This window comes from Episyrphus balteatus, chromosome 3, assembly GCF_945859705.1.
Source record: "Episyrphus balteatus chromosome 3, idEpiBalt1.1, whole genome shotgun sequence".
NCBI classification, from domain to species: domain Eukaryota; kingdom Metazoa; phylum Arthropoda; class Insecta; order Diptera; family Syrphidae; genus Episyrphus; species Episyrphus balteatus.
The window spans coordinates 41,987,285-42,131,463 of record NC_079136.1 but is presented as its reverse complement, the minus strand read 5'-3'; the positions used below and the strand labels follow the sequence as shown (position 1 = coordinate 42,131,463).

General features: G+C 29.9%; 2 protein-coding genes and 1 long non-coding RNA gene across 3 annotated transcripts; 2 read left to right on the top strand and 1 right to left on the bottom strand.

Annotated features, from left to right (window-relative positions):
* Window positions 1–58,997: 58,997 nt before the first annotated feature.
* On the top strand, window positions 58,998–59,762 carry LOC129915541 (uncharacterized). The gene is made up of 2 exons (XR_008772317.1): window positions 58,998–59,194; window positions 59,300–59,762. It is a non-coding gene; the product is annotated as an uncharacterized LOC129915541 (long non-coding RNA).
* An 18,045-nt stretch (window positions 59,763–77,807) lies between these two features.
* LOC129915518 (protein kibra) lies at window positions 77,808–135,059 on the top strand. Its single transcript, XM_055995090.1, has 10 exons — window positions 77,808–78,315; window positions 84,266–84,769; window positions 128,312–128,613; window positions 128,692–130,243; window positions 130,310–130,490; window positions 130,559–130,859; window positions 130,926–131,297; window positions 131,368–131,488; window positions 131,552–131,761; window positions 134,208–135,059. Exons 2-10 carry the CDS (start codon window positions 84,639–84,641, stop codon window positions 134,806–134,808), a joined length of 3,771 nt encoding a protein of 1,256 aa, XP_055851065.1. The 5' UTR covers window positions 77,808–78,315; window positions 84,266–84,638; the 3' UTR covers window positions 134,809–135,059.
* A 5,025-nt stretch (window positions 135,060–140,084) lies between these two features.
* On the bottom strand, window positions 140,085–140,849 carry LOC129915539 (protein aveugle). Its single transcript, XM_055995128.1, has 2 exons — window positions 140,731–140,849; window positions 140,085–140,675 (listed from the first exon to the last, which is right to left on the bottom strand). The coding sequence occupies exon 2, from the start codon at window positions 140,579–140,581 to the stop codon at window positions 140,261–140,263; it is 321 nt and encodes a 106-aa protein (XP_055851103.1). The 5' UTR covers window positions 140,582–140,675; window positions 140,731–140,849; the 3' UTR covers window positions 140,085–140,260.
* Window positions 140,850–144,179: the final 3,330 nt, after the last annotated feature.

Sequence of the window (144,179 nt, the reverse complement as noted above, 5' to 3'; positions counted from 1 at the left end):
ATATTGTAGGTGTTGCCGTTGTGTTCAAATATTTTTTTTTGTGTTTGAAGTCAATTAATAAGAAAATTGCATCTATCGCTTGAACTATGGAAGATTGTCCCTCACTCCCATATATTTTTTTTTCCTTGAATTTCCTAGACAATCTTTTGGCATCAATTAATTTATGAAATTTAAGAAAAATTTTTGAAAAAAAATAGTTTTTGTTCATAAAAATCTTCAATTAGATTTAAAAAATCAAAACGGCAACACCGGCAATTTTTAATCTATAGACTTTAAAGTATTTTTAATTACCGACGTTTGAAAAAAAAGATCATCAAAATCTAAGCTGTTCGGCCGGGTTCCCTAATATTGCCAATTTTTGAGCTTTAGTTACTCCACTACAAGTAGATTGTGTTTTTACTGATTTCAGTAAAGCTTTCGACAAACTTAATCATGAAATATTACTTAAGAAACTAAGCACCATTGGACTTTGGATTTCTTCGTATCTCAAAAATAGATTAGTGTTGTATTTAGAAATGAATGTTCCCAATGGTTTAAAGTTAATTCGGGTGTACCTCAAGGTAGTCACCTTGGTCCTTTATTGTTTTTCTTATTTATTAATGATCTACCTTCTGTTTTAAGTAACTCTATGTCTTTAATTTATGCCGATGACTTGAAAATATTTCGAAAAATTTACTCAGTAGCTGACTGTGAACTTTTACAAGAAGATCTTCAAAAATTCTAGGAATAGTGCAATACTAATCGTCTGTCATTAAACATTGAAAAGTGTAAATATTCTGTGTAGATTGAGTTTTAATGTTAGTCGTTGCAGCTTAAGAAGGCAATTGCCTCTTTGTAATATCTTTAGTAGATCTAACTATGGTTCCAATAGTCCTCTCAATATTTTGATAAATATCTTCAATAAAAACTATTTCTTAATTCAATCAATTAATGTTAACGTAAAATCACAAACATTTAAGAATATGTTCTTCATGCATTACAATTAAATTTATAAAATAGATTTAAGTATTTATAAGTATATTTAATGTACATAATGTCATAATATAAGACATTACTGCGTTAGTATTTAACGTGTTTACTTTTCCAATAAATAAATAAATAAATTCTAGTTTTCTTGGTAATTTTTATCCAGTTTTTCTAAATTATTGGTCTCAAAATATTCCTGCAAAAACATTGAAAAAAAAATGCTCAACAGTCTCCAAGTAACTTACCTATCACACATCTTCTTGCAACGTTAACAGTTTGTTCAATAGACAATAAAAGTTACGTATACGCCGCAGTGTACGTGTTTATTTTTTAACCAGTTTCTATGTCATTGTAACATCAAATTTGAAAATTTAAATTTGTTTTCTAAGATCGTATCAATAAATTCAAAATCCTTACAAGATTGATAAAAAATGTTAAAATTAAATTCAATTTCAATAAACATGAAAAAAGGACTGAAAATTGTTTTGGACTGGGCGATTAAATTATTACCAAGTTGTGTATTTCTTCAAGTTCTCCATCATTTAAAAGATAAAAACAAAACACCTCTCCATTTCTCATTCAGAATTTATAAATTTTAATCAAAACAAACAATTTACAAAAAAAATAAAAAAAAAAAAAACAAGAATACATAAAAAGGAAAATAAAAACCAACGCGAAACAAATTGCGACACAAAATCAATATTATTCAAAGTTTTTTTTTGCCAAAAATATTCATTCTCACCTGGGTGAGAGAGTTTCTTTCTGTTCTGGCACGGTCTGTGTTTGTTCATTGTAGGTTTTGTCGATGATGTTGCTGTTTTTTTTTGTCATTGATGGTGTTTTTACCTTTTTTTTTATTCAAAAAGGAGAAAAAAAAAAAGGTTTCAATGTAAACGAAACAATTGAAAGAATCTCAAAAATTTACATCGCTTCCCTCGAATCGATGTCATTAATGTTTTAAGAGCCAGCTATAACGAACACTTTACCTTGTCATCCACTTTTTAAAAGCCAGGCAAGCAGCTTCCGTAAATTAAGGGACACAAACATAAAAAAATAAAAGGCACGGGGTCTCCGCCCTCGATGCTTACCCTATTCTTTTCGGTTCAAACTTCAATCCTGTTGGATACATTGACGTCGGTCTTCTGTCGTATTGTGTGACATTTGGTATATTTTCGTGTGCTTTTATGATGACATAAATTAAAATATCCTCTGCCGAGGATACCAACTCCCTCTACATTGCTGTTATAGTCAGCCATTTGACAGGGGAATAAAATCAATGACACACCGGAGCCTCTTCTACTGTTTTGTTGTATATACTTTTTTTGGCTTCTTAAAGCTGAGAGGGGTTGTATAAAATAAATATTTGCTAAGAAAGATGACTGACTATAAATTTTGTCTTCATATATATTCGGTTTCTCTTCCTTTGAGGAATGATGTCATCTTTTATTCGAATTAATTTGACTTTATTATGATGGAACGTATAGCCCGATTTTAATCCAAAATTTCTTTTCAGAACTTTTTTATGTTTTACTTTGTTCCAGATGCTAATTTCAAGTGGGTCAAAGAGGGAGAAGTTTAAGAGTGGAGTTGCAAGAAATGTATATAAACTCTTAAGGTATTGGAAACAAAAGGTGCAATTGTTTTAAAAGAAGAAGAGGTGATAAAATGTAAGTCTGTAAAAATGTTAAAGGTTAAATTTTTTTAACGATTGGAAGGATTTCTTGATGTTTTGTCTTAAAAATAACAAAATGAACAAGAGTTTAGTGAATAAGAACAAAAAATTGAATAAAGCGAGGTCAAACTGATTTTTTTAAGTGAAGCGAGAATATGGGACAGTTGCCTTACATCTGTTACAAAAATAAGAAATTTAGAAAAAATGTTGCACGAAGAATATGCGTCCAAAATATTTTACCTATTAATTTTATTTGATGGATGACTCTTTTGCAGTAAATGTCAGCACTTTAAAATATTTTTTTTAGAGATATTGTCTGTCTAGTTTGACAGAGTAACTATGGACAATTTTCTGAATTCTGAAAAGATATCGGAAAGATGTAACAATTTTTTTTTCAAGAATAACATACATCGTACCAAATAAATTAGCTACCACACATTACAACACAATAAATTATAACCTCTTAAACAATGAAAATAGCGTTAGTTTTGCATTCTATAACGATCAAATTTCATAAAGGAGGCTAATAGAATATTTCTGGTATCGGACAGTTCAGCATCCCTAAAACTTTCAGAAAGAAATTTTGGTTCTTCTGACAAAAAATAAAATGCACGACTGGGTCACACGAACTCACTCTTAGAGTTCAAGTTACTTAAATGTTTAAGACTTTTTATATAGAAATTTGGGAAATGTAGGTAGGTACTATGTATTGTATATAGGTGCAAAAAAAAACATACAATTTGTTTAAAAAAAAAAATAAAATCTAAAATCAAATTGCCCTCCAAAACAAGTATGCAGTTTTGATTGATATATTAATATGCATTTAAAAAAAAAAAATTTCAAAATCGTAAGAGCCGTTTTTAATTTTTTGGAAAAAAAGTTTTAAAATAAAATTGGTATGCCACTTTGTAGAAATCACTAATTAACATCTAAAGACAAAGTTTAAAAAAAATACAATGTCCCGTTTTGGAAAATTTTATTTTTCAAACAAAATTTTTTGAAATTTTATTTTTGGCTTATATTTGAGTTATATAATTATAATATATATAATTAATTGATTTTCGTTGAAATCGAATAAGCCGTTTTGGAGAATATCGAATTTAAAAAAAAAACGCTTCTATGGCAGGTATCGTTAATAATGATTTTCAAAAAAAAAAATTTTTCATTTAAAGATAGACCTTGTCTTAAAACTTACACCTGAATTTGTTAAACAAAATCGTTGGAGCCTTTTTTGAGCAATTTCAACTTTACTAAAATCGGTATATGACAAGTACCATCATTTTTGGTCCAAAAAAATTAATTCCAAAAACCCCTATGGAGAGTCTCTAAAAAATGCGTTGACTCTCTGACGTAAAAATGACGTTACAATCTGTCTCAAGAGTGTCACGTTGTGTGATCGTCAACGAAAACTGTTGTTGACGGATACGATGACACTCGCGTTGACACACATTTTTGGATCAACGCATTGACTATTTTCGATGACCATGTAATCTCTCTGTCAATGCCATTGGGACGCGTTGACAGGGTTTTAGGACTGGGTGTCATCGCAATGACCCTGTTTATGCGTTGACGGGGCAGAATTTAATACCGTGTCATCGTTTCAGATTGACATTGTACTGGTTTCACTATGCTGTATAGTGAAAATTGAGATAAATATATACAACTTCCACGCATAAACAAAAAAAAAATCACAGCAGATATATCATAAAGGTGAATGGAGCATCCATTGCTTGTACTTGAACTTTTGGTTTTACTGCTTGCAATATCAGCGAGAAGCACTCCAAACATTATAACTTCAGATGTGCACGATAAAAGCACTTGAACGAATTCTCTGTTAAGCTGATCTACTTCAACTTTGCAGCCAATAAAATGAAATGGTCGACTTTTTAGGCAGTGCTGGATTATAAGAGAGGAAAATAAACGGCCCTCTTTAAAAAAAATCTACATTTTTAAAGAATTTGATGAAATCACATCCTTCACAAAAAAGTCCATAATCCCTTTTTAACACACGTATTTTCGAACTTAATCATTTCAGTGAAAAGTCGATTTAAATAGAAGTTGGAAAAAATTTACATATTACCATAAACTTTATGTCGCTTGCAGTGGTTTGAAAACCTCGAGGAGACCATGCGTATGGGCCTCTTCACATCTTCACTTGAATCCTACTCCATGACAAGCGATAGCTATGGAGATTTCTTTTTAAGTGGGCACAATGGTGTGTGAACATTCGTGTGTCTTTTTTTTTTTCTGCTCCATTTTTATATTCAACAATCATTTTAAGTGCGCTATTTTTTTTCCATTTTGTGGTTTTCTTGAAATCCCAATTTTACGTGGTACCAACCCTGATTCAACTTTAAGGATGGCATTTTATTATTGACTGTTTGTGTGTGTGTGTAAAGTTTGCTTATCTCTGATTTCCTTTTTTTACAGAGAAAAAAAAAAAGAATATCTACTTGAGGCCAATTGCCAACAATTGAAAATGTTTTCATCGGAAACTTGATGCTCAGTGGTTAAGGTTCCAATTTGTAGTTGAAAGGGTCTTCCAATTGAACCTTGTAATCTATATACACTGTTGCTTTTGTGCTCTTTTTAGGCTATCGAATTATCACCGTTAGAAGTGTTTAATTTGAGAGGTTTGTGATAATAATCTATGTATGTTGATTTATATACATGGAAAGGAGTACCTTGCAGAGGTCAGAGAGGTTTTTTTTCTATTTTATTTTAATAAATAGAAAAAAAAATTACGTATACGCCACAGTGACCAAACGAAAATGTCTTTTTAATTAAATCAATTTTTGGTCATTAAAGTTCCTCACATTTTGTTTGAAGTTCCTGTCTTGAACAATAAACAGCATGAAAATTAATTAATTAACTAGAATTATAAAATTAGTTCAAATAGTATCGCGACTTTTAATCCTTTTTATTTAAACTATAATCCTATTGACTTGTGTGTTATACTGGAAAATGCAAAATACAGAAAATTCAATTAAACACATATTTGCGAAGCAATAAAAAAAACTTAATACTTAAATATTCATCCAGAATTCAATTTAAGTTCAGGAATTAAAGTTTAGAAATTTTTAACTTATCACAACGTCATATAAATGGGCTCGTGAAATAGAATGGAAATAATTCTATTTTTTCGTGCTGTTAAATGTGGCTTTCAAAGAAATAATTTAGTTTAATTAAATTGTGATTAATCAATTAAGTAAATAATGAATGATGCGTGTGTATGAATTGGATAAAAGAGTTATCCGGCAATTTTGGGATTTTATCAGAATTATATGGTTTTTGGCGTGTTTAATACTACAAGTTTTCTGATTAATCTAATTAGATTAAACTACGATTTATTCAAACTGTTCAAAATTATGAGAACCAATACTTTGCATTTTCTTTTCTATACAATTTTTTTCAACAAATTGAGTCTAGTTTATTTTACTTTTCTTATATCTCAATACATAACAAATACTTAGAAGAAATCCAGTCATAAGCAATAAACATAAATAAGATAAATAAACTAAATGTCAAGGTCAATTGAATTAAATGAGAACACAAAACAGACAAAAAATATCAACAAAAAAAAAAAAAACTTGGTTTTCTAAACAGCCTATTATCTCCATTAGATTAAATAAGTTTTATTCTTCATATATGTGAAAATAAATTTTCATGACCATAAATCAAGAACATTCTTTTCTTTTTCTGACATTTTGATTTAAGAAAAGAAAAAAAAAGAAAGAAATAGAAAACATGAATGTCCTTGTCCTTAATGTTTAATATATCACAATGAAGAGATATTAATCTGATTTATATTTTTTTTTTTCTTTCTTTTGCAAACAAATATCAGATGGAAAACTATTGGTCTTCTTTTAGTTTGGAACACTTTAATTCTTACAAGCAGAAAGATTGGATTTCAAATCAAAGACTTTAATATCTGGTACATACAAATCTGTTGATTTAGAAATGATTTTTTTTTTTGGGATGAAAGGTTTCTTAAGATCTCAATTCATTATATTTTATCAACTTTCATGTTTTTAGTTGAGTACCTTATTTTGTATCAGTTTTTCAGTTCTGTGTTCTGACCATGGTCAAATGTAGGTACCAACATTATAGTATTTTTTAATACCAATATTAATAAATAGTTATTTCAAACTATTTAAAATAGTTATAATTGCTTAAAATATCAAAATGTGTGTATAAAAAAAATATTACGTATACACCTCAGTGACCCATCATTATTTAAAATTATCTTTACGGTTCAAGTATATCAATGAAAGCAAATACAAATAACATATCTACACATCTTCTTCCTTTTTCTCGGCGCTGTTATGATCTCGATGTCGAGGGGATCATAACTATCCCACGTAACTGCTTCACACTAGTGATCCGCCTGTGGGGTTCGCCGGGTTGACCTCAGAAATCGGCGGCAAGCCTCCCGGTTTTGTATTGTTCCATTTCTAAGGCCAACTGAATGCTGGTGGTTTTGCATTTGCTTGTACCAGGAGTTTTTAGGCCTACCTTTCTTTCTATTTCGTGTTGGAACGTTGTATGATATTGCTTTTTTGACGGGGTTCTCAGGATCTCTCCTTTGAACATGGCAATACCAACTGAGTCGGTCGTGTTCAATTTTTTGGGAGATGGTGTTTTTATCTACACATAAAATTAATTAATGCATTAAATTATTTACAATGATTACGGTGAAAAAGAATAAAATTTATCGATAATTCTATTAAAGATTTAGAGGGTAAAATGTATCTAGATTTTATCTACATACACATTTTGTTTTGTGTTTTTCAATCAGAACTACATGAGACATAGGAAACGATGGAAGATTCTTATACAAAATTCATACCATAATAGAATTATAATAATATAGTATAAATTATGCACATACTCGCCAGTAAAAATGCATTTAGACAATAACAAAGTGGAAAGTTCTGGTGTGATTATTTTTGATGCCATGAATCAGCAGTTTTCCAATACCTTATTTATTTTAAAACAACTTAACTGTCCCCATTGAAACTCATTATAAAACCTTATACGTCCATCATTATTCTCATCAACAACTCTATAAGTCCCATGAAGCACACATATAATTTATTTTTTCCCTTGCCACCAGAGTCCAATGAGTCATATATGATACATACACATATTTTCATAAAATAGAATTTACTGTCCCCATACAAACTCCTTCAAAATCATCTCTACGTCCAGTACTTTTTTTTCAAAAATAAGCATTACTATTTACAAATAATGCAATTAGAATTGGTTTCTTACCTGAGTAATTGGTAAATATTGTTTAAAAAAGGGTTTAGTTTTATGCTCCTATATGGTTCATGTACGTATGATATTTGATTTTCATCGCCACAAGTCCAATGAATCATATAGGAGCATAAAACTAAACCCCTTTTTTAACAATATTTACCAATTACTCAGGTAAGAAACCAATTCTAATTGCATTATTTGTAAATAGTAATACTTATTTTTGTAATGAAAATGTGAAAAACTGACATTGATACCTTATAGGCTAAAAAGTTATAACTTATAAGGGTCAAATGGTCACTTAAATCAGTTTTTCACAAATATCTCAAGACCTATTTCTCGGAGGTCATCAGAGTGCATGGTTCGTCGTAAAACTATATACAATATAATTTTATCTCTAAAATCAACCGTTTCGGGTGTAGAGCGCATCAGAGAAGATGAACTAGATTGCACTTACATACGAAAAAACACATCTTTTTGGTTTATGTTGCTCAATTTTTGAGGTTCTTATAGAAGCTGCTTAGGTATATTTTTTTGGTCCCATTTACTTATGATTATTATTTTTATACGGATTCTCTAAAAAAAGTGCAAAAATGTACACATTTGAGATAAAAAGTAATAAACAAAATAGAAAAAAAAAAATTGTTTGAAAACTGTGTATGTTTCCCTTACTTCTTACCCCTTACAACAGCCTTGGGGAGTAAAAAATAAAAATTAAAAGCACGTATTAGTTGTTTGGATCTCTAATTAAAAAAAAGTATTCGGTCTATAGGAAAATTTTGGATTTAGAAAAGAAAGATAATATAATTTAATGTCAAAAACGTCCTTGCAAATTTTCTGTAAGATGAGTCGTTTTCGAAGTATTGATCAAAACGTATTTTTCAAAAAGGCTGGCGTGTAGAAAGCCATACAAGACAAAACACATTATCAAGCCTCTTTTAATTACCCTGCATTCAAATTTTTATACCTATACAATTTTGACTAGATTTGGTTTTGTAGTCGCTGTACTATTAATGGTGTTTTAATTTTCTTATTATGTACCTACCCATACAATAATTGTGGATCTTAGTTAAAAAAATATTCTTCCATATGTTTACATATAACTTCTCCCAAAATAAAAAAAAAATCTTCAAAAAAATCACAGATTTTTTTTATGAAATAACTTTTTTTTTCAAACATTTTTCCACTTTTTTTTGCAGTTTGGGAAAGTATTTCTTCTTTTCCTACACATTCATGAATAAATTATGTTCTATAGCCATATTTTCATATAGCAAACACGTTTTTAGAAACACGTCTTTATGAATCATATATGACTCATGGTCTCTAGAAAATAGCCAAATAGGACTCATGGGACGTGGAGTGATGAATCCTTCAAATAAACAAAATAATATTGAACGTAGAGAGGTTTTGAAGTTATACTTCTTATGGGAGGATGGGTATGAAAATTTACTTTTTGACAAGAATGTCAAAGGGATTATGACGCGATCACCCTGGGTAGCAGGGCTGTCGTTTCACCTTTAGAGTAGGCAGTACTTTAGTATTTAAAAATGCAGTACGCCGTAGTACGGCAAACATAAAACACACAACAAGTTGCAAGTTACATGTTTCATGTGGCAAGTTGCATGTGGCAAGTCGTATGTGGCAAGTTGCATGTGGCAAGTTGTATGTGGCAAGTTGTGTGTGGCAAGTTGCATGTGGCAAGTTGCCAGGGTTACAAAAAGCTCACATTTCAGCTCAGCTCACAGCTCAGCTCAAATTTGAGCTAGGTACCATAGCTAAGCTCATTTGAGCTGAGCTGAAAGTGAGCTGAGCTGAAAGTGAGCGCCCCAACTTCCAACGCCTATATCTCGGAATTTTGAAAAAAAAATGCCAAAAGGTAGCGAGGACTCTAACCTACATTTAGGTACAACTCCCATCCCTGTAGGTGCACGCGTTCTCAAACCGGGTGAACTTAAAGGTAAAAAAAAAGTTAAGCCCGATTCTGAAAAAATAGGTATGATGTGGCGGTTTAACATGGAAGATGATTTTTTAAAAATCTGAGAATGTGCAAATCGTAGGCCCATGACACAAGCTATCATTGGGCATCACTCCCAAAAATTGCTCTCAAGCGGTTTAGCTTCCAGGAGCGTTCAAAGATTCGGGGATTTTTCGAAAAAAAATTTTACCCCAACTTTCAAACGCGATTTTCTCGGAATTTTGAAAAAAATCGAAAAACCGGATTATACCAGTATCGGCTAGCTGAGAATATAAGCTTTCATATGGCACCACTCCCCTGTCTCTAGATCAAAGCGTTCCAACGCCTATATCGCGGAATTTTGAAGAAAATTAAAATAAAATTTTTGATGCCAAAAGATAGCGGGGACTCTAACCTACATTTGGGTACAACTCCCATTCCTGTAGGTCCACGCGTTCTCAAACCGGGGGAACTTAAAAGTAAAAAAAAAATAGGCGCGATTCTGAAAAAAAAATGCATGATGTGGTGGTTTAACATGGAAGGCGATTTTTTAAAAATCTGATAATGTGCAAAGCGTAGGCCCATGACACAAGCTATCATTTGGCATCACTTTCAAAAATTGCTCTAAAGCGGTTTAGCTTCCATTAGCGTTTAAAGATTCGGGAATTTTTCGAAAAAAAAATTTACCCCAACTTTCAAAACCGATTTTCTCGGAATTTTGAAAAAAGTCGAAAAACCGGATTCTACCGGAATTTTTTTTATGATAAAAAAAGAAATATTTTACTAAAAAAATAGAAATATATTTACTATCAAAAACACCAAGAGAAAAGATCACGAAAAATTATCTGTCTTATTTATAAAAATATCTATGTGTTAAAATAATTCCATTAATAACTAGAACCAAACATCTTAAGCTATGGTGTTTTATAAAAGTTTAAAATATCTTCATATTTCATTATACTTTCCAAATAAAAATCAATGTATCCTCTCACCCATTAAAGCTCAGCTCAGCTCACTTTACCTTAGCTCACCCAACAGCTCAGCTCAACCATCAGCTCAGCTCACTTTCAGCTCAGCTCAAATGAGTTAACCATATATAGTACGTTCTGAACCGCACAACATGAGTAAAGTTCACAGATTAAATTGAAAACTACATGGACGCAAGGAGGATGAAAGAATTAATTTATTGTTCACTTGATAAAAATGTAAAAAACGAAGTGTGGATTAATTAATTTAATAATAGAAATTAAAAATATCAAATGAAATTCATTTATATATGTATACTGAATGAGAAGTATAACTTCAGTCGAGTGTACATGTGTACACACACTCTTTTTTTTTAATCAGATTTTATGGGGACAGTGAAGTTGTTTTTGTAGTAAAATATGTATATGAGTCATATATGATACACGGGACTCTGTAGGCTTGTGACAAAACATATATTTTGAGTCATATGGGACTCATTGGACAGTTAAGTTGTTAAAGCAACTATGAGAATGTCCTGAAAAAGTAACAAACTAATTGTTTTTTTTTCCACCGTATTACCTGATTTTAAAATTTAAAAAGCTACTAAGATTTTATGGCTTATGGATTTAACTTTAAAGACCGTCGAGAAAGCCTTGAAATCAAAACTTTTTGAATAAAAGAATCCCCGAAAAAATGTATTTCATTTATTTTCAAAAAATTCTGACTTAATTGAGACCATAAGTCACTGAAAAAATAGAAAAGATATAAATGCTAGAATTTTTTTAACACTTTGTCAATCCCCACAGACAGTTTTGTAAAATAAAATTATTTTCTCAAGTTAGCAAAAATTTTCATCAATCATGTAAGTACATATGTATGTTGGCAGAAAATACAAAATAGTTTTTTAACAAGGCGCATATCGTCTCTACATTCAGTTTGTTAAAAAACAGCACATAGAGTAACAAAAGCAGTTTTGATTATTTTCTTAGAAATTTAGTAGGTACAAGAAAAACCTATTCGGATTTTTTGATATACTTAATTTCAAAGTATAAGACAAGTTTAAGTTTCCAGTCAAAAATTAATTTAGACGTCTATAAAACAAAACTTTCAAATCCACGGATTTTTTTAGGAAACTAAAAAGAAATATCAAAAACCTGAATTTTTATTTTTTTAGAAAATACTAATTTTTTTAAATACCTAATATTCTTCAAAACGGATGAATGAATTTCCTTGAAACTTTGTTTTATAAATGTGCATTAACTATTTCTTCAAAATAGCATACTACATTTTTTTTTTAAAGACTTGTGAACATTTTTGTATACAATTTAAAAAAAAAATCAAAAATTCTTTGTTACACAAAGAATCAAAACAATAATTACATACTTTATTTGGAAACGAAAATCTTTGAAAACGGTGTTTTTGTAATTTTAAAAACAATTTTTAATACTTTTTTATATTTCTTTTAAAATTAGTAATAAAATTAAACTTAAATTATTATTTTATATTATAAAAAAAAAACTGTAACATTCTTATAGTAATTTTATCCACAAGTAGGAGTACGGGAGACTTAGTATTGTATTTTATTTCCTAAAACTTCACTTTACTTACACTTAAATTCTTGCTTTTGACCTTTGGAAGGCAAAAATAAATTATGTAAATCATCTTAACTTTCCATTTCAACAGCAAATTCCATTTGAATTTCTGTTATTTTTTCAAGTTTGTTGCTCAGCTCTTTTGTTTTGATTCTAGTTTCCTTTCTGCATTCCTTAAAAAACTATGTAAAGAACAAAATCAACTCAAAATTATTTTGTATATCTATTTATACTACTATTTTCACAAAATAGAGACGGCTATTTTCAAAAATATTGTGCAGTTAATCTTGAAGGCAAAGATTTTTAATGTTAGTAGTTCTACACTAGAGTGTGTCACTTTTGTGTGGCCCAATTTTTAAATCAATTAAATTTCAATTTGTTGTTTTTTTAACAAATATTAGAATGATAAGATTTTCCCAAAATGTAAAAAATTGGATTATTATTTAACTAAACACAAGTGTTTACATTGGTTTCCCCCATAAACAACCTCAATTTTGATGATTTCCGTATCTTGCTGTCAATATAATAAAGACATGTCTTTAATTATAAATTCCTCCCAAATCCCAATTAACATTCTATATTGTCATACAGGTTGATCAAAATTTGAAATCCTAAACCTTTGAATCTCAAAATTTCTCCACATGATGTGACCCATTTTGTATCTGATCTGGCTTGACAGTAATTACCACCCACATAACAGCAATTATCTAAAATTATGTAATCGCAATGTGACGCCAAAGTTTCACTTTTCATCACACCGAACCGAACTGCCTAAAAGCACAGCCTACCAAACTACCTAGAATCCATTCACTTTGCGCTCTGTCAATCGATTTCCCCTGCTCTATAATTAAACGGTAATTCGAGCTCTGAATCCCGATTGAGGAGAATATTGAATAGGAATATTGAATATCCTTGGATTATTATTGCTTTAAGTTAAGGCAGACATATGCGAAAGGTTTGTGTGTGTGTGTCAACTGAGACTATGAGAAGTTAACTAGAGGAATTCCTCCACATACACTTGGCTAAATGCAGGAAATTAATTACGGATAATTAGGCTTTGTTGTACAAAAGTTTCCTTTTGCTGTTTTACAAACAGACGATAATGGTGACGATACTACAACAATGACTACGACCGACTACCGTCGCCGACAACAACGAACGTGCCTACATAATGTAATGTGTTACCTCTAAGTAGTAGCTAGCAGATGATGTCCTTGGGGGTGGATCATGTACTACTTTGTCATTAGCCAGACCGTGTACCAATCTCTCCACGAATTTAATTAGGGTAGCTCGATTCCGGGCGCTGCTGCTGTTCATTAACACCAACCAAGATAATACATGTGCACAGTAGAGTAAAGTGCCTTAAAAAGTCCCTTCAAGCCAACAACTACAACAGTGCTTTGACAAGTAAGGTATAGTAATCCGGAAAAAATAAAAGAACAAGAAGAAGAAAGAAGAAAAAAAGAAGGCAAAAACAAAAGTGCAAATGAGGTGAAATCCTCTTAGAGAATTAGGTCATATACTCGACTCGTACGGTAAAGCTGAAAAAATTCTTCTACTTCGCAAAGGCAACTGAACACTGGATGGTGAATTTTTTTTTTTTTTCTTTTGCGACCTGGTTTTGAATAATTAAACACTCTTAGCCATTTTCATATATTTGTTTGACAATTTTCAAGGGAATTTCTTGTGGATGGAACTCGGCTGGGTTTGGTGTCCTTTTTCAATAATTTTATTTTGATTAGGCACAAAGTGCCAGCTAATTTTTGGGTGATTTATTATTTAAATTTAATCTGGTAGCAAAGAAGAAGAAGAACACCGAGGAGTGAAATAAGGTTGGTCAGTGCCAATTGAATGGACACTAATTAGGGCTTTATCTCAATTTGAATAAATTAAGATTTTTGTAGGTTTTTGATTTAGCAGCTTATTTTTTTTAGCTTTCAGAATTAGCTAGATAATTCATACTCTCAGGGGACGTTATAAGGAGGGAGATGGTTTTAGATCTAGATACAATTCCGGAAGACTAAATTTTGATACACAATGACGGTCTTTGATGTTTCTAGAAATGTTGAAAAACATAGATACATTCAGTGGCGTACGTTGAGTCGGCGGGGCCCCGGGGTAAGACTAAATTTTGGGGCCCTTTGATATTTGGGGGCCCCTTAGTTACAGAAAAAAGTTACGTATACGCCATACGTTTTTTTTGGTATGGCTTATTTATTTTTAGGTTTATTTTAAATATTTTAATATGTTCGTAATGCACTTTGCTATACTTACTTAAAATGTCTCTCATAAAAGTAGTAAACACTTGTACTAGGGGCCCCCAAAATTAATTATATTTAGAGACCCCTAAAATAAAAATTTTTTAATTTGATGTTTTTTGATGTTTTGTTAGCTAAGAATTAATAGTTCTTGGGGCCTCTGTTCTGAAGTAATAAATACATATTTTATTTTCCATCATCAGACATAATTTTTTTTATTTTGGGGCCTCTGAAAAATGATTTTTAGAGCCTCAAAATTAAGTGCTTAGAGGCCCCTAAAATATAATATAATTTTTTTGGAGCAAAGAATTAATAGGTATTGGGGCCTCTGTTCTGAAGTAATATTCGGAATGCCACCCATAACGTAATGTTTTTATTTTGGGCCCTGATGAATTTATGTTGGGGAACCTGAATTTATATTTAATTTTCCATTTGATTGTTTTGAACCACTTTTGAGGATCCTCAAATAATATTTTTTTTTGCTTTTTTGGGGCCCCTAATGTATTATTTGTGGTGGCAAAGATTTTTCAAGTAATATTTTTTGGGGCCCTAAGACAAAATTATAATTTTTCTTTTAAAAAAGCAGTTTATTTTTTTTGGGTCCCCTGGGGTAACCTTTTTTTAAAATCAATATACATATATTGTGTGGCTACCAATGCATTATACATTACACTCAATGACATAATTTGTCTCCCTGGTTACTTCGTAACTCAATTTATGCTAATAGTTTCCTTCTCTGCATTGTCTCCAGTGGGGGCCCTGGAGTCGGTCGGGGGCCCCGGGGCACCGCCCCGCTTGCCCCAAGGGAGTGTACGCCCCTGGATACATTTCAAAGGAGCTTAGAAACTTTGGAAGAAATACCTAATGACCTTAATATGCAGTTCTTCATTAGAGATATGAATTTCACGATTTTTTTTCATTTAACCATAAAATTTAACCAATAACCAAAAAATTAAAGTGACAATATAAAAAAATTTAATGATGGTTTTTAAAAAGTCATCCTTTTCAAGTTAATAATTTCATATTAATTTAATTTTTTCAATATACCTCCAACTAAAAATTTAAAAAACTGAGGATTGTTTTTTACTAAAATATGGTTAAAATTAACATACTTTAAGTTATAGAATAAGTTAAGAATAGATTTTGACTGTGGGTGCGCAAAAAAAATCTCGAGTCAATTATTCTTAGTAGAGTAACTAAAGCAAATTATTAGAGAACCCGGCCGAACAGCTTTGATTTTGACGATTTTTTTTTCAAACGTAGGTAAATAAAAGTATTTTAAAGTCTATATTAAAAACCATTTTTTTGGCTTAAATTTCATAAAAATGATATCAAAAGATTCTCTAGGTAATTTAAGGAAAAAAAATACAAGGGAGTAAGGGACAATCTTCCATAGTTTAAGCGATAAATGCAATTATCTCACAATCTGACTTCAAACACAAAAAAAAAAAAATATTTTAAAAACAACAGCACCACCTCCAATATTTTAAAGTACATTTTTAAAAATCCAGAAGCTCATTCTTATCTCTTGAATCCACTAAATTTAATTAAGGGTTTTTGAAAAAAATGGTCCTCAAACTCAGAATTAAAAAAAAAAAAATGTTTTTTCCAAACTTTTTCTAATAAAATATGAATTTATTTTAAAAAAATGTTTGGGCATTAATATTATAAGTTGAAAATTACTTCAATTTCAATGGGTTTTGCGATAAAAACTGAATTTTTGCATTGAAATAATTAATTTTCTCAAAGACTTTGCTAAATTAGAACTTTCAATTTTTGCTATTTAACTTTCAACAGTAAGGGTTTTTAAATGAATAAAAAATAATTTTATATTTAGATGTTGAACTTAAAAAAAAAAATAAGTTAAATTTTTTTTTCAAAACTTCTAATTAAAAAAAAATTCTTCGAAAATGAAATACTTTTAAATTTTTGAGAAAAAAATTTTGTATTCACAAAAATCTTCAATTAAATTTAAAAAATCAAAATGGCAACACGGGCAATTTTTAATCTATAGACTTTAAAGTATTTTTAATTACCGACGCCACATAGGTATTTGCCCCTTTTACGCGGACAAAATTTTTTTCGTTTTTTTTTTCATCGACAAGGTAATTAATACTGGAATTAAGTATTTTAACTGTTAATTTCAATGAAAACATTTTTCTTCCAAAACCTATTTTTGATCAAACAAAAAGTCTCAAGCATGGACCCAAATGGTTTGTTAAAACGCTTATAAATTAATTTTTACTAATGGTATCACCAACATAAAGGTCTTAAAATTTAGGAAAAACTATAAGGGATCAGGTTTTGTAATTCAAGAAGTTGAATCTTAAAAAAAAAACTTAAAATATGGATGCATGAAACAAAGCAAGCATTTTTAAACCTAAAACGTTTAAAAGCGGCAAACGTGTCGAAGTTGCACTTAGTTGCAATTTTTTTTACAGATTCAATTTGATACGAGTTTAACCTTTAGAAAACATTAAATTTCATCACGCAATAATGTGAAATCGTATAACTTTTCTCCTTACCAACACAGAAAGACAATGTTTTTGCGTTTAATTTATATTAAGATTTAACATATCACTATTTTATTTTTAAAGTAATATAACATTTAGATACAGCATCGAGTAGACAGCTTGGTATCTCTTTATCAATATTGCATAAACACTTTTTTCTGTAGCCACTTCAAAAAAAAAAGTACTTAATTAAGCACTGTCGCTAAATTATCACAAAATTTTATTTTATTTTTGGGTTGAAAACTCTGAACTCTAGAGTGCTGCTGTTAGTCACCTGGAGTGTTAATCAATTTTAAAACTATAAGACAACGCATAGGAAGTTATCTAATTTTAGTAGGAAGTGGAATTTTTACTTTTGGATCAGTTTAAAATTTTGTGTTTTGTCCGCCTAAATTGACTAAATACCCCTTTGTGCGACGTTTAAAAAAAAAAGATTATCAAAATCTAAGCTGTTCGGCCGGGTTCCCTAATATTGCCAATTTTTGAGCTTTAGTTACTCCACTATCTGATGTGTACTGAGGTTCTGACCCTAATAAATTTATATATTGTGTAAATTTTCTTTAATGCTTATATATTTTTAAAATACATTTTTTCTTACACCCGTTACACCCGTAACAAAAATATGCTAATTGTTTTAAAATATATGTGCTTACTGGCAACATAATTAAATCTCCTTTCATATTAAATACCATAGCCACGACTTTTCATTGAAAAATCTACAATATGGCTTCTTAAAGTCACCGAAGCCGACTGAATCGGTTTTCCAACGTCACACCCGTTACATCTTGTCTTAAGAGTTTAAGACGTTCAAACATAGGTTAAGAAAATGTTATTGTAAACATTAAAAACTGAATATATTAGATGTAATTAGATGTAATTTTGAGAAAAATGAAATTGAAGTTTCAATTTTTGTTTGTAAATCTGAATATTGTTATTACGAAAAAGTAATGATGCAGAAACATCATCTATAAGATCCTTTTAAGTATACATGGGTCAAAATCATGGAGGTAGGAAATTTCGATCACCGAATTCTTAAAAAATCAACTTTGTTTTATGATAAAAATTTCATGCTCAAATGTTTGCTTTAGCCATAATTTGTCGGTTCATGAGCACAAAAATGTATATTTTTCACTTTACCGCAAAACCCCAAAAATTAGTACTAGAAAAACGTTCCTCGAAATGGTGGTAATCTCTTCAAAGCGACTTTAGGGGTCTAGAAATAGTATCAATGTGAATGATACACTATTATATTAAGGTAGTAGGTCCTAAATTAATTAAATATAACTTTATTTCTTAAGACAGAGACCGATTTCTACAAAAAAATGCTTTTATGCACCTCCGAAACACCTAGGCCATAAGTAATTTTTACTTGCTCAATAGGGCAAGTATTGGTTTCGTGTCAAAAAAAAAGTTCGAGGTTTTAATCAAAACTAACTTTACGATGATGGAGAAGCCCAAAAAAGTGGGTTTCGTCATGACGTCCGTCGGTCTGTGCGTCCGTGCGTCCATCTGTACAAGTAGCTACAGCCTAAACGGGTGGACGGATTTTCTTGAAATTTGGTATGGATGTTTTTTTCGTAATTTCCAAAGTTGGTTTTTTTTTTGTTTTTTAATATCTCGCTTAGAACGTATACCTCCCATACATAATTTTCGAGTTATTGCAATTTTCTCGAAAACGGCTCTAACGATTTTGATTAAATTTAACACACAAAATGCTGTATATAGTTCTAACATAACTGCGTTTTTAGTTTTTCTCAAAAAATACGGATAGGGGAAATATGGTCTTTACAATTTTTTAAATCGCGGATGTCGGCTCTTCCCGTACATCATTATGGAGTTATTGCAATTTTCTCAAAAATGGCTCATTTTGATAAAATTTTGCATACATAATATTCAAAGTCATTGCAGTAAAACTGCGTTTTTAGTTTTTCTCAAACAAGTCAAATAAAAAAAAAAATTTATTTAACTAACATTTGGCCTCCATGCAGGCTCTTCCCCTACATCAACCAAATTTCTTAAAAATGTATATAGAGGCAGCTTTAATAACCTACAAGTAAGCTAACATAAAAGTGCTTTGAACTGCAAGAGCAAGTACGTGCGGCCCCAGTCGTGCATTTTATTTCTTTTGTTTTCTTGTAACTTTTTTGATAAAAGTGTATATTACAGCCATACGCAATGTAAAATGTAGTATGGTCAACGTTGATTCAATTTTGAATAAAAAAAATTTAAAATGATGGTCTTCAACGAAAAATCATTCCGAAAAACAGTTAAATCAAAGTGGTTTCCGTTTATTTTAACTAGTTTGAAGTTTCACACAGTGTAAAACGGTTATTAACTTCTAACTTTGTTTAAAATGACAACCTCAATAATTTCAACAGATTTTTTTTAACAAAAGCTTTGATTGTATTAATTAAAAATTTAATATAGAAAAATTTATTTTTTGGATTAAGAAAAATATATTTATTTTTTAAATATCAATTTACGAAAACGGGACATTTTTTTTTCAAATCTTAGTTTTAATTTGGTTAAATATTTAGCCGAGGATAAGTTTGTGACATTTGTATCTATGTCTGTTGAATAAAGAATTTATCTTGGGCTTTATTTAGCTGTGAGAATTGGGGCACATCTTGTATTTATTTGCGAAACAATAACAATACAAAATCCTGCTTTTGTTGTAAAGTTAATGAAAACAATGATCTGATCTGGATCACGAGGAAAATAAAACACAGCTAAAGTGAAATATATTGAAAAATATGGATTTTCCCTAATACACACTCATAATGTTGCATTACTTTCCCAATTTTCTCTCTTTATTTTCAATTTTTGATTATTTATTAAAAAAAATTCATTAATCCTTCTGCAAATAATTTATCCTCCCAGAGCAGGGTAAATGTTTGACAGCTGAAATTTTTTGTTTATTTAAAAATGTATTGTCAAAAATTTAACCTCGGCTAAATATTTAACCCAATTCACACACGGCGTTATGTAGTGTGTAATTACAATTACAACAAATAGCATGCCAACTATATTTTGAATTGTAATTTCTTAATTTTGTATGTATGTTTCTAAAAACACTTCTTAATGAAATAAATCAAGTTGGCTACTTAGGTATGCAGAGTATTGAGCTTAATTTAAGCTCCGAAACAAAATCCTCTCAAAAATACATTTGATCTTAGATATTGGATAGAATTTTGTATGTTAGCTAAAATTAAGCATATATGTATGTATTTTGAGCACTTGACCATTTTTTTTTTTTTTTTTTTGATTATCTTGGAAGTAAGTTTTTTTAGTGGGTTTTTAGATTCAATACCAAGGAGAGGTTTCTTACAGAAAAAAAAAATATTGCTTTGATTTTGGTAGGTTTGGTGTAAATTGACGTAAAACTTTCTAATACCTTAATCTTCTGTTAAAGTGAAAAGATTTAACAACGACGTCATAAATCTTCTTTTCTCATAAAACACTTTTTACAAAATCATAGTCAAATTTGTATCCCTCTTTGTCATTTTTATGACACATTTGATTAAAATTTCGATTTACACTTCTCTTCCTCTTCTATTTAAATTCATAAACTCTAACTTCATTCAAAAGTACCTACTCTACTATTTTTATCTACAAAATTTATCTTTTTTCCCATCAAAACAAAACGTCTTCATTGTATACCCAATAAAAACTTCCCTAAGCTCTCCGTTTATTTATATTTCAGCTTGAACTCAAAAGTAAACTGGATCTTTTTAGCTTTTCCTATTAACCTATAGATACTTCTACCTTCTATGTGAAACATAGAAAAAACCCTCCCCCAAACAGTTTAGTTAATTTCATTAAATTTGACATAAGTCTCTTTGTGAGTGTATATTTTCCTTTTGGCTTTTTTTTTATTTTTTTATTCCAAAAAAAAAGAAACATTTTAAAATTAATACATTTTCTTGCATAAACCGAAAACCCTCTTCCACAAAAAACTTTACCGTTATTTATTTAAATTTCCTTCAATTAATTTGGGACTTTTTTTGTTGTTGTTGTTGTTGCTTCTTGTTGATGTTGTCATAAGAAAAAGAGATACCTACTTAAATTTAAGTATTAAATTAGTGGTATAAGAGAGAATATCTCTCTCATTACACATGACCACTAAAATAAGACAAAAAAAAAATAGGATGCAAAAAGAAGGTCTTAGTGGGCTTAAATGCTCAATTCTAGGCTTCCGGTTCAGGCATAAAAACAAATCCTATTCAAAATTAAAGATAGAAAACAAACATTCAACTTTTTTTGTCACAGTCAGTAACCCCCTCTATCGTCCTTAAAATGACAACATCATAAGAAGAAATTTCCCAGGACTAAGTTTTGTTTTCATTTTTGCTCTTGGAATTGTATCCTCTCACAACATTATCCCCAACAACCATATTGTCTGTCCATAATGTGTTCGCTATTTCTGGAGGACCAAAATGCGAGGGGAAAGAGGAAGACCCTTGGGTGTCGTTCGTAATGAGTTCGTAAAACACAAACACACGAGCAACACGAAAAACAAAAAAAAAATAAACATCAACCGAAACTTTTATTCGAGTTAGACAACTTTATCGTTCTCTCATAGCCACATGATAATTAAAGCGGAACAAGCACAATTAATGACCAAGCAGAGAGAAGTCCGCCAGCCATAGTGCGAGTGTTGTGAAGCTCCAAGCCAAGGGTTGAAAGATGATAGCTTTGCTGTTATCCTGTTTGGTTTTTTTGTTGTTGTATTTTTTGTTGTTCTATGTTTTCATATGAATTCAAACCCAATTAAAAATCTGAGTGGTTTCGAATGCTTCCGATCTGAGAGAGTGGAAAAAAAAAGATCAAAAAAACACACACAAAATTGCTGTTTTTATGGACTCTCAAAAAAAAAAAAAAAAGCAACCATTAACATGTAACCTTTGGGTATCTTTTTTTTTTTTATATTTGCTTATTCCTTTTTTTTTTTGAAGGGAAAAAAAAACGAAAAATATCTTAATCCTTTGCTCATTTGCAATATTTTGTGTAATAAATATAACCCTTACCCGCATCATCAGTGTATATATACATATAATATGGAAACTTCCGGTTCTTTTGGGTAGAGTGAAAATGTCTTCCAATTAATGTTGCATTAAGACTCCATTAGCTTCTGACCATTAAAACGGTATCCAACTAAGAGTACCACCCCACCAGCTACCACCTTGACCATCAGCATCACAAAAATAAAACCAATACTTTGACCGCCTTTCTGTTCTGCTTGTATGAAACATCCTTCCCAACTGAACTTTAAACAGACCAACTTTTATATGCTAACAAGTATATGAACACAAAAATACAAAAAAAAAAAAAAGTAAAAATAAAAATAACTAATCGCTAAAGGAAGAATAAAAAGGGAATGCTGCTGCTGCTCTCTTGGTTGATAAATATTTCAAGAAATTTTCTTCTTCGTATGCGATTTTTGCAGCCAGAGCAAAAATATATCAGAGTGTACATGTACATACTATTTTTGGTATAAAAAATACAAGCGGTTGCAACTTTACAGCTTCAGTTTTTCTATGAATACAGTTTGTATAGCAAGTAAAATTACTTTACTATGAATAACTTTTTATAGCCTTCGCTAAATCCGATTTTTTAACATTGCTTTTTTAAAACCGAAATAAAAATAAAAACAATAATTGGAGAAAAAAAACCTTTTTAGAATTGTTGGAGCTATTTAAAAAAAATATTCTTTTTATGAGATAAATAAATTGATATTAGTCCGGTCAATTTAGACATCCGAGGTTACATTAATTCCCGGCAAGCTGAAAATTGGTAGGATTGTTGGAAACACCATCATAAATTAAATTTAAAAAGTCCTCATCGATCCGAGGTGTGGAAAAAAATTTACGGGGGGTCAAAGGTCACAAAAACTGGTTTTTCACGATTTTCAGCAAAACGGTAAGTCTCATCAAAAAATTTGCAATGCAAGAATTGTAGACCAGATTATTATATATAAAAAGTGTCATGACACTTTTTTTCCTAAGACCCACCGTTTCTTAGGTATAACGATTCAAAAAGTTGAAGTTGAGTTATAATCGTCATAATCAGGCCTATTTTGAAAAAAAAAACTCCTAACTGAAAAGTACCTGAAATTTCATTATTTTTTAAGCTTGAATTTCGTTCTTCAACGGTTAAGAATATGGGAAAGCAAAAAAAAAAATGGAATTTTTCGCCATTTTTCCGATTGGGGCCCTTCTCCCGAAACCATTTCCCTGTGAATTTTTGTTTATAATATGTCTGAATATATACAGGGTATGCAATAGAGAATGGACAACCCTAAAACGGCTGATAGCTACACTTATGACTGTTCTAAAAACAGATAGAAAAAAGTTCTATCGCAACCAGTTCATAAAATATTGGCTTTTTTTCGTTCAGTGTATTTTAAATTTTATCATCTTATATTTTCGTTCACTACAACCACGAATGAATGAATTTTATTTATTTCTTTTTTTTTATAATTTTCTACAATAATTGTATGAGTACATAAATGCTTAAAAAACTGCATTGCTATTGCACATTTTTGTAAAAAAAATTTTGAAATCTGTTTTTTGATGCAAAATGTAAAAAAAGTATTTTATGAAAAATTTTAAACACTTGTGGTATAAAATAAATATACAGAAACCTGGGTGGCCAACTTTCTTAAAAATATTCCCCTTAAACGAGAATATTTTTAAGAAAGTTGGCCACCCAGGTTTCTATAGATTTATTTTATACCACAGGTGTTTAAAATTTTTCATAAAATACTTTTTTTACATTTTGCATCAAAAAACAGATTTCAAAATTTTTTTTACAAAAATGTGCAATAGCAATGCAGTTTTTTAAGTGTCATGACACTTTTTATATATAATAATCTGGTCTACAATTCTTGCATTGAAAATTTTTTGATGAGACTTACCGTTTTGCTAAAAATCGTGAAAAACCAGTTTTTGTGACCTTTGACCCCCCGTAAATTTTTTTCCACACCTCGGATCGATGAGGACTTTTTAAATTTAATTTATGATGGTGTTTCCAACAATCCTACCAATTTTCAGCTTGCTGGGAATTAATGTAACCTCACCCCCTTATTTTAGTCTAATTTGACCGGACTATATGCCAATTATAAAATGTATATATGGAATTAAAAATCGATTAAAAAAACAAAACTTAAGTCTAATTTCAAACATTTAATTTTCAAAAAAAAAAATTATTTACCTATAGCTAACATTTTTTTTTTTAAATTCAAAAACTCAAAGAAATTCAGAAATCAAGGAAATAGATTCTATGGCAGGTTTTTTGCATTCTGTATATTCGTAATTTCATGTTTCATAGTTATCTCTAGTTCGATTTTTATTACTAATCCTAAACTAGCCCTATAGAACGTAAAAAAAAAGTAAAAAAAAAACAGTTTTGGCATATTTAATTTTTTTCAATTTTTTTAATTTTTTAAAAGTTTTTTTCGAAATATTAGCGATTGAACATTTTTGTTTTTGTTTTTGACTGCAGAGTAGCAAAAACGTTAGCAATTTGATAAATAAAGTATCATTACGAACGACTTACTTGTCCGCTAATAATAACCTATGTAGCGTTTTCTAACACAGCAAAACTCATGAACTATCTGAATGCGTGCACTTACATACATTTGAATACAAAAAATTTACGGGAGCAGTACAATTAATCGCAATCTAAAATCCCAATAATGTTTTTTTTAAAAATTGAAAAAAAAATTCCATACCAAAACAGTCGAAACAATCCTGAAAAAAATATCAAAAAATTCGATTTTTTTCAGGATTGTTACGGCTGTTTTGGTATGGAAATTTTTTTTTCAATTGGTTTTCTTTACATTTATTTTACATTTTCCTTAATTATGGTGCTTTTGTTCATGTAGGATTTACTAAAAAGTGAAGGATTTCGAAATGTCTGCTTTTTTTGTCAATCAGTATTTTAAAAAATTAGTAAACATGAATGTAAAAGAACATATTTGGTGTCAATCGATAGGTCATATAATAAGTCCTCCAAATTTGAGTTCAATGCGACAAATAGTTTTAATTTTATACAAGTTCAAATGAATCTAAAAGGGTGATTTTTTAGAAACTACTCACATTTTTCAAAAATCATTTTTACAAAAATGGTACCTGATAGAATTTTTCTGAAACCAGATTTAGATTCAGGAAAGTCTAATCTTTCATAATTTTCATAATATCAAAAAATTATTTGAAGGAGAAAAAAAGTTAAATTTTGCAGACCAGTGTAATTGATCGTGAAGTAATCGACATACATGAATGTTATTGGTACCATTGAAAATCTTAAAAAGAGAGCTTTAAGTCAATGATAAGAACTTAAAAACCCGTTCGTTGGTTCGATCCAACCAACATAAATGAAGTATGTAAAAAAAAACTAAAAAACAGAAATTATCTGGGAAATTTAACATTTAAAAATAATGAAGTGCAATTTATTGACAGATAGCGCTAACACTATCGTATGCATTTTTATGTTTTTACCAACAATTCAAAGTAAAAACTACAAGCATTAAAGTGAGACCATGTAGAGAAAGTGGCCTAAAATGGCCCCCTTGCTACAAATCGTAGAATAATTAGAAAGTTTTATGAACGCGATTCTTTAGTTTATCTAGCAAAACCGACATATACGAAATTTCAGCAACTTCAAGCCATTATTAGAAATTTGACAGGTCAAACTGTCTCTATCCACCTCAAAAAGTACACTAGTTAAAATTTTGTGAATTTTTTTTTTTGCAATAAAAAGTATAAAAAACGTTGTGTTTTGGAAAAAGAAGTTAATGTATGTATGCATGAAGTATTTCTTATGAATTTACTGAAATAAGTTGGTTTAAAACGATTTTAAATTTTTTGGTATAAAAATTAAATTAAAAAAAACTCAAAATGGGCAAAATGGCCTACTTAGTGTTCGGGTAAAATGGCATACCTATTTCACATGTTATTTTATATTTTCTTTCACATTTTCATTTTTTTTAAAGTGAAAATTCTTGCTAATTATAAACGATGCACAGAGAGTAAGTCCTGGACTGAGGAAAGCCCTTGGTTCCGTCAAAAACCTGGAAAAAAGCATCCAAAACATTCAAAGTTGCAAAAACTACAAAAACGAGCCGAGCAACCAACATGAACTGGGTTTTGAATGACTCGTAGAAAGATTTGGGGGGATTTAGCACCACTTGTTCCAGGAAAATGGAAAAGGAGCCCTTTGACTCAATTTTGCATTTAAAATAACGTATGTTTTGACAGTGTGCCATTTTACCCGGGTAAATTTGATCAGTGAAATTTGTAGACGTCTTGAAAATTAAAAAAATTAAATACTTTATGGAACTTTTTTAACTCGCAAATGAAAAAAATTTGAGAGTAATATATTAAACTTTGAATAGTATATAGCATTTAAGTTTGAATTTTACTTGTTTTTGAGATATAGGACAATTTCTTTAGGGGGGCCATTTTAGGCCACCTTCCCCTATCCATTGCAATTTTTGTTTTTAATATAATATAATTTATTTGATTCCATTTTTTTGCTCCTCAGTGTATTTCATTTAAAAAAAAAAAATATTTAAACCACTAAGAAGATTCCAATTGAACCTTGAAGACACTTTTCTCATGATGGACAGCCCATGATGAGTTGGTAGTTCTATAATGATATGTGGTTCGGTGATTCGCTGACAATATGCTACATAAATGATAAAAAAAACTAAATAAATAAAATGCATGACTGGATTTTAAGTAGCTTAAATTTTTTAAACTTTTTATATACAAATTTGGTAAAGGCTTATAACGCCACATTTTTTTTAGATAACTTCAAAATGCGTTCTTTTCTCAAAAACGTGACTTTATAGATTTTTCTTCAAATTCACCATATTAAAAACTATTAGAAAAGCATGATTGGCTTAAATGAATTATTAAATTTTGTTGAAAATTGCAATATTTTTAAGTTTTTTAATGTAATAAAGCCAAAAAGTTTGTATATGGCGTCAAGCATTAAAATAAAAACTTTTTATAAAAATAAAAAATAGTTATCCAAATTTTTGGTAATTTAATTGAAATTTTAAAAATAGCATCAGAATAGGTAGTTGCTTTAAAAATTAGTTTATACTTTATTTAACCCTCTGTAGACACACCTCTTTTTTGCGAATTTGGTTTATACTTTTTCATGTCGCTGGAACTTTTTTCGGTCTCACTATTTTATAATGAAATTAATGTAGAATTTTCCGAGGAATTCGAATATTGTATTTGCAATTCCAAAAAAATGTATTTTCACCCTTATAAAGACACTTTTTTGTGACCACTTTTTATTTTTGTCCTGCCAAATTCGCACCCGTGCGCCGACAGAGGATTAAAAATACATATTACACTCGTTAAGAAATTCTAACAAGTTTTTTTTATACTAATTCAGCTGAATTTCTGACTTGAATAAAAATATAATAACTCTACATACCGAAACCTTGACGACTGCCCAATTTCATGATTTTTGACTGGTAAAGTGGTTTGCTGGTAAAGTGGTTGGTTTCCGAAAGAAATACGTTGATGCTAATTCGAATTTTTACTTCAATTCAGTGTCGCCAAAAAAATATTTGAAACATAATTAAATTATCCATTCTTGTAATCACTACTGTCACCCACATCCACAACTATTTCTTTCGCCTTTCAAACAATGTTGCCAAAAACAATTCTGAAAAGTCGTAAAGGAAATGTTTCTCGCTCGCTGTGGCAGCAAAAAAAAAAATTGATGAACATTTCTACCACCTCCCATTTCCACCCAACAACAACAAAAAATTTCCTGATAAATATCGTACTTTTCAAAGAATTTCCACACACCACCATACCAAATGGGTTTTGGTGGTAAAAGTACTATAATAGTTCTGCTGGTTCCCGATCTGGGTTGCCTTTAAATGCGGCTTAAGCATTGTAATTCATTTCTATAGTTAAAAAGTTTAACGACAGAAAACAAGAAAGAGACGAAGAAAACTATACTAAAAAGCACACCGCTGCTGGCTGCTGCATAAGAATATATAAGAATTGATAATATTTTACTCCTTCGAGCAAAAATCCTTCCTCTCTTTCTTCCCAATATAATGTCTTCTTTCATGTCCCTTAACATTAATAAATCTAAGTATTGATTAAAAAATTCTTCAAAAAAAAAAAAAAGGACCACTGTGAGTATAAAGATAAACTTTCGTGTGCCAGCATCTAACATAAAAGTAGTTCAAGGTTTGGCTCCTGTTTTGAATTGCTTCACATAAACCATCACTTTTCTTCACATCCTGTTTTCTAGTTTCTTCCATCCTGTTACTCGTTTTCGTAAAGCGGAGCAAAGTAAATGTTAAAACAATTTTTTTTTTTTGTTGTCTGACTCATTTGAATTGTGTGTGACACAGCGGATGCCAGAGAGCTAAAAAATTCTGTGAAACGGAGGCAATATTCTAGGACACAAACATACACACACAAAAAGGACACAATGTAAAATATTCCTATCGTCATCGGTCGGATACCCTTTTTTGTGTTCTGGTTCTGGTTTTGTGTTTTTGTAACCAAAAGACAGGGTCTGAGTGTTGATGTTGAAAAACTTTTTTTTTTCGTTTGTTAGAACACCGCACGACTTCTTCAAAAAGATGAATAGTCAATGTAGAGAGAAGGAGGAGGAATACAATATTTTTTGTGCTCTATCGTTTTGTCCCTGTCCCGGCTGTTTGGAAACCGAATTTTAACAGAGGATATAACTCATGACCTTTTAAATCTACCCCACAGATAGAAGGTTTTTTTTTTTGCACGAAAAATACCCTAAACGCATCGCAAAGGACCATTGTTGGCGACATGTTAAAGGAGGCGCTTAAGGATATGGAAGTCGGTCGTTTTATTGGCTTGAATACGTGGGGGGTTATATTCAACTATTTTGTTGCATCCACAAAGGACACAAACCCTATTTACTCAGAAAACAATATTGTGTTAATGTTTTACCACTTTTTGGCCCCCATGTGTTTTTTTTTTTTATTTTTCGTGTATTTTTTATGATTTTTTTGTAGTTTTTATTGGTTTTTCTTCTCGGGAATGGAACACACGTGCTATGGTAGAAGGATATAAGAAGCTTACGCTTTTCCCACACTAAAAGGGTCACATGTGCGATGATGTAAAAGGTTGGAGCAGGGGCTTGGTTTAAAATACACAACATTCCAGATGGGTTACACCACAAAATTTTGTACAGCAGCTTCGTGAAGTTTAAACTGCGACTTGAGTTTTTCGGTCCCCCCGAAAAGTTGGGAGATAATCTTCCTCACATTTTTGGTCACAGGGTTTTTTGGGGAACTCGCAGTTCGGATGTGTATGTGGTGGTTTGAGAGTGCAAGCCTTATGGAATGCATTTATATGGAAGAAGAGTGGTTCAGAGGTTTTTTGGGTTTTTTTAAAAGGGGAGACTTAAAATAGTAACTAAATTGATGCTTCTCTAAGAGCTTTCCTAGATACTTAATGGTTTCTACATAAATGAAATAGAGAGAATGTTTTTCATGGTATATATGTGGTTTTTAGAAACAAACATTTTTGGGAGGGATAACACAAAAGCGAGTGAGAGTCGTTTTTGGAGGGAAAAGTTTTTCCTTAGTTAAAGTAATGGGTTTTTAGAGTTTAATTATGGGATTGTAATTAAATGTGACATGTATATCACATGGATGGTGTTTTAGATCTGAGGATAATAATTATGTGTACTTTAGCTTGAGGGTTTGAATTTTGTGTGAGTGTGTGTATGTTTATAATCTTTAATGCGTGTATTTTTGTGTGAAATTAAATTAAGGAGTTTTTGTTATAAATGGATCACTTACACTAGGTTTGAGTTAACGAGAAAACTTATTGGTAGAAATAAGTTTTGGAAAATTTGTTTGGCTTAATAAATGAAGAGCAAATAGAAATGTTGGTGTGTTTGTTTTAGTTTTTGTAAATGTATCAACAAATTCAAATTATCGTCGAAATTAATTGTTAGAGTGTTATGAAGAAATTTGGATCAGATGAGTCTGGAAAAGTTTTGGTTTTCATTTTTGATGACGTCTGCAATACAGTGGGTTCTCAGTTCTCATTCAGTAAACTTATTTAAACAGACAATAAACTTGGTAGATGTCTCCAATCTCATGCTACGTTAACCAATAATTTTTGGGTCATTCTGCACTATTGTGAACCACCGAAGCTGAGCTCTTTTTTGGCCATGTTTGGCTAAACCCACACTTATGAAGACGTTTTCAGTGGTTTCTTAAGACAAGTTATAAATGGATTGTTGAAAATAAGAATACCTCTGTTGTTCACAGAATCTCCTTTGTCGTCGAAAACGTATAGTGTGCTTGAAAGTGAGTAGAAAGTTGTCTACATTTGAGCACATTTTTCATGATTTTTCATTTATTTTATTGTTTAAATAAAACTAAATAAAAAAGGACAGTGAAAAGTGTATGAACGAAATTTAGAATTTGTATAGGTAAGAAATAAAATGTTAATCTATTACTTTTAACTTGATCTTTCTTTTATATGTTTAGAATGCTTCAATTTTACATAAATTTGAATACATTTTGAACAAAGTTATTTTTTTTTTTTTTTTTTTATTTTTAACAAAAACGGAGTGATTGGAATAAATTGTTCTAAAATGAACTAGTTCAGTAGCGTGATTTGAACTAAACTGATCGATCACTTAAATGAACCAAAGCGCCTAACTCTATTTCGGAATGATTATGATATCCTTTTTGTGCTTAAAAATTAGACTTGTTCTTTTTTAATAAAATTTAAAAAAATTATATGAAAAATAGACGGAGGTAGGTACATTTTTTTTGTCAAAGTTTTTGTTTGCGTTTCCTATTCAAGATGAATCTCGGTCTTAACAGCTAATTCTAAGTAAAATGAACATCGCTTAAGGTAAAAAAAAACTATATTTGAGTGACGGACAATCTTCCATCGTTTAAAAGGTAGATACAATTTTCTCACAAATAGACTTCTAACATAAAAAAAAATCATGTGTGCAATTAACACGTGGTAGAAGTGAAACCTTAAAAAATAATTTTTCTTGCAAAAAAAAAATAAAATAGAAAAAAACTACCTATTTTTATTCTATCACCTTCAAATCCATGTTTTTTATATGACAACCTTTATAAATTTTATATCATCTGAAAGCTTGTTGTCTTAGCTCAAAATATATATATCGATCAGGTCTATGAGACATCTACAAAAAGAGCTAGAATTTTTTGAACTCGATCAATTTCCATAAAAAAAAGCGAAAAAACAAGTATTTTTATCTTCTCACGCTATTAAATGCATTTTTTACCTAACAACCGAAAAAATTTTTTACACCATCTGAAAGCTTATTGTCTTAGCTCAATATATATATATCGATCAAGTCTATGAGACATCTACAAAAAGAGCTAGAATTTTTTAAACTCGATGAAATTTTATCCAAAAAGCAAAAAAAACATTTATTTTTATGTTCTCATGCTATTAAATCAATTTTTTTGTTTGACAACCTGTAAAAAATTTTATACCATGTGAAAGCTTATTGTTTCACCTTGTAAAATGATGCATAAATCTTATTTCAAAGATGTCTACAAGAGAAGTTAGAATTTTTTAAAGTCAACCATGTCGAATTTCCAGACTGAGATTACGATACTTCCTACACTGGTAGCTGGTCATCGCCAACAGATCTCCACAGGTGTTTTGTGGTATTTTTAAATTTTTCAATTTAAGATTGTGTAACTTGTAGAGCACGTAACGTTATGTGTGATATATCAAATAAAAGGTTATGTTATCAGCATGCGTATTAAAGTTAAATCAAATTTGTATGTGCACTAGATCAAAAGATATAACGTGTGTTGGAAAAGAACATCTTTTTACCGTTTTCTCCGAATTTTGAAATTGAAATTAATTGAAATTTTGTACAATTATAATTTATTTAATTACCTATCTACAGTACAAATTTCATTCATCTATCTATTAAAAGAAAAAAGTAATAACAAGTTGAAGTCGTGTCGCGTTTTCGTTTCATCTTGTTTCAAATCACTACGATACTAAAGAAGTTTTCACTTCAAAAATAATATGTTTGAACACAACGGCAACGCCTTCATTTTTAAAAATCCAAAAGCTTATTCCTCTCTGTAAAATTTAAACAAAGAAAATTGAATAGTGTTTTTTTTTTTAAACAATCCTCTAACTCAGAATTTTGGGATTTTTTTTTTAATTTACCTGACATTTTTTCAATTTTTTTTGTAATAAAATATGAATTTGGCGATAAATATTGTTAGTTGGATTCATAAAAGCAAAATGTATGTATATGTTTTTTAAAATTACTTCAATTTCATTGAATTTGATTGGTTCAAACAGACATTTGATTTTCTCTAAAAGTATAACTACACTTTCAAACATTTTCTATTTTACCTTCAACTATGAATGCTATTGATAAAGAAAAAATGGCTTTAAATATTTTTAAATATTCAACTATGAAAAAGTTACAAAATTTTTCTTTGAAAATTAAATACTTTTAAAACTTTTTTAATAAACTGTAATAAATATTACCATCCTTTTCTCAATTCAACTAACAATAAATATGGCCAAGAAATTTTGAAAAATAAATTCACATCTTATAACAAAAATTTTTTAAAAAAGATGTGTTAAAATTTTTTCAATACCTAGGCACATTTTTTTTCAAAATTCTGATATTAACTTGATATTAATTTTACAAAGAGGATAAAAGCTCCTAGTTTTTTTTTTTTTCTTAATAAGATATTTTAATATTTTACGTGTTGTATTTTGTGAGAAAATTGCATTGCATGTTTCCTTTAATAACATACCTACACAATCTCTTGACAACAATTAATTTATGCAATTTAAAAAAAAAAATAGAAAACTTTTTTTTTTGTTACAAAAATCTTCGATTTAATTACATTGGTCGGCAACGAAAATGTAGCTTGAACCAAACAATACTTTTCTATAGGACTTTTGTATGCTGATTCCGAATCTGAAGTCAAAATTTCACTGACACGTCAAGTTTTCGAAATATTTAAATATTAACAGGTCAAAAACGCGTTTTGTGGTACTTTTGGCGTTGAATTTCATCACCGTTAAATTTTTTTTCGCAAAACTACATATGCAATATTCAAAAGCCATATTTTATCGTCTTAAATATGTTTATTTTTTTATTTTTTTCAAAATTATTTTTTTCTTAGGTATAGATATTTGGTATAGAAAGGCATGATATCTCAAAATCTTGGTGGTCAAGGTAACTTATAGTTTTTGAAGCAGATTTGAAGTAAATTTCAGTTTTCGACTCCTGATTCGGTTGAAAAAATAGCAAAATATTACGGAAAAATAATATTTTTAGATCTAATGTCAAAAAACATTTCATTTAAAATTAGTTTTTGGGACCTTATAGCTAAATTTGTGATGAGCAGAGCTCAAAAACTAGACGTGATGGAAGAAATCTGTAAACTGTTTTGAATTCAGCACACTCAAGTTTATTAAAATCTTACAGAGTTCTTGCTCCCGATTTTTTTTGTTTTTTTGCCGACCAATGTTATTTATTAAAACAAAACGGCAACAGCGACAATTTTTGACACATAATTGAGGTTAAATATTATTTTTAATAGCCGCCGTTTGAGATAAAAATCATCAAAATCAGAGCTGTTCGACTGGGTACCCTAATATTGCCATTTTTTTGTACTTACTTCCTTAATTGATTGATTTATTATCTGGGTAAAAATTCCAGATAAAATATAAAAAAAAAACAATAAAAAGTCACGATCCGATGACATGCTGTGCTTTTTGACAAGAAAAGTACCTACTCAAGTATTGGTTTGTCAATAATCACCATTTCTTTGAAAACTGGTGACAGACGTCCTTTATGTTTGAGAGCTTTTTTTCTGTCACTTTTGTGGAAGTTTTGATTTTATTTCCCTTTTTTGTCTTCTTGAATGTAGAATTGAAAATATTTCATTGCTTTTTGTAAGTGAATAAATCATTCATAATAAATATTTTTTACAGACACCTTTATGTCAGTAATATTGTCTTTAAAAAAATATTTAAACAGCAAAACTGTGGAAATTACAATATTTTATTCGTTAATTGAACATTATTAAAGGAAACCAATCATCTTCAATATAGAGAAATTATTTGATCAAGATTTGGGGGAACAGTGCTTTTTCTCTCCTAAAACAAAATTTCTTGCAATCTTTTTATTAAATCCATTTAAAGTAAATATTTGAATTCCAAATAACTTATTTAAAAGATATTCATCTTAAGAAAGTTCTATGCGCGTACTAAAAGAATTCTTGGTATTATTAAAACTTTTGTCTTTTCCAATTTTCTTAAATATTTATGACAAACAACAAAATTTTGTGTTTACCTTTTCTTGAAAATAACTCATAAACCTCATTGTCAAAATGTTTCATTCTCTTTCATCTATTTAATGTATAAATAGCGCATAGTATAGTAATCTAACAAGAGAGCGAGTGCATCTGTTTTGAAATATTGCCCCAAAACCACACTTTGACTAAAGTAAGACTTTTAATAGCTTTTTGCCTCAAAACTGTAAACTATTTTCCTGCTTGCGCTCTCATAAAGCATATTGTATAGGTTAGTTTAGGTATGTTTTCAACACACAAAAACCCTGTAAGCCCGCATTTGTGTCATTGCTGTGAGATGATGCTGGGGTGCTGCTCTTTTATAAACATACACACAATTCTGTGCAATATGCTCGCTGCCTTCAGCTATTTGCATAGTTCCACAGTTTCACAACTTTCATGCAGTCGCCTAAGCAATATTTAACCAAAAGGAAGAATCCCACCTCTAACATACCATCATCATTATCATCATCAGTAGCGTCATTATCATCCTCATCATCAGGCGAAGTAAGAGCTAGAAAGAGAGAGAGAGAGAGAACCCTAATGGGTTTTCAAGTTATCCTGTTTGCATATTGCACTTACCAAGGACGTAAATATTTACTTTGTCCGACAGGCAAACGCATTGAAATTAATGTCGTCCTTGTGTCTTCATATATTCATTATTATCCTGATATCCCTTTGGTCTGTTTGTCTTTTTTTTTTTGTATTCTTCTTTATTTTGACACCAGGAAACTTGGCGCTGCTGGTTGAATTTACATGTTGAGTAGCAGAAGAAGAAATAAAATCCAATGAATCCTTTCACAAAAGTATACTTTTACTTTTTTTTTTTTTCTTCTTCTATTCTATTTAAATGCCAGCTAGAAGATGATGCAGAAGCATGATATAAAAGGAGTATCACGTTTCAGAAAGCTCTTCTCAAGTAGTGAAATGTGGAGATGAAGGAATGGACGACGAACGTCCTTCTATTCCATTTAGACCTTTTTTCTTTTATACATATTTCGCTTAGTACTAAGATGACTACCATCAAAGTAATAATTGATTTCCGAATAACCACTTAAGAAGGAAAAGTGCAATTTTTAGATTAGTTCCTTTTTATAGATGAGAATAAAAAGTTCAGGGCCGCATTTAGATTTTTAGATAAAAGAGAAAACAAAGGCAGTTCAAAGGGAAGGGTTATGTTTCTATTTGTTCGAAGAAAAATTAAAAAAAAGTAAGAAACAAAGAACCAATTCAAAGTCCCAAGAAACTCACTAGTTTAAGAAAACTGGTTGCTAAAGAGCGATTTTTAATGAGCAGTGATAGCAGTGAGCAGCATAATAATCACTCTTTAAATCGCAGTAAACACCGCAAATTATACTCTTTGATATATGATTGAAAATATGGAATACAAAACAAATACAACGAAAGTTATCATTTTGGAATTTTTTTTTAATAAAAAACAACTCCTTAAACCGCCTGCACTAGAAAAATGGTATTTCAAATTGAACTTCTCTGTTTCGTTTTCTTCATGGTAAATTTTTCTCTTCATCTTTACTTTTTGACGTGACAACGTCTTATAAATCGATGAACCAAAGCAGCCACCACAAAAAAGTGACGCCATTTTCTAGCGTTACACTCTCGCACTTTCGCAGTGCGGCAAAAAAATTCAATTCAAAATTAAAAATAAACTATTAGAGATACAAAAATCTTCTATAGCTTATTTGAAAGATAATAACCTAAAGCTTAATCAATCAAATGAAGGATTTTTAAAAATTCTGTCATTTAATAGGGTAAACAGGGGTAAAACGGAAAGATGAAGTTTGGGCTAAAATCTAAACGCGAATTTGTAGAGAATTGATTTTTTTTTTGCTATAGATAGATGAGACTAATTTAAGAATAACTGCATTCAAGAAAAAATTCTAAAAAACTAAGCTATAACGTTTTGTTGGAACGTTGTACAAACATGTGTTGGGACTTAACAAAATGATGATTTTGGGTAAAGGAATTTTTTTTTTGACAATTCAAAAGATGCCAGGTGAAAGATGAGAGAAAAAAAAAATTAGGGGTCTGATACGGATTTTTTTCCAACACTCTGCGTTTCGAAATATGAATTTTTGAAAAACACCTTGTTTTTTAGGGGTATTTTTGCTTTTTTTGCTTTTTTTTGGAGCGTTCAAAAAATCTCAAACTTATAGGGCATGTAGGTTTTGACCTTATGCATACATGTGCAAAAACTTGGAAACGTTTAGTGAGTTTTGATTAAATAACGGAAAAAAGAAGTTTTTAAAAAACACGTTTTTTTACCGTTTTTAACCGGTTTTTATCGTTTTTTATTTTAATCTTTTTTTCTTTAATAGATACAGGAATAAAGTATATGGAGTAATGATAGACCATGATTACGACTATATGTGTGCGAAGTTTCAATTATTTAGGTAAACACAATTTTGAGATAACGGTAAAATAAAATTTTTGAATTCAACAGGTTATTACTTTTGATTAAGAGCAGATAGAAATTTTATTAAACTTTTATGTATAATTTTCTTTGTAAGCTTTTAAAATAAAAAAAATTAGTATAATGAGGAAAGAAAAAAGGTAATTTTTTTTAGTTTTTTCTTGTAAATTATGATTGTTTGAAATAAATAAACGCTTCAATTGACTCATTTTAAAAGCAGTCAACCTGTTTTCTTACGACGTTATCACGTAGAATCATCGTCCGTAAACCGGCTTTACAGACAACCTCTTTTTTTCAATGTAAATTAAATTATTAAATATGAAGGAAATAATAGGTATTCAAAAAAAAAGCAGTGAAAACAGTTTCTTAAAAAGAGCATCAGTGAAGTAACAAAGAATAGAGAGCAGTTTTTGTCAAAAAACAGTGAATTCTTTAAGAGCATGGAACATTTTACTGTTCTTCTTGTACATTTGATTGCATGAACACAGCAAATTGGATAAGGTTAGATTTTTGTAAGGCTGAGTGCTGAGCAGTGAGCAGCTATATTGAAGTGTTTTCTGCTCAGTGAAAGAGCAGGGTGATTAAAAGCAGCTAAAGCAATAGCAGTCTCAGCTCTATCCAAGGAAAATGACCTCAGAATTGTTCAAGCGGAGTTACTTCGAGCAACTCTCTCCAATCAATTATAAGGGACAAAGTTAAGTAGGCGAGATTTGTTCAGCAACTTCTTGCTCCAGACTATCATCACTTGGACACTTGCCAACGGTAGCCCCATTTATATCTGCCAATCAGAAGTACGCATTTTGGTGGAAATCAGCTTCGCCTTTTACGAGAAGTTCATAAATAAAAAAATCGTTCTATCGTAGGAAATGTTATTAACGGTACAAAAAAAAAATCTCCCAACACTTTTAAAGCTGTAGCTCAAAGTACATATAGACGGACAGACAGACAGAATTGACGGAACCACTTTCGTAATGTTATGTAAAATTGAACTTCATACATTTACCATTTTTATTTACCATTTTTATAAAAAAAAATCGCGAAATTCTCAGGACCAATTTCAAATGGGCTAAGAGAAGCAAAGAAGTTGTCTGAGCGGGACAGAGAACCCAAAAATGAAATTAAAATCCTCAGAACCCGCGAAGCCGGCCAGGCATGAGACTTTTAAGTTAAAAGCTGTTAATATTGGCGAAAATAGTGAAGAAAATGAAAATCTGATAGAAAGGTAAGTTTTTTATTTTCAATTTTCTCGGAAACTATAAGACATACATAGAAGCATATGGTTTTCAGTATTTGATAAGAAATTGATTGAGGCAGTTTATTTAATTGATTAATAATTAAAAAATAATGAAATTATTTCATATTTAAAATCAAAGTCTTGGTAAAAATAGTATGTAAATTGTATTTTTTAAACTTTTTTTTCCGAAATTTTGACTTTGAAGTTGATTATTTCGAGAAAAATTAATTAAAATAATTTGATTTAAAAACTCGAATTAAGTTTACAATTCTGGCTTTTGAAAAAGGTATCGTTCATAATTGTAAGTGTTGGCGTTGTTTTTTAATATTTTTTTGTATTTTACGTGATATTTTAGAAAATTGCTCCTGGTGGCTAGAAATCAAAGAAAGCCCAAAATATAAACAAGTTAAAAAGTAGTCAAGGATCAGCAAGGCAAGGCACCACAGGGCCACTTAGAAGCAGCCGGAACTTCATTATATTCAGTCGGTTTTAGATGAAGCAAAAACACCGTCAGGGCCTGGGCCCTATTTCACCAACTTACAAATTTGTAATTACAAGTAATTTTCACAATATTTGTGAAAAAATCGATTAATTTTGTTTCACCAGTTTCTTGTGATCACAAAATTGTACTTGTAATCTACAATTTTAAATTTGTGAAAAAATCCATTTTCTGTTTCACCAAAACTTGTATTTTACAAGTAACAAATTTGTAAGCTTTCAAGTTTCTTGTGGGTTTCTGTTTCACCAAAAAAAAAAAGTTACAAGTTTCTATTTATTTGTGAAAATTTTCTACAAGAGTCAAGACGTATGTCATTTTTGTTACAAGTTTGTAAAAACCATATTTAGAGTGATTAAAGTGCTTAAAATGGCCTTACTGCGAAGGCCATTATAATTAATTTTAGAAAAGCTATGTTATTATTATTCAGGGTTGTAAAAATGTATTTGAAATTTAAAAAAAATCATATATTGCAAGTAAAAAAATTTCATAATGAAAAAAAATTGCATTAAAAAAATTTTTATTGCAACGGAAAAATATTTGCATTAAAAAAAATATTTATTGCAAATAAAAAAATTTGCTTTAAAAAAAATGTTATTGCAACTGAAAAATATTTGCATTGAAAATAATATTTTTATTGCAAATAAATATATCGCACCCTCACTGCAAAAGAGCGATAAGTCAAAAAATGACATTTTTGAGATAATGATGAGGAAATATTGCTTTTTAAATTATCTTTCTTTTGAAGGGCTTGTTGTTAACGTAAACGAAAAATTCGAAAGATTATGACTGTTTTTATCCAATTCCTACTATATTAAAAGTCAAATTCTTTCCTAATTTAAACAATTTAAAAAAATAAATTTATTAAAACTACAAAATAAACATAATGGTTCTTGTAATAGAGCTTTGACATTGTGGAAATTGCTGTCCCATGGAAAGTTATAGGCGAAAGTTTAGAGTCGGTATGTATTTTCAGAAGCGTTTTCTCGAAATGAACTTTTTTGAGTTTTCGCTCTTTTGCACTGAATGTGCGATATTTTGCGTTACAAAAAAATTGTATTACAAATAAAACATTTTCTGCATTAAAAAAAATAAATGCAAAATGTGTGTATCAAATATTTTTTTTAATATTCGTCGAAATAACTAATAACTAATGTAGGTATGGTCAGATACCCATTGTAAGAAATTCGACAAATTTAAGAAAAAATATTTAATGCACTCAAATTTTGCATTTATTTTTTTTCTATTGAGAAATGTTTTTATTTCCGATAAAATTAGTTTTTAGTATATTTTAATTTGCAATAAATTTTTTATTTTCAATCCAAATATTTTTCAGTTGCAATTATATTTTTTTTAATGCAAAATTTTTTTTTTTGCAATAAATATTTTTTTTTAAGGCAAATATTTTTCAGTTGCAGTATTTTTTTAAATGCAATTTATTTCAGTTGCAAATATTTTTTTTGTTTATTTGTAATGGAAAACAAATGCTTTAAAAATTGGTTTAGCATTTGTGTTTCAAATCGAATAAAAACATCACAATCTGTTTAAAAAATGTTCCTGATAACCTGCCTCTTAAGTATGAAAAATTCGTTCTCTTTTTATCAAATATGAGAAAAATCATATTTGTAGTTCTTCATAATTCCTTAAATTATTTTATTAATTTTCCTCACTATTTACAATATTATTATTTTACCTTTTGTTTTATTTATATAAATCAATGGATGTCATTATAAAATAATCCAGCAATACAAAAACCTTAATACATATACATATATTTACAATTTTGTTTGACATTTAAAAAATTTTCTTATTTGATTAAACTACTAAGATGTGACAGTATTAGTTATTTGACAATTTTCCGTTTAAAATAGTGTTGCCAAATAAGAGCTCAAGTTTTAAAAATGGCAATTCTATTTTTTCATATTCATTTTCAACTTAGTTTTCATTTGAAACCAATTTTAACCTATGTCGTTATGAGTTAAGTAACTCAACGGTCACCGCTAAGACTAAAACGAGCTTTACAAGTTTGTGAGATAAACTTGTTGTTTACAAGAAAAAAATATATTTGGTGAAACGGTAATTCTACAAACTTGTGGTTTTCAAAAGTTAGTTGTAATTTTTTTTTCGATAATCACAAATTTGTGAATTATATATTTGTACTTTGTGAAACAGAATTTAATTGTACAAATTTGTACTTGTGATCTACAAGTTACAAATTTGTGCTTGTAACTTGTAGTTGGTGAAATAGGGCCCTGCTCTCCGGCTTTTTTAGAATTTTAGTTCAAATAAATTAATTACACACAGATAAATCCGCTCCTTAAAAAACTCTTTTCGTTTTCATACATTTTCGGATCACCATCATCACCCAACGAAGAGTTGTTGCAATCTCATCCATTCCTTTGGGGATATCAGGCGACACATTTCTCAATGCTGGAAAACCATAGACCAAGTTAAAGTACTACATATATATACTATACCATCTAACGAAAGATGATAAATGAGTTCATCAATAATCCCGTTCGATTTTGTTGAACAAAGTAGAGCGAGAAAGAGTGATAGTGATGGAATGCTTTTAGTAGGTTTTTAGGGAAGCTGCATACCTCTATATATCTACATATTTTTGTTCCCACAATGGCGTTTAGATAAAAAGAGTCTCGCTCTCGGTCTTCTTCATCATCATATCGGTTTCCCATGAATAAAACAAAAAAGCAGTAGCAGGGAAATGATTGAAAGAGAATCAATATCTTGAATAGATTAAGATTTTAATATCAAAACTTTTATGAACAAAGCAAACAGAAAAACAAAAACAACAAAAATGGCCATAAAGAATTTATTTATGAATATTTTTAGCTGATTATTACTTGAGAGAGAGAGAGAGAAAGAGAGAAGACTCTCGTACCCAGTAGTAAGTTGTTTTATTATACATCTTAGGGTTTTTGTCTACAAGCACAAGGAGGCCATAAATAAAGATGAGTAATTTCTAACCATAGTTGCCGCTGAATGTTTTTCCATTTTCAAGGATTAAGCTTTTAGAAATATGTATATTAAGATTAAAAGTGTTTTTTCTACCATTTTTCTTCATACGTTTCCAAAACGCGTCCAAAACGCACCCAAAACGCGTCCAAAACGCAACTGAAACGCGTCCCAAACGCGTTTTGGTCTCGTTTTGGACGCGTTTCAGACGCGTTTTGGACGCGTTTCAGACGTGTTTTAAAAGCGTTTTGGATGCGTTTTGGACGCGTATTGGACGCGTTTTGGAAGCGTTTTAGACGCGTTTCAGACGCGTTTCGGACGCGTTTTGGACGCGTTTTGTACGGGATCGGGTCAAAATTCTGGCTTCAAAATTCTGCTTTTCAAAATTCTGCTTTTTTTTACGAAAATTCTGTTTTTCAAAATTCTGCTTTTTTTCTATTCTGCTTTTCAAAATTCTGCTTTTTAAAATCCTGCTTTTAAAAATTCTGCCAGTATTATACTTGAACAAAAAAATTCTGCTAATTCTGTTTTTTTTTTTATAGCATATGCGCTATACTAAAAACAAATACACCTCATTAATGTAATTCAACGTTGGTACTTTCCTAAATGCATAGACTGACTTTCTTTCAAATAAAATCTATAACTTTTTGGAACCGATGTTGTTTGATACAAAATATTCCTTTTCTTATTCAAAGTTTTGAATATTCATCTTTATTTGATAAATTAAAAAAATTTGAATTATTTTAGGAAAATGTTTAGTATTAAAAACCTTTTCTTAATATTTTCAAATTTATTCATTTGACAAATTATGTAGGTAAGTAATCAATTAAGCAGAAAATTTTTCAAGAAGATGATTTTACAGAATTTTGCAAAAAATTAAAAAAGGGTTTGGAAAATGTTAAAAAGCGCGCGCTTTTTAACATTTTTTAAACCCTTTTTAATTTTTTGCAGAATTTTGAAAAGCAGAATTTTAAAAAACATAATTTTGAAAAACATAATTTTGAAAAACAGAATTTTGAAAGCAGAATTTTGTAAAGCAGAATTTTGAAAGCAGAATTTTGACAAAAGAATTTTGACCCCGGCAGAATTTTGACCCCAACCCGTTTTGGACGCGTTTTGGACGCGTTTCAGACGCGTTGTGGACGCGTTTTAGACGCGTTTTGGACCATTTGTTTTTACATGCGTCTTTGTGGCGGAACAAAAGAAAAACTTTTATTAGAAATTGTAACTAGTTTAATAATGCTGATTTGTTGTGTAAAATATCTCAGAGTCTTTCTATAGATATAGGGACGGTTATCGGACTTATAGATAAAAAAAAAAAAAAAACCTAGATCTTATATTGTAACATTTTGAAATCTTTCGATGGCAACCCTGTTATTAGAGAGTTTAAGGTCACTAAGGGATTTAGAAAAGTTCTTCGTATTTTTTTCTATTTTTTTTTTTTTTTTTTTTAAATAGGGATGAAGGATTCATGGGTCTTGGTATCGTGTTTCTTAACGTTTTACTTTTTGTTTTCTTGTCTTCCAGATAGCAATTCCTTAAATTGCTGTCGTTTATTTGGTCAACAAAGTTTGTATAATATTTTTGTTTCCTTCTTCTTTGTTTATTCATTCAAAGAACTCAACCAAGAGTGTTTTGTTGGTACTTAAAGATTTCCACGAGGTTTATCATATTCTTCGGCTTATGGTTAAGTTTTCTATTGTTTTATTTTTTTTTTTTTTTATTTGGACTTACACTCATAATATCAAACCAACCGTTGTTTATGCAAATTTAACAATGAGTTGAAAAAAATCACGATTTCTATGTAAGAAGGTTATGAAGATGCAACAAAAACTTTAAAGAATTTGAAAAAAAAAAAAGTTTAAATACTTCTTGCCCACAGGTAAACAATACTTAAAATTCATAAAACAGATCGAAGTTCGTGAGATTCAATCGTGTGGATTTTAATTCTTCTCTTCCTCAAAACACAACTCCGTGCATCGGTTACTTCTCACGATTAAATTTTTAATTAAAACTTAAAACCAATAAACCAACTCTCTTATGTCGTCATCCAATTATTCAATATTCCTCCATTTTGCTAACAGCTCTCTCAAGTTATAGTTAAAAGTTTTTCAATTGCCACACAACTACCACGAGTAGGTACAGGTACCTTGCCACAATAATAGTGTAGTTTATTGGGGTTGATGTGGATGATGTTTAAGGTGGGTATAAGTTAGTGGATACTCGAAGATAACTGCTACGATGAATTCGAACTAAGTGAAAAGTTTCACTTAAATAGGTTTTTATTTATTTTTTTTTTTTTTTTTTTTGAGCTCATGGTGTGTTATAGGTTTTAGTTAGCTCTAGCTCTTGAGTTCAATTAGTTCATTCACATTTCGTGGAAAAAAAATATTGGAGAGTACCTTCTCGAAATCAGTTACAGGAATAGGTACCATTATTGACTTTCAGGGGTGGGACAAATACACACACATTTCAATAGGTAACCATGTCTAAGCTATAACGATTTATGTAAGGGAATAAGAGATATCGGTACCATCCCAATTCGAACTTTCTACGAAACGTAGTATATCTTTCCTTCCATCATTATGCAACGATTCTATCGTCTGATAACTAGAATGTTATGGTTTGGTGCACGAATAAGGATGTCGTTGAGTTTGTTTGTCAGATTTTTCCATCGACACTCTTATAACAAAAAAAAAAAAAAAAAACGGAAGAGAAAAGAAAAGTAGCTATAAGTGGGCGGAGGGAATGTTAATGCTTTCTCCCGAGGTCAGTTACAGAGTATTAATGTGTTTCAAGTGAACATTAAACATGTGATTCTATGTAATTGAAACGATTATGGCTCTCTTAAGTAATATTAACATCACCATTTACATTAAGAGAAAACGAGCAAAAAGAATGAAGGAAATACGTGAGAAGAGTACCTACCTACCAACAAACATAAAAGATAAAAACATTTTAATGGCAACTACTTAAGGCAAAAGTGACCAGGGGACTTGGGGCATTGCTTATGTGGAAAATTCTTTGTTAAATATGTTCTTTTGTCAATAAAAAATTGTTTTTAAGGCGACTTTTTTAATAGTGCCACTGTTTACAGACTGTTTTTTAAACGTAAATAAGAGATTTAAAGAATTGAGGAACTGTGACGCCTGTTTTGCCTTTTTTGAAAGCTGGGGTAAATTTGTAATACATACCAGCGAAACCTGTGATACTTTCCGGGGAATTTAATGATTCTTACCGAAGTGGGCCATCTGATGTGGTCTACTCGTGCTTTATTTAAGGCCAACCTGTGATAACAAGAACGGTCCGTGATAACCACGTCAAATTGTGATACTAGCATGTTCAATCCGTGATATGTTAAAATCAACCCGTGATATTTAGTCTACTAAAGAGCCATATTCTTAAACTTTTTGGAAAAGACTTAGACATGACGTAAGGATACTTCCGAGCAATTGTCAAATTGGTTAAAGTGCGTATACTCGTTCAAGAAAGATTTATGTGAAAGCTTTTTTCATACCTATACAAACGTTCAAATAACTGTACACTAAGGGAAAAACAACTTAAAGTCAACGAAAACCACGTTGATTTAAATATTTTTCGGAATGATTTTGCGTTGAAGACGAAAATTTTAAAAACAAAGTAGAACATCGTTAGTTTAAAGTGGTTTACCGTTATAAAACATCTTTAAATCAAAGTTGTTTCAACTTTAAAAAAAAAAGCTTAATCCAGTGCATTTTTGATGTTCATATAGGTATGGGCGAACCAACAGTTTGTACCACCCCCAAATTTGTTTTTGCTCATTCGATAGAGCATTGGCTGAATATTATTCCCTGATTTTTCGCACTCGCGAAATTCACCTTTCGGCCGCCATCTTGGATTTTAGTTTTTGTTGAATATCTCAATTTCTATTTATCCTACATAAAAGTTGTATGGACAAAAAATGTAGGCAGTTAAATTTCGCATCTTTTATGTTCAGAACACTTTTTCGATATTCTGAATATTAAAAAAGTTACAAGCCAACAAAGTAAAAAAAAAACGAAAAAAATGACAATTTTAAAGTTTTGAGCATTTTTTATCAAAATTATGAAAAAACGTTTCAAGAAAAGATTGTTCACCTTGAAGTCTTCTACAACTCTGCCTTTCAACTTTTTTGTATCGCTATTTAAATACAAAAGTTATTAATATGTACTTTTTATGTTAAACAATGCTCTTTTTTGTTTGTGTTTTTTATCTTTACCTTTTTCTTAAATTTTTCTTTACCAAATCTTAAATTTAAAATGATTAGCGAGTATTTTAAAGCTTAATATTAAAAGAGAAAATTCAGGACCTGCAATTTTTTTATATTTAAGTCTCTTCATTTCGTAAAAATGGGGTTTTTTTTAACAAAAAAGTATTAATAACTTTATTAATTACAGCGTTACAAAAAAAAGTTGTATAGCAGGGTTGTAGAGAATTTTCAGGTGAATAATCTTTTCTCGGAACGATTTTTCATAATTTTGATAAAAAGTGCTCAAAACTTTAAAATTGTCATTTTTTCGTATTTTTTTTTTTACTTTTTTGGCTTGTAACTTTTTTAATATTCAAAATATCGAAAACAAGTTCTTAATATAAAAGACTAGCTGACCCGGCGGACTTCGTTCCGCTATTTCTTGTATTTATTTTTAATTTTCGACTCTGTAATGAGTTATTATTTTCTAACAAAAAAAAGGGGATCAAAACTTTAAAAGTTCGTAAATCAGTCTAAAAATATTCAATTTTAAACTTTTAGCAAAAAGTAGCCTAAATAAAATGCTTACTTCATGCACTACAATGCTGCACTACACAAAATTTCACAATGCAAAGTTATTAACTCTTTCAAACGTTTTTTCCATAAATATTTCAATACGGCTTGTTACGGCACTTTAAAAATTAAGCGTTTTACAAATACACCCTTTTACCAATATCGCACTTTAACGGCTCTTTATAAATTTGAACAATGTGTAGGTATGCTATTTAGCCTGCCCTTTCTTACGCCCATTTTTACTCCACTTTAGAAAATATTTTGATCTCTCTTTTTGGTACCTACATATAGTTAAATTTTTTCGTAAAGCATGTGCGAGTAAGCGAAAATATGCTACCCCATAATGTGCATGAGCGTGGTTCGCTCAATTTTCGGCAAGCTATTCCTACGCTCTGAAAAGCACGGCACTATGTGAATTTCTCAGAATTGATTGTAAGCAACATGGATGCAATGGAGAGAATCAATTTAATTGTCTCTTAATAAAAACAAAAAAAAAAACATTTACTTTATTTTCTCACGCTATAAATCAATTTTTTTGATGACAACCTAAAATAAATTTTAGATCATGTGAAAGCCTATTATTTCACATTTCACATGACGTTTTAATGATATTTCTACGATGCCTACAAAAAAAGTAAGAAATTTTAAAGCCAACCATATCAAAAGTTCAAACTGAGATTACGGTACTTCCCACACTGGTCACCACTGGTGGCTGGTCATCATCAACAGATCTCCTCAGGTGTTTTTAGGTATTTCTCAACTTTTTAATTTAACATTATGTAGCTTGTAGTTGATGTACGGCTATGTACTATGAAGACATAAATCTTGAAAATCCGACCAATAGAACTCATAATATAAGATTTTTTAGACAACCATTTCAAGATTTTGTTCGAAAGTTTTCAAACAGTTCAAACTAACAAAAAATTGAACAACGAAACTCTCAAAATAGGCTTGAAATTGTTGTTTTAAAATATATATATATATATATATACAGGGTGTCCCACAGTCACCGCCCCAAATGAAAACCATGGATTCCTGAGGTCATTTTAAGTCGAAAAACTTAAGAGGTAATTTTCTCGTTTTCGTCCCGTTTTCGAGTTACCACGGTTTTTATGATTTTTGCTCTCTTGTCCTTTAACTTGCCTTATCTTTGCCAAACCACGTTTGATTTGAAAGATTTTTTTTACAACCAATCAAGAATTTACTACAGTTTAAGTTTGTCTCAAAACTTTTTTCTCTGCGGACAACCGTTTCGCCACAATTTTGCATCAAACACAATTTTCTTCGTTTTTTAAGTTGTTTTTTACACTTTCATATCATTTTAGTCAAAAAAACACGTTAATGAGTATTAATTTTTTGTGCTTTTTATTAAAGCCCAGTTTATTTTCATAAAGAAAATAAGTTTTATTTCATAAAAAAGGCTACTGAAAATAATTTTAAAAAAATAAACAAACTGAGTGAATTAAAAAAAAAATAATTTTTAATTAAAAAATTAAGTTAAATGAATTAAAAACTTTTTCTGAGCTTTATCTATTTGTTCTTTTCTTAACCACAATAGCTCAGAAAAAGTTTTTAATTCATTTAAATTAGTTTTTTATTTCAAAATTATTTTTTTTTTAATTCACTCAGTTTGTTTATTTTTTTAAAATTATTTTCAGTAGCCTTTTTTATGAAATAAAACTTATTTTCTTTATGAAAATAAACTGGGCTTTAATAAAAAGCACAAAAAATTAATACTCATTAACGTGTTTTTTTGACTAAAATGATATGAAAGTGTAAAAAACAACTTAAAAAACGAAGAAAATTGTGTTTGATGCAAAATTGTGGCGAAACGGTTGTCCGCAGAGAAAAAAGTTTTGAGACAAACTTAAACTGTAGTAAATTCTTGATTGGTTGTAAAAAAAATCTTTCAAATCAAACGTAGTTTGGCAAAGATAAGGCAAGTTAAAGGACAAGAGAGCAAAAATCATAAAAACCGTGGTAACTCGAAAACGGGACGAAAACGAGAAAATTACCTCTTAAGTTTTTCGACTTAAAATGACCTCAGGAATCCATGGTTTTCATTTGGGGCGGTGACTGTGGGACACCCTGTATATATATAATATATATATATATATATAGTTTGTGTTCTAGTGGTTGGATATTCAAGTTAAAGGTCTTCAGAATCAGGGAAAATGACAGAGTATCATTTTTTGCACTTAAAATACACGAATAAGTTATAACAATGAGACAATCTATATAAAATGTTGAATGCAAAAATGCATTTTATCCGTTTTTGAAGTACGTCACAAGGATAAAACTTCTGCACAATATATGTAAACCTTAATTACATCAAAAAATAACAAATTCATTCATGGCCGCGTAACGTCCACGTTCCATACAAACTTGCCCATTCTCCTTTGTTTACAAATTAAGTTTAGTTTTTTTTTTTTAAGTGAGAGTGTTTCTTTACTCGTACAAATTGACATATATGTGAAGATGGGAGAAAAGGTATTATTTTTTTTGATACAAACCATCTACATATTAATACTTTTCAAACAAAAAAAATTTACCAAAATCGGACCAGCCAAACGCGAGTTTATCGGCCACACACACTTAACGAACTCATTTTTATATATAAGACGAGAAATTTAATTGCCTACATTTTTTGTTCATACAACTTTTATGTAGGTTAAATAGAAATTAAGATATTCAACTTCTTCTTCCTTTTTCTCGGCGCTGTTATGATCTCGATGTCGAGGGGATCATAACCTTCCCACGTTACTGCTTCACACTAGTGATCCGCCTGTGGGGTTCGCCGGGTTGACCTCAGAAATCGGCGGCAAGCCTCCCGGTTTTGTATTGTTCCGTTTCTGAGGCCAACTGAATGCTGGTGTTTTTGCATTTGCTTGTACCAGGAGTTTTTAGGCCTACCTTTCATTTTATTAAGATATTCAACAAAAACTAAAATCCAAGATGACAGCCGAAAGGTGAATTTCGCGAGTGCGAAAAATCAGGGTAATGATATTCAGCCAATGCTCTATCGAATGAGCAAAAAAATTTTAGGGGTGATACAAACTGCTGGGTCAAATTATAAATGCACTGGACTAGCATCAATTTATTAAAAAAATAGAAAAAAAGGGCAGCCGCTAGGTGAATGCTTTACCAACGTGCTATCTCACTGTTGAAAATTAGAGTGATAAAATGCAACAAAAGCTGAAGTCCGACAAAAATAAAAAAATTTCTTACTTTGTTTCAATTTTATTTTGAAGAAGTTTCATGTTAATTTTTTCAACATTAAATTAACGTTGAACATTTTACATTTTACGTTGCGGTTTTTCCCTCAGTGTACTGCATATTTTTTTAAACATAACCTTAATAAGATGAACACAGCAGGAGTGTTGGCAAAATAGGGAGAGGTTTAAAAAAGATAGCGATGAATATAAGTTTTGAAGTTCTGAGTTTTGAAATCAGAAGGGTAACACGTTCCACATTCGTGTAGTGCGGCTGAAGAAAAACTCGTAGCTAGAGCTACGGTTGAATTGTTTGAGGTGGGGAAAATCCAAATGTTGGCAAACAAAGGAAAGCAATTACACCGGAATAAAAAGGACATATGTCAGCAACAAAAATGTATGGAATTGTATCCCAACTTAAAATTATTTTTAAGAAATGGGTTCTTCAAAAAAATTTTAGCGTTCAATGTTTGCCCTGCGATACAAATCTTACTGTTTATGCATTATTAAGCTTTCAAACAAAAAATTATGGAGTTATATCTCACTTGAGTGGGACACAAGCCCATAGTGAAATTGTGGAGTTATGATCCGATGCACGGTGGTCTTGAAAATGCGGCAGGTTGTATAAAAAGGGACCTCAAAAGTTATGATGCAGATTTGTTCGAAATGATCTCAGGATTCCAAATTTGTAAATTTCAAAATCGTACCTGATTCCTTTTTTGAGTTACAGGCATTATACATTTATATACATTTGACTTTGAATGGGCGCCGGGGGCGTGTTTGGAAGATCTTCAAAAATAAACTGACAAAGTGAAATAATGCTGGATTGGCATAACGTGAAATCAAGTCGAACTTAAGAATTTCGACATTATTCTTTAAATTTTTGCTTTGAAATAAATTATTTCAAAAATAACTTCATTGTATAAATTCGAATTAATTAAGAATTATAGCCAAAATCACTAAAGATTTCGACTTAAATAAATACGAGAAGTGTCCCATTTTTTAAATTGAAACAAAAAATTGTTTTCTTGATTTCTGACTTTCTTTCTTGTTTAAAGACTTTACCGATTTCAACGAAAAGTTTGTAACAAAGGTATATGTAACCTCAATGGTAAAAATCACAATAAAAATCAAAACAATAGGTACTTTTTGGATTATAAAAAAAAAAAAAAAAATTCAAAATGGCGGAAATCCATATGAAATCTTGCTCGAAAACTTCAATTTAAGCTTTTCTAAGAACCCCCCACTTAACAAAAACTTAGCTTTCTCGGTTCATTTTCATTTTTTCTAAGCCACTTTTTCCGACGAAATGACAGGACTATGTAAGCTATTCTTTAAGAAAATAATACGAAAAAGTAAATTATGTATAAAATCGTCACACCTGTAACGATGGAAATACCTTTATATTAAAAAAAAAAATCATGTGTGCAATTCACACGTGGTAGAAGTGAAACCTTAAAAAATTATTTTTCTTGCAAAAAAAAAATAGAAAAAATCTACCTATTTTTATTCTATCACCTTCAAATCCATGTTTTTTATATGACAACCTATATAAATTTTATATCATCTGAAAGCTTATTGTCTAAGCTCGAAATATATATATCGATCAGGTCTATGAGACATCTACAAAAAGAGCTAGAATTTTTTGAACTCGATCAATTTCCATCAAAAAAAGCGAAAAAACACGTATTTTTATCTTCTCACACTATTAAATCCATTTTTTTCCCTAACAACCTATACAAATTTTTACACCATCTGAAAGCTTATTGTCTTAGCTCAAAATATATATATCGATCAGGTGTATGAGACATCTATAAAAAGAGCTAGAATTTTTTAAACTCGATGAAATTTCATCCAAAAATCAAAAAAAAACATTTATTTTTATGTTCTCATACTATTAAATCAATTTTTTTTTTGACAACCGATACAAAATTTTATACCATGTGAAAGCTTATTGTTTCACCTTGTATAATGATGTATAAATCTTATTTCAAAGATGTCTACAAGAGAAGTTAGAATTTTTTAAAGTCAACCATGTCGAATTTCCAGACTGCGATTACGGTACTTCCTACACTGGTAGCTGGTCATCGCCAACAGATCTCCACAGGTGTTTTGAGGTATTTTTAAATTTTTTTTCAATTTAAGATTGTGTAACTTGTAGAGCACGTAACGTTATGTGTGATATATCAAATAAAAGGTTATGTTATCAGCATGCGTATTAAAGTTAAATCAAATTTGTATGTGCACTAGATCAAAAGATATAACGTGTGTTGGAAAAAAAAATGTTCTTTTTTTACCGTTATCTCCGAATTTTGAATATGAAATTAATTGAAATTTTGTACAATTATAATTTATTTAATTATCTATCTACAGTACAAATTTCATTCATCTATCTATTAAAACAAAAAAGCTATAACAAGTTGAAACAAAAAATTATTAAAGCCGTTAAAATAAAAAACAATTTTTAATTTTTTTTTTAATTTCTTCAAGAAAGGTACATTTTAATAAAAAAAAAATAAAATCATCAAAGCCATTAAAAGTTTTTTTTTCAAGTTTGTTTTTTAACATATATTTTCTATTCCCTATCCATATACAGTGGCTACTTCTCTCTTAATACAAACAAAACTACGGATTACTAAAGGTGCAAAGCTCATCAAAAAGAAGTAACTTTCGTTGTTTTGTACCTGCAATATACCTTTATAACTCAGCAAAAACATAAACTAGTCCCTACACTCCTTCAATAATCTAATTCAACACGAAAAACTGATAAAAAATAAATTCTCGTTGTGAGTTGTTTATTTCTGCTTGAGTATTAGGGTAAAGCTAAAATGGTGGATATGATACTGAATCCGGAACAAGAAAGAATTCCTGTAACTCATCTGCTGGTATTTTTTTTTTTTTGCCCACTATTGCAGAATTCATGATTTTATTATGGCACCAAAAGGAATTGGCAACACAACACTACAAGCAACCCGAATTGAATTCCAGATAGGTAGCCATGTGGCACAGCGCCAAATATACAGTGGTATATTTTAGTTCAAAAATTGACAAAAAGAAGACAAACAGTTTGAAGACTTCAAACTTTTAAACAACGTATATTCAAAAGTGATATCTTAAGTTTTAGTTTTTCTTTTTTGTTCTTTTAGACCACTGTTTTATCCTGGTGTAGTGGCGCAAAAATGTAGGAAGATTAGGTGAAAAGTTATTACATCGAACCGTGTTAGTTGGAAAATATAGGAATATCCTGAAATGCGCCATTGCGCATTCGTGGTTTCATCCCTAGGTATTGGATATGTCAGTAATGGTCAGTTTGATAGACATACAGGAAGGTTGAAGGTATAGCTTTAGGGTTGTCTTACTATGTGCGGAGAAGCAGGCGGCTATAGCGATGGTAATGTTGTTGGTGGCGGTTATAGTAGATATGCAGATTTGAATTGAACTTTGTTTTTAGAGGATGCATGTTGCTTGGGGATGTGGGATTCACTGCTTGGCCATAAAATTGAAACAGCTTTCTGCACACACAAGTGAATAGAGTATGGATGCTGCATGAGACTTGTATTTTTATTTTTTTTTTTTTAGTCGATTTACCTTTTTGGCTTCAGGTTAATATACAAAGAGGGTGTATATAGTGGATAAAAAGCGGGTTACAATGTAGATGGGCCAAACAGAATTTAATTAATGGAATAGAGTGCTGCTTGCAGTCAGGAGTCCCTTGAGAGAAAGTTTGCACAATTTTGCATGTACAATCTAGTTTGGACACCTTTGGGGATGCAAAAAAAAAAAAAAAAAAAACAGAACTAACAAACAAACAACTTTTGGGGGTACCTCTATTCTTGTTTGCTACATGTTCATTTTGGATAAAGCTAAAGTGGATTCTAGGATTATCTCTATTTCAATTTCTTTGTGTGTGTTATTTAGGGATTCGATTTTATAGTTTTTCGGGTAGAACTTATGGGAGCTATTTTTGTATGTAATAAATAACTATTTGAATTATGTGGTATTGTATTTTGCAAGGAAATAGGAATTGAAGTCAATTTAAGACAAAATTTGAATGCTACGAGTGTATAATGTTATTTTCTTAAACGAAACGATTAAAAGAAAGGCTCATTTTTTAAAATAAAATCATACATCAAATTAAGCCTAATTGTTTTTAAGTTTCCTTACAACAGAAAAAAATGTTACGTATACACCACAGTGACCCACCTTTTCTAAAAAATTCTATTTATTCTTAATGACTTAAAACTGAAAAGACAGCATACCCAAACATAAAAACCAGTCAAGTAAAAACGTTAATAGGAAAAGGAGTTTTTGAAGTTATACTTCTTTTGCGAGGGTGGGTATAAAAATTTTCTTTTTGACAAGAACTGTCAAAGGGATTATCTAACTAGGTGCGCCATCTAGATGCAAAAGTTGGAAACCCCATGGACTAATATGGAATATGGAACAAAGGGTGAGTGATAAGAACATCTGGATGTTTCAATGATTAAGCTGTAAACGCATTTGAAAAAATTTCTAGTGTTCATTACACACTGCGATTTAAGGCAGTGTGTGAATCGGGTTAAATATTTAGCCGAGGCTAAGTTTGTGACACTATTGTGGTTAATAAAAAAAATGCAGCTGTTAAAAAGTTACCCTGCTCTGGGACCCGGTTAAGTTTTTATGTTCAGAGGATAATTTTTTTGCAGAAGGATTTAAGGATGTTTGTCGGTCTGTATAAGAAGCTACAGTCTAAACCGATGGGCCGATTTACTTCAAAATCGGTATGAATCAGTTTTTACATCCTCTACAGAGGAATTTTCGGAATTCATTTTTTTGGACAAAAAATACCTGTCATTTACCAATTTTGGAAAAGTTGAATTTTCTTGAAAACTGCTTCTTCGATTTTGATAAAAAAAAAAAAATCATGTGTGCAATTCACACGTGGTTGAAGTGAAACCTGACAAATCATTTTTCTTGCAAAAAAAAAATCGAAAAAATATACCTAACTTTTTTTTATTCCATCACTTTTTTTATATGACAATCTACAATAAATTTTATACCATCTGAAAGCTTATTGTTTCAACTCAAAATATTTACATCGACGATGTCTACAAAAAGTGCTAGAATTTTTTTAAACCTAATTAGTTTTCATAAAAACAGCAAAACAATCAATCCCTTTTCGATTCTAACGCCATTAAATCCATTTTTTAAATGACAACATATGATAAATTTTATATCATTATTATTTCACCTTTTATATGACGCTTCAATCATATTTCTACCATGCCTACAAAAAAAGTAAAAAATTTTTAAAGCCAACCATGTCGAAATTTCAAACTGAGATTACGGTACTTCCTACATTGGTGGCTGGTCATCGGCAACAGATCTCCACAGGTGTTTTGAGGTATTTTTCAAGTTTTTCAATTAAAGATTATATAACTTGCAGAGCACGTACCGTTACGTGTGATATAAAATGAAAGGTAATATTATCAAATAAATTTTGTATGTGGTCTAGATCAAAAGATATAACGTGTTTAGAAAAAGAACATCTTTTCACCGTTATCTCAAAATTTTGAATATGAAATTAATTGAAATTTTGCACAGTTATAATTTACTTAATTTCCTATCTACTGTATAAATTTATTTATTCATTTATCTATCTATTAAAACAAAAAAGTTATGATCAATTGATTTTTCATGTCACTTTTTCGTTTCATCTTGTTTGAAATCACTACGATACTAAAGAAGTTTTCACTTCAAAAATCAAGTAGCTACTAGTTCTTAGACAAGGTCTATCTTTTCATGATAAAAGTTTTTTTTTCAAAAATCGTTATTAATGGTACCAGCCATAGAACCGTTTTTTTTTTTTTTTTAAATCTAATTTTCTCCCAACCGATTTGCTTAGTTTCAACGAAATTTTTAAACAAAAGCACTTTTATATTTTTTATATGTATATGTAAATAAAATATTAAATTTTGACAAAAATCGAAGAAATAGCATAATAAAAGGGTCTAAGACTATGTGTTACTAATTTAGCACTTTTTTTTAATTTTTTCATAAAAATAGGATAGCTTTTTGACTCTTTGGAATTTTATAGAAAATTTTATAAAATTAATCACGAGAAGAAGCTTTTCTGCATCGTTAAAGAAGCAAATTTTTTTGTAGTATAGAGCTAAATACATCTTATTGAAAATTTACATTTAAGAGAAATAGAAAGTTTAAAAAACTTTTAACTTTTAAGAAGAACCAGCTTCTACAATTTGCTGACAACCAAGTTAAATTTTATTAAAAAGTAGAATAACTTTTTCTATATAACTAATGAAATAAATGATGTTTAATATGATTATGCTCTTATTTGAAATTGTATTACTGCCACGATATTTTCTTTCAATGACATAAAGCAAAAACAATGGATGGAAATCTATGCTTTATGAAAGAAAAATTCAGAAGGGTTGTGTTTGAAAAAAAAAAAAACAATAAGAATAATCCCCAAGAATTACCTTCTATTTTTAAATGGCTAGAAATATACCCAGTCTACCAGTTATGTATATTGCTTGTCTTGATCGAAATGCACCTTCCGCGAGAAAAAAAAACAGACAAAAATGGGAAGATACAATTTTAATATTCAAGGATATATTTTCTTTTTTTTATCGATCGATTTTAATTAAAAATATTTAATCGTTGTCTTATTTATAAAATTCATCTTCATATTTATGATTTTACTTTTTTTTGTGAGTACATTACTTAAGGGGGGAAATCCCTCTGGACGACACCTTTTTCAATATTTTTTTATGAAAAACTGAAAGCACTTATTGAAATTTGGAAAAAGACAAGATATTACTGATATTATTAAGTATTGAAAAAAATTTGTTTGAAATGAAAAAATAACAAAATGGCGGCTCTGGAGCCTTTCAAAGTTGACGCCTCTAGTTTACGCCGTGCAATGCACAGGTCCAGGAAATCATCTTAAATCAAAAAGGAAATTTTTTTCCGTTAAATAATATTAGTACGCATTGCATGAACCTAAATTTATTTTTTTAAATGAAAAATAAAAATTAGAAATCAAAAAAACGAAAAAAACCATGTTTTTTTTTTACAAAGAAGTAGTAAAAAAATATTTACTGTACAAATTTTATTCAACTTTTAGGTTCATGTTGTGGCCAATAAGTTAAGGAGTAATTTGCTTCAAATTTCAAGTCGATAGCTTCATTAGTTTTTGAGTTACATTGCACGGCGCGGAAAAAACCTAGTTTCGAAAAAAATGCGTTTAAAGTTTTCGTTTTCGTACTATGGTAGGTTCGGAGCGCATTGGTTTCGGGACTATCTAGGCACTTTTGAGGCTTCATTTAAGGCTAAGACCACTGAAAATAGTTTCTTCGGTTGATAAATAAATTTACTACGCAAAAAAAAAATAATGCAAAAATAAAAAATTCCAGAGGGATTTCCCCCCTTAACCTTAAAAGTTTAACTTTAATCACATTGTTACCTCTTTTCTTCCACCACCCACCACCCCTCCCCCAAATAAGCCTGAATGGTTGACATTATAAAGTATCCTTTTCAATATATTTTGGTATTTTATGAAGTGGAATTCTTTTGAAGAAAAATATTAAATCGAAAATATTGAAAGAATGAAGAAAAATAAAAAAAAAGTTAAACGTGTGCTGCAAATTATTTTAATTCTCACTTCATATGTGAACGATGCGATGGTGGATTATAAATGAGTTAAAGAAAAAAAGAGAAAAATAAATAACCACAAGTTATTTTCTGGAAGAAAACTTTGTCCTTTCATCATGCAAGTTCGGAAAATACTAAAAAAAAAAAATTGTAATACATAAATACACATACACAACCACACAATTAAGTTTTAACTTTTATGTCCAAAAGTCAGAAGTGTGCAGAAAGTTATCTAGTTTCTTAACTTTTTTAATTGCATATTGATGTGATGAGTATATTAAAAGAAAGTTAATTAATATTTGATTCCAAAAGTAGGTAAAAATATTGAGGACACGATTATATGGAAGTGGATTTATTTGGTTTTCTATGGAAATTGGTAAAATTAATTTATTTGTTGTCCCTCTTTTTTGTTATTATTTCAAAAGATTTCAATTTCGGTATCATTTTGCAGTATTTCTGATATTCATTATTATTTCAATACACTTGAGGGCTTAGGAAAATTATGAATGTTTTGACAAAAAACCATTCCATTATATACATTTAAGTCTTTACATAAAAAAATAAAAATTTATTTATTGAAAACAATCATGAAAAAGGCAAACAAATCAAACTTTTTTTTCTTCCTTCACCCTTAAATCCATTTTTTTATATGACACCCTTGAAAAATTTTATATCATATAAAGGGTTATTATTTCAGCTCAAAATTTCACCTCAATCATATCAGTACGACACCTACAAAAAGGTTGGAATTTTTCGAATGCAATTACTTTTCATCAAAAAAAAAACTGAAAAATCACACTTTTTTTTCTTCCACCGCCCTAATGCCTATTTTTAAATATTTTATCAACTGAAAGCTTGTTATTTAAGCTTCAATAATATGCCTCAATCATATTTGTAAGAAGCAGGTTTACACTGGTGGTTGGTCATTAACAACAAATCTCCTCAGGTGTTTTGTAGTAAGTTTGAAGTTTTTCAATTTGAGATGGTGTTGCTTATAGTACATGTACCGTTATGTATGATAAATCAAATGAAAGGTTGTATTATCTTTATGCAAAACAAAGTTAAATCAATTTTGTATGTACTCTAGGTCAAAAAATATAATGTGTTAAAAAAAAGAACGTTGTTTTCCTATTATCTCAAAATTGTGAATACAAATTTTATTGAAAATTTGTACAAATATATTCCTGCCTATTATCTATCTACAGTATAATATTATATTTATCTATCTGTCAAGGAAAAAAAGATACAAATAAAAAACGGTTACAAAATTTGGGGCAAAAAAACTTGCTTTTCTCGTTGAAATTGAAATGTGCTGTTCAATCGCTAACCGTGGACGTTCTTCCGAACTACCTTTATTTTTTCACAAGTTTTCATATTGAATATTAAACAGCTTGAACTATAAGCAACTACAAATAAAACCCGCTCATGCTCTTTTTGTGCGACTCAAATAAATACTATTTGTATATTTTGTGTTTAAATTTTTAACCATTTTGTTGTTCAAAATTTTTAAAACCTTAAACACATTTATTAAGTAAACCATACGTTATTTTTTTTAAATAAATAAAAAAATTAAAAACAAATTTAAAAAAAAATTGCAAACAATTAACAAATTTAACTGAATTTCTATACCTAAGCTCATTTCGTCTTTCTTTTTTTTTCTACTCTAAAAACAATTAATTCCATAAAAACAATCATCCATCTGATTAAACATTTTTGTTTTAGCAAACAAATTTGTGCTGTTTTCAATTAAAATCAATAAATTAAACAATCAAAATTCCAAATTTTAAAAATATTGTTTAGCAAACAAAAAATCCAAAACAACGTCAAAGGTTGTTTCAATTTTTTGCAAAATTTTCGTATAAAAGTGAGACTCCAATTCCATCACAATATTGTCAAATTATAACTTTCAATTAAAACAGTTATCAAACATAAAAAATCATGTCACTTAAATTTGTTATTCTTCTTTTAGCTTTGGTAACTATTGCTAGATGCTCTCCATTGCCTAAAAAGTCTTCTGAGGAAATCAAAGAACGCGAATCTGATGAATCAAATAGCTCTTCTGATGAGTCTGATGGCAGCAGTGAGGAAAAAGAAGAAGATCCAGCAGCAGATCCATCACTTGACATTGAAGACATTCCAGATAAGAATGCTGAAGAAGATCTAAAAGAAATTGCAGATGAGATTGCTGAAGGTGAAAAAGAAGAAGAAGATCAAGATAATGTTGATATTCCAGATGAAGATGCAGATGCTGATGAAGATGAAGATGCACCTCCTTCAGATGATGAACAATATGATGAAGAAGGAAATAGTTCTCCAATGCCAGTTCCTTCACCTTAAAGCACTTAAATCATAGATGTTTCAAAGCATAAAAAATCTAAATAATTTTTATTATATTGGATGAGAAATAAATTTATTTTGATATAAAATATAAATGGCGTTTTTTTTATTTCATTACTTAGAATATTCTTCATAATCTCAAATGGTAAGTTTTTTTTTTGTTTCTACAAAAAAAAAAAAACTTTTCTCGAACAAAATTGGGTTCAAAGTCAAAATTATAATGGACATGAATAAATTAATTAATAATATGTGAGCAACCAAAAAAGGTATTACAATTTTTAAAACACATTTACAAAGAATAACATTTCTTCTAAAAACTAAGACCTTGTTTTTACCACTATTATAACTAAAACAAAAATTCAAATTGAAGTTATAAATAAATTTAAATTTAATGACAACACCGAATGTATGCAAATTAAAAAAAAAATATTAAAAAAAAATATAAACAATTCAAGTTTTAACGAAAAGGAATGAACAAAAAAGAAGTCTAGAAAAATAACAGTTCCCAACAAAATCAAGCTTTGGAAATTTTATTTTATTTTCCAACAAATTGGTAATGTTGAAATCGTTAAACAAAAATCTTTTTTAATACAACACTTAACGAAATTTTGGTGTTCAAATTTGGTTTGCTTGTAACCAATAAAAGTACTTGTTTTTTAGCTTGATTTGAACTTCAGTATTAAATCAGTTATTTTTTAACCTTAATCTAAAAACAAAACTTAATCTTAAAAATAAACATATTTCAAAACCAAAGTTATTAAAAAGAATTCCCGAAGTCAAGAACGAAATAATTTTACAAGAGAAATTAATTTTTTGCCAAAAAAAATACTATAGATAAAAATTAAGCATCTTACTATTTTTATAACCAAAGTTAATGCTATTTTTTTTTTTATAACCGCTGTATTTCGTGACTTATATATAAGAATATATTAAAAAAAAAAGGCTCGATGTCATAAATGTAAGTTGTTTAAAATCGAATTTTAAATTTAAATTAATTTCATTAAAACCGATAAAATAACCAATTTTTAAACCGATTTAACATTTAAATAAATCTAGTTACATTGTAACCAATTCAATAAGATTTTTTGGAACCGATTTTAGGGCTTTTGAAATATTTGGTAATTTTACAACTTGCAAATAAAAGTATTAAATAGGTAACCAATTGGAGATTTGGTTTGATTAAAATTCGAGGAGTTATTTTTTTACTTTTAAAATTCAAAACTAGGTCACAAAAAATCTGTAAAATAGCAAGGAAATAATCTTCTAGAAATGAAATTAGGTTTAATTTTTGTGTTATAGCAAAAACCACAGTTCACCATGGTAGATTAATAAATTTCTCCAATAAAGTCCGGTAAAATCACCATGTTACTCCCGTAAAATCATGGTTCACCCGAGTAAAGTCATGGGTTTCTTACTTATGTAAAATCATGGATGTCGGTGGTAAATTTTACGGTTTTCTTGGTTAAATCACAGTTCACCTCGATACAAAATCGTACATCTCCTGTAAATCATGGATTTCCTCAGTAAAAGAACGGATCGCATCCGAAAAAACACGAATTCCGCGGTAATGTCACGGGTTAAATCAAAGGATCACTTCAGTAAAATCACAAGATTTTTTCTTGACTGCCCATAAGTCACAATTCAAAGGAAGCAGTATTCCAAAAAAAAAGTCTTAAGTCTATACAACGTGTTGTAACGTAAGTATAAGTCTTAAGCTTCCATAAGAAATTCTATGCATATAATCCCTCTAAGTACATTTTGTCAATTTATGAAATAATTTATGACAGTTACTCAGTCTTTCAATTCCAAACTAAAGAAAATGACAAGACTATGAAAGTAGATCATTAAAATATAGCTAAACATGAAAGTTTACTTTAGAAAAAATATTGGCACTGTAAGTGGCTACGATTCCATTAGGAAGGCATTATTGGACACTAATGCATTGTATCCTTTTTTCCTTTAGAAACAAAACAAAAAACAACAAAATATATAAGAAAACAACAACAAAAGGAAGAAAATAAAAAATTCCTTCCTGGCAAAAAGCATCAACCGTCAAGAAGTGGATTTTACTTTACTGCACTCGCTCTACCACCAGCAGCAAAATAAGGGGGAAGGAAATGGCTTCCGGTGCTGAACTTTAGATTGAGAGCTTTATTTGTATGTTACAAAGGTTTGAGGAGATGTGATTTCCGGTTGGATGTTGAAGTTTTTTCTTTTTTTTGTTGTGTTTTGAGTTTAAGAATGAGAAAAATTCAAGAATACAATTGCTGGTGACAGGTACATTTTACTTCGATAACATGATAATGGTTTATTTAGAGGAAATAAAATTTGATATAAAAGCATATGGGAAAAATTTTATAAAGGATTCAAAAGGGAGATTAAATTAAAAGTTCATTTTTTTTAGTCTTGAAAGCTGAGAGCATTTGTATTGTGTGGTTTGAATTTAATGGAAGTAGGTATGCACTGCACGAATAATGTATTTTCGTATTTTGTTAAGAATTACTTTGAAAACTTTATTGAATTTCACTTTAGAAAGGTACTTAACCCAAATTGAATAATGTTCCGCTTGATCCAAAATGCATTTGACGTTTGAATTCAAGTGTCAATTGAACTGTTAGGAGATCTATTTGTTCAAGTTATCAACAAAGCTATCGTTTTTTCGATAAAGTAAATTGAAAGTTTTCAGGTCTTGTATTTTCTTAAAAATTTCACTTCACCGAAAATCTTTTAAATGATCATGAATCACGGTTGTACATATAATAATTTAAAAAAAAATTATTTGAAATTAAAAAAAAATATTTCTTGCAAATAAAAAAATTGAATTAAAAAAAAAATTCATTGCAACTGAAAAATATTTGCATAGAAAATAAAATATTTACTACAGCTAAAACTATTTTTTATTGTAAAAAAATATGTTATTGCAAATAAAAAATTTTTTGATTTGAGAAACAAAGGGCCCTACCAATAATCAAATTTAAAGCTGACTTTAATTTTAACCTTAATTCTACATATTTCACAATACCAAAAATCAATTTAATAGTCAAGTTAAAGGCTAATGCTCGCGCTCGGTTAAAATTTATAGTTGGGAAACTCAACTATAAAATTTAACCTAGATTTAGCCTTTAACCTGACTATTAAATTGGTTTTTGGTATTTTGAAATACGTAGAATTAAGGTTAAAATTAAAGTCAGCTTTAAATTTTGGTTATTGGTAGGGCCCAAAATCAATTGCAAAATGTGTGCTTTAAATATTTTTTTGAGTTTTCGTCGAATTCTTTAAAATCTTTGTTATTATATAAGCTATTTGAAACCAAATAGTCAAAATTGTAAGAAATGCGACGAATAATAAAAATAAAATGAACGATTGGGTCGCACGAACGTTCTCTTGTAGTTCAAAGTAATACTAATTAGTTAACTAGTAAACATTCGCCTTTATTATTATACAAACCGTCTATATAGAAATTTTAAACAAAATTAGTTTTTTTTTTGGGAAAAACCAACATCAGTGATTTAAAAAAAGAAGTTGTCTGTAAAGCCGTTTTACGGACGATGATTTTACGTGATAACGTCATCAGAAAACAGGTTGTGTGCTTTTGTTTAAAATGAGTCAATTGAAGCGTTTACTTTTTTCAAACAATCATAATTTACAAGAAAAAGCTAAAAAAATATACTTTTTTTATTTTCTCATTATATTAATATTTTTATTTTAAAAGCTTACAAAAAAAATTATGCAATTTAAAAGCCAAGAATTTCTTTTAAGAATAAGACCATTTTTAAATTTTTACAATGCGCAAAAAGTATAAAAATAATTTATTAAAAACAATCATTTTCATCAAAAAAAGCAAAAAAACATGAATTTTTATCTTCTCACGTCATTAATACCATTTTTTTCTCTAACTACCTACAAAAAATTTTATTCCATGTGAAAGCTTATTATTTCACCTTTCATATGACGTATCAATCTCATTTCAAAGATGCGTACAAGAGAAGTTAGAATTTTTTAAAGTCAACCATGTCGAATTTCCAGACTGAGATTACGGTACTTCCCACACTGGTGGCTGTTCGGGGGGCAACAGATCTCCACTGGTGTTTTGAGGTTTTTCGCAAGTTTCTTGATTTAACATTGTGTGGCTTGTAGTTAGTCTACCGTTATGTGTTATATACCAAATGAAAGGTAATTGTATCAGGATGCTCATAAAAGTTTCTATCTGCTCTTGGTCAAAAGTTATAACCTGTTGAATACTAAAATTTTATTTTACCGTTATCTCAAAATTGTGTTTACGAAAATGATTGAAACTTCGTACACATATAGTCGTGGTCATGGTCTATCATTACTCCCTTTATTCCTGTATCTATTAAAGAAAAAAAGATAAAAATATAAAACGATGAAAATTGGTCAAAAAACGTGTTTTTTAAAAACTTGTTTCTTCCGTTATTCAGACAAAACTCACTAAACGATTCCATATGCATAAGGCAAAAACCTACATGTCCTATAAGTTTGAGATTTTTTGAACGCTCCAAAAAAAAAGCTAAAAATCAAAAACTATCCAAAAAATAACCCTAAAAAACAAGGTGTTTTTCAAAAATTCATATTTCGAAACGCAGAGTGTTGAAAAAAAAATCCGTATCAAATGCCTAATTTTTTCCCCTCATCTTTCACGTGGCACCTTTAGAATTGTCAAAAAAAAAATTTCCCTGCCCAAAATCATCATTTTGTCATAGATTTTAGCATCTTACCGTTTTAAAAATCCTTCATTTGGATTAAGCTTGAGGTTATTATCTTTCAAATAAGCTATAGAAGATTTTTGTACCTCTAATAGTTTATTTTTAATTTTTAATTGAAATTTTTTTGCCGCACTGCGAAAGTGCGAGAGTGGAACGGGAGAAAATGGCGTCACTTTTTTGTGGTGGCTGCTATGGTTCATCGATTTATAAGACGTTATCACGTCAAAATGGAAAAATATATCATTATCCGTATTATTTAAGAAAAACTAAAATCACAGTTTTGCTAGAATTACAGCATTTACAGCATTCTGCATTACGTAGGTATATCAAATTTAATCGAAATCGTTAGAGCCGTTTTCGAGAAAATTGCAATAACTCAAAAATTTTGTATGGAAGGTCCGCTTTTTATTTGAGATATTAAAAAAAAAAAAATCCAACTTTGGAAATACGAAAAAATCATCTGTACCAAATTTCAAGGAAATGTTTTTGACCACAAAAAAAACTTTTTTTCTTGTTTAAAAAGCAAGTTTTAGAAAAAAATATTAAAAATCTGTATAGAGGCGTTTGTTAAAAAAATAATTTTTAATTTACTTTCCAATATAAAAAAAAAAAAAAAATTGGTACCCCATTTTTACGAAAATATTAATAAATACACAAAAACGAAATTTTGAAGAAAAATTTTAAACTATTTTTCAAAAAATTGATTAAGGGACAATTTTTCAATAGAAGGTTAAACAGTCAGTTAGTACTTATTCCCAAGATAGAGAAAAAATCAATTTTTCAACAGTCAGATATAGCTTTTTTCTTTAATAAAACATTTAATAGATTAATAAAACTAATTTATTCTAAGGAATAATCTCAACAAAAATATTGTGTGAATTCTCAAAGCTGTTTTGAAGAAAATATCTATAATAAATACAGCGGAAGACAAGAAAACAAAAACAAAATTATGAATACAAATGACGTTAAATTTTGAATATTTTTGAATTTTTTTTTTTTTGTTATTCTGTAGAATAGTTTTTCTTGATTGAAAAATTCAATGTTGTTATCTAATTGCTTATGAGCCTAACTGACTGATGAGTTAACTGACTGGTTTATTATAAGATTGAAAAATCGGCTCTAAAAAAAAAACATTTTAATATTTTTTTAGAATCCAAAGGAAAAATTATTGCAAATTTGGATTTTTTTATATTCCTTTTACTTTAACTCTTTTTTTTAAATGGGTTATTGAGATTGACCCAGACGTTCATATCTAAAGAGAAAAAAATTGCTCTTTCAAAAATTCATATTTCTTTGTAGTAAGACATCTTTTTGAAAGCGCTTTAAAAACGATTATTAAATGTTCCAATTTTTGATAAACTCATTCTTTGGAATTGCCGAATCTTCTGCAAAATATAAAACCCAATAAAGAGTCCCCTGTATCTCGTTTAATCAAAACTGAGTTTCAGTTAAAGGCAAAGCTCATGTTTTTCATGAAAGTATGTATGTACTAGATGTTTCATTTCTGCGGTCTAGGAAACTTGCCAGCCCGAGTAAAAATTGATTTCGACAGCCGCAACCAGACTGTGATAGATGAAACAAATTAAAATCGCCGCAAAGCAGCCGCAATGTAGTCAAATTAACTGCCGCAAAACGGCCGCAAAAGTATTTTGTTTAAATATAATACTTTATCGATTATTTCGGGGTGGTTATCGGGAAAGAGTCAACCTCGAGAAGAAAGATTTCACTGGTTCAACCCAGGCGACGGAAATTTTTAAATTTCAGTTGCTATAGGTAGTGTTACGGCGGCGGTGAAAAATATTTATATTTTATTTTTAATTCATTTTCACAACTAAATTTGTTCTTCCGGTCATTATAATATCATCAAAATAATTTAGAATAATTTGAAGACTTATGTCAATGGTTTGATATATTTTTATCTACTACACGATAACAAAAACTGATAAAAATATAGATTTGAAATTTGTTCATCTCTTCTTTCCATAATGCCTTAAATTCATTCAAAACTTGAGAACCTACTTGAATCCAAGGACGTAAACTCGTTAAAAATGCATTAAACCTAGAAATTAAAATAAAATAAAAAAAAAAACTTTTCAAACTTTAACGAATAGAAAATAAATTAAAATCACTTAAAACTTTTTTTTGAAAAATGCATCCAAAGCTCGAAAAGAACATGTTGAATGCAGGATTACACAAAACCTCTTCCACCAAACCAACCAACAATCACTCATCTTTAGAACTTGCACCAGAAAGTGTTTTAATTTTTTTTTTTGTTCGTCAAAGTTAAATATTCAAATTTGTGGCTAAGTTGGTTTAGGTTAATTTAAGGTTTGTACCTTTATACCTAGCTTTAACTCTCTTGTAGTTCTGCACTTTGTCGTTGTTGCCGCAAAAGAATTGTTTTTGTTTTCTTTATTCACTTCGTCGCCTCGGATTTCCTTGAAGCCATATTCGACGACGCAGTAGCTTAAATAATGCATTATGCATCAAGATGCTGTCGACTTCAAAAAGTACAAAAATTAAAATCAAGAAAAAAGTAGGTATGGATAAACCTAAAGTTTTTGCACTTAAGAGTGTAAAACTGAGCTCTCAGCTCTCTCCTAGGTATTATAAAGTTATGCGGTAGTGGGCGGCGGCGGTGTTGAGTGCAAACTTTTTGCGCGTTGTTTACTTGATGGTTTCAGCTGAGCGTTTTTATCGCCTTGCCGCCTTGTGGCAAAATTTTACTTTACCACAAAGTCATGATAGAGTGTTGAGTGTGTATGTGTGTGTAGTAGGAGTTAGGATTTGAAGTGCCATGCCATTAATGAAAGAACAAAAAATACATGGAAAGGTTGCTGACTGCGCGAATATTCGCAAAGAAGAGATAATTTATTTGGAAAAAAAGACAAAAAGTTTTTGCCTTAGAATAATAATAAGAAAAGCTACCATCACAATTGACGCATATTTTACACACATTTTAGGGTTTGAGAAAGAAGCTGGTAGGAAATAATGTAAATGAATGCGTAAATATAGTGACAGTTGTTGTGACGGTGAAATTTATCTCTTCAATCATTTGAGAGAATTTATTTTCTTCCTTATTTTTGTATTTTATTTTATATAACATTAAGGGATAATGTCAAATTCTATAGACTTTAAATAAACGATGAAGCTATTATGTCTAAAACGGATTATTGAGGAAATAAAACGATTTCGTTTTAAAGTCTCCAATTTCTTTTACTGTCGAATAAAATTTATTTCAAATATAAATCAATTTGTTTTGTTGAAAGGGATTATTTTGTAATACTTAAATTTATATTTCTGGTGTTTTGGAAACCAAAATATCTTTAAGTGGTTTTATTATTAAATATGTAAATAAAATACAATTGATTTTATGCTATTTCTATCGATAAAATAGATAACGGTTATTAAAATCTATTAATAATGTTTAGATAAGTCAAAAAACTTATTCTTTTATTTTTCTTTCATTCTATACCCCAATCTTAAACATTAAAGTATAATTGTTGAAGATTTAAGCAATGAAACAGACTATTATCGAAATGGGTCACTGTGGTGTATACGTAACATTTTTTTTTTCTTAAGAAAAATTCAATTAAAAATTTCTGTTGTTGACACAAACAAATTGACTTTTGAAAATAAGCAAAAAGAGACTAATTTAGATATAGTATCCAGAGATTAATTAATTATTGTAGATGAAGCTATCCAGAAATGCAGCTAAAAGATAAATTACTCTAGAACGTTCCCATTCCAAAATGCAAGCCAAATTACTTTAATAGTTGACTGCATAAGACATCAATATTAATGCTATGAAAATTATAATAAAGAGAAAAGGTTAAAGGTTAAAGTTTAAGCTAAAAGGTGGTAGCGGAGAAGGTGTCAAGAGTAATTTTTTTTTTACGATATCAATAATCCAAAAACAAAACCGACAAAAAATCAATAAAAACTGTAAAAGCAGCATTCGAAGTTAAATTGTCTTGTGTGTGGGCTAACGAACTTATCTGGGAGATGACTGAAGGTTAAAAGATGATATCTTTATTCAGTATCTGCAGTATGCATGCATCGGTCATGAGGTCTGCATCAAATATGATTAAGAATTATTGACGTCACAAAAGTTTTATTAACAGAATTTTCTTTGTATTTTATTATTTCTTGAAGTCTATGGTATAAAAATATAATTTGAAGTATTTCCTGTCCGCGCTTTTCCATTTCTATTTCTACCCTACCGCCCCCCCCCCCCCCCCCCCCTTTAATTTTTCAAATCGATTTATTTATAATTTAGATGGTTTATGCATAACAAGAATGAGAGAAAAAAATATTCTCCTTATAATGTTTAACATTTTATGTCTTTAAAAACAGTGCATTAATATTTTTAATTACAAACAAATAACTTAATTCTTAATCTGTGATATGAACGATTAACAGTTATAGAAATAGCAAACAAGTGTGTATGAGTATGCTGGAAGAAATAATTCCTTGATTTTAATTAATCTCTTTCAGTAAATACTCTCTCCGTAACCCTCACAATATTATTGTTTAACAAACATTTCTTCAAAATAAACATTACTCTTTACAAAACTAGTTTCAGATTACATAGTGTTTTTTTTTTTTTAACTTGCGATGCTAAATAAGTCAAACAAATTCTTCGAAATGAAGAGCACGTTTAATATAATAAATAATTTACGCAGTTATCATATTCACATTTCACTTTTCACATACGTATTTACCTATAGCTAATGTATATATTGAAATTGAAATTGGTTTATCAGGTGTTGGTGGATAGAGCTAACACCACTTTTACATAAATAATCACTAAACATACATAGGTAAATGAGTTATTTTTGTCAACTTAACTTTTAATTGTTTTTAATTAGGTATACGATTAATGGTATGTTAATGAAACTCTATTCTAAAATAAATCAATTTTGCGTCTGTGTCACAAATACCTTAACACTTATAAGTAAGTTTCTTGGAATAATTCAGATTAAAAAAAATCCTTGATTTTAACCAAATAAAATGCACGACTGGGTCGCACGTACTTGCTTGTATAGCAAAAGTTGCTTAAAAATTGAAGCTTTTCAAGCAAAAGTTCAAAGAGAATAATATAAGTTTATATAAAATTTAATAAAAATAATATAAAGAACAAAAAAAAACACTTTTTAAACATTTTTGAACTCAAACAAATTTTGCCATTAAATTTTTCGTCAGAGCCAATTTTCAAAATAAATAGGTTGTTTTTTAATAAAAATATTTAATATAAAATTAAAATAAAATCAAAAAAAATTGAAATGCCATTAAAAAAAAAATTAATCAACATCTAAAAACAAAACACTGATATTTCAGAATAAAAGTTTTGAAATTCCAAACTGATTTACCTATCTTATTTCAATAAAAATAAAATATACGACTGGATCGCACGTACTTGATCTTATAGTACAAGTAGCTCTTGTCATAAAGCTTTCCATGAAAAACAAAATTAATAGTAGAGTAACTAAAGCAAATTATTAGGGAACCCGGCTCTGATTTTGACGATTTTTTTTTCAAACGTAGGTAATTAAAAATACTTTAAAGTCTATCGATTAAAAATTGACGGTGTTGCCGTATTGTTTTTTAAAATTAAAATACAATTTTTTTTAACAAAACCATTTGTTTTTGCTTAAATTTCATAAAACAAATGATAGCAAAAGATTCTCTAGGTAATTTAAGGAAAATATTTAAAAGGCAGTTAGGGACAATCTTCCATCGTTTAAGCGATAAATGCAATTTTCTAACATTCTGACCTCAAACACAAAAAAAATATTTTGAAAACAACGGCAACACCTACAATAATTTAAAATACATTTTTAAAAAGCCAGAAGCTCATTCTTATTTCTTAAATTTAAATCCACCAAATTTAATCAAGACTTTTTGGTCCTCAAACTCAGAATTAAAAAAAAAATGTTATTAGAAAAATTTAAAATGACCTTTTTCCAAACTTTTTCTAATAAAATATGAATTTATTTAAAACAAATTTTTGGCCATAAATATAATCAGTTGAATTTCGAAGCAAAAAAGGTAAAATATATCACACTTTTAAAAAAAAACATGAAAAATTACTCCAATTTCAATGGTTTTTTTTTTATTAAAACTGAATTTTTGCATTGAAATAATTGATTTTCTCAAAAACTTTGGTAAATAAAAACTTTAGATTTTTGCTATTTAACTGTCAACAGTAAGGGTTATTAAATTAATAAAAAATAATTTTATATTTAAAAGTTGAACTTTAAAAAAAAAATAAGTTACATTTTTTTTCAAAACTTTTATTAAAAAAAGTTCTTCGAAAATGAAATACTTTTTAATTTTTTTCATAAACCGTAATACATATTGACATTTCCTTTTATAATTTTAAATCATAATAACTGCGACCAAAAAAATTTGAAAATAAATGCATTTTATATTACGACCAAGTTTAAAAAACGACATGTTAAAATTTTTTCAATAATTTTTTTTTTCAAAAATCTGAGTTCAATTACCATTCTTTCAAAAGCCGTTCATTCAATTAACTTTATTTTAATTTTACATATATGACTAAGCTTCTAGCTTTTAAAATATGTATATTTGAATATTGTAGGTGTTGCCGTTGTGTTCAAATATTTTTTTTTTGTGTTTGAAGTCAATTAATAAGAAAATTGCATCTATCGCTTGAACTATGGAAGATTTTCCCTCACTCCCATATATTTTTTTTCCTTGAATTTCCTAGACAATCTTTTGGCATCAATTAATTTATGAAATTTAAGAAAAATTTTTGAAAAAAATTTGTTTTTGTTCACAAAAATCTTCAATTAAATTTAAAAAATCAAAACGGCAACACCGGCAATTTTTAATCTATAGACTTTAAAGTATTTTTAATTACCGACGTTTGAAAAAAAAGATCATTAAAATCAAAGCTGTTCGGCCGGGCTCCCTAATATTGCCAATTTTTGAGCTTTAGTTACTCCACTATAAGAAATATTATAATTTAATTTTAATAAAGGAATTTCAACAGAAATGTAAAAAATATAAAAAATCTGTTTTTAAATAAATGAAACAACGTTTTAAATGATTTTTTTTATCACAAAACAAAGTACCTATGTATGTCATCTGATTTCTTGTATGGAAAGAAATTTTTAGACAGAAACATTTGAAATTCATTAGAGCCGTTTTAAAAAAAATTATTTCTTATGGATTAAGATTTTCTAGCATTTTTTCAAAAAAAAATTTGGTATGTCATTTTGAAGATATACATAATAAAATAACACTTATGAATGAAAATGAAATATTTTATTAAACTATTTTCAAAATTTTTGAAATAGTTTTAAGAAATCCAAAAATGTGTTTTTTCGAAAATTTAATAAAATTTAAATACATATTACGGTTACTTAAACACTTTTGTATAAAAATATTAGTTGAAATCGGGTTAGAAGTGGACGAAATATTCAGTTACCGTTACTTAAAGTTCAGAAAATATTTAATTTTTTTTCAAAAGTTGGGTCTTATTTGTAACATTTCACACAAAAATTTTAATAAAAATGGTTATAAAAATTAATTTTTCTATTTTTGACGTTACCATGTAAAATTATCGCAAGTAAACCGACTTTACATTAGTGAAAACCATTGAATCAACGTTGACCGTATAACACCTTACGTTGCATTTTTTTTTTTCGAATTTCGAAAAACAAATGCGTTTTATGAATATCAGTTATAAGTAGGCCATAAGTGTTTTTTTCTTGTTGATAAAAGTTTATATTATAGCCATACTTGGATAGGATAGGAAAAAACAAGCAGAATTTTGACTACTACTAACTACATTAATTCATAGTCTTAAAACGTTCTCGAATATTATGATCCCGAAAATGAGGTTTTAACCATAATAAGTTATTATTTTTACTGTCACACAATAAAACGCAATCATTTTGAGATTATATTTAAGTGGCTTAGTATCACCAAAAAATATAATTTTAACCTAAATATATCGCAAAACAAGCGTTCCCGGAATGACAGTTGATTGATATACTCTACTTTTGTGGTCAAAAATAACTTGTATTGCCATTACCTTGGGGAAAAGTGATGAAACTTGGAACGTCAAAAAAAACATGAAAGGCACCCTTTGTGTAGTGAACAAAATTAGTATAGATCTCTTCAAAACTGTGAAATATTTCTTAGAATTAGCTTCTAATATAAATAGACTACCTACTAGTTTTCAATATCTAATAAATTTCAAACATTTTTGAGGATAAGAAACTCCTTAAATGTGAAGCACTTTCCATATAATAACCTCAATCATGATAACTCTCAAAACCAATAAACTAAACCACAAATACAAAACATGTTTTTGAAAGCCAATTCAAAAACTTATGTAAAAAATCCATTATAATTTATTATTAATATTTATAGAACAATAATGAATTTAATTTTAAAAGCCACAAAATACGACAAGGCATTAACTTATAAATGTCAAAAAGACACATCAAAGAAATAGAAAAAAATGCATCTATCCTTTTCAATTGACTAAAAACTTATCAAATCCTTCAACAGCCACTTGTTGAATTTTCTTTGAATTAATAGTTCAATTCCCCAGATGCTACCAAATCTATCACTAAAACAAATCAATAGCATAATGTGTTCCTTTTATGAAAATGATAGAGAAATCTCTTTCTAAAACCATTAGCCAAGTCCTACCAACTTGTTAGACCACAAACAACACACAAAATCCACACTGAAACACATACATAGCTATCGGGGGTTACACCACTCTTCTATTGTTTCTATTTCATGCTATTCAAAATTTTACAAAGTGTGTATATACATCGTGTTTGACTCACCCCTTAATTGCAACTGCAGAATCACTTAGGCATAAACCAGCAATATACACTCTTGCAGTATTTGTATCCTGGCCCCAAAGGCAAAAAATTCGTCCCATATCCCATAATCCGTATCGAATTGACCACAAACGAAGAAAATTACCACACCAAAACCCCCCCAAAGTACAACACATGTCAGGCTATATTCATTTCTTCCCACTCGACTCTCGTTCTGGGTATTAGAATTTTCCAAAGGATCATCCAAAAAGGACAAAAGAGTATAGTCTCCTGACTTCCTGCCTGCATCGCATAATGTAATTTAGAATCAACGGTAGTCCTTTTGTGGCCAAGTGACTTTTTCTCTTTCTCTTTCTCACTCTATTTCTGTGTGCACCCGCTACTCGACATGGACGAGGCCACCGAACTTCATTTTAAGTGAACTTCCGTTCCAAATGGCGGACTTTACAAAAACGAATACCCTGCGAACCGAAAAGGACGAAAGGACCTTTACTTTCCTCGCATGGCTCTCTCTCTCTGTATTCACTGACGTTTTTGGTTCTTAAATAATTTTCAATTTGAATAATGTATGCGTCTACTTCAAAATGACAGATGATAGCCCCGAGAAGATGCACTGAGTAATATTCTGATGGTGCACTGCAGAGTGCACACACATGAATGTGTTCCTGGTGCTCCCAAAACCCACCATGGCAATATAACAGCGCCTTGGGCTGACTGGTTGGGGAAAGTAGTCGGAAGTAAATTTGGTTTTAATATAAATTTCACATTCTGTGAAACGGTTGAACCACAAACAACCAACAGGTTTTTTTGTGTGCGCTTTTATCGTTGATGATGATGTCCTCGCTCATAGATGGCTGATGGATATAAAAATATCCATATAGAGCATCAGTATGAGAAAGGATGTGGGAATTAGCTTGAGAGTGACTGACGCACTTTAACTCCATATCGGATATTAATAATGGTGAAGCAGAGCATGATGAATGTGTTGGTTGCACATCCACATGATACTCATATCCGGCTCAGGTGCATCCTTCGCATCAACATAAAAGTCTTATAAGTCTAAATTGTTTGTCTGCTCAGCTGACGACACGGACGTGTTGAATGAAAGGGGGCATGTTTTGGATTTGTGTTGAGAATGAGAACTTATGAAGTTAATAAATTTTAAATGAAAATTCTTTTTCAATCAGAATGATTTTCGTTTAGAAATTCAAATTCAAGAAAATATATAACATAACGGAACCGGAAATTAACGAAGTTTAATTACCGATAGTGAATTTATGAAAAAAGTAAATACATAAACCTTTTAAGAGCGACACCTAGCAGAACTATAAAGGAAACAAAATTAATATTTGACACAAACCGTATAGCTTATGCACCTCAATGGATGACAGTGGGACTGCTTTAATATTGTTTTGACAAAGAAAATAAATAATTTGCTTAAATAATAATACGAAAATAAAAATATAAGTAGAAATATTCTTCATTGAAGACTTCTATTAATTTCATAAAATAATGGTAGTCTTCAGTGTACGAAACACCCAAGTAACAATTTTGCTTGCGTGAGGTCCATTTTTTTCGATTTGACAAGCTATAGTTTGTATACGTTTAGTTTAAGGCTTACTTACGCAAGTCAACCATTTTGGGAAAAAAGTAGGTCTCCTTAAGGCTATCTAAAAGTGTTTAGAAGAAGCCTTGTAAATATCAGTTAAAGAAGACCTGTTTGAACCTTTCTAAAGAAAAGAGTGACAGAAGGGGTTTATAAGACCTGTTCCAAGAGGTTCTTGTAAGTATGCAATGTTTTCATCCTGTAAGTATGCAATGTTTGTCACCTGTAAGTATGCAATGTTTTTTATCCTGCAGATATGCAATGTTTTTAACGCATTAAAAAAAAACATTGCATTTCATTGTGAGGTTTCAATTAGCTCCCTATTTTCCACGCATCTTTAATATTCGAGCATGGTCGGGCCATGTTATGAAAATAAAAAAAATGTGTTCTTTTTCAATTAAAATAATATTCTCATCATGTCAGAACAACAGAAAAAGCAGTGGAATTTCCAAAAAAAAGGAGAAGAAACAAAATAGGAGAAAATAAAAATAAATACAATTAAATAAAAAGTAGAAAATGCAAAATAGAAAAAATCAAAAGAAAACAAAAATAATGAAATAAAATTCAATAAATTCTTGTTTTTTTTATGTATAAATTCAGCATCTTATAACAACTTCTATAAGGCATTATTATAACATCCTACGCAAGTAATCCGGTTTGTGTATTAGATAAACCTTCTGCAGGAAGACCTCCTTAAGGCCATTTTAAGCTGTTTGTCACAAGCTATTAGCTTGTGGATTACCTGTGAAGGAAATTTCTATGCAATTTCGGTAAAATGCGCCAAAATGATTTGTATAAGACCTGTCCTTCTTCTAATGCAAGCCAAAAAATAGCTTGCATTGACCCTTACGAAAGCTAAATTGTTACATGAGCACTCAATACTTTTGTTAAGAATCGAAATATACATATACTAGCTGCGTTCCTTTAGAAACATTTATCTGCTGATTAGTATCTACTCAAAGCTGCTTGGAACTACCTTTTCAATAGATAAATAGCTTTAAGTACTAAGTAGAAGATAAATACTTCCAAAGGAACGCAGCTATTATTGCCAAAAATTACACTTACGCAAAAAAACAACAGTGGGTACCTATGACTACGAACTTTAGGGTTTTTGGATGCAGAGTACGAATCAGAAGTTTTTCAACAAAACTTCTCAAGACAAAATATACCCCATATACCGCATATACACTTCGGTGTGGTCAAGCCTTAAGTCCGATAAAAACTGATTTTTTTTATTATTGGTGTGCTATGTACTCAAAAAAAGATTTTATTTTATAAAAACTGTTTGTGTAATGTAAAAGAAAAAAATACCAACTTTTAATGTCATATCAACTTTTTTTTTGGCTCAGTAGACAGATAGTTGAAAAACTCTGCCAAATCAGATATTTTTTTAAAACAAATTAAATGCTTCTTCAGATATTTGTTTGTTCTATTCAAAAAGTTCTGTTTGTAAATAAGGATGTCCCGACAACAGAGATCAATAAAAATCAGAAAAAGAAGAGACCAAAATGGCTTATTTGGGGAACACCCAAGGATACTATAATTGGACTTTAAAGCACTTGATCAGTGAAAACTAACTGAACACGACCGCTAAGATGAGTTGCAACCATTTTAACATATATCAGTGAAAAGCAATATAGTTTCAAATTTTCAATTAAAATAGTTTGACTTACTCTATCAAAAATCCTACCCAAATTAGTCTAAATAAAATTGTAAAAGATTGAAAGATGACTGGTTGTGGATCAAAAACCTTGTTAAAACCGTGAAATATGCAGCATAAAATGTAATATGCTCAACGTTGATTCAATTTTCGAAAAACTTGCATAAAACATTTAATCAAGAAAAAAATCCAAATAAAAAATAAATATTTAAGACCACAGTGGATTTACTTTTTCTAAATTATAAATTTAACAGGTCACTGTGGTGTATGTGTACTATTTTTTATTTTTTTTAGACGTGATTAGAAAATAATGCTTCTATACTTTTTAAACTAAAGGTAGGATAGCGAAAATAAAAGTTGGGTTATCCTAGGCTAACTTTGGGCAAACAAACCATTTTTTTAAACTAACAATTTTTACAAAAGAAAAAATATCATAACTTTTTCGGTTTCTGATAGAAAAAAGGTTTTTATTGTGTCTTTTGAACAAATGCTGGTATAAAAAAAAAATTTGGGCTATCCTGGGTTAACGCTGACCAAACGAATTAGAGTGCAAAACCAATAATTTTTAGTGGAGGTATAACCAAAACGTTAGTATGCAGTTGTATAACACTATGAGTGCTGATATAACGAATTCAAAAGTCTGACAGCTTAAATACGCAGATTTTTTTCCAGATTGATTCGTTCGATAGCCTCTCTCTGTCTGTGGACCTGCGACTGCTTAGAATTCCTCACCAGGAAGACTTCTATTTCCGTATCTAAAACCACAATGGCAGTCGTCTTACTTAAACCGCTTTTTTCCATTGGTTATTGTTCTTTTACCAGTTTCCCTTCATGTTTCTACGGCACAAAGACAAAACATTTTGACATCACTCATTTTATTCTTAATTTAAATATAAAATGACTTTATTTCTACTTTCTTCTTCACATAAATTATTCTATTTAAATTACAATTCTCATCACAATAAATTTATTTAAGTCACAAATCACAAATCTTGTCATATACTGGTTAAAAAAGACATCCTACAACCCTACCACTACTTTATAAAAATTTTATTTTTCTCACATTACCTTATCTCCTACACAAACCCCAGATTCAAATAATCTTAACTCGATGAATGGGTTCCGAAATTAACTGAACAAAATACACAAATTTTCCTTTGCAACATATTTTTCCTATAAACATTTCCATATAAACACTCTTCTCGATAGCAACATTATATTTTTTCTCTGTTTATACATTTGTATTAGTGTGTATCTATGAGAAAATACACAACGTTTCGAATTCGTTGAGAGCCGCAGTGCTGCAGCCATCCAATGAATTTTATTAGTCCATGATTAGCGAGCAAGTTAAGAAGCGGAATAGGTTTCATTCGTCCGTTTTGTTGATGTTGAGAAGATAGTTTCCTTTTTTTTTTTGTTCTGTTGTTTCATAAATTAAAATTTTTGTTGTTGTTGTTTTTTCGTGTGCTCCCAAGAGTATAATCAAGTGAATGGTTCATAAGAAAATTAAAAAAAAAACCAAAAAAAAAATATTGTGGTGAATAGCACAATTATGTTTGCCGTTTGTCGTCGTCGTTTACTTCTTCGTCGCTAACTCTCCGCAACACAGCAGTTTTGTGTCGCCGCTGCCGCGCGCGATTAAAACTGTATATCTTCATTCATCTTTTAAATAAATAATCATAATTAATAGATTCATTTATTAATTCAACAACGTTTCCTTTTGGATTATAATCAATCACCACTACAAAATACCAAGAACCCCGAATTAAAACTACCATCATCAGCAGTTTTTTTCTCGCCTCATCAGCATTTATAAAAAAAAATGTAATAAATTTTTCTCATTTTTTTTTTTTTTTTAATTTTTATAGTTCACAGTGTGTTATTGCAATGCAACTTTTTGTTGAGTAGATTCAAAAATATTTTAAACCAAAGATTAATTACAAAAGAAGAATAAGAAAAAAAAAAAAAAAGTTGTATACTTAACTAGATTGGAATTTCAAGTGAAAATTATTGTGTCACACCAACACTCCAACGATGGGTGTTTTACTACATTTGTGTGTGCAACACAAAAAAAAAGTGTTTCAAGAGTGTTTGGTTGTGTGTGTGTGTTTGTTTGTTTGTGTGTTGTTGCTTGTGTGTAAATTGAGTAGAAAATTAAAATTTTATACATTTTGGTGAAACAACAAAAAAAATTTATAATAAACAAAAAAGAATTTCGCTTGAAAAATTTGAAAAAAAATTGGAAATAATGGATAACTTTCGAGATGGGATCTTTTTGATCTTTTGCAACATTTTTCAAGGAACATTGTTGTCATGATGTTTGATTATTAATTTTATTTAACTTTTAAGACTTTAAAAATATCTTAATTTTTGTTGTCTAAGCTAAATCTAATTTAAATGATCTTCTTAAAAATTTGTTCAACTGTATGGATACTATATGCATGGATATGTTGCTTGAAACAGTTTTTTAACAAAAAAAAAAAAACATAGATACACTTAGTAGATACATCTGCGTGTATCTCTCTATGAGGAGTATACAATAAAAATATCTCTGACAAACCAGAAAAAAAACATATTATAGAATAGATACTGATACTTTACTAAAATGATAGAAAAGAGAGAAGAGAGAGGAGTATGAGGTTGTAGAGAAAAAACAGAGGGCAATGAAAGGAGTATAGTAGAAGAAAAATAAAAAATATTCATCGTGTTGCGCTGAACTGAACTCAAGAGTCGAGTCAAGTCGATTCGACCGATCCGCCGCCGCCGCTGCCGATCGTATTCTTTGTACGTATATTTTGTTGTTGTCGAATGGAATTTTCTTGCGCGCGGCATAATATATATTTACAAGCAAACATACATTCTCTTGCTGGTTTGCTTCTCATTTTGTACCAACGACATACGTACATTTGGAATGTGCACAAATACATTGATACTAGAAATATTAGTGTAGGTAGGCATGATGGAGGAAAAAAATAAAAGATGAAGTGAGAAATCTGTGTGTGCACATGGACGGACGGTTAATGGTTGCTATAGAACGTATGTATGTGTGTGTGTGTGTGTGCAATGTGGTCGATCCACCCGACTGATCACGCATTTGGATGAAAAGACAGAAGGGACGAGGAGAATATTTTATTCGACGGATATGTGTGTGGTGCTGCCAGATTTCATATTAAAACAAAAATATTCAAAATATTTAGTTTTGTTCCTCAAATTGATTTTGAAATTGTTTTGTTTGATGTTTTGTAAAAGATCTAAGGGCCATTTGCTGAATCGAAACTTAAATAATTTATGTTGAACATAAACTCTTAATCACTACTTTTTCCTCTGCGTAAACTATCACATAAGGATTTATGCTGAACATAAATGCTTAAGTTTCGATTCAGCAAACGGCTATAAGTCCTCTATTTTAAAGTCAAAAATTTTGAGATAATAGCATTTTTCCCACGTTCAGAAATTTTTTCGACAATTCTCAAGTGCTTAAAAGTTTGTTTACATTTAGATTAATCTTTGTTTTTATTTAAATACTTTTAGGTTAAACCCTAACTAATCTGATTAAGTAATTTTTGAAATCAAAGGTTCAATTAAGATAATCTTTTGTCACAAAACAATATAGCAACAGAAATATTGTTAATTATAGCAGTTTTATATGTTACTTATAACAATCAGTGGATAAAATAATAATAAGTCTTTGGAGTGTCGTTGGTAGTGAAACCTTCCTGGTTTTTGTTAAGTTCAATTTTTTTGTATGCCCAAAATTTTTTTTTTTCTTTGGACTTTATCAAGATAATCACATACAAAACTTTGTATCATCAGAGTGTGGTATATGCAATATAATGTAATTGTAACATAGCCTATATAACCAGTGCACTATCAAGACGATTCTAAAAACACCTCAGGTTTTGAATTATGATAAATATTTAAAAAGTTATGAAGGAACAAATGAACATACACCCAACCATACATCTTTGTAAGACCTACTAAAATAATTTTAAAGAACCAATGCAACTATAAGCACAAGTCACAAGTTGCATTCAATGATGTGTCACCATTTCTGACAAAAATTTAAAAAGTTATAATGTCTGATAGAAGTCATGTTCCATTGGAGGTGGTATTCTACTAATAGTACCTAGATGTTTTGGTTAATCTAGTACTATTGTCTACTCATGCTCTTTTTCCCGAGTAGAAACGATTTGTATTGAATTTGTTGAAAGTTCGTTCCATTGAAAATCGTTAGTAAACTAGGTACTAGTAGTACTTTGCCACCTCCCAAAGGAACAGGGCTATAATTAAAGCTTTTTACGTTATTTAGGTCTTACAAAAATGTTGGTTTTTCGTATCGATGGAACTCATTTGGACTTATCAGTTGACTTATCGGGAGACACTTGATCAATTTGCAATTTTATTTGAAGTTATATTTCTTTTTTTTTTACGTTTGTATCAGAGAGAAAAATTTACTTTTTTTGACAAATCGCTGACCGAGAATTATAAGGTTGAAACCCCTGCAGACATACAACCCTATAATTCTCAGCCAGCGAAATGTCACAAATTTCATTCACCTATATTAACCCAGCTGCTACATGTGCCTTAATAGTATTTGAAATTGATAGAATTTAAAACATATGTTCACGAAAAATGTTCTGATAAATGTGAATTTCTGTGAGTGAGAAGTATTAATTCAATTGCCTGTAGATGTGAACAAAAACTTTTTTTCTCAACTTACCTACATAGATTTTTTGAATATTTTTGACATTTGGATGTTAATTTGAGCCCTACGATAGTAGGGCGACCTGTCTTTACCTTTCAAATAAAACAAAAATGTAGGCTATCGTGAGTTACAATTTCTCTAGGATTGTTTCCCTTGTACTAGTTATGGTAATGATTGTAGTGGCTTGACATTTAGCCGCCTTAGTAAACCGATTGCATATCGGCTTAAAAGTTAAATAATTCCTCGTTGTCAGAGTCAGTTGGGATTAAGTGCTCATCCAGGATATTCAAATCACAAAGGTACCTAGAGTTCGAAATGACTTTGTTGGGTTGTCATCTTTCTCATTAGTTGATTGGGGTGGTTGGCGATTTCTTTTCAGATTGCAAAAGATACTTGTCCCACATTATGATATTTTCATTCTCGTAGATTCACTCAGGAGCTCGTTAAAATTGATTCCTAAATACTTGGGGTTGCGTTTGGCTGTCAAATTAGTTCCATCTGGTAATTTCAGTTTCTAGCCGAACAACTGCTTCGTCCTCTAGTTCGTCTAGGACACAGTAGTTCTAACTTCCAATTAGGATGAGTTTGTACCGGAAACCTGGGCCAATTTTTTATTCTTGGGCAACTCCAGTTTTAATGGATATTTTTGGTGATTTTAGATCCTTCACTCGCACAAAAGAGTTCCTAGAAGAAAGAAAAAATAATATTAATAAGTGTTGAGGAAAAAGCTAGTGAATGAAGTTTATGGGTAAAGGCCATATCCATATAGTAGCAAATGCTTTTCTCTTGATGATTGTTTAAAGCTAAGGTGATGTCGTGATAAAACTTTATTTGCGAATGCAGATTGCTGTGCTTCTGCTCAAACTTCCAAAAGTACCATGATTTAGTTTATGATATTATATAAAATTTGTTTAACTGCCAACCAAGTAATGGATAAAAATGACAACATTTTTCGACATTTAATGAAGGTTATTTCGTTACAATGTCGGTACAACTCTAATCGTGTACGGTGACTATTTTAATATTTTAGAACCCTCTTTTTTTCACTTGAATTTTGAACACCCAAAGGAACACAGCGCTTGGTTTTTTTAAACCAAAAAGCAGAATACTCTACCGGCTTTGGCAAAAAATGTAGTAGATCTGTAAGAAGCTCCAGATGTCGATCATTTCATTTCATTACGTTTCATCCTAATTCTTGAAGAAGGTTATGATGATAACTTTTTAATGTGTTGATAACCTCAAACACTCAAATAGAGGTTTAAAATCTTATAAAAACGTATGGGATTAACTGGAAGATATTTTGGTAAATGGTATGGAAGTTTGCCTTCTGAGTATGATACATTACTTTCTACTCATATTTTTGACATTTGCTTCCCTTTGTGTCATAATCTGAAGTGATCTTCAATCAGCAAGGTTAGGTTAGGTTAGGTTATATGGGCTGACAGTTGATTTTGTTACCGTCACACTTAGATCAATGTAGATCCCTTGTGATACCCTGAAGTATTGTAACTTCATGAAAAAGTGTTAACCTATGAATGCTATGGTTGTTCGAGCCATTTGGAGGACTTGACAAAGTTCAGTAGGCTATTGCCTGAGAGTTCCGATAGTTCTTCTAATTCATTAAAGAAGTAGTTTCAATCAGCAAGGTGTAAAGTCAAATTTGTTAACGTTTTTAGTTACTTTTGATGAAGGTTACTTTTGATAAAGGTAGGCAGCTTGTATGCTGCGTTCTTTTGGAGGTGGTATTCTACTCATGATTCATGAATAGAAATCTACTACAGCAAGCTCCTATCTTTTCTTGCAGATCATGTGTTAATTGTAGTACTATAAAATTAATCATCTACTCATGAGTAGTCTACCAATTCAAAAGGAATGCGGCTATAGAAATTAATTTTACTCGCATAGTTTTCTATATTCTATAAAATCCAGTTTGCTCTGGCAATACCAACATATTCTCCTCTAGGGTTGCTTTTCTTATAATAGGCTTGTTAAACTTGTTAAACGCAATTTTCATTACATTAAATTAAATTATCGACTAACTTAAAATCGATGCTTAACAAAAAATATAAATTTCAATTATTTTTGATCAAAAACTTTTTTTCTTCGTACATATTAAAATAAACTACCTTTCATCTTGCTTATTTTTTAAATTTTAAATATTTCCACCCTCAAAGTGTGTACATATGATAGATTATATTATACCCCACAGTGAGTTTACCTACGTAAACAAAAAATAAATTCTTTACGTTTTTTTTTTTTTATTTTATTTTGCGTTTGAATTTGTTTCCATTGCCATCGTTGACGTTCATTGTATTCCGATTACGAATATAAAGATCATTCAGTCTCTCTCTTTCTTTCTTCAAGCATTTTAACTTACTCGTGTGTTGAGTCAACTCTCTTTTTCTTAAAATCTTGTGTATACAATGTTGCTGTATATTTTGTTTTTGTAGATCGGAATGTGCTGTGTGCTGCGCTGCGTATACAACACGGGAACGGGATATTTGTCATTCATTTTAACTCAAAAGAGTGAATGAGATGCGCGAGGCACATACAACATTTTTATTATAACAACACAACCCCTTAAAGGCTGCTGATAAATTTCCTTCTTCAATTTTTCATTTAATACAATATTGATTGAACAAAATGAGAGGAAAAATAACAACAACTTTATTTCAATCAAATTGTACCTAGGTTAGGTACATTATTTGTGCAGTTTTTTTTTTACTTTACTTCTTTTATTTTATAACAACTTCCCTCATAGAAAAAGAAACAACAACAACAAAGTTTAAATGAGAGAGGGAGTTAAAATATGCTCTGATGTGATGTTTATTTGTTTTTCTCTAAGGAATTTCCCAACATGGAATTCATCATAAATTCTCTGTTCTCTCTTTTATTTTTTCTCTCTCTCAACAAAGACATTGTTTGTATTATATTTTTGTGATGGTTGGATTGAATCAAATAAAATTAGTTAAGTGATAAGCGCAGATGTCCTTTAAGCTCTCTCTAAATTATTATAAACTAAAATTTAACAACAAAATATTAAATTATATATTTTCTTTCTGTTTCTAGATACATTTAACAAAAAAAAACAAAAATAAATACAAAAAAATGCAATCGTGTCTGCAACTTTATCTATAACTCAACCACAAGAAAAAAAAATAAATAAATGAATATGAAACTGATGGATATAGTAAATTCAATTCCATCGAGTGAAGTACGCGTGTACGCCGTTATGATCGTGTGAATTAAATTTTAAAAATCCAAAATATTAAATCCTAAAATCTGCAAAAATAAAGAGCAAAAAAAAGAAAAACAGTGAATTCGTTGAAAAAAAAAAAAATAAAAATCAATTCGCCGCTGCCGCAGCCAACGGAGACGAGAAAAATTATTTTTCGTTGGAAATTCTTAATTTGTTTTTGCTGGTCGAATTCCGATTGAAATTATGCCAAAAATACACAATCATGGTGAATTTCCACTGCCAGATGGTTGGGATGTTGCTAAGGATTATGATGGAAAAATTTACTACATTGACCACAATACGAAGAAGACAACATGGCTGGATCCACGCGATCGGTATGTACTTTTAATTCTAATTTACAAGAGTTTTTTTTTAGGGTGATATTAAACCGTTAGAATGAGTAAAGGATTAGTGGATCTAGAATCTAGTACTACAATTAACACATGATCTGTTTGAGTAGATAAGATGTGTAGTTAGTAGTACTAGATTTCTACCACCAAAGGAACGCGGCTATTAATTTGATTTGACTGAAAGGAAAGATCATATATTTGGGTTTTTTTTTTATGAAGTTGACGTTTCTCTTTGGATAGAGTTCACCTCACCTCATATCAAATTTTACCACAGAGCGCATTCCACAGTCATCGCCCGTTACCCACCTAATAAAAATAATTTATTTTTTCTCTCCTCCCAACGAGACATGAATAATTGATAACTGAATTTATGATAAACAAAAAAAAAAAAAAAAGAATCAAAAATGATAATTTGTCCCCTCGTCGTCGTACGTTCATTCGAAGAAAAACAAAAAAATTTATGTGCACTGTATTTTTTTTTTTTTTTTTGTTATCAACATGTTTATGGGAAGAAATCAGTGAAATGTTTATAAATTGAAATGGGAGAGATCGAAACGGATAGATATGGTTATTGCTATGATATAGAGTGAGATAGAAGAAAACAATTTACGACATAACCTATGGGGGCTACGGACCGCATTCCAGCGAGGCACTGCCAGATGAGCATTATTTTTTGCTGCTTTGCTTTTAAATTTAAACCCGAATCAACTAATAATAATAATTGTTGTGTTGTATATGAGAGAGGGGTTACCTTGAAAGTTAATTGAAGTCTGTGTTTGTGTGTATGTCTGTCTGATGGTATGGTGAATTGGATTGAATAAAAAGCCAGCATTCCGCATCTGTCGTGTTTTTATTATTATTATTTTTTTTTTCGTTTTTGTATTTTTTTTTTCAAAGGAATTTGAAGGGATTGATTGAGTTTATTTATTTTTTTTTATTTCGTTATTGTGTTTTTTTTTTTTTTTGTGTTAGTTTCATTTATTTTGGTTTGTAGACCAGTGCCAATCCGGTTTTCAGAGGGCAAAAGTTGAACAAATTATTAGCAGCATATGGGTGGTGGGAAAATTTAGGATAAATGGTGTATGAAAGGGGAAAAATAAATTGCCCACAAAAAAATTGGGGGAAAGGGGGTGGGTGGTCGAAAAAGTGGGGTGGGTGTCAAAAATCATGGTTTTTTACGATTTCTGTCAAAACTAGACGTCCCATCGAAAAAAGTCAAATGCAAAAGTTGTAGGTAGTATAAATGTCTACAACTTTTACTCAAACAATTTTTTTCTATAACCTCAAAAATATTGGAAAAAATGCAAAAATACGATTTTTTTATTTTTTATTTTTATCTTTTACAAAAATGGTTGGATTTCAACAAAACTTGGTTAAAAACTACTTTGTTTTGTTTTCTATCTATTAAAAATGTTTTTTGAGCAAAAAGTGAATTTTTGGATTTTTGACGAATTTAATTTGAAAAAATAGACTATTTTTCAATCAAAAAAGTTACCGAAAAAATTTTTGATTTTTGAAAAGTTTGAAATGAAATTATTTAGATTAAAACCTATTATTTAAGATTGTGTGGAAAAACTATACTTTTGTTTTAGAAAATATTGAGAAAAATTGAAAAAGACAAAAAAACGGTTTTTAAGATTCATTTTTCCGTAAATGACAGTAATATTGGCGAGAAATAATTTTTAATAGAAACTAAATTATACTTTTCTAATGGCCTTTCACCTGCTTAATTTGAATCTAGCATTAGAATAGCTCTAACGTGAAAAGTTTTTGAGATATTGAATTTTGAACGTCCAAAACACTATTTTTGTGATGTTTTGCATGGTAATATCTCAAAAACGTGATGTTATAGAATTTTTCTGACTTCGGATTCGAGCTCAACGCACAAAAAAACATTAGAAAAATATACTTTGATTTCTATAAAAAAAAACTTTTTGACTAGTGAATTCGAACAAGGCATTCGATTTTTTCTTCCCTGTTCGAATTCACTAGTCAAAAAGTTTTTTTTATAGAAGTCAAAGTATATTTTTCTAATGGTTTTTTGTGCGCTGAGCTTGAATCCGAAGTCAGAAAAATTCTATCACATCACGTTTTTGAGATATTACCATGCAAAACATCACAAAAATTGTATTTATAACGTTCAAAATTCAATATCTCAAAAACTGTTTACGTTAGAGCTATTCTAATGCTAGATTCAAATTAAGAAGGTCAAAAACCATTAGAAAAATATAATTTAAATTCTATGGAAAATTATTTCTCGCCAATATTACTGTCATTTACGGAAAAATCGATCTTAAAAATCGTTTTTTTGTTTTTTTCAATTTTTCTCAATATTTTCTAAAACAAAAGTATAGTTTTTCCACACAATCTTAAATAATAGGTTATAATCTAAATAATTTCATTTCAAACTTTTCAAAAATCAAAAATTTTTTCGGTAACTTTTTTGATTGAAAAATAGGCTATTTTTTCAAAATAAATTCGTCAAAAATCCAAAAATTCACTTTTTGCCCAATAAACATTTTTAATAGATAGAAAACATAACAAAGTAGTTTTTAACCAAGTTTTGTTGAAATCCAACCATTTTTGTAAAAGATAAAAATAAAAAATAAAAAAATCGTATTTTTGCATTTTTTCCAATATATTTGAGGTTATAGAAAAAAATTGTTTGAGTAAAAGTTGTAGACATTTATACTACCTACAATTTTTGCATTTGACTTTTTTCGATGGGACGTCTAGTTTTGACAGAAATCGTAAAAAACCATGATTTTTGACACCCACCCCACTTTTTCGACCACCCACCCCCTTTCCCCCAATTTTTTTGTGGGCAATTTATTTTTCCCCTTTCATACACCATTTATCCTAAATTTTCCCACCACCCATATGCTGCTAATAATTTTTTTATTTTCAAAAATTATTGGCACTGGTCTATTGTTTCAATACAAGCAAACGAGTGGATGGATTTTTTTTTTTTTTTTTTGACTTCATCTTGATTGTTGGTTGCATTTTTGGTAGATATTTATGTGTTTTGTTTTGGAATGTTATTGTTGAGTTTGAACTTTAAACTCTGGCTTTTTTCATTAAATTTGAAGTTAAGGGGAATTTTTGTGTGTAGGTACGCTGGACAGACATAAGAAATGTGTTTTTAAGGGCAGATGGGGATTATGAAGATAATTGACATTGATTTGAATCGGGAAATTTATTGAAATTTTGGGGATCTATGGATGGGATGGGAGAGGTCCTTATTTTGGAGGCTGGGATGAATTTGAATATAAAGAGTCTTTGGTGTGGAACCTCAAAACTTATATAGTCAATGGTCTTCACTAAAGAACTGACTTACTTTAATTTTACTGCCCAACTAACAATTTTGTTTCTATTAACCCTTAACTATAGTGGTGGGTCCAGGGGACCCACATCTACTTTTAAAAAGTTAATAAAAACCGTTGAAAATGAATTTTCTCTTTTTTTTTGTTTTTTTTTTACTTCTTCTAAAATTGTTATCTTTTAATGCTTAAAAAAAAATTTATAAAAAAATTCAATTTTGTATTTTATTTTATTATTTCAAAACACCACAAATTTTCACCACTATAGTTAAGGGTTAAGCTCTGCAAAAGCAAAATTGGAATCTTTAAAGCTTTATAGAAGCGAAATTGTTAGTTTGGTTGGGTGTGTAGAGCAACTGAAAGCTGAAAGCAGCGCAGAACGAAAAGAGCAACTCATGATGCTTAGCGTTGAGGGCAATTCAGCAGGAGTAAAAGTAAAGGCTCAACAACAAACACGTCATCAAAAGTTCGTCAACATAGATTTTTCTGACCTTAAGTATACAACAGAAGAAAAATTCCAAGAAACCTAAGATTCATAAAGCAAAGCCAGACTTTCCGCTTCTTAAAATTCTTGAAAATCGTATCGGATTGCAAGAAACATTTTTGGCCCTACCTATTTTTAACAAGAGACTTTCCATAAAGTACTCCAGCAACCAACCTGGACCCTTACCTATTTTCTTTTACCTTTACCCCTTCTGACAACAATCCTCTCCTTCTGATAGCCAGCCAGAGTCACTCACCTCTATGGAATGGGATTTTGACACAGAGATGTCAAAATAAACCGGAAGACTTTGACAGATGTAAACACTCAATGGCTGTCAAACAAAAGCTGAATGGTTTGCTGAAAATTTGCTCATTTTGCTCAAAATTTGACAGTAGCCTATTAAAAGATTACTGTGCGGAAAATAATTAAAATCACTGTTTTTTCAAGTGGGCTTCGTATTATAGTGGCTTCGTTATTGATACAGGAGTTATTGGAACTTTAATGATACTAAGAGGACTAATTTTCGGCTCATTTTTTGAGAGTTCTCTGGTGATACTTCAACAGACTTAATAATGGTTTAATGTACTACTACGAGGTTGTAGTTTACTCATGAGTAGATGATCTAGTACATTTACTATACAGGGTGTCCCACAGTCACCGCCCCAAATGAAAACCATGGATTCCTGAGGTCATTTTAAGTCGAAAAACTTAAGAGGTAATTTTCTCGTTTTCGTCCCGTTTTCGAGTTACCACGGTTTTTATGATTTTTGCTCTCTTGTCCTTTAACTGGCCTTATCTTTGCCAAACTACGTTTGATTTGAAAGATTTTTTTTACAACCAATCAAGAATTTACTACAGTTTAAGTTTGTCTCAAAACTTTTTTTCTGCGGACAACCGTTTCTCCACAATTTTGCATCAAACACAATTTTTTCGTTTTTTTAAGTCGTTTTTTACACTTTCATATCATTTAAGTCAAAAAAACACGTTAATGAGTATTAATTTTTTGTGCTTTCTATTAAAGCCCAGTTTATTTTCATAAAAAAAAACAAGTTTTATTTCATAAAAAAGGCTACTGAAAGTAATTAAAAAAAAAATAAACAAACTGAGTGAATTAAAAAAAAAATAATTTTGAAATAAAAAACTAATTTAAATGAATTAAAAACTTTTTCTGAGCTATTGTGGTTAAAAAAAGAACAAATAGATAAAGCTCAGAAAAAGTTTTTAATTCATTTAAATTAATTTTTTAATTAAAAATTATTTATTTTTTAATTCACTCAGTTTGTTTATTTTTTTAAAATTATTTTCAGTAGCCTTTTTTATGAAATAAAACTTATTTTCTTTATGAAAATAAACTGGGCTTTAATAAAAAGCACAAAAAATTAATACTCATTAACGTGTTTTTTTGACTAAAATGATATGAAAGTGTAAAAAACAACTTAAAAAAACGAAGAAAATTGTGTTTGATGCAAAATTGTGGCGAAACGGTTGTCCGCAGAGAAAAAAGTTTTGAGACAAACTTAAACTGTAGTAAATTCTTGATTGGTTGTAAAAAAAATCTTTCAAATCAAACGTGGTTTGGCAAAGATAAGGCAAGTTAAAGGACAAGAGAGCAAAAATCATAAAAACCGTGGTAACTCGAAAACGGGACGAAAACGAGAAAATTACCTCTTAAGTTTTTCGACTTAAAATTACCTCAGGAATCCATGGTTTTCATTTGGGGCGGTGACTGTGGGACACCCTGTATACTAGAACACTCATGTTCTTCTTCCTGAGTAGATGGGAATCGCATTAATTTCATTGAAAGTGCGTTCCATTGTAAATCGCTAGTAAACTACTTCATAGTAGAACTTTGCAACCTCTCAACGGAACAGGGCTATTTTAAATTTTTGGTTTACTAGCGCATTCTAGAAATCTGAAATCCTTAGTTTGTAAAATCGTCATAGGACTTAAATCTGGTAATGCCTTCTACATGGTCAATTACAAGTGGAAACATTCACAATACCACACTAATAAAATGCCAACAAAAACAAAATCTCAATAGCAATAGAGTAGAGCTAAACCAATTCATATAGCAAAAACAACAAGCAGCAGCAGCAGCAGTCAGCAAGCCAGCACCACCAACAAGCTTGCTTGCTTGCCGTTGCTGCCGCACAAACAACCCACAGAGTACAGAGAGTGTTTATTATCTCTATACTTGGACTGTTAATCATCGCATTGGAATTTAAACGTTCGCTTAAGTATACACAACCGTAAACGCGCTCATTAGATATCTCTATCTGACCCGTCCATCCACCACCCGTAAAACTGATCTACCCAAAGAGCTTTGCCAAGTTCCAAACCAAACAGCATACAGCAGCAACGCGCCCGCCATGTCAGACATCTATCCTTTCACGGTTCGTCACTCCGCTTACCGCGCACTGCACCGCCTTCATCGTAACCATACATATTTTTATACCTCACCCTGTGCGCTATGTTGTATATTTCACTTGAAAACACACCACCACAATCCCCTGCGAGTACTGGGGGCATATTATTTTTATTATACTGCGCGAGAGTCAAATGGAGAAGCCATGCGTTGGAACTTTTGAAGTAAACAGTGCGCTCAGCTCATGTTGGTGTTGTACACTTAGCGTTAGCGTTTTTTTGTGTTGTAAAGATTTGTTGGCTGTTTTTACTTGGCTTGACTGCTTGGTTTATTTGGCTGCGGAATACGCGGTGGCAATATGGATGCTTTTTTTTTTTTATTTTTCATATAAATATAGATGTGTTGTATATTGTTTAAAGCTTTTCAATGTATACTATATTGTCTGCGAGTATTAAATAATCATTTATATTATTGGGTGTGTTAAGGAATTTGCAGCTCGTTATTGCCGCATTCCATCATATATCTCTCTGGGGTGCTCTGGGTCTTTTCATTGCATGACTATAAGGCATTTTCAACAAGCATTGATTCGTCAACATTATGTGCATATTGTATATTCATGTCTTGTAATTTGTCTTTTATGTTTTTTGTACTGTCTTATTTGGTTCAAGCGAAAACATTTGTGGAATCCCGAAAAGTTGACAGTTTTTTGTTGGTAACTTATGCAATAGTAATGGGAACAAGGGAGTCAATTCGTACGTCAGATTATGATTCGCTACTGAGCTGTCAAAATGATTGTCACATGAAGTTGTCAAATATCATTTTTGGATGACATTTTAGTTTTTGAAAACTTTATAGTTCACTTAATCGATATGACATTAAGGGTTGTTGGTAAATTGGTCACTGTTTGGGAGAAATGACAGTTCGTTTATCTCACAAAGGTCCCCATTTACCAAGATTTGATGCCGTTGCAAGAATGCTCTTATTATTCTGACAGAAACGGTATGACTTTGTAAGTGCTGTAAAGCTGTGATTACACTTTTTCATAGGAAACAAACAAAGTGTCAAAATTTTGAAAAATTATTCACGTTTTCATAGGAGCCCATTCCATTTGAGGTGGTAAACTACTTATAAGAAGAAATCTAGTACAACTACACATTTTTGTGTTGATTGCAGTACTAGATCTATTAATCATCTACTCATGAGTAGTCTACAGCACCTCAAACAAAAAAAACGGCTAGTGTAAACATCGAAATAAGTAGATTATCCCAAAAATATTCACATTCTATTACATTTCAGTAATAGAACAAACTAGGTAGTAGTTTTTTTCAGTGAAAAATCCTGTGAAAATATTTTTCCACATTTTTCTTATTTCCATAAAATGTCTCGCCTTTTTTTTCATAAAAATATTTTCTTCTTTCAAGAATTTCTGAGATAATTATTTATAGAATTTTTCTTCTATGGAAATTGAAATTCCAGTGTATGTACATTGCTCACAAAATAAAAAAAAAATTCTTAGAGGCACGTTTGGTTTTAATTGAAACTCATTTACCAACAACAATTATACACGACATTGCGTTCTTTTCACCAGAAATAAAGAGTTAAAAGAGTTCGTAGCAGACATTTTCTTATAATCAAGAAAATTATTATAAAGAATGTGTATCTGCATACACGAGTGATCCGCTAGAAGAAAAATTTCATTTATTTCTTGTTAATTTTTTTTTTTTTGTTTGAATTTTAATTCCATAAAGATTTGTATTCAAATCACATAGAACTTGGTTATTTTTAGAAAATTGGATCCTTTACTGATCATCTTTTATTTGTCTTTTGAGTTTTGCGGGAATGGTATTGTCAGTTTTTGACAACTACGAACCTTAATAGAATAAAATCAATAGATTCGCCAATAATAGTGAATTAATATTCTTTGTTTTCAAATAGCAAATATTACATTCAGCTGTCAAAATATTCTTCAATAAACTGCAATAGAGCATAGAAATCAAAACTGAACGAAACTGATCACAACGTCATTGTGGGTGCGCCATAAAGTTTGCTTGTATCCAATTATTATATTCATTGTTTCAGGCATTTATCTGTCAAAAACATTCATGACAGATAATACATTTACGTTTGTTAAAAGCGATAAGATGAATCTGAGCAGCTTTCTTGAGAGTGGAAACAGTGCGTACATCGCCATATGGGATTCACCGAATGTTTCGTTCAGTTTCGTTTTCGGATGTGCTCCCTATCGTCAATAAATTGTAACAGAACATACTGAAAATACGTTATCAAAGATAATAAAGTTCATTTAACGAAAACATTAGTACAATTTTATTCACTTCAGGAAAGTTTCATTACTTTTTCATTTAATTTGGGACTTAAATGTATATATTTTTATAATATAACTTTTAAATTAAAATTCTAAACAAAAGAATGATGAACATATCTCTCTACTACTTTGTCTAAATAAGCGTAGGAAGTTTAAAAAAAAAAAAATAATCGAAAATGATAAAATTCCATTGACATTTTGGGAAATCTACACTGTCAAAGATATTTAGGTTGTCTGTCATCAATCAATGTTTTTAGTCACGTTGACACATTGTTGTTTTTCGTAATTTTATAACCAAAATAAAACTCGTAACTTGTACCTATCTATACTTGTCTAGTCTGAGTTTTCTAGTGGAAAAAACAATTAAAATGCCACTTGAGTTGAAATATCTTTATCATGCGCGAGTATAATTTCATTTCAATTTATTGTATTGAGAGGTTTATAAAGTTATTTAAAGGTGGGTGATGATGAATGTTGAACGTTATTATAATTTATAATGCATTTTAGTTACACTTTTTCAATTTTCCATAGTTAGGGTAAAAATGGAATGCATTTACTGTCTGTTTATGTTATGTGGGTTTTTTGGTAATGTGCCATTACGATTTGGTCGTGTCTCAATATTGCGTAAAAGCAGTTTATTTTTTGACGTGTCTGTCAAAAAACACAAGCACAAATGCCATATTCACCTCATTTATGTCAACAATTGTACTAGATTTCAAGTTTAATTCACTCATTTTTTAGAAAAGACATCAATATTTTAAAGATGATATATCTTTTTACAAAGTTAAAACGATGTTGGAGATACAAGATCATGTTATGGCCAAAATTTAATGCAAAAACAGATTTAATTAACTTCTAGTGATAAATAATTTAAAAGAGACTCCTATAACAATGTTATTTTCTTCAAATGCATAAAAAATGTTCACATCGTTACGCTACAGTAATTTGTTAAACATACAAAACATACGAATACCTATATGTATCGTTCTTATAATTTTTTTTTCTTTTCTTTTCTTTATATTTTTCATTATAAGCTAGAATTAATTAAAGTCACTAAGGAGAGTGGGAGAGAATAAAATACATATATATCTGTATAATGTGTATAAAAAGATTTATATTCTAGTTCATATGAGGTGTGGGAATGGAATGGTAATTGTCTACGACAGGTAGTTTAAGATTGATAGTGTGGGCGCTAATCTGGTGCTGGAACGAAAAAATGTGGTTTTTTTTTTATATATTCAAGTTATATTTCTTTTCTTGTAATATTATAGAAGGAGATATATAGATACAACATGATAAGATGATTGGCTTGGTTAGTTAGTTAGTTAGTAAGTTAGTTTTTTCTTGTTGTTGGTGGAGAAGTCAAGGTTTCATTTTGAATTCCATTGTAGACGTGGACGTGAATCAAATCGTGCGTGATGACGTGGAAGTTTTTATGAATTTTTTTTATAATGTTGGTGTAGGTTAAACAAGTATTACCGGTTAAGAAGAAAGAATGAGTCAGTTTCAATCTCTTCTGCGGTTATTTTATTTTCAATACCAAAGAAAATTTTGAGATATTTCATCCAAAGAAGCCCAATATTGAACAGTCACACGCATTCACGTTAAACTGTCAATATCTCATACCAAATCTACTACAAATTGAAAAACCTTTCACAAATATTCAGAAAACCCTGAAAATGACACGACATTTCGATGGAAATCTTAGTTGTAATACATCAAATAAATAGTTTTGAAGTCACTGTTTGCTCCTAATACGACATTTTCGAACGAATACGTTGAGCTAAAAAATGAAACGTCGAAAACAATGCGTTATTGTTTGATACGCTAATAAGCATTAGAGACATTTCAAACTCAACAATAGATGCGTTGCTTAAAATGTGGTAGACTACTCATAAGTAGATTATTAGAAAATCAAGAACTACGATTGACTAATGATCATCAGCTCCAGCAGATAGGATGTATAGTTGGAAGTACTAGATTTCTACTCATCAGTAATGTAAAACGAAAGTAATGAAACTTAACGAAACGTTTCTTTCCTAGTCAAATGGAATACTAAAAAAAAAACCATCACATGTCAAGTTTTTGCATCCGAAAACAGAACTAAACAAAGCTGCCACTTTAGCCATGTTTCTTTGAAGGTTATAAACTTCTGCCAGTACTTTACCAGCGATTTTCAATGGAACGCTCTTTCATCGAAATCAATGCAATCTCTTTGGGCAGGGGAGCATGATAAATGTAGTAGATTATTTACACTTCCAAAGAAACGGGGCTAAAAAGAGCTGCGTTTGTAGATGTTTGGCTACTCATGAGTAGATGACTAGTAGATCTAGTACAACAAATACATGATATTCTGCTTAATTTTAGGAATGTGTAATCCTTGTACTAGATTTTTCCTCATCAGTATTATATCACCTTCAAAGAAAGATCTGCGTTCATTAGAGGTCACAAGCTACTCATCAAAAGATGATCTATTACATTTACTACTAGATAAAACTCATCCTCATATCCCGGGTAGATGGGACTTGTGTTGATTTCTTTTCATTGAAAATCGATCACAAAGAACTAATAAGTAGTTTACTTCCTAGAACGGAACGTGACGAAGGTAGTAGACTTGTATAAAAGAATAAATGAAAACATTATTTATGAATAAATTAAATCACAAAAAAACGGTTTTATTTCTTGACACACTTGACACGAAAATACCACAAATTTTTTTCTTAATAATTAAAAGTATATATTCAAAATCCAAAGTGACCTTAATCTATCCCACTTATAAGGCCTAAACGCTAAACCACCTTCAAATTCCATAAAAAGAAATATTCTTCCCAAATCAAAACCCGTTAACTTTAAAAAGCAAAATTCTTTTATATAAAAAATAAATAAATTCCACACAATCTGGTACCCGATTGGTAGGCATTGACATTTTTGGGTAGGTGTAAAATCACAGACTTAAAATTCTTCTTCTCTAAAAATAAACATACTCCCACCATTTATAGTCTTTTCTCCAAATTAAAAAAAAAAAATCTACTACTAAATCTTAATTTTATCCCCAACAAAGAAAAAAGAAAGAAATTCCTTTCGATACAGTTGAGAAATTCTTCTTCTTTAAATCATAAATTTTCCTCCGAAAAACCATTAAAGAATTCTTTTCTGATTGCGTTGGTAAATCGTTTACACTATATGCATTTAAGGCTTACCTGTCTCTGCCTCTCACAAAGGTGAAAATCAAGACAATTAATAACAATCTTATCCCATTGGGTTATTGGGTATCGAACACGAGGAATTTGTAGAGTGTGAAAAGATAAACAAAAAACACAATTTAAGACTCTGCTACCGAAAAGTATAACACAAAAAAAAAAAAAAAAAAAACGGGGAAAACACAAAAAGTATCTTTTAACCTGTGTGATAAAGTGAATTCTTGGATCTTCTTCCTCCACACAAACTATAAGATCATACAATTATTCACACAACATGCATTGGAATTTCGGGAATCCACCAGATAAACCAGCTTCCACTTAAAAGTGATCGACCAATTCTGCGATTCACAACAACAACAATAAATAGATTGTTTTGTATAGGTTAGGTGCCCTGGGTAGAGAGGTATGCGCAGTGAGCAAGCAGCGAGCTTGTGTTATAGCCTTAACTAAGACACGTAGATACTGGCTACTACTCCTACTCCACCTCTGCGGGTGCTACTTTCCATCTGGAGCTGATCGAATCAAAGAAAAAATACCAAAGAATTCCATCCACAACAACAATAACCATATCCCAATTTGTATCTTTTCACAGAAAAATAAAAATAAATATTTTTTTTTATTGTGAAAAAATAAATTCCAACTGGAATTCCATGGAAATCAATAAATTGTTTGTGCCAATAAAATAGTCAGCAATAATTAGCAACAAAATGAAAAATAATTAAAAAAAAAAAAAAAAAAAAACTTATTGTGTATAAAAGTATCTTATAGATAAATTTTTAGAGGAAAAAGATACATATACAAACTCGCGGTACTATCTATGAATTATCATTTTATATTTCCTTTCATTTCAACAGATATACAAAAAGAGAGGGAAAGAGAAAGCATGAGACTCATGATACAACAACAAAAAAAAAAAACTAAAGACTTAAATTACATCAGTAGTCAGAATGCATAGATACAAATGCATATAATTACAAACAAAATGCCTATGTTGCTAGATACTATAGAGATATATGTTTGTAGATAGATAGAGAAAGAGAGAAGTCCGATATTATATTAGATGATGGGACGGATTGTGGCAATATAAAAGTTGTTGGGTTGTTGAGGAGGAGGAGAGAGGAGGGAACGAGAAGAAATAGAATGGAATGCTGTCTTGACGGGTTCTTCGACATCAACCGTGAGTCGATTCGACTGAGTCGCCGTCGTCGTAGTCGTATTCGGTTGATGTTGTTGTTGGTGTTGTTACTAGTTTGTTGCTCATTTTGCGTTGTCGTCGTCGTCTCTTGACCGTGCTGGTTATAAAGGATTGCGGTGGGAAGTCAAGAGGGTTTTAGTTTTTTTTTTTTTAACTATGCGAAGAGTTGCAGAGAAGACAGCTTTTAGACTGGTGCTGCTGCACCAACTGCCTTGATAATAAGCTATACCTACCTTACCTTTAGGAATTGTCTTTTTTCCTTATTTTTTTTTTTTAATAGAAAAAATATATAAAAATTGGCAGATTTACTTTACTATTTTATTCAACCATTTTGATTGTAGGTATAAACTTTGTAGAGGTATAGTGGAAAAGATATCAAATGAAGTTAGACAATAAGGTAAATGCTCATTTCTTTGTTCTTTAAGAGTTATAAAATAACTTAGAGAAAATGTAATAGTTGCGTAGACAATGTAATTGCATTGCTTTGGTGGTTTATTCAATTTATTGTGACGTCACATACCTTATAACCTGCTGACAACCAAGATGCTTCCAACAATACCTGATTTGTGAAATTGTGATAAGTGGTTAAGGAGTTATGAGTGAACAAATGAACCCACTTGCAAATAAAACCTTGATGCAGGGAGTTGGTGCTTTGCAGGCAAGGTAGTGTTTCAAAAGTACATCTGCTCATATGTACGTTCTCATCTCCAAAAGCACGAGGCTATTAGGCGCGTTCTTTTGGCGGCGGAAGACTACCGATGGGTGGATAAAAACTATAATCTAGTACAAATAACTACAATTGGTTAACTACCCAAAGTGCCTACTCATAAATTGTATACCAGCTCCAAATGAACGCGGCTATTATTAGGCATGATCCTTTTGCGGTAGTGAAGTAATCATAAGATGAAAATGATAATCTAGTACTACCACTTGCGGTTCTGGGCGATTAAATAAGAACTGCACTGACCACTGATTTTCTATAATAGCCCTGTTCCATTGGAGGTGGTAGTTTACTCGTGAGTAGAAATCTAGTACAACAACTACACATTCCTATCTTCTCGAGTAGAAGATCATGTGTTAATTCGATTACTAGATCTACTCATGAGTAAACTGCGTTTCTTTGGATGTGGTAGCTTCATGAGTAGATGATTTGTAGATCTAGTACTTTAATTAACACATGATCTTCTGCTCGATTTGATAAGAGTTGTAGTTGGTAATACTAGATTTTTACTCATAATTAAGAAGTCTACGAACACAGCGATTCAAATTTGCAATGAAGATCTATGAAATTTGACTTTTGACAGTAAAGTGTAATAGATTTTATACGTAAGTAACCAACTTAAGCCACATTCACACTATAAACGAAAAAAAAAAAAAAACTGCAAACAGCAAATGAATGCCAGCTATGCCAGTCAACATAAGGCAAGTTCCAGCAGTCTCAACGTGATTAGCCGGTTTCATAGATTTTTCCTCTAACTTCATCAAAGTCTTTTACCTGACTTTATGCTCTTATATGTGTGTATGTATGTGCAATCGCCACTATGCATGCAACAACAACAACTCGCGTATAGCTGTGGCAGCATGAATTCTACTATTTTATTGTTGTTGCATTCATATCAGACATTAGAGTAGGACTTTTTTGAAGGCACATAGAGATATACTCAATCGAGTAGTGCATTCAAACAGCGTGGTGTAGTGTGTGCATGAACGAACGAAGGAATATATATTGCAGATATGAGATTGTTGCTCTCCCATGCTGTCAATGCTATTGCGCTGATCCATGCCTGAATGTTTTTTTTTTTTACTTAACTTTATTATTTTTTTTTTTGTTTACTTTTTTATATATATATATATTTTTTGTAAGAGTCGCCCCACGAGTTAATGCAACCATTCAACTTTGCTGTTACTGCCACGCTGTTGCTTGTTTCTTAGAGCTTACATTATTGCTATTTGATGATAGTCGCGCAGCTCGATGCATTTTATGCCCACCATTCCAGTTATGTGTATAAAGAGACGACAATGATGGTATATCTATGGATATACTACTCTTGGATTGGAGCTGGTGCTGGTGCTGGCTGACTTGCGGAGGGCCAGGAGAGTTTGAAACTATTCAAGTATGTGGCAAGGCACATAGTGCAGTTGATTAGATATACAACTTTTGTATCCGCAAGGTATGAAATCAAACATTCCATTCCGATCTTTTGCTCTTCGTTGCGCTCGTTGCCCTCTCTTTCTTTCGAAGAGATGCGACGAACAGACCGACACGACAAGACGCCGCCGACGAACGGTCGACGGACGTACTATAAAACGACATCATAGTGAATGCAGAAACGTCGTCGTCGACAGGCAACGACTGCGACTACGACAACGACAACAACGACGTCAACTTGTGCACCTCGTTTGGGGGCTCGTATACACCCATTTGACAGGTATGTGCTGGTTGTTTGTTGTTGGGACTGTTTGACTCGTACTTAGATAGAAAATTGCACATATACGGCAATGTTGAGTATTTTGCAACAGAAGTTAGTTACCTTACTACAACAAAAATTAAATAAAATTTTCAAAAAAAAAAAAAAAAAAACTGAATAGGAATACCTACGTATACCCACACTTGGTATTGGTGCTACGCGAATTGCGAACCCGTCGTCGCGCCTTTAGAGTTCTGGTTTTTTATAGCTAAAAAAAAAAACCAAGAAATGTATAAAGGGGGATTAAAATTGCATTGATTGCTGGCTGCAAAGGAAAATTCAACAACGCAGCAATAAGTTTTTCTTGTTTGTTTTTTTTTTTTTTAGTATTTTTTTTTTTTTTTTGACTTTTTTGTCGCGTTGAATTTGCAAAAATGAAAAAAAAAAAATAATCAAACGTGGAATGTGAAAATTGGGCGGAAATGTATTATACACTTAAATGAGGTTGAGACGGTGCGAGCTTTCTTTTTTATTTTATATAATGACAAAATTGTCTTTGATTTTTATTATTATTATTTCTTTTTAAGTCAAACGGAAGTAAAGACGATATTTCTATATTTTTATATGTTGCATGTCATAGATACAAATTTTGGTCTAAAGGTGTTTAACGTACCTATGTAATTTTTGACAGTCAGTACCTATAGAAGCATGGCGTTATCAAGTAAACTGACAGACATTTGCTAGCTATGATGACAGTAGCATTCTTTTCGAGATGGCAAAGTACTCATAAGTAGTTTACAAGTTATTTTTAATAGAATGCAATGCAATTGTCATCTACTCCCGCAGACGACCATTTAAGATAGGATAGTTAGTACTAGATTATGGCTTTCATCGATGCATGAGTACTTTGCCATCTATAAATGAACACGGCTAATATTTTGTTGCGTTTGACAGATATACAAAAACAGTTATACTGAATACTTAAGTTTTATTTTATACATGATCTTCTGCTCGAGTAGATAGGATATGAAGTTTGGCAGTACTAGATTTCTACTCCACTTCCAATAGGACGCACTCAGACTTCATCCAGTCTCTAAAATAAGCAACTCTCCCATTTTCTTAACATCTTTGAAAAACTCCCTAAGAGCATTAGAAGATCTAGTAGTACCTAAATGTAATAGATCATTTACTGATGATTGGTTTGCGAACTTTAATGAAACGCGAATTTTATTAGCCCCGTTCCGTTGGAACTGGAAAACTACTCATTAATAAATGATCTAGTACATTTACTATTAGAACTACTCTACACATGCTCTTCGTGTAGAATATGGAAAATCGTTAGAAAAGTACTATAGTAGTAGTATAGAAAATAAACGGCTGATGTAAATGTGGCTCATGCTTACTTATAAAACGTGTTTAAAACTATTTTCGCAAAACGCCGACGATATCAACTTTGTTCCTTCATGTTCCCTTCTTATAACCACTGACGTCACAAAAACCCATCGTCCCAATGTCGCTTTAATTAAATAATTAAATATTCTCATGCAAACCCAACAAACGTCGCAAACAAACAAATTATGACGACACAAAAATCATCAGAATGCAAATATAGATAAGATACAAAATAAAAATAATACACAAATTAAAATAAAATAAAATTTAATTAAGCTTTAATAAAATAGGTAGCTCTGCGTTAATAACTAAAACATTCCTTCGAACGTTAATTTATGTTTTTTTTAATTATAAATCAGTTATAAACACGTTCAACTATTCATTTTCATTTTAACCAAATCTTCAAGAGAGCTCGAAATCTCGCGTCGAAATGAGGAATGAATAAATAAAAAAAAAAAAAACTAAAAATTTAAATGAAAAGCAAAAAAAAAATAAATAACCCTGCAATACAGAACGCGCGATCTAAAATAGCCGCACCATTATGGCCGAATGACGTATGAGCCTAAGGAATTTATTTCTCGCATTTTTCTTGTGTATTTGCGTCTGTGGCACATTTCTGTGCAGTATTTTTATCTTTTTTTTTTATTTGTTGTCAGTAGAATTTATTTTTTTTTTTTTTTTTCAATTTATTTTTATAATAGGTATTTTTTTTTTCGCAAGAGGAGACCCAGAGGCGTATAGTTAATATATATGAACGCTGGCTATTTGGCTGGTGGCTATCTGGTGCTTTGACATTTTATTTTATGTGGTTGACAAAGAGGGACAAGGGGGGAGACTGTACAACTTAAGCGTTCTTGGAAACAAGCATTAGAATTTATTAGAGAAGCAAAATAGAGAGCGAAATTATATTTTAATTTACTTAAATTAAATTCAAAATTCATAAATTTTATTTTAGTAAGAGAAAGATCAGGAGGAAAAGAGAGAAAAAAAGAGAAAAAGAGAGAAAAAGAGCAAAAAATTCTATTAGATAAAACTAAACACCTAATTGGACAATGTTTGATAAGATTTCTGTGTCTCTAAGCATTTTATAAGTAATTTTCGATGAAACGCAAATTAAAGGAAACTAATAAAATTTTATTGTATCCATGAAACAAAACATCTGTATATCTTTTTAGTACTAGATTACAGTTTTCATCTACTTATGAGTAGTCTATTTTCGACAGGACTTATGCATCTAATCATGAAAATGTTATTTATAAAAGTTTTGTTACTTCTAGTAAAACCATTTTAGGATAACCGCATTTGAAAGTTTAAAGAATGTAATAGATTTTGACAATTTGTCTCTATAGTGTATACCTTAGCCCCACTCCATTGGAGGTGGTAGTTTACTCATGAGTAGATCTAGTACTATGTATAATTAACACATGATCTTCTACTCGAGGAGATATGAATGTGTAGTTGTTGTACTAGATTTCTACTCAAGAATAAACTACTACCTCCAATGGAACAGAGCTATTATGAATTAACATCATTAACAGATGATTTAGTATACCTACATTTACGAAGTACTAGAGGTACTAATGCTCTTCTGCCTGAGCAAACGGCAAATGAATTGGTTTTAGGAAAAGATGCATAACTTGGCTTTCTAATACAAAGTAATAGAATGAATGACAGTTATTTATTTTTACTGATGAAACAGAAAGTTTTGGGCTTGACGTTTTTTATTCTCTTCTAGTTCTGTTCGTGTACAAGTTCTGTTCAACTTTATCTTCTTGTTTCTTACTCTATCGGAATGTCAAATATCTACTTTCAAATAAAAATTTTAAGTTAATTGAAAATTAATAAAATAAATGAACTTGATTTCTTATAACCTTCAACACATGTGCATGTGATTACTATTGATTGGAATGTGAGGAATTTTAACTAATTCTGATTCTAATTTGGTATGCTATTATTTAATGGAGATTCACAATAACAAAAAAAATAAAAAAATAAAAAAAAATAATTTAAGCTATTCATAGACTAAAAATGTAGAATATGAAAATGCACACTATTAACAACTATACAGCAGCTTTAGGAGCAATAATATAGATTCAAGTTTCCAGGAACTTAAAATAATTAGATGTGTGAGGTGGATAAGGTCTACCGGCAATTATTTTCATTCCTTTTTTTTTCTCTAAACAATGTTTGGATTTTCATTCCAACACAAGTAATCATCTTCTAGATTTAGATTATTCAGAAACAGAAACACTTTCGCACAGATAAATGATATTTTAATTGAATTCAATAATAATTGCGGGGATTTTCTCGCATCAAAAAGAAAATAAGCAGAATACAGAATTTTCAATTCGAATTTAATTAGACTGATTCAGTTGTTTAACATTTAATTATTTTGTCGGTAGTAAAGGGAAAAAAATTGTAATAAAAAGTTTTTACACATGTTTTCGTTTGAAAATTTAAGTGTTATACAAGTTTTATAACACTTTTGTCTTTTTATATAAATCAATAGGACTTGATTGGCTTGGCAAGATATTGTAGTAGAGTTAAAGTCCATCAAGGCTGTGTTTAAACGGTAACTAAAGTTAGTTTGGCGAATGTTTGACAATACAAAATTAATTTGTATTTTACCGGGTCAGTTTTTATTGAAAAAAATAAATAAAAAAAGAATCGAAAGAACAAACAAAAAAGACTCGATTGTTCGACATTTATATACATAAATATTGATTGGATTTATTAGCATTTCGATTAAAAATCAAGAATTTCTGTTAAAAAAAAAAATATCAATGCATTCAAAATTTGTTAGAAACAAACAAACAAAACAGACAAAAAACTGATGATGGATAAGATATTTTTTTGAATCTATTATATTAACTTGTATTATATAATTATATTCGTAAGTTAGGGGAATATTTTAAGAATTTCGATAAAAGACAAAAAAAAAACACGTTTTTATTAATTGAATTTTAATTTTTTATTCAAAATTTCATCTTGAATAAAAAAAAGAAATTTTTTTTTTTCAGTTTAAAATTATAATGTCTTTATAATGGTTGTGCTGAAAATAATTCTTTTCCTTTCAAAATGAAGCCGCAAATTTGTTGTTTTGAATGTTTAGAGAGCCATTAAGACCGATTCCATTTATGTTCCAATGGAACAAATCAAGGGGTTAAATCTCTTATTTTTATTCATTCATAAGAGGCTATAGCAAACATGGAAACAAACAGAACTAGTTGACTTTAAAAATTCCAAGTTATACCACGTTTACACTGGGTCCTAAATCTAGATTTATGGAATTACAAAAGCCGCTTTCTTTAAGAACCCTTCTCATGATTAAAAATCTAGTACCTCAACCACACATGATTCCAGTGGGCTCATTCAATAAGCATGTAATTTAATTTTTCTTTTCGATTACATAATGAGTGTGTTCAGCACAGAACTAACTGACAGATATTTTTTCTTGTTAAAGTAATAGATGTTATGCTGCTTTCTTGTTTCTTAAAGAAGATCAACCGCGTTATTTTTGAGCTATGGTAGACCGCAGATGAGTTGATCAACATGACGAACTAGTACGCCGTCTACACATTCTTTAGTCGCATTTCATTGCAAGCGGTTAACTACTTATGAGTAATAATCTATTACATTTACTAATAAAACTATTCATGATCTTTTGCTCAAAAAGATGGGAATTGCATTGATTTCATTGAAAGTGCGTTCCGTTCCATCTACAATACTCATGAGTAGTTTAGCACCTCCTTAGGAACGGAGTTCTTAGAAAGTACTAGAACATCAGTTTCATCTACTTAAGAGTATTATAATAAGCTATTATTTTGCCATGATCTATTACAATTAACTTTTTGGACCCGAACGTGTGCTTCTTGGTAAAATACATACAAAAATAAATAAGAAAGATATTTTTCACGCAATCTATATAATTGATTGTAAAATATGATTCTAATTTGTAACTATTACAAACTAAAGAATTTCTAACACAAACAAACAGCAAAAAAACAACAATAAGAAACTGATCGCGTTCGCAAATACTATTTTTTTCTTTATGTTGTTGTTAATTTAAATAAATTGATTTTGTTGTTGGATTTTGCCTTGTATATATATACAAAATAAAAAATTCTCAGTTATAAGAGATGGGTTGTCATAAAATAACACACAAACAAAACAACAACTGTTACGACCTTCGCATTCCAGAGCATACGAGGTTTTTTTATTGGTTGAATGGCGACGAAACGGGGCGCGAATAAGTCGGGTCGCGCCGGGCGGTGGCCGGTGTGCGACGGCAGCGACGGCGGCGGACATCTGAATTTAACACACAAAATAGCAAGTGTATTTGTTTTTTTTTTTACACACATATATAAATTTTATATATTATATCTTCGTTGAGTTTGGAAAATAAATAAATAAAAAAAAAAAAACATAAAGTATGTTCAATTCTGACAGAGTGTGTAATATGGCACAATACGGTGCGAACTGCGGGCGGCATAGAGAAACAAAAAAACATACGACAAAATAAGAAAGAGATCAACAAGCTTATGAAATATGTATGGATGAGGACAAAAATAGCATAAGTAAGAATAAAAATGTTTGTTCATATGGAATATTGTATATGAATGAGGAATTTTATAGTTATTTTTTTTTTTTTATTTATTTTTGATTTATATTTTCGAATCGTGCTAAAACACACATACTTCAATGATATTAAATTTTTTTTGGATGGAATATTATTTTTATTTATCAATGAGAAATAGCACGTGGGAAATTTTGTTTATTTATTCTTTTTGGGTATGGCCAAGGAAACAAACAAAAATTAAAAAAAAAAATATTTAAATATATTGTTAAGGTTGTTAAATATATTAATTCAATAGAATGTTGTTTTTTTTTTTCTTCTTCTTCAGGGACTTTTATACTGGTTTTAAATATTAATAAATATATTTTATCTATAAATTTAAAACGTCAAAAGAACAGTTAAAAAATGTGACGTTTATATGATCATTTGATTGATCAACGTAAATGTACTAGATGACTAACAATTTTGCTACTATAAAGTCTTACACAAGATACTGTTGCCTTAAGGCTTTAAAGAAGCAACATTTTAAGTGCAATGTTTGAATACTGTGTGAAAATAATTTAATTATAAAGGTAATAAAGTTTTTATAATGAAGCATCTTTCCTGGAACGCATTTTTTTAAATTAGTTCGCTCATTACCACTGTAATTTTCTATGAAAATACGCGTTCCCGACAAAAAATTTCTAGTTTTTGTGATAAATCTTTAAATTGAAGTATTAGATAAAATTTATTGAATTTTTAATAAGAAAAAGGCATCAATCTTTTCAGAGACAAACTGACTGCTTCTATAATAACACTTATCTTCATTTCCGGACCAACATTTTTTTCAATTTTTTTTTCGATAAGATTTTGCTATCAAAAACTTATCTTTTTCTTTATGTGTCTGCCCAATTAATAGGAAATAACTTAATACTATATTATAAATGCGTTGATTTTTTTTTTTCCACCATTCACATAATCACTGGCTCTATATGGGAAAAAAATAAAAAACTCCAAACTCAATGGTATATGATAGGTATTGGTGAAGCGGTTTGCACTAAGAAAGGTTTTTACTCAAATCGCACATTTAATAGGGTAAAACGGGGCAAAATGGCAAAATGAAAAAATTATCTAAAATCTAAATGCGATGTCGTAGAGAGTTGATTTTTTTTGCAATAGATAGATAATCATTTTTTATGTCAATGGACTTTTGGTAAAAAATTTTTAAAAATCTAAATCGGTAAGAAATCGTTAGGTTTTGAAAAGCTTATCAAATCGGGGCAAGTTGAGAAAGGGGTGATTACGAGAGAGGGGAATTTTTCTTGGAAATTCTGAATACACCAATGGATAGGTGGTGGAAAAATAGTCGAGACGTGTGTTGGGATTTTTTTTTAAAGTGAGTAGTTTTTGAGATAGAGAGTTTTGAAAAACACCTATTTTTTGCGTCTTAAAATTGGGTGGGTTTTTATTTTTAGAAATATTTCCGAGTGCTCAAAAAATCTGAAACTTATAGGGTGTATAGGTGGAGTATGTATGAGTGTATGTGCAAAAAATTGGAACCGTTAAATGAAATTTTCCATCAAAATCGAGATGAAGAAGTTTTTTGGAGCCAAGTTTTTTGGTCATTTTTTCCCGTTTTTAACCGTTTTTTATTTTTATCTTTTTTTGTTTAACTCATAAATATATGAAATTTATAGGGTTGATAGATTGTTGTTAGGACTATATGTGTACAAAATTTCAATCAATTTCGTAAACACAATTTTGAGATAACGGTAAATTAAAGTGTGAGAATTCAACAGGTTATAACTATTGATCTAGAGCAGATAGAAATTTTATTAAACTTTTATGAGCATCCTGATACAATTACCTTTCATTTGGTATATCACACATAACGGTAGACTAACTACAAGCTACACAATGTTAAATCAAGAAACTTGCGAAAACACTCAAAACACCAGTGGAGATCTGTTGATCATGAACAGTCACCAGTGTAGGAAGTACCGTAATCTCAGTCTGGAAATTCCACATGGTTGACTTTAAAAAATTCTAACTTTTCTTGTAGGCAACTTGGAAATAAGATTGAACCGTCATGTGAAAGGTGAAACAATAAGCTTTAACGTGATATAAAAATTTTTATAGGTTGCCATTGAAAAAAATTGATTTAATGGCATGAGAAGAAAAAAATAAATGTTTTTTTTGCTTTTTTTGATGAAAATACATTGAGTTCAAAAAATTCTAGCTCTTTTTGTAGATATCTCATAGACCTGATATATATATATATTTTAAGCTAAGACAATAAGCTTTTAGATGGTATAAAATTTTGTATAGGTTGTCATTAAAAAAAATTGGATAAACGACGTGTGAAGATAAATTTATAGGTTTTTTTTGCTTTTTTTGATGAAAATGATTGTTTTCAATAAATTATTTATATACTTTTTGATCATTCTTAAAATTTTAATATAGCTTTATTCTTTAGGAAATTTTATAAGCTTTTTAATGGTATAATTTTTTTCTAAGCTTTTCATATTAAAAAATCGATATTTAAATAAAAGAATATAAAAAAGGTAGTTTTTTTGTAAAATTTGATTGACTTCAAAAATGTATTACTTTTTTTCTACAAAACTTACAGATATAAATAAAGTCTCAATTTTTAGCTTAAGTAACAAGCTATAATATGGTGTTATTATTTTATAAATTTTTAACCAAAAAAGTGGTAAGAAAAATAAAAAAATAATATTTTTGTGTTTTTTTTTTTTCAAGAGATAAAAAAAATTTAAATATTACAACCTACCTTCACATGATTTGTCACAGTTTCTTTGATACTTGCTTGATTTATCTGATTGAGGTATTAATAGGTAATATCACATATAAAATTAAAAAAATAAAATCTTTCAAAATTCTTAAAAAAATAAACCAATAAAGGGTTATATAGAAAAAACAGACTAAGTACACATTTTTTACCGCTTTGATTACTTTTCTTATGCATTAATTATATATCTAATTTACTATTTTTCTACACAAACGTATGCTTAATTTGACTTATCAACTTTACTGTATGTCAATTACAAGCGTCTTGACAAATAATTGAAATATGCTTATACGCAATTCTAATCAAAATTCAAGGTATTTGGTCGGAAAAAGTTCATGTTCTAAAAACTCTGATTTGATTTGAGAAATCCTTTTATTACTTCGGTATTTTTATTTTTAAATCACAATAAATGGGTTCTCAAATAAATCATGATATTTAGGGTCACTGTATGTATTTTGATCAAATAATAATACTGAAAATTACCATAATTTTTGAAGGTTTTATTTGAAAAATAAAATGTTTTTCTCTCACTTATTCTGACCAGCTGCATTAAAAGTTTTTATTTTCATTTAAAATAGTACTCAGAATGTTCATTAATATTGTCCAATATAGTAGAGTAACTAAAGCTCCAAAAGTGGCAATATTTGAAATAAGAAATTATTTAAAAATTTTAACATGTCCTTTTAAAAACTTTTTCGTAATATAAATTGCATTTATTTTTCAAATTATTTTAGCCACATTTTTTAAGATTTGAAATTATAAAAGGAAATGTCAGTATGTATTACAGTTTATGAAAAAAATTAAAAAGTATTTCATTTTCGAAGAACTTTTTTAATAGAAGTTTTGAAAAAAAAAAATTACTATTTTTTTTTTGTAAATTAGCTAATTTTTTTTAAGTTCAACATTTAAATATAAAGTTATTTTTTCACCATTCAATAGCCCTTATTATTGAAAGTAAAATAGCAAAAGTTTAAAGTTCTTATTTGCCAAAGTCTTTGAGAAAATCAATTATTTTAATGCAAAAATTCTGTTTTTATCAAAAAATCCAATGAAAATGAAGTAATTTTTATTTTTTTTTTTTTTTCAAATCTGTAATAAATATTACCTTTTCCTCTTCGGAATTCATCTGATAAATAAAATAAATTCAAATATTACTAGGAAAAAGTTTGAAAAAAAAGCCATTTAAAAATTTTTAGTAAGGTTTTTTTTTACAAAACTCTCAGTTGAGGACCAATTTTTCGAAAAGTTTTGATTATATAGTGAATTTAAATTTATATAGATAGAAATGAGATTCTGGTTTTTTTTTTTAAAAGTGTAGGTATGCAAATATTGTAGGTGCTGCCGTTGGGTTTAAAATATTTTGTTTGCATTTGAAGTCAGTTCGTGAGAAAATTAAAGGTAGTCTTTTACTACCATATATATGTTTTCCTTAAATTACGTAGAGAATCTTTAGTATCATTTATCTTATGAAATTTAAGCAAAAAAATGGTTTTGTTAAAAAAAATTTAATTTCATCGTTTAAAAAAAAAAAGATCATCAAAATCAGATCTGTTCGGCCGGGTTTTCTAATAATTTGCTTTAGTTACTACACTAATAAAAATTATTGCTTTATAATGTCTACGAGCTTCAAATTAATTTTTCAAATATCATAAAATTTAAAATTTTATAGGTAAATCTATGAAAAGTTGAAATATTGTAAAACACCAGCACATTATTGCTCACAGTTTCCTTAATAATTGCTGGATTTGTATATCAATAGAAATGCAATATGATGTATAAATTTAAATAAAAAAAAAAAAACCTTGAAAATTTTTGAAAAACTAAAGCAAGAAAGTCTTCAATTCCAAAAACTGACTAAATATTACACTTTTAACTGTTATGATTACTTTTTTTTCGCAAACTTGATAAATTAAAAATGTATCCATATCAAACATTATTCTGCGTCAATTACAAGCTTAATGAAAAATAATTGAATTATCCTTATATGTAAAGCAAAATTCAACGCTTTTAGTCATAAAATGAATTAATTTGTGAACTCTGGATTAATCTTAAAAAACAATTAATTATAAATTCGGAAATTAATTTTTGATCATTATAAATGCGATTTTAAATGAAAGATAACATTCAAAGCTTACACTGGTCTGCAAGGAAATCCTCCTTTAAATAAAACTATGTATATTGTATACTTTTCTAAAGGATTTTTGTATGCTGATTCCGAATCCGAAGTCAGAATTGATGTAGTACGTCACGTTTTTCAGATATTCCCGTTAGACAATCTCAAAAACCCATTTTTTTGCTGTTTTCGAAGAAATATTTTGGCATAATGTAATATTTTTCAATTAAAATTCTTACGGTTTTTAAAAGAACTTATTTTTTTCTTTCAAATTAAGTTTCAATCTTCTCAATATCTCTTTTCTTCTCCGAGATATCTTAAGTAAGTTTAGTAGGTTTGGCATATCTTATCATAAAAAAAACTTATCTTTAAAAATTATTATATCTTTCTCCCTAGAAAAAAAAAATATACTTTTCTAATGGACTTTAGTGTGCTGATTTTGAATCCGAACTCAAAATTTCGGTCAGCTCTGGTTTGTGAGATATAGTAGTTTTAATTGAGATTTTCTAAGAAAAAACTTGATTTTGTGATACTTTAATGCGAATATCTTAAAATCCTCACGTGATAGAATTTTTTTGACTTCGGATTCTAACTCAGCACATCAAAAATTTTAAGAAAAGTATACTTTTGTTTCTAGGAGAAACAAATCTGAAGCTTTATAAGTCAGTTTATAAATGGTTTATTACAAATAAGATATTTATAAATACATAGATAAATAGTATATAAAATTACAAAACACGTAAAAAAATTTTTTAATGTATTTTATTATGGGTTTCTTTACATATTTGACTTTTTAAATATAATGGGCGTTGATATTTTACATTTTCCTTAATTAAGGTGTTTTTGTTCATGTTGGATTTACTAAAAAGTAAAGGGTTTCGATATTTCTGCTTTTTTTATAAATCAGTATTTTAAAACATGAGTAAACATTAATGTAAAAGGACATATTTGGTGTGAATCGATAGGCCATATTACGAGGAATAAGTCCTCCAAATTTGAGCTCAATGCTACAAATAGTTTTAATTTTGCACGAGTTCAAATAAATCTAAAAGGTTGATTTTTTAGAAACTACCCACATTTTTCAAAAATCATTTTTACAAAAATGGTACCTGATAGAATTTTTCTGAAACCAGGTTTAGATTCAAGAAAGTCTAATCTGTCATAATATCAAACAATTATTTGAAGGAGAAAAAAAAAGTTAAATTTTGCAGACCAGTGTTATTAGGGAAAGTAGGGGAAAGGCCGTCTGGCCTTTCAGTGTTTAACTGTCTTAAAACCAATAAAAAACTTCTTCTAATTAAAATAAAGGGGCATTAATAGTCGTCTTAAGACCCCGGTTTATCTTAGACTGGGATTTATAAAATGTTATTTAAAAAGGATAAACTCCAGTCTTTTTTAGTAATAACTTAGACAGCGTCAATGAATATGGCCCATAGTCTTTTTTCATTAAGTTTATTATTTTTTTAGAAACTCTCAAAATTAATAAAAAACACTGAAAAGAAGATAATACGTTTTGAAAAAACATAAAAAAAAACTTTCTTGGCCCCACATGAGGGTAAGACCGCCCTATCAAATTTTGTTGGTAGACAAATTGTTTCTTTTGTTTTAAATTCAATCTATTTGCAATAATAACACACGTATGATAATATTTTCATTAGTGCTTCCTCCAGTCATTTATCTTTCTGGTAACTTTAACGAGTACCATCTTTTTTCACTTTTTTGAGCTACCTATCTGATTTTAATATGTCTTTTAATTTTATCTTTACGACTTTACTTCTTTCGCAGAAAATATTTTTTGAATATTTACTATCTACATATATAGAAAAAGAAATGCTAAAAATACTACCGATTAACATGAACGATAACATTTGATGAAAAGTCACAAAATTTACTGTCTCAATGGAACTTGCTCAAACTTACAAACGTAGTTGACCACATTGTATATATATTTCTATACTACTATCATGAAGTCGAATTTAGTATTACTTTAAGTCACAACTATTTTGAGGTAGCGATCAGTGCATTTATTTCATACAAATTCTGCTTTTTTAAGCTCCCACTAGAGTTTCTAAGATCGTTTGTCTCCTTGATAGTACTATGGAAATATATATACAATGGTCGACCATACCAGAAGGCACTTATTTTATGTTACAAGTGTTGCCAATATTACTTTTTTTCATGCAACAAAGTGCAACGCACTTAACCCTAGATGAATTTTTAATAAAAAAGAATATTAGAAATTGCAATTGTTTTTGTAGGCTTATATGAAAATATGAATATTTTCAAGCGTATTTAGCAAATATTTTCTTTTCTTTTATTAAATATTTTTTTTTTTTTTGTAAAATACGCAGATTTTTAAAAATTATATTGTTTTTTAATACTTTTGAGTACTTATGACAGTTTTGTTTTTAAATGTGAAAACTTCTTTAGTATCGTAGTGATTTGAAACAAGATGAAACGAAAAAGCGACACGAAAAATAATTTGATTATAACTTCTTTGTTTTAATAGATAGATAAATTAAATTTATACTGTAGATAGGTAATTAAATAAACTATGACTGTGCAATTTCATTTCCATTCAATTTCTATTAATTTTCTATTAATTTCATATACAATATCCTGAGATAATTATCATACAATCAGAAATCAATATTATGTTCCGTCAATAGAAAGCATGAGAGATAATTGAAACAGGAGATGTACCTATAATAAAATTTTTTAGATTCAAAAGTTGATACTTGATCATCAAAATACATAATATTGTTTAAGTTATAATAAACTTTGCATATAAACAAACTCAAACCCACTTTACTGTTAACCCCACTAAAACTTTAACCCCACCCTTATTCCTATAACGTGTCCAAGAAGTAGTTTTTTAAATGATTAAATGTATTCATGTGTACAACAAAAACAAAAAGAAGCAACAAGCACCAAACAGCAAACAAGGACCAACAAACAACCAAACACCCCAATAACCAACCAAACAACTTAATAACAAAAAAACAAACACCTAACAATAAACATGAAACAATGAACATCAGAGAATAAACAACAATTAACAATCGAAAGACAAAAAACAAGAGGCAGCCAAACAATTAAATCATTATACAACTAAACAACAAAACACTTACAACAAACGAACAATCAAACAAACAATCAAACAAACAATCAAACAAACAATCAAACAAACAATCAAACAAACAATCAACAAACAATCAAACAAACAATCAAACAAACAATCAAATAAACAATCAATCAAACAGACTAAACAATCAAACATACAATCAAACAAATAATCAAACAAATAATCAAACAAACAATAAAACAAACAATCAAACAAACAATAAAACAAACAATCAAACAAACAATCAAACAAAGAATCAAACAAACAATCAAACAAACAATCAAACAAACAATCAAACAAACAATCAAACAAACAATCAATCAAACAAACTAAACAATCAAACATACAATCAAACACAATCAAACAAATAATCAAACAAACAATCAAACAAACAATCAATCAAACAATCAAACATACAATCAAACAAATAATCAAACAATCTAACCAACATTCAACTATATACATAAAACACTATATACATAAAACACTATTTGATTGCACTCATAACCATAGCAGCGAAGCGCTATGCAACGGGCAGGTCGGCTAGTACTATATTATAAATGCGTTGATTTTTTTTTTTCCACCATTCACATAATCACTGGCTCTATATGGGAAAAAAATAAAAAACTCCAAACTCAATGGTATATGATAGGTATTGGTGAAGCGGTTTGCACTAAGAAAGGTTTTTACTCAAATCGCACATTTAATAGGGTAAAACGGGGCAAAATGGCAAAATGAAAAAATTATCTAAAATCTAAATGCGATGTCGTAGAGAGTTGATTTTTTTTGCAATAGATAGATAATCATTTTTTATGTCAATGGACTTTTGGTAAAAAATTTTTAAAAATCTAAATCGGTAAGAAATCGTTAGGTTTTGAAAAGCTTATCAAATCGGGGCAAGTTGAGAAAGGGGTGATTACGAGAGAGGGGAATTTTTCTTGGAAATTCTGAATACACCAATGGATAGGTGGTGGAAAAATAGTCGAGACGTGTGTTGGGATTTTTTTTTAAAGTGAGTAGTTTTTGAGATAGAGAGTTTTGAAAAACACCTATTTTTTGCGTCTTAAAATTGGGTGGGTTTTTATTTTTAGAAATATTTCCGAGTGCTCAAAAAATCTGAAACTTATAGGGTGTATAGGTGGAGTATGTATGAGTGTATGTGCAAAAAATTGGAACCGTTAAATGAAATTTTCCATCAAAATCGAGATGAAGAAGTTTTTTGGAGCCAAGTTTTTTGGTCATTTTTTCCCGTTTTTAACCGTTTTTTATTTTTATCTTTTTTTGTTTAACTCATAAATATATGAAATTTATAGGGTTGATAGATTGTTGTTAGGACTATATGTGTACAAAATTTCAATCAATTTCGTAAACACAATTTTGAGATAACGGTAAATTAAAGTGTGAGAATTCAACAGGTTATAACTATTGATCTAGAGCAGATAGAAATTTTATTAAACTTTTATGAGCATCCTGATACAATTACCTTTCATTTGGTATATCACACATAACGGTAGACTAACTACAAGCTACACAATGTTAAATCAAGAAACTTGCGAAAACACTCAAAACACCAGTGGAGATCTGTTGATCATGAACAGTCACCAGTGTAGGAAGTACCGTAATCTCAGTCTGGAAATTCCACATGGTTGACTTTAAAAAATTCTAACTTTTCTTGTAGGCAACTTGGAAATAAGATTGAACCGTCATGTGAAAGGTGAAACAATAAGCTTTAACGTGATATAAAAATTTTTATAGGTTGCCATTGAAAAAAATTGATTTAATGGCATGAGAAGAAAAAAATAAATGTTTTTTTTGCTTTTTTTGATGAAAATACATTGAGTTCAAAAAATTCTAGCTCTTTTTGTAGATATCTCATAGACCTGATATATATATATATTTTAAGCTAAGACAATAAGCTTTTAGATGGTATAAAATTTTGTATAGGTTGTCATTAAAAAAAATTGGATAAACGACGTGTGAAGATAAATTTATAGGTTTTTTTTGCTTTTTTTGATGAAAATGATTGTTTTCAATAAATTATTTATATACTTTTTGATCATTCTTAAAATTTTAATATAGCTTTATTCTTTAGGAAATTTTATAAGCTTTTTAATGGTATAATTTTTTTCTAAGCTTTTCATATTAAAAAATCGATATTTAAATAAAAGAATATAAAAAAGGTAGTTTTTTTGTAAAATTTGATTGACTTCAAAAATGTATTACTTTTTTTCTACAAAACTTACAGATATAAATAAAGTCTCAATTTTTAGCTTAAGTAACAAGCTATAATATGGTGTTATTATTTTATAAATTTTTAACCAAAAAAGTGGTAAGAAAAATAAAAAAATAATATTTTTGTGTTTTTTTTTTTTCAAGAGATAAAAAAAATTTAAATATTACAACCTACCTTCACATGATTTGTCACAGTTTCTTTGATACTTGCTTGATTTATCTGATTGAGGTATTAATAGGTAATATCACATATAAAATTAAAAAAATAAAATCTTTCAAAATTCTTAAAAAAATAAACCAATAAAGGGTTATATAGAAAAAACAGACTAAGTACACATTTTTTACCGCTTTGATTACTTTTCTTATGCATTAATTATATATCTAATTTACTATTTTTCTACACAAACGTATGCTTAATTTGACTTATCAACTTTACTGTATGTCAATTACAAGCGTCTTGACAAATAATTGAAATATGCTTATACGCAATTCTAATCAAAATTCAAGGTATTTGGTCGGAAAAAGTTCATGTTCTAAAAACTCTGATTTGATTTGAGAAATCCTTTTATTACTTCGGTATTTTTATTTTTAAATCACAATAAATGGGTTCTCAAATAAATCATGATATTTAGGGTCACTGTATGTATTTTGATCAAATAATAATACTGAAAATTACCATAATTTTTGAAGGTTTTATTTGAAAAATAAAATGTTTTTCTCTCACTTATTCTGACCAGCTGCATTAAAAGTTTTTATTTTCATTTAAAATAGTACTCAGAATGTTCATTAATATTGTCCAATATAGTAGAGTAACTAAAGCTCCAAAAGTGGCAATATTTGAAATAAGAAATTATTTAAAAATTTTAACATGTCCTTTTAAAAACTTTTTCGTAATATAAATTGCATTTATTTTTCAAATTATTTTAGCCACATTTTTTAAGATTTGAAATTATAAAAGGAAATGTCAGTATGTATTACAGTTTATGAAAAAAATTAAAAAGTATTTCATTTTCGAAGAACTTTTTTAATAGAAGTTTTGAAAAAAAAAAATTACTATTTTTTTTTTGTAAATTAGCTAATTTTTTTTAAGTTCAACATTTAAATATAAAGTTATTTTTTCACCATTCAATAGCCCTTATTATTGAAAGTAAAATAGCAAAAGTTTAAAGTTCTTATTTGCCAAAGTCTTTGAGAAAATCAATTATTTTAATGCAAAAATTCTGTTTTTATCAAAAAATCCAATGAAAATGAAGTAATTTTTATTTTTTTTTTTTTTTCAAATCTGTAATAAATATTACCTTTTCCTCTTCGGAATTCATCTGATAAATAAAATAAATTCAAATATTACTAGGAAAAAGTTTGAAAAAAAAGCCATTTAAAAATTTTTAGTAAGGTTTTTTTTTACAAAACTCTCAGTTGAGGACCAATTTTTCGAAAAGTTTTGATTATATAGTGAATTTAAATTTATATAGATAGAAATGAGATTCTGGTTTTTTTTTTTAAAAGTGTAGGTATGCAAATATTGTAGGTGCTGCCGTTGGGTTTAAAATATTTTGTTTGCATTTGAAGTCAGTTCGTGAGAAAATTAAAGGTAGTCTTTTACTACCATATATATGTTTTCCTTAAATTACGTAGAGAATCTTTAGTATCATTTATCTTATGAAATTTAAGCAAAAAAATGGTTTTGTTAAAAAAAATTTAATTTCATCGTTTAAAAAAAAAAAGATCATCAAAATCAGATCTGTTCGGCCGGGTTTTCTAATAATTTGCTTTAGTTACTACACTAATAAAAATTATTGCTTTATAATGTCTACGAGCTTCAAATTAATTTTTCAAATATCATAAAATTTAAAATTTTATAGGTAAATCTATGAAAAGTTGAAATATTGTAAAACACCAGCACATTATTGCTCACAGTTTCCTTAATAATTGCTGGATTTGTATATCAATAGAAATGCAATATGATGTATAAATTTAAATAAAAAAAAAAAAACCTTGAAAATTTTTGAAAAACTAAAGCAAGAAAGTCTTCAATTCCAAAAACTGACTAAATATTACACTTTTAACTGTTATGATTACTTTTTTTTCGCAAACTTGATAAATTAAAAATGTATCCATATCAAACATTATTCTGCGTCAATTACAAGCTTAATGAAAAATAATTGAATTATCCTTATATGTAAAGCAAAATTCAACGCTTTTAGTCATAAAATGAATTAATTTGTGAACTCTGGATTAATCTTAAAAAACAATTAATTATAAATTCGGAAATTAATTTTTGATCATTATAAATGCGATTTTAAATGAAAGATAACATTCAAAGCTTACACTGGTCTGCAAGGAAATCCTCCTTTAAATAAAACTATGTATATTGTATACTTTTCTAAAGGATTTTTGTATGCTGATTCCGAATCCGAAGTCAGAATTGATGTAGTACGTCACGTTTTTCAGATATTCCCGTTAGACAATCTCAAAAACCCATTTTTTTGCTGTTTTCGAAGAAATATTTTGGCATAATGTAATATTTTTCAATTAAAATTCTTACGGTTTTTAAAAGAACTTATTTTTTTCTTTCAAATTAAGTTTCAATCTTCTCAATATCTCTTTTCTTCTCCGAGATATCTTAAGTAAGTTTAGTAGGTTTGGCATATCTTATCATAAAAAAAACTTATCTTTAAAAATTATTATATCTTTCTCCCTAGAAAAAAAAAATATACTTTTCTAATGGACTTTAGTGTGCTGATTTTGAATCCGAACTCAAAATTTCGGTCAGCTCTGGTTTGTGAGATATAGTAGTTTTAATTGAGATTTTCTAAGAAAAAACTTGATTTTGTGATACTTTAATGCGAATATCTTAAAATCCTCACGTGATAGAATTTTTTTGACTTCGGATTCTAACTCAGCACATCAAAAATTTTAAGAAAAGTATACTTTTGTTTCTAGGAGAAACAAATCTGAAGCTTTATAAGTCAGTTTATAAATGGTTTATTACAAATAAGATATTTATAAATACATAGATAAATAGTATATAAAATTACAAAACACGTAAAAAAATTTTTTAATGTATTTTATTATGGGTTTCTTTACATATTTGACTTTTTAAATATAATGGGCGTTGATATTTTACATTTTCCTTAATTAAGGTGTTTTTGTTCATGTTGGATTTACTAAAAAGTAAAGGGTTTCGATATTTCTGCTTTTTTTATAAATCAGTATTTTAAAACATGAGTAAACATTAATGTAAAAGGACATATTTGGTGTGAATCGATAGGCCATATTACGAGGAATAAGTCCTCCAAATTTGAGCTCAATGCTACAAATAGTTTTAATTTTGCACGAGTTCAAATAAATCTAAAAGGTTGATTTTTTAGAAACTACCCACATTTTTCAAAAATCATTTTTACAAAAATGGTACCTGATAGAATTTTTCTGAAACCAGGTTTAGATTCAAGAAAGTCTAATCTGTCATAATATCAAACAATTATTTGAAGGAGAAAAAAAAAGTTAAATTTTGCAGACCAGTGTTATTAGGGAAAGTAGGGGAAAGGCCGTCTGGCCTTTCAGTGTTTAACTGTCTTAAAACCAATAAAAAACTTCTTCTAATTAAAATAAAGGGGCATTAATAGTCGTCTTAAGACCCCGGTTTATCTTAGACTGGGATTTATAAAATGTTATTTAAAAAGGATAAACTCCAGTCTTTTTTAGTAATAACTTAGACAGCGTCAATGAATATGGCCCATAGTCTTTTTTCATTAAGTTTATTATTTTTTTAGAAACTCTCAAAATTAATAAAAAACACTGAAAAGAAGATAATACGTTTTGAAAAAACATAAAAAAAAACTTTCTTGGCCCCACATGAGGGTAAGACCGCCCTATCAAATTTTGTTGGTAGACAAATTGTTTCTTTTGTTTTAAATTCAATCTATTTGCAATAATAACACACGTATGATAATATTTTCATTAGTGCTTCCTCCAGTCATTTATCTTTCTGGTAACTTTAACGAGTACCATCTTTTTTCACTTTTTTGAGCTACCTATCTGATTTTAATATGTCTTTTAATTTTATCTTTACGACTTTACTTCTTTCGCAGAAAATATTTTTTGAATATTTACTATCTACATATATAGAAAAAGAAATGCTAAAAATACTACCGATTAACATGAACGATAACATTTGATGAAAAGTCACAAAATTTACTGTCTCAATGGAACTTGCTCAAACTTACAAACGTAGTTGACCACATTGTATATATATTTCTATACTACTATCATGAAGTCGAATTTAGTATTACTTTAAGTCACAACTATTTTGAGGTAGCGATCAGTGCATTTATTTCATACAAATTCTGCTTTTTTAAGCTCCCACTAGAGTTTCTAAGATCGTTTGTCTCCTTGATAGTACTATGGAAATATATATACAATGGTCGACCATACCAGAAGGCACTTATTTTATGTTACAAGTGTTGCCAATATTACTTTTTTTCATGCAACAAAGTGCAACGCACTTAACCCTAGATGAATTTTTAATAAAAAAGAATATTAGAAATTGCAATTGTTTTTGTAGGCTTATATGAAAATATGAATATTTTCAAGCGTATTTAGCAAATATTTTCTTTTCTTTTATTAAATATTTTTTTTTTTTTTGTAAAATACGCAGATTTTTAAAAATTATATTGTTTTTTAATACTTTTGAGTACTTATGACAGTTTTGTTTTTAAATGTGAAAACTTCTTTAGTATCGTAGTGATTTGAAACAAGATGAAACGAAAAAGCGACACGAAAAATAATTTGATTATAACTTCTTTGTTTTAATAGATAGATAAATTAAATTTATACTGTAGATAGGTAATTAAATAAACTATGACTGTGCAATTTCATTTCCATTCAATTTCTATTAATTTTCTATTAATTTCATATACAATATCCTGAGATAATTATCATACAATCAGAAATCAATATTATGTTCCGTCAATAGAAAGCATGAGAGATAATTGAAACAGGAGATGTACCTATAATAAAATTTTTTAGATTCAAAAGTTGATACTTGATCATCAAAATACATAATATTGTTTAAGTTATAATAAACTTTGCATATAAACAAACTCAAACCCACTTTACTGTTAACCCCACTAAAACTTTAACCCCACCCTTATTCCTATAACGTGTCCAAGAAGTAGTTTTTTAAATGATTAAATGTATTCATGTGTACAACAAAAACAAAAAGAAGCAACAAGCACCAAACAGCAAACAAGGACCAACAAACAACCAAACACCCCAATAACCAACCAAACAACTTAATAACAAAAAAACAAACACCTAACAATAAACATGAAACAATGAACATCAGAGAATAAACAACAATTAACAATCGAAAGACAAAAAACAAGAGGCAGCCAAACAATTAAATCATTATACAACTAAACAACAAAACACTTACAACAAACGAACAATCAAACAAACAATCAAACAAACAATCAAACAAACAATCAAACAAACAATCAAACAAACAATCAACAAACAATCAAACAAACAATCAAACAAACAATCAAATAAACAATCAATCAAACAGACTAAACAATCAAACATACAATCAAACAAATAATCAAACAAATAATCAAACAAACAATAAAACAAACAATCAAACAAACAATAAAACAAACAATCAAACAAACAATCAAACAAAGAATCAAACAAACAATCAAACAAACAATCAAACAAACAATCAAACAAACAATCAAACAAACAATCAATCAAACAAACTAAACAATCAAACATACAATCAAACACAATCAAACAAATAATCAAACAAACAATCAAACAATCAATCAAACAATCAAACATACAATCAAACAAATAATCAAACAATCTAACCAACATTCAACTATATACATAAAACACTATATACATAAAACACTATTTGATTGCACTCATAACCATAGCAGCGAAGCGCTATGCAACGGGCAGGTCGGCTAGTAATAAATATAAATTGGTAAGGTAATTTAAAGTATATTTACTTATCAAAGAAATTAATTTAATAAATTTGTTTAAAATTATTTGCTATATTTCTTCACGTTTTCAAGATTTCCGATTATTATTGAAATATCGATCATTTTGAATATTTCGATTAACGGTAATTCCACTTCTTCACTTTTTGGTTTTGCCCGTTGATTTGCCGCATGCGTTCATTGTTTTGTCAAGTACACCGCCTGATTTGTCAGGAATTTTGTTACTTAAAACTGTTAACGCCATTTCTTTGGAGGTAGCTTGCCATGGGTACATAATCTAGTACATTTACTACTAGAATAACTCATAAATTCAATCCTAAGTGGGCTTGAGGTCTGGTTTTAATTGTTTCTCCCTTTTTAATCCAGCTTCAATCCCAATTATTATTGAATTTATAAGTAGTTCTATTAGTAAATGTACTAGATTATCTACTCATGAGTAAACTACTACTTTCAGAGGAACTAATGTGTCTCTTTTGACAAGACCAAGTGGATTTTGATGAAATTTTTCCATAATACAACTACATTAGCCACGCCCCTTGGGAAGTGTTAAACTACTCATGGACAGATAATAATTCGTAGATCTAGTACTATAATAAATATGATCTTCTGCTCGAGAAGAACTTATGAAACTGTCAAAAAGACCATGGTTGACAAGAGATGAAGGAAACACAATTTTTTTATTCTATCCAAATACATGATACGTAGTTTATTAAAAAAAACTCTTAAAAATTGACTAATTGCGTGATCTATAAAATATTTCTATAGCTTTGCTTGTTTATCTGCTATATACTCATAATATATTATCTGTCTTAAAAGCTGTTATCATGAAATTCCTTACCTATTTGTCTATCTTAAGTCAATATTACTTGTAGATAAAAATGAATTCTTTGAATTCCACAAAATATCTACTTAAAACACATTATTTCAAAGAAATATAAAAAAACACCCTTGACGTAATTTGTATTGTGTATAGAGTACGCAATACTCACACCCTAGTATATAATATAAAATGAAAATTTACCTTGTAAAAAAGAAAAAGAAGTCAAAAATAGAATTAAAAAAAACTAAAGGTCAATGGCATGTTTTTTTTATGATTGTATTTTAATATTAAGCATTCAACAATATTTATATGTATATACCTATGCATTTTCCAAGAAAAAAAATAATGATTTAAAATTTAAAAAAAAACGTACTTCACCGGAACATATCCGGTGTGGACCACCCCCAAGGCAAAGAACTTTTTTGTTTTTTAAGTCGCAGACACAGGAAATTCCACAAAATTTATTCGTTTTTTTTTTCAATGTTTGTACCTTACCTATAGCTTATTTATTATTCGTCGTTAAAATATCTAATCTGAAGAATGTGTTCAAATAAAAATAAATAAAAAAAAACTTGTTAAACTATGCAACAAAATTATAAACAATTTGTTTTTTTTTGTTTCAATGTGTTGGCTTTTTACTATACCCTTGATAAAGATTTACGTTTTTGTTTTTAACGCAATTTACTTATGTTTAATTTTTTTTTTTTTAAGTGAAGCTATGTCAAGGTGATGATATTGAAATAATAAGCAGTCAAGTCATACATCACGCATCTTATTTCCTTTCGTAATAATTTTGTTTTGTCTTTTTTACTTTGTAGTAGTTTTTGTTTTACGCATTTTTTTTAATGCGTACTTGAAAAATTCAATAACAATTTAATGTTTGCTTCTATGGAAGTTGATCAAAACCAATTTCCTCTGCTTTTGACAAAAATAAAAAAAAAAAAATTAGGTACGTGCCGAGTACAGGTACACCGGATATAAATCGAGAGCATGTCGTTCATTATTGTGTACACAAGCTTTATATTTTGTACTATTTGTGTATTAGGCTTAAACAAAGAGTATAGTATTTTAGGGTAGAACCACATTTTTTTGAAATGGAAAGTAAGTGATCGTTAGGAAAACTAATCGAATACAATTCTTATGATGTTGTGTTTCGTTAAGTTTTATTCGTTTGAAGAACTCCAGACAGTAGCTGATATTAGAAAAATTGACACCTCATTTCAATTTAATAAAATATATTCTTTTTACCACGTGTCATGTGGTACTAGACTTTCGGTAAGTTTTCATCTTCTCATGTGTAGGTAGTCTATATATTAAATCCTTTAAAACAAGCGAAAGCTTCTTTTCGTCAAGTTTTTGGCTAGTTATACTTTCGCTTTTGATCACAACTAATGTTAAGAAATTGAAAGATGATTGCAAATGTTTTTGTGTAGAAACGTACGAAATGAAAACTGAACGAAACTTAGCAATCCTCGTCCTTATTTGACGAGATGGACTTTCAATCGATTTTGTATGCGACTATTTTAAAATTCTCATTGCAAAACAGTTTAATTCATTGATAATATTAACAAAAACACTAATTCTAGCACATCTTGTTGCGTAGACAAAGGGTTTCTCAGTTTTCGTTAAATTTTTTTTTATACAAATCAAACAGATATAATGAATTAATTTTTTGTGTTACTGTTAAAGTTTATAGACACTACTATTATTATAGAAGCAGTCATGTTACTATTCCAATAACATGATATATCTTTTATTATGCCTGTATCATTTCCGGTTTAACCAGGTGACTTCTTTTTATTTTGAAAAACAAAATTCTTCGTTCCTTTTTTTTAACGAAATTTTAATAAATACTTTTGTGAGAAAGTAAAAAATGACTGTGTACCTATACATTTTGTGTGTTATATACAAAAATAAATATATGAATAAGAATTTTAATATAATTTAAATATTCCAAAAAAAAAAAGAAACAATGTAGGTATAGTGTGCATGTTTTTTGTAGATCTTAATTTGTTATCGACATCTAGTCAATTCTCAAATATACTTTATTTCATTAGCAAAAACTTGTTGTTCTTTTGAGTTCTGTTTTTTTTTTTTTTGATTGCTAATTTACATATTAATATGGAGACACGTGGGTTGAAATTTTGGGGAGAACACAATCAACATATTAAATTGACAATTTTTGTTTTGTTTTTCATAAAATCATTCATTTCATTTTGTGGTTAAAACTTAAAGGTACCAAACTGCTTTATATTTTAAGAAGGCGAGATTTTTTTCCCTTTTGGATTAAAGCTTTGTTATTCCAGCCAAGATTGTAGGGTTGCCATCTTGCAACAACGATAGAAATCTACCACGATAGTGGTAAACTTCTCATGAGTAGAAATCTAGTACAATAACGTCACATTCCTATCTACTCGAAAAGAAGATCATGTGTTGCTTTTTGATTTAGTTCTGCTTATTATTTACCTACTTATGAAAAGTCTACCACCTCCAAAAGTATGCGGCTATTATTGTATGAGCGGTGAAGGAAGGAAAAAAAAAATGGCGCCCAATGCGGGATGGCAAATGTTATTAAATACGATTAATGTGATGCCAAAAAAACACAATACCATTTAGTCTATGCCACTGTTTCTTTTTGCAATCATACTAATCGTATTTAATAACATTTGCCATCCCGCATTGGGCGCCATTTTTTCGTTATCTTTTTCAATTTGAAAAAGGATTATAGTTTCCTGGAGGCACTTTACCGCCCAGTCATACAAAATATGTTTAAGTTTTGGCAAGCAAGTTGCAGCAGGACGAAGCCCAATTCCCTTGTCCAATCGCTGCTAATGCTGGGTGCTATCTGCTTTATAAATTCCATCGATCAATAAATGTTAATAAACTTAGAGCAAACCTCTGTCATTATATCTATTTTTGTCCATATCTGATAGATTGGTCTGACTATACTTGACTTTTTTTTTTATATTTTTATATCTTATCAATCAACAACGCAACACTTAAAGTAGCTTTTTTTTAAATTTCTTGTGACCGTCCTCGGTTGGAATGTGCATTTCGATAGATTAATATTTATTATCATAATAATTATTTTAACATTCCAACTATAGGCTCCTTAAAATAAAATTGTAATAAATTATACAATCGTAATATAATTTCTTAATCACTTTGATAGATAAGATTAGTATCCAAGACGAACTTATAAATGGAGGCAACAAGATGGCAACCATGTCGTTTAGCACGTTCCATAATATTGAAAATGGACGTCATAGAGTCTATCTTTTCTTTTTTGCTATTTGTCATTTTATTTTCTTCAATAAAAACAAAATAAAAATTCCTTAACTTTAAAAATATATATGAGTTATTAATATTTTTATCAGCGGTTTATTTTCTTTCCCACAGAGAGGGCTACAAAAAAAATCCGAACAGGATAGCCCGACATTAGGAAAAAATGAAGAAGAACAAAAACAGAAAAAAAAGTGCACAAGTCGCGCTCTCAAAATGGCAAAAGTTGCTGACTTCTGCTAGGTTAGGAACAGACAACAGAATAATAATTAAATTCTTAGGAATTATTTTACATATCGTTGGTCGTTGTCGTCCGTCCGTCGTCCATCGTAGTCAGAGCACAAAGTATTATAGTTTTGTATGTATTTGCATGACCCATTGATTTCGGGGCAATGATCCGCGGTGATAGGGGGAGAAGGTGTTGAATGTGCAGCACCCTTGCAATACAAATTGGATTCACAAAGAAGGCTCCGGCCCCAGCCTGGTCATATTATGGTACTACGGTTGACCGGGTATAGCAGCGCAATGTGGGGGCAGTATTAGTGCTGTGGAAGAGAGGCAGAGAGTGGGTGGTGTTGATTGTAGTGGTCATTATAGGGCTGCACTCAACCGCAACGAAGCTTATCATAAATATTCACACAAACACACAAAAACATTCTAACGGACATTGTATGTTTGTTTGTATAGATATGCTGAGCCGAACTAAAAAAAAAATTACAAAGAGTGTGTTTGAAATTCTATCGGGACAAGGAATAGCTTTGCACAAATCTTATAGGGCTTCTTTTGGTATAGTTATTTTTATATGCTCGGGCTGAATGAGAATATAAATTTTCCCTTTTCATCAATTTTTTTTTCGTATTGTTGTTGTTTGTTTTTTTTTTTACTGTGCCTTTGTTTTGCATGCATTGGCAGGGAATTATTTAGGAGAATTCTCTCTAATCTTACCGTTGCTATGGATATGTTAACCATGTAATCTCTTTCGGTAGGCCGTTTCGCTATAGAAAAGAAAAAATGATGAGTTTGGTTATTTTCTGAGTATGTTTACAGGTTGCTTTGACAGCTACTTTTTCACAAAGTAAGTTTAAGGTTGAATAATAATGACGAGTGTGGGATAGAGTATATACAACATCTGCAGAATTAGTTTGGATTCTTTAATACATTAGAAAAAGCCTTTGTAAAAGAAAATCTAAATGGCGCCCAACTGGGGACCACAGTTCTTTTCTTTGATTTCTACGTTTCTGTTTTTTTGTTTTTTTTTTGGAAAAATGCATGTTATTCATAAAAATGGTTTAAAACACATAATCTGCTCACAATTTTTAGTGTTAAGTTACAACACTAGAATAAACCTCATTAGGAAACATACATAAATGGCGCCCAGTGCGGGATCGTTTTATTTTTCTTCATATGATTATTTTTTTTTTTTCACATTAAAAATAGATTCAAATGTACAACACTTGAATAAGCCTTGTAAGAAAAAACTTAAATGGCGCCCAATGGGGGATCACAATTTTGTTTTCTAGTTATATCGCTTTTTTTGTAAAAATAAATTCATATCTGAGAATAATTCTTATAGAAAATCGCAAATGGCGCCCAGTGCAAATATAACGCATTATTTTTGTCAAATCCAATTTTCTAGTCAATTAAGTAAAAAACCGACGTCAAATGGGTTTTTAAAATAAGTTGGCGCCCAACGCCAGTTTTTTGATATTCTATTAAAAAAAATTAAGGAGGAGAACCTTTTTATTTCTTCCATATAATCTTATGAATCCACTACCAATGCTTATGGGGAACAGTCTCTATATTTTATTTAGAATAACCTTTATAATTTATTTTCATTTCACTTCTTAAAGATTTTCCCAAATAAATATTTTATTTTTCTGTTTCATTTTTATCATTTTAGATACACAAAGCCACAATCTTTTGAGGATTGTATTGGCGATGAGCTGCCCGTTGGTTGGGAAGAAGCTTATGACACAAATATCGGTCGTTATTACATTAATCACATTAGTCAAACCACACAATTGGAGGATCCAAGACAAGAATGGAAGAGTGTCCAAGAGGCGATGCTTCGAGATTATCTCAACGCCGCACAGGACGTTTTGGAGAAGAAGAGAGAAATGTATGATGTTAAACAACAGCGTTTGCTGATTGCCCAAGATGAATTCAATCATTTGAATACATTGGCCGCTAGTCGTAGTAGTTGTAAGTATATAACCTCGCATTGGGCGCCAGTTCTCTCTTAATCAATTTCAAACTTAAACTAACAATCACTATTTTTAGTATGCTCATCATCAAGCTCGATCAATACCCGCCATGATCCGGACCTGTTGCGCGCTGATCTAGTCCTCGCCAAGGAGCGCGTTCGTCGTCTAAAACAAGAACTTCATCATATCAACACTGACATATCGTACACCCAACGCGGTGTCAATACCCTCTATTCGGTTGGCGAAAAAATCAATGCCCGCCAAAATGGTTGCTACGACATTGCCGAAGTTCAAGCCATACGCGAAGAAATGCTCAAGGTGCAAAAATCCCTCGTCTCTGGCGAAAAAGTACGCGAAGAGCTCATGCAAAGTCTGGTACAAATCAAAAATGAACTTAGCCGGCAACAGTATAGTGAAGAAGCTGCCGCTGATCTACTCAATGCCACTTCACCATTTGATCGTGTCTGTGTAGCGTCACAAACCGACCTTTGCGGAGCTGCTAATGATAGTATGAATAGTGGGGCAAGATTTGCTGAAATGTTCAAAACCAAACTGCAATACAGTGAATGGCGCAAACGTATCAAGCAACTGCAACAACAGTTGGCCGATCATGTGGAACGCATTGAACCCGGCCAATTGGAATCAGACAAAGATCGTTTGTTGTTGATTCAGGAAAAGGAAAAACTCCTCACAGAATTAAAGAGTATTCCAATGAAATCCAAATCCCAACAAGAAATCCTCATGATTGCCCAGACACGAAGAAAACTGGAAGAGGATCTTAATGAAGCATATGAGGCTACTAATCAATGCATTGCCAATCGTTTGCGATTGCACGAAGAAAAACAAACACTTCTTGCTAAGCTGCAAGAAGCACTCAAGTCAACAAAAATGTTGGAAGAACGACTCAAGTCATTCTCATCTGAGAGCACCTTCTCAATCAGTAGTGGATCTAGTTTGGGTTCGCTATCAACTGCCAGCAGTAAGAGTGCTTTAAGTTTCACAGATATTTACCTAGATCCACTTTCGGTGGATCCACAAATCGATGTGGTCGATCTTCATCGAAGATCACAAGGATTATTCCAAATGCAATCTGCCATGTCATTGTCACCACGTAGCAGTTTGTCAATGGAAACACCACCAGCGTCTCCAATGAAATATACCGATGCACCCAAAGAGGAACCAACTTATGCAAATGCATCGAACTTCAATTTACCCCAACAGCAACAACAAAAACAAAAAACACCAAACTACGATCTAGATTCAGCGGTCTTTGATGTCATGATGTTGGAAGAGAAACTCCATGATTTGAAGACGGTGCCAATTAATTTAGCTGCACCATTGTCTCCAATCTATGAGAAGCCATCCCTGTTGGATCTGCCACAAGATATGCTCAGTCGATCATCATCCACATCGAATACACGATCTGTATCGGCTGCCGTCAGTAATGAGTCGGTAGCTGGTGATTCGGGTGTATTCGAAGCATCCCGAGCTCATTTGCCCCGAAAGGAATTGGCACAAGTTCAAATCGGGTTGAAATACTTTAAGAACGAGGCCATTTTCGTAGTTTCCCTTGAGAGAGCAAATAATTTAGCTGCTTTGCTGACCACTGCGACGGACAATTCTCAAGTGTAAGTGTCAATAGTTCATAGACACTAAGGCCATTTGGTTATAACACTCTCCTTGTGTAATTTTAGGTACCTTCGTGCTGCTCTCCTGCCAAATTCCCTGCAATCCATTCGAACAAAGAACGTTTCCGACTTCCACAAGCCAATGTTTGGTGATAATTTCGCTGTGCCAATTTCGTTAAGCAAACTGCTAACGAAGAATCTTCATGTTACCGTTATTTGTGTAACTGGACAAAAGGAGGAGATTATTGTAAGTGTTCTTTGCTCAAAATATAATCTCGAAAACTCCATTTCTAACTTTAAAATCTCATTTTTTAGGGAACTGTTCATATAAGTTTGGCTGAATTCAATGCTGATGACTCCACACTCAAGTGGTACAATGTTCTCAGCTCAAGATTCATGCCCAGTTTTGATGGCAAAGAGGAATCTTCCGACGAATCGACAATAACCTCATCTCAAACATCGACTCTAACGAGAAATCAAGCTCCTCCGTTTGAAATGCAAGCACAGATTGCCGAAGAACTCAAAGAGTATCTGAATCTAAACGATGATGCCGAAGAGGAAGACGAAGAAGATGAGCCCGAAGAAGAGGAAGAAGATGCCACTGGCGGCGATTATGGTAAAATATTCCCTTTCCTTGTATAACACCTTAAACTAACTTTTATTTCCCATTTCCCATTTTTAGCTGAATTAACGAGAAAAATGCTAGACGCCTACATGAATAATGTAAAACAAGAGTACGCCGACAAAGAAACGAATACCGAGTGTGCCTTCCCCCCAGAAAAATGCCGAGCTAGGCTGAGTGATCCCACCTCCCAACAGCAGCAGCAACAAAATAACCAACAACAACAATCCGCTATTGACGATAGACCCGTCAAGCGTTCACAAACTTTTACGCCTAGCGCTGCTGTTGGTAAAAGTCGTTATACCTGCCGATTAAATCGTAGTGATTCGGATTCTGCTATGCATTTTGGTGTTACACCACATCCATTCCATAGAGGAGCCGTCGAAAGGAGATCATTGCGATTCCATACAAAGACTTCAAAACCAGTCACAAGTAAGAATTTCTTAAAAACAAACCGTTTTCGACCTTCTAACTAATGATTTTTCTTCACTTTTTTTTAAAGAACTTCATCATACTCATATCCCAAGAACAAGTTTAGATCTAGAATTGGATCTACAAGCGCAACATAGCAAATTAGATTTTCTAAATGATGAAATCATCAAGTTGCAGAATTTGAAACAAACGTAAGTTTAAACTTTAAATAATATTGGAAATAGAAAACTGTATTTTTTTGTTTTTGATAATAGCCTTGAACAAGCCCGAGATAATCGAGATACAAGAATTGCCACATGGGCAATGGAAAATGAAGAATTCCAACGATTAGTTGAACGTGCCGATCCAGCAAAATGTCCTGAAGAGAAACAACTACAACGATTGCTGCATAAAACATCAAAGGAAATTTATAAATTGCGCAAGACCAAAGTTGCTAAAGGATCAGTTGATTTGGTCTCTTTCAAGTGAGTTGAACTTTTTAATATTTATAAAAATGTTTTTTTGTGTTCAAAGAGCTCTAGATTATTTTTACTACCATGACTATTTTGATAGAAGGTAATTATGTGCCAAGTAGACCTAGGATCTTTTTAAACATTTTAATAATTTATTTTGAAAACTCACCCGATATGACTTTAGCTCCATCCTTTAGTTGATTCTGAATTTATCTCTTGAGTCAGTATTACTTTTAGGTATAGAAAGTAAATGCGCCAATTTCCTTTACATAAGTACTTAGGGCATTTGCTGAATCGAAACTTAAATAATTTATGTAGAACATAAACTCTCATTCATTACTTTTTCCTCTGCGTAAACTGTCACATAAGGATTTATGTTGAGCTTAAATGTTTAAGTTTTAACTCAGCAAACAGGTGTTAGTCATCTTAGAATAAAGTCTAGTTGGATGGGTACTGCCAAATCTCGTTATTTCGTCTTAAAGAAAAATTAGAATCCGAGCATTTCTCCGTCGTTGAACATTTTTTATCCTTTTGTTCTCGTACTTCGACGTCATATATTCAAGGTTCCAAACGGACTTTCAGATTTTGTACAATTTACTGCATTACTTTGCTAGTCCCCAGAATCTGTCAGTACCATGCGTAACAATGTTAGTGCCTTGTGGAGTAATGCCATGTTCGTTAACGAGTACCAATTTTTCTTACTAACATTTTTAATTGTTTTTCCAAGCAAAGGTGCATTTTTCAGATCTTTTTGCGACACCGATAATCTGCATTCGTGCCAAACAAAGAGAACTTGCATCCACACTTTAAGAAAGTTTTTAGGTGTGGAAGAAGATTATATCACAGATGTGATACCCCTTTAGCCACATTTCACTGATTCATATCGTTTTTATTCGGTAGAGAGCGATTAAAATCGTCACTCTAAACTAGATATAAATTCCGAACTTTCCATAATACTCGGTTCTGTTTTAACAGAACAAAAGCTTAATATAAAAAGAACTTCATATTTCTAGAATTTCCTTGTTTCCGTGTTAACCAAATAGCAACAAATTTTTCCTCTTAAAATGTTAATCTGTAAGAAATAAAAAAGGAATAGAATTTTTTCAATATTTTTGTCCGTATTAATATACTTATCATTCTATAGCTTCTTCCAGGAAGTCATCTCGAATTCCGCTTTTCAAGTTGAATCTAATCACTCTATTAAAGATATTTAATATTCCCACGCCTCTTTCCCCCCCAGATACCGCACGCGCTGGGGTCCATTTTCACCGAGTACGAAGTCATTTGCGGATGATTATCGTATCGGCACTTTTTAGTGTTTTTGAAGATAAAAACAAATTAAAAAGAACTAAATAAGTAAAGAGAATGGTGATACGAATATCAAAGGAAGGTCAAAGATTGGGACTGCTTAGTACAAGCATTTATTATATCTGTGCAAAATAAAAAAAATTTAAAATGAACAAAAAAATAAATTTAATATTTCATGTTTAATTTTCAGAAAGTGTCAAAATTTTAAAACAAAAATGTTTTAATAGTCAAGATGAGATCTTCTTTTGATTCTCGCTTCCTCTGACAATATTAACTTCGTTTTATCTGACTTCATTGTTCATAAATTGTCTGCATTACAATTTTTTAGAAGTTTCAAATAAATTACGCGATTCAAGTTTTTCGAAACCAAATTCTACCAAATTAACCAGGTCAAGTCGAATACAAGTCGATTTAGGTTTACGAAAGGCAAGAACAATGTTTTCTCTGTAACTGCAAAGTCCTTTCTCAATCAAGACATGAAGGTTTTGGTGCACAGTTTCTAGAAGCCCTAAACATTTCTTTATTAAAGGAATTAAAGACCAAATAATTTTCTAAAAAAAATGGAAATGATTTAGTGAAATTCATACGAACCTTTTATACAGGGCAAGGGAAAACATTCAGCTCATGCAAATATGTGACCAGGATAGATTCAGACCAACAGTCTCTAATGACCAGTGATCTCAATAATGTCTTCCTTGGCCAGAACCATTTCACCAGCAATTAAGGCCACAAGAGTCAAAACAAATCGAACCTTGCTAAATGGGATTTTCTGAGCTGATGCTCTACACACCTACCAAAATTTTCGATTCTTTAAAAATCCGGATCTAATTTTTGTCATCTGAATACGAGAACTTGTTTTTGCCTATTGTGATTAATCTAACGTTCAAATTATTGTACCTTTTGGTTATTCAGTACAGCACGTAGAGTGACGATACGATTTGTAATATTAAGGACTTTTTGAATTCTGTATGTTTTCATTGGGACACATAGAGCGATACCAGATTTTTTAGAGAAAGACCTTCCAATTTCATGATAAACCAAAATATTGTGTATTTCTTATAGATAGAATATTTGTAATTTTGTTTTAAGCTCCTTTTTTTATTTCATATCAAACTAATAACGACTTTTATCTTTTGTTGTATCTTTTTAGAGAAAAAATAGCCTTCTTCACCCGCAAAGGTTTATCAGTGCCTGAATTACCCATCGAATTCATTGTTACCGAAGAAGATGTCATCGAAGAAGATGAAGCTGAATATGAAAATGATGGCTATAGCAATAATCAGCCACCAGCAATTGCCATTAATACGGCTCTTGTAGAAGCCACAACAAAAAGCCAACAACAACCAATAAAGAATCTCATAGTTGCATCATCATCATCCGCATCCCCATTGCCAGTTGTAGGAGTTTCTTCATTATCAGCTTCTACATCAATAACATCCATACCCATTATAACACCACCACCATCATCAACCAATAACAATAATTGTATGTCAAGAGAATTACCAACTTATGCAGCAGCAACAGCTGCATCTAAATCAAGAGCAGCTGCTGCTGCTGCAGCAGCAGCAGCCCTTGCTGCATCAAATGCCTGTCAACCATCAACATCAGCAGCTGCATTAGCAGCTGTTGCATCAACATCAGTCACAACGACAACATCAACAACGTCCAGCAATACAACAGAACAAGCTTCTTCAACTGAGAACAGTCGATTTGATTATGTAGTAGATCGAACATATGGCGTTGAGGTTTAAAGAAGCTTAAAAGAAATTTTTGTCTGGAATTTGTTGTATATAAAACATTATTTTTTGTTATTTAAAAAAAAAAAAACAAAGTTGTTAATATTGAATACATAAATTATAAAATTATAGAAAATAAGAAACAAAAAAAAATATTTAAAATGAAACGTTAAAAAAAAACTGATATCTATTGTGCCTTACAGAGGATTAGTTTTTTTATTTGTTGTTGTCAACTTTCATTTAGAAAAAAAAAAAAAACTAAAATATCCAAGGACATTTTTGAATATTTAAAAATTATTAAACAAAAAAAATAATAACAAATTTTGTAAATTTAAGATTATTTAAATTAAATTATAGAAATGCTTATATTATGATATATTATATATTTTTATACAAAAAAAAACCTATATAATTATTAAAAAAAAAAAACTGTACATACATTTAAAAAATTATAAACAAAAAAACAATTTTATATAATTATAAACAAATTATTAAAATTAAGGCTTGCGTTTTTGTTGAGCTGTCTATTATTATATTCTAAAATAAAAAATATTTAAAAACAAAAAAATGAATTTAAATTAATTTTATATATTATTTTGCTATAAATGTAGTTTAGCGAAGAGATATTACTATGTAGTATAGCTGCCTATTCATTGTTATTTCATAGTTATATAGTTTGTAAAAAAAAATACCAATACAATAAATATTAATAAATTATAAACAAAAAAAAAAATAAATAAACAAAACAAATCTAACCAATTTGAGTATATTTTTATTTTCTCTTACAATTAATAATATTTTTATATTAAAAATAAAAACAAAAACAAAACAAAAAAGCCCTTTAAACCACCAAAATTAATAAACTAAAAAAAATATATGTATATATATATTTTTATAAACAAAAAAATAATCAATATTGTAATATATAACATTTACAAGTCTTCTATCCTGTCTTTTGCCTTTATACAAAAAAAAAATTAAAACAAAAAACATCTTCTTTTTTAGCAATTGTGCAATAAAACAATGGAAACATGAACTAAAAACTAATTTAAATAAAATAATTAAACACTAATATTATTATTGTATGCTAGTTATTTTTTTTTAATAAATATATAAAAAATAAATAAATAATATATAAAATATAGACCAACTAAAGAGAACAATGTGTCTGTATTAAATAAAAAAAATCAGAACAAATTAAATTAATTAATTAATTTTATTATTAAAAAAATCCTTAAATTCTTTTTTGTATATTTATATAGAAATGAGATGAATATACTAATTTTGAAAATATATATACATAAATAAACAAATGAGAGAGAACCAAACTGTTAAGAAAAAAAAAAAAGAAATTTAATATAACACAGTGAAAAAGAAATTTGTTGAATCATATTATACATATACGTATTTTTAATTTTTAAAAAAATTAATTTTGTCTCAGCTGTGTATGAATAGCAGCTGAATGGAAAGGACAATAGCTCTTGTTTGAGTTTGCCCAATATTTGTTGTATTATATAAAAAAAAATATATGAATGAATTTATTTGATATGACATGAAATGATTAGAAATTAAAACAAAAGAAAAAAACAAACTTAATAATTAATATATATAAACAATACAATATACATATTATGCCAATTGATGAAAAATATACAAGAATGACATAAAACCAAAAATTAATATTTTGTTTTATTTACGGAAAGTTTAAAGAGGCATGGGATGTGGAATTAAAAATTTATTGCATAGATATCAAGGAGTAGGGTAGTAACCAAAACCAACCAAGTTCTGTAGCAATTTTGGCACTACACTTTTATTTACAGGAACCAACTCATGCTATTTTCATGTAAAATTGCGCCTGAGGGGTTCGCAAGGTTGACATCAGAAATCGGGGTCAAGCCTCCCGGTTTACCTTTCTTCTTACTTCGTGTTGGAACTTTGTATTATACTGCCTTTTTGAAGCAATACTAACTGAGTGGTTAATATTCCACAATTTTACTTTAATCATCAATTTAAGGGACACGCGTGGGCCGCTGCTCTAGGAACTCACATTACATAAAAATTTAAAATTCTGCATCAAAAAGTAGTGAAATCTAAACATAATCATATTAGCTAAAAAAAATAAAATGCACGACTGGGGTCGCACGAACTTGCTCTTAGAGTTAAAGTTGCTTAAATTTTTAAGACTTTTTATAAAAAAATAAAATAAAAAAAAATAAAATTCGTTTTAAAAAAAAAATAAAATAAAATCTGAAATTAAATTGCCCTCCAAAACAAGTATGCAGTTTTGATTGATATATTAACATGCATTTTTAGAAAAAAAAATTTCAAAATCGTTAGAGCCGTTTTTTAAAAAACTAATTTTTTATAAATAATTTTTTGGAAAAAAAGTTTAAAAATAAAATTGGTATGCCATTTTGTAGAAATCACTAATCAACATCTAAAAACAAAATTTCAAAAAAATTAAGTGTCCCGTTTTCGAAAATTTGATTTTTCAAAAAAAAATTTTCAAAATTTTTTTAAAAATCCAAAAATTATTTTTTTCAAAATTTTATTTTTGGCTTACATTTAAATTATATAAATGCTTCTTCACAAAAAGTTTCGTTGAAATTGAATAATTAGTTTTGGAGATAATCGGATTTGAAAAAAACGGTTCTATGGCAGGTACCGTTAATAATGATTTTCAAAAAAAAATTTTTTCATTAGAAGATAGACCTTAACTTTAAACTAACACTTGAATTTTTTAAACAAAATCGTTAGAGCCGTTTTCGAGATATTTCAATTTTACTAAAATCGGTATATGACAAGTACCGTTATTTTTGGTCCAAAAAAATTAATTCCAAAAACCCCTCTGGAGAGTCGCCAAATAACGCTGCATACCAGGTTTGACATCAATCGGTCCATCCGTTTAGGCTGTAGCTCCTTATACAGACAGACAGACTGACAGACAGACAGACAGACAGACGGACTTCCGGGACCCACTTTTTTGGCATTGTCTACCATCGTAATGTCATGGAAAAATGTTATCTCAACTTTTTTTTTTTGTACGAATGCATAACTTGATATATAGTACCTATATCGCAAGTAAAAAAGGTGTCAAGGTGCCTTCGTGCTTGAAATATTATCGCTATAGAATGCAAAAAAAGGTTTTTTTTTTATAACGGTTATATTTGAAGATCAGAGGCTAATAGAATTTTTCTGATTGCGGATTCGAGTTCAGCGACCCAAAAACATTCAGAAAAGTATATTTTGGTTCTTGTGGCAAAAATTCTGTGACGAGTAACTTAAACTTTAGATTAAGTTCAGTTTCTTTTTGGCTTATTAACTGAAACTTAAGATATTTCGAGCAATATAAGAGATATAAGAGTTTTTGAAGGAAGAATATCTGTTTTTATAATCACCGTTACAAATTTATTTATAATGAATTAACCCACATAAAAACAGAACCTCGAAAACAGCGAAAATGACGTTTTTTTAGCATTTTATAACGGTAATATTTTAAAAACGGAGGCCAATCAAATTTTTTTGTTTTCAGATTCGGATTCAGCACCTCAAAAACTACAAGAAAAGTATATTTTGGTTCTTGTGGCAAAAAAATAAGTTAAATTTTGTTGACCCAGTGTAATTTACCGGACCTGGGAATTGCACGTCAACTTTAAACGGCTGTAGATCCACCATTTTGTTTTTTTATTACTTCAAAACAATTGTGTTAATTATTATTCATGATGTCAATAATATTATGTATTTTCCTAATTTTAATAAATGCTTCTTTCAGTTTTCCAAAAAAAAAGTTCTTGAAAAACACTTCGTCTAGATGAATTTCCCCCCTTAACTCTTATCACAAATCAACTCCGCAGAGAAAAATATTTCTACTTTTGTAATTTTTCAAAAATTGTTAGACACAGAGCTGGCAGACGATTTTTTGCGCGAGAGGTAACCAATTGATATTAAATTTACTAGGATAAAAAGGGAAACAAAATTTGGGAATTTTCCCATTAAGCGTCTTCTCCCTAAAGCATTTCTCCTTGAGTTTTTAAAAGATGTCGTTTCTTCAACATACTTATACTTTCTCATTTCTTCAAATCTGTTTTGTGTAAAATAATGGTGCAGCAAGGAGCAGGTTCAAAAACGTTAGGTACTTTTAGTCAAGTAAGAAGATAGTAAATCAAGTTTCTGAATCGTTAGCTGTCGTCAAAAAAAAAAAAAAATTTTCCAATCCTGACAAAATCCTAAAAAAATTCCAATCTCATTTGCAAGCAAATGATTCGCAAGCACCTTGATCAATTAAAAAATTATTTAGGACAAAAATGGAAAATTATATGAACACTTGTATTTGCAGGTTTGCAAACATCTTTACTTTCTGTAAATGGAGAATTAAAAGATCAAAAGATGGTTGACACCATCGTTTATGACAGAAAGGTTCACTTCTCAATAACTGGCTAATTGCTATGAGGTATAGTTGTAAGTGTAGTACAGTCAAAATTTAAAAGGACGAAAACACTACAAAAAGTTTGAAATTAATTCAGATTTTTTTCGCATATTACAAGGTATCAAAATCAACGTATCCGATGTTTTATATTTAAAATTTAATTTTAAAATAGTTTAGCCAAGTTTGTAGTCCGAGTAACTTAGATACTGCTGTCAATAAGAATATAAAATACTCAAAACTAACAAGTCATTTAAGCGGGAACTTCTTTATTTTATGAGTTTTGCAACCAAACGCCGCCGCCGTATAGCAAGAGCAAGCTGCAGAAAAATGGATCTGAAATTTCAAATGAATTAACGATCGCGGGCAAAAACAAAGTGAAGTACTTTGAAATTCACTTCAACAATTTGCTGAGGTTCAATCTTCATTTTTAAACTATGCTAAGGAAAGCCAACTTTTCGTTTCATTGCCTGTAAAACCTGATGAAGAGAAGAACTTGACTTAAACAGTCAACGAGACTTCTACAATACAACCAGTAAGCAGTCATCAGCTACCTCCAAAACAGCGATTAAGGAGAATCAATTATTTGAGAGAATATGTAGTAGACTTTACTTTGACCGACAGCGATCATAGCATCACTGCAACGAGTGAGTCTTGAACCCTAATATGTACATACCTTCTATTAGCCAGAAGGCGCTATGTACCTACCAAGTATGGACTAAATCAAACTATCCATTTAGGCTTTAAATAGGGAGGCTAAGAGGCTTCTCTTATCAATAGATACCTTACCTACTCTTGTGATGTCCTTGAAAAAGTGCCTGCAATTTCTCTAACTGATTGGAAGCAAATACAAAAACTTTGTATACAATTTTATATCGTTCGTTAATAAACCAAATTGCTTTTCTTTTTATTGTGAATAATTTTTTTATAATAATGATACTTAACTTCCTATAACCTTATCCTAACTCTTATAACCCAGTCTTTGTTAAAACTGTCGTTCAATTAAATTTTCGTAGAAAAATATAGATTTTCTCTAAAGCCACTTTATGCATAAGCATGATCCATACGTTCCATGTCTCTGATTTCCATAAAATCAGTTTTCAAACGCTGCTTAACGATTTCTCGCCATATTGCTTCACGGTCTCGGTAATTGGAAATGCCCATACGCAATAGCGAGTGGTCCGTGATGCGGAGCAATGCCCGGCCGGTGATTTCGTTTTTCGAGAAATTTTCAATGTAGGAAAGATACTCACTGCAATGTCGTCGATACCAGATGAGGACATCTGAGGCACTCCAGAGGTAAACGGGCTTTGGGCGTGTTACCTTCACTCGGTGTTTGGTGTGGGTAAACATTTCGTTGATCATTGTTTTGGTTTGATTTTTTTTGTTTGGCGATGCTTTACTTTTAAACTAAGAAATTAGACACAATGGTTTACTTGATTTTGTAGATGATAGATTCCTAAAATGAAAGTTGATGAGTTGTATAATTAAGTTTTTCTTGTCCAAATATTTACGTTGTTCTGTTGCGAATAAAATAAATTTTTGATTTGTTGTTTTGGAATATTTTGAGAATTTGACGTAAGCAGGTGTCCCGTTAAGTTTATGTTACGTACGTGGTACGTTTGACATATAAAAAACAGTGCTGCCAAGATTCTTATTAAGCAGTGAAACCAGACATAAACTTCAAAGTTTAATGAAAGTTATTTTGATATTTTAGCGCTGTTCCATTTGATGTAGTAGTTTACTCGTGAGTAGAAATCTACTACAACAACTACACTTTAGTATCTCCTCGAGTAGAAGATCGTGTGTTATTTGAAGTACTAGATCTACTCATGAGTAAACTACCACCTATAATGGAACGGGGCTTTTATATATTAAAATTCAATAATTTAAATTAGAAATAACAGGTGTATTTTTTTGTTTCTCCATATAGATTTTGCACAAAAAAAAACGACATCGAGATATTTGAAATCAAAACCATTAACGTATTAAAAGCAACAACAACTATATCTGTATAGATATTTGAAAAATCCAGGGGTCAAATCGTCTTATACTTTAAAGCCTGGTGCGCTGTTCGCGCTAAATTTTAGCTGAAATAAAATTCCCATACAAGTTATCGATAATTTGTATGGAATCCATTTTAGCTCAGATAAAATTTTTCGATAATTTGTATGGGAGCTAAAATTTAGCGCGAGCAGCGTACCAGGCTTAACGAGTAAATCGTAAGCGGAATTTGTTCATTTGGCATGATGTCATACGTACAGCAAACAACTTCGTATTCAACTGAACGAAATGTCATTCGTTTGGTTTAAAGCTTTCGAACAAATTGTAAACGGGTTCAAAAAGTAAAGAAAATATAAGTATATCTTATTTAAAAATTAATTAAACTGTTGGAAATCAAGAAAACATTTACATTACGACATATATTAACAAAATAGAATTTCACTAAAAGAGTTCAAAACACCAGCACCAACCCCCATTGCAGACCATTTATTTAAAAAAAATAATTCCTCAAATCAGAATAATTTGAAAAAAAAAAAATTATATTTTATAATCAAAACGATGTGATTAATAATAAAACTTTTAAAATGTATAAAACAAAATCTTGCCAAAAGTGGGACTCGAACCCACGCAATTTACACTCCCATTTCTTTTATGAATCAACATTGCTCCTTGAGCCAGGCGCCTTAGACCGCTCGACCATGCTCACATAGGGATTGACGAGGTCAAATTTGTCATATGCCTTTGCATATGTAGATTCTGCCAAAAATTACGTTCTGTTTGCTAAAATTTGCCGCCATCCCAGTCTCTGTGCTCGTTTAATTTATAACGTAATTGTCTTTCGTACACTTGAGTTTTCGTGGACGGATGCGACGATTTGGCCCCAGAAAATTATCCGGAATTTACTTTTACCTTGATAAAAACAGTAGTACCAAGGTTCTTAAATTGTTGTGTTATCGATAATTCATACAGAAATATCAAAAATATTTAGCAAAAACAAGGCCTTTGTATATAAAATCTATAGTACTATCATGAAGTGAAATTCTTTAGTTTGTTCGCTACCTGAATGGTCGCGAGGGCGCTTAGATCGAATTCAATAATGGGAGTAAGGAGATGAGATATACATTTCTGTTTGAAATTTGACATAGTTTTTAGTTCGTTCGCTAGTTTACTATTTTGGTGGCGCTGTTTTTTTTCATGATAGTACTATAGATATTATATACAAAGAACAAGGCGGAGTCGACATTTTTGACAGGCAGCTGCCAAAGTGTATGTACAGTGGTGCCAAATATTTGGACAGATTTCTATCCGAATGCCGTTTTTTTTTGTGTGCAAAACTCTATGTAGAGAAAAAAAAAACACCTAATATATTGGCCTTATTGCGAGTGTCGTTTGTCTAGACGACCGGCGAAAATGAGTTTTGGTATTGTGAATCTCTATCGATGAACGACTTTTGTAGAAAATCGATCATCGAAAATCAATTTAGGTGTTGTGAAATTCTATTGTGAACGACATTTTTACTTGCGATATAGGTACTATAGGGCAAGTTTAGGATTCGTAAAAAAAATCGAACTCGAGATAACAATTTTACATGACATTACGATGATGGAGAATGCCAAAAAAGTGGGTCCGGCAATTCTGTCTGTCTGTCTGTCTGTCTGTCTGTCTGTCCGTCTGTCTCTATCTGGAGCTGCAGCCTAAACGAGTGAAGTGATTTTCTTCAAACTTGGTAGTTAGCAGTTTTTGGTGATTCCCTAGAGGGGAAATTGAAATTTTTTTTTTATGACCAAAACTAACGGTACCTGCCATATAACGGAAATAGAAAAGGTAATTTTTTTCAAAAACGGCTCTAACGATTTTGATTAAAATTTTTGTGTGTAATACTACACATAAGGGCCAACTTTTTAAATAAAAAAAATATTTTTTGTACCGTTATTAACGGTACCTGTCATAGAACGGTTTTTTTCGTTTCTGAATATCTCGTACAAAATTAACCCGATTTAAATGAAAATTTTTATACAAAAGTGTGTAAGTAAAGATAATATTAAAATTTTAGAAAAATTTCAAAAAACGCATTTTTGGTTTTTTAAAAAATATTTCAAATTTTTTTTTTGAAAAATCAATTTTTTGAAAACGGATCAATGAAAAATTTTGAAATTTAGTTTTTATGTGTAAATTAATTATTTCTTCAAAATGGCATACCAACTTTTTTTTTGAAAAATGTTAAAAAAATTTTATATATAAAAAATTATTTTTTTAAAAAACGGCTCCTACAATTTTCAAAATTTTTTTTCTAAAAATACCTTTTTATACGAGAAATAAAATGGCATATTTTTTTTTTTTTTTAAGATATTTTAAAACGGAGTTTTATTAATTATAAAAACAGATTTAATTTTTTTATACTACTTATGAAATTTCTTCAAAATATCGAATTTTAAATTTCTTGAATAAAAAGCTTTAACATTATAGTTACTTTAAGCATAAGAGCAAGTACGTGCGACCCCAGTCGTGCAATTTATTTAGTTTACAATTTTGCTATCGAGTCAAATCAAGTTCATAGTTCACAGTAGCAAATATCTTTGTCGAAAGAGAAACAAAATACCAAAACGAAAACAGGTATTTATTTATCAATTCGATCGACTTGAAAGTTGAACGACACTCGCAATAAGGGACTATGTTGGAGGGCTTTCACCACATTCTTGAACTTTGGACAACATTATTTAAGAGCCATTCTTCACAACCTACTTACTTGTGAATTTTATTTGAATTTATATCGGTAATATGATGCGCTAAAGATGTTTGTATAAGACCTGTACCTTCTGCTTTAAAACAAACCCAAAAAAGCGGGAATGAGCCTTATAGAAGCTTAATTGTTCCTGGGGAAGATAAAAAATCTTTTAAAAACAATTCATACCCAATGATTCTCATACTATGTTGGAAAAATTTTTACGAAAAACTCATT

Coding starts and splice junctions, on each gene's coding strand:
- LOC129915518 (XM_055995090.1), top strand. CDS start 84,639: ATGCCAAAAATACACAATCATGGTGAATTTCCACTGCCAGATGGTTGG. Junction 128,614..128,691: donor GGCCGCTAGTCGTAGTAGTT/GTAAGTATATAA, acceptor CACTATTTTTAG/TATGCTCATCATCAAGCTCG. Junction 130,244..130,309: donor GCGACGGACAATTCTCAAGT/GTAAGTGTCAAT, acceptor GTGTAATTTTAG/GTACCTTCGTGCTGCTCTCC.
- LOC129915539 (XM_055995128.1), bottom strand. CDS start 140,581: ATGATCAACGAAATGTTTACCCACACCAAACACCGAGTGAAGGTAACA.